This window comes from Haliotis rubra, unplaced genomic scaffold, assembly GCF_003918875.1.
Source record: "Haliotis rubra isolate DU_JTF1 unplaced genomic scaffold, ASM391887v1 Scf240, whole genome shotgun sequence".
NCBI classification, from domain to species: Eukaryota; Metazoa; Mollusca; class Gastropoda; order Lepetellida; family Haliotidae; genus Haliotis; species Haliotis rubra.
Window position 1 is genome coordinate 82580 of NW_025766448.1, and position 139082 is coordinate 221661.

The 139082-nt window shown below is 41.8% G+C and overlaps 2 protein-coding genes and 1 long non-coding RNA gene across 3 annotated transcripts; 2 read left to right on the forward strand and 1 right to left on the reverse strand.

Moving 5' to 3' along the window:
• Positions 1 to 6836: 6836 nt before the first annotated feature.
• Positions 6837 to 86745, reverse strand: LOC124278723 (phosphatidylserine lipase ABHD16A-like). Its single transcript, XM_046714494.1, has 9 exons — positions 86665 to 86745; positions 85401 to 85467; positions 78568 to 78654; positions 76956 to 77041; positions 75015 to 75088; positions 74199 to 74288; positions 8847 to 8920; positions 7842 to 7882; positions 6837 to 6947 (listed from the first exon to the last, which is right to left on the reverse strand). Exons 1-9 carry the CDS (start codon positions 86743 to 86745, stop codon positions 6837 to 6839), a joined length of 711 nt encoding a protein of 236 aa, XP_046570450.1.
• LOC124278699 (scavenger receptor class F member 2-like) lies at positions 31580 to 33076 on the forward strand. Its single transcript, XM_046714470.1, has 2 exons — positions 31580 to 31675; positions 31866 to 33076. Exons 1-2 carry the CDS (start codon positions 31606 to 31608, stop codon positions 33050 to 33052), a joined length of 1257 nt encoding a protein of 418 aa, XP_046570426.1. The 5' UTR covers positions 31580 to 31605; the 3' UTR covers positions 33053 to 33076.
• Positions 86746 to 101054: 14309 nt separating the features above from the next.
• Positions 101055 to 103238, forward strand: LOC124278701. Its single transcript, XR_006899152.1, has 3 exons — positions 101055 to 101078; positions 102803 to 102895; positions 103077 to 103238. It is a non-coding gene; the product is annotated as an uncharacterized LOC124278701 (long non-coding RNA).
• Positions 103239 to 139082: the final 35844 nt, after the last annotated feature.

A 139082-nucleotide genomic window follows, 5' to 3' on the forward strand; every position in this document is an offset into this window, starting at 1 on the left:
AATTGAGCCCAGGGAAGGTTGCCTGAGTAGCTGGCAGATGGATGTGGGGAAAAGTATAGATATAAGTGTCCTCAAACCCATGATTATTAGTGAAGTATATAAGGGGTGCTCGTTTACAATCATGGTAAAAGTAGGGTTTGATGTGCCATGGGCTGGGCACACTTGGAATTACTTTGATGGGGGGCGAGTAGATGTGCATGGGGATATAGATATACTTGTTGATGACTCGTTGCAAGTAATACAAAACACGCTACTATGCTGTGCATGTTCCGGGTGGGTAGAGGGAATAATCGATAAGGTGTATCTTGATTTTTTACCTTACGGTGGTTCAATTAGACATTAATTCTCTTAGGTGTGTACACAATTATGGCTACTATACGCGAGCTTAAGAATATCGCAAGACAGAGAGGTGTTATCGGGTATTCTCGCATGCGAAAACCAGCATTGTTGAGATTACTAGGTTTAGAAGCCCCTCCCACGGTAAAACAATTAAAAGCTCAAGCAAAACAGCTTGGACTCACGGGTTATTCAAACCTGGGGAGAGCCGGGTTAAACGCATTGTTATCACATGCCCCCGTAGCAAAACCTCCCACTGTAAAACAATTGAAAGCTGAAGTTCGTGATTTGGGGTTAGGTGGGTATTCCCGTATGACGAAACCACAGCTTGTAGAACTGTTACGGCAGAATAGAGCTATTGACCTACAGTTCATACCCACTGAGCGTGCTGTAGGTAATTATTTAAGAGGCTGGCGCATGCATGTTGATAGGAACATAGACATTACAGATATTAAACCACTGATAGCTGATAAAATAAATCAGGAACTAACCAGTCTGGGAAGTATCAAATTTCAAATCACAGTTAAAATGTCGCTCGATAAGCAAGTTGGGGGAAGGGTCACTGAGTACGTTCAACCTTACTTCAGAGGTAGGCAAGAGGTCGTGACCATAGAGACCATAGACGCATCGATCGATACCAGTTTTCAGCAGATACGGGAATACCTAGAACGCTACACACACTTGGGGTCCGGGTGGGCTGTAGATAAAATAGATAATGTCTATCTAGACATAGCTAACTACGTGCCGTTCAGAGGCGGGTCATACCTAGACTTGCCCCCCTACTATAGGAAAAAACAGGCCATGGTAAACGTTAAGAATAGAGGAGACGATTGCCTGAGGGGAGCTATCAGGTCAGCCTTGTTTCCAGCTGACACTCATTCAGACAGGCTTTCTAGCTATCCCCAAGACAATGGGCTCAACTGGGATGGTATAGATGAACCAACCCCCATATCCCAGATCACTAAAGTAGAAAAACAGAATAATCTAGCTATATATGTCTTTGGACACGAAGGTAACACAACAATAGTACACAGGGTCAGCCCAGTGTTGGGGGTCCAAGTTATCAATATATTCATGATCCAACGAGGTGAAAAGTATCACTACACGTGGATAAAACATCTCAGCCCGGTTGTTGCACGACCAGTCGAAACACGTTGGGAAAAACACTTTTTGTGTCGCGATGCCTACACGGTTTCAGCCGAGCTGATTTATTAGAATCCCACCGGGAGGATTGCCAAGGTGTGGGGCAGACGGCCATCAATGGGTCGACATGCCAAAGGAAGGTGACAATATCCTAAAATTCGACAACCACAAGAACCAAATGTCCGTGCCTTATATCATATATCGCCGACTTTGAAGCCTTGGTCAAACCTGTTACAGGTGGGACCCCAACTACACAGAAAACACAAGAGCATGAAGCCTGTGGGTTTGGATACATTGTCGATTCGTTGACGGGAAAGCGAAAGCTCCCCGTAGTGTATAGGGGTCCTGACGCGGCTGAAAGGTTTCTAAAGTGTTTGCAGGAGGAAGAAAAATTATTAGGAATGCACTGTATAGAGTCGGCTCCCATGCGTATGACCCGAGCCGACAGGCTAGCTCACGCCTGTAGCAATAACTGTCACGTGTGTGACTCACCACTGAATGGTGATTCGTGAGAGATCACTGCCACGTAACCGTAAAGTATAGAGGCGCTCACTCACAGCGTGTAACCTCAAGCTTAGAATCAACCCTAAGATAATAAACATCCCCGTTGTCTTTCACAACTTGAGAGGGTACGACTCTCATTTGATCATGCAGGCCATCGCGAAAATCGATGGTAATATAACGTGCATCCCCAACAACATGGAGAGATACATCTCCTTCAGCTTAAACTGCCTTAGGTTCATAGATTCAGTACAATTTCTATTGTCTTCATTAGACAGTCTGGTCAAGGCCAATGATACCTTCCCTATCACTGACCGATACACAGACACGAGACTAGACCCTGCTTATGAGGAAGGGGTGTACCCCTATGAGTACATGGATAGTTGGGCCAAGTTCGCGAGACCAGACTACCCCCATCAGAGAATTTTACAGCAATCTGACAGACTCGGAAATATCCCAAGACGATTACTGCACGCGATTAACGTATGGAATAAACTGGGTTGTAAGAACCTGGGGATTATCATTACCTGTACTTGAGGACAGATGTACTGCTGTTAGCCGGCGTGTTTGAGGCGTTTAGGCGGACATGTTTCAAGCAGTATAAACTCGACCCAGCATGGTATTACACCAGCCCAGGTCTGTCGTGGGATGCCTTGCTTAAAAAGACCGGAGTTAAGTTGGAATTGCTTACTGATTACGACATGCACCTATTCATTGAGAAAGGCTTGCGAGGTGGGATCTCCATGGCAACCAAACGATACGCTAAAGCAAATAATCAATACGTGAAGGGCTACGACCCTAGCAAGCCAACCAATCACATTCTCTACCTCGATGCCAACAACCTGTACGGATGGGCCATGAGCCAGTATCTACCCACAGGGGATTCGAATGAAGTCACATGAGGTCGATGTTATGAGCATCGCACCGATTCGAACAAAGGTTATATCCTCGAGGTTGACTTAGAATACCCCAAGGCATTACACACATCACACAACAGCTACCCCTGGCCCCGAGCGTATGAGGGTTAACCCAGACTGGATGTCTGAGTACCAACATAACTTGTTAGGTGGGCGGGTGACAGACGTTGAAAACTTCGTGCCTAACTTAATGAATAAGACCAAGTACATCGTTCACTATCGCAACCTACAGCTGTACCTGTAATCGTTGGGTATGAGGCTGACCAAAATACACAGGGTGCTTCGTGTTCGACCAGAGCCCATGGATGGAGCCCTACATCAGAATGAACACAAACCTCCGAAAGCTTGCCACCAGTGACTTTGAGAAAAATCTCTACAAGCTCATGAACAACTCGGTGTTCGGTAAGACTATGGAGAACCTGAGGAAACAGTGACCGTGAAGCTGGTTCGGTCGAATGAGGAAGACAAGCTCAGGAGACTGATAGCCAGTCCGGCATTCAACTGTAGCAAGATATTCACCGATGACCTAGTTGCCCTACACATGAAGAAAAGCCACATAAAATTCAACCGGCCTGTTTACGTGGGGATGAGCATCCTCGATTTATCAAACACCTGATGTACGACTTTTACTACAACGAGCTTAAGAAACAGTACGACGACAGGTGTGAAGTGCTGTACACTGACACGGATTCCCTGCTGATGGAGATTCAAACCGAGGACGTGTAATGCGAGGACATGAAAAACACCTCGATTTGTACGACACCAGCGACTACCCCCAAGGACCATGCCATACACAGTACGGTAAATAAAAAGGTCCTAGGTAAGATGAAGGACGAGTGTGCTGGCACGCCCATAGCGAAAGTACATAGGGTTGAGGCCTAAGATGTACTCCATACTGAAAGCCGACAATAGTGAGATCCGGAAGGCTAAGGGTGTTAAGAAATGCGTGGTGAAACAACACATCAAACACGCCAGATTCAAAGGAAGCCCTGTTCAAGACCCGTACCTTTAGGCATAAAATGAACACACTTAGAAGTGATGGCCATAGGATATACGGGCTGACTATAAACAAGACGCTCTCTGTAAGCCTATGGACACTAAGCGTTGGATAGCTATTGATGGGATAAACACGTGCAGCGTATGGGCATGAGAAAATTGAACCAAGACATGTCACGGAACCAGAAAAGTTTGAGGCTATTTACTATAGCCGGCGTGGGTACTGGAAAGGAGCTAGGCGCTGTAGATAAGCTGGCTAAAATGGCGCTGAAAGTACCGCCGACGAGCCAAAGCGTGGCTTGAAAAACAAGCCTTGTGGCAGATCTATTTGCCACCACCACGCTACGTGCCTAGAAGGAAGTTCGGTATTAACATACCTAATAGCGTTCACCAGGCAGACCTACTGTTCCTACCCCACGATAAAAGGTACAAGTATGCCTTAACAGTCGTGGATGTGGCCAGTCGCTACAAGGAAGCCGAGCCCTTGACCACGAAAGATTCTTCCCAGGTAGCCAGAGGATTCGAACGCATATACAAACGCAGTCCGCTGGCGTGGCCAACAGAGCTGCAAGTTGACCCCGGACGGGAGTTCATGGGTGCCGTGTCACAACTGCTAGCCAAACACGATACAAAGGTCAGGCGTGGCACGGCCGGAGCCCATCGCAGCCAAGCCATAGTAGAGAGATTTAATAGGACTTTGGCCGAGCGTTTATTCGGTCATCAGTATGCGAGAGAAATGGCCAACCCGGAAAAACGATCGACTGAATGGGTCACGAGGTTACCTAAGGTGGTGTCGGCAATAAACCATGAGGTCACCCGTCTCACCGGCAAGAAACCGGCAGACGCTATCAAACTAAAATCAATAGTTGCACAGTCGGCCGCTCCTTTGCGTGGGAAGGAGAAACAGATACCAGACAGGGCCCTAGTGAGGTATCTATACCAGCCGGGGGAACACGAGGGTGATAGCCGTAAGCGAGCCACCGATCCTATATGGTCAGTCAAAACTTACAACATAGATAAAGTGGACATTAAAGCAGACGAGCCTAACTTGTACTACTTGAGGGATGGGCGGGCAGAGGGTTTGTAAGAGAAGAATTATTGATCGTACCCGCACGGCACAGTGTTACGCGCATAGTGTCGCGTGATCAGGAAAGTGCTAGTTCAGGATAGACCCGTTAAACCCGAGATGATTCAGCTATGTCCCCGGTAGCTCAATCGGTTGAGTGGTGCGCCCATTATGTATAGTTTGCGCGAGCTATACATGTGGGTTCGTATCCCGCCGTTGCCTCAGGAGATTCCTTGCAACTTTGTGTGATGTGAGGTGTTTGGTAAGGAATCAAGATCATATCAGTTGGGTCGCTGAAAAGCACTTAGCTGAGCTGGGCACTCTCATGGTGAGAGAAAGGCAGCCGGCACAATTCCCAAGGGGAGGAAGCGCAACATCATCTTTCGATTTCACCCTTGGGGAATTGTGGCTGCCAGGACATTTTACTACTTTTTAGAACCTTTCTATCTTTCTATGTCATAGCGGCACGTTATACACACTTCAGCCGTGGTAGTTCGTATCCCGCTAGCGTCCCAAACTTTTTTATAGTAGGGGTAATGGTAGCAAGAGCTAAGGGTCCGACCAAAGCCTTATTTGGGGAATAAGGCTTTGCAGAGGTTTTTGTTGAACCTGGTCCCGGACAATCATTCCCTCTACTACTACCAATTTCAGGCTAAGTCAAACTTGTTGCCATGGAAATGCCAAAAATATTTTATTCAGAATTTCAAAACTACCAAAAGGCACCAGTACACCACCAGATCTATCTATGTGCCAAGTCTGGAGAAGAAACATTCAACGGTTTTAGAGTTCAGCTCCGGAAAAGAGTCCTACCACCAATTTCAGGCTAAGTCAAACTTGTTGCCATGGAAACGCCAAAAATATTTTATTCAGAATTTAAAAACTACCAAAAGGCACCAGTTCACCACCAGATCTATCTTTGTGCCAAGTTTGGTGAAGAAACATTCAACGGTTTTAGAGTACTGCTCCGGAAAAGAGTCCTACCACCAATTTCAGGCTAAGTCAAACTTGTTGCCATGGAAACGCCAAAAATATTTTATTCAGAATTTAAAAACTACCAAAAGGCACCAGTTCACCACCAGATCTATTTATGTGCCAAGTTTGGTGAAGAAACATTCAACGGTTTTAGAGTACTGCTCCGGAAAAGAGTCCTACCACCAATTTCAGGCTAGGTCAAACTTGTTGCCATGGAAACGCCAAAAATATTTTATTCAGAATTCCAAAACTACCAAAAGGCACCAGTTCACCACCAGATCTATCTATGTGCCAAGTTTGGTGAAGAAACATTGAACGGTTCTAGAGTTATGCTCCGGAAAAGACAAATGTGCACGGACGGACGGACGCACGCACGGACGGAGTCCATTTTAATACCCCCCGCAAAACGCTTTGCGGGGGCTAACTAATAATGTAATTGTTGATTAAAATTGATATTTTATACTTATCCTGACTCATGCTTAATTGCATGAAAACACATGTCAACAACGTGAACAATACAGATAATTTTGATCAAATTTCAAACCATATTGTTGGTATATCAATCTTAAAACTGTAAACAGCTAATTTAGTAGCAAGGCCTAAAAGTTTAAAGGATATAACGCCGTATAGGGGACCCAGGCGCTCTCACAACCGTCCTCAAGGGCGAAGAAGGAGAGAGTGAGGGACATGTTCAGACACGTGATGTGGTTTTCCCGCCTAAAGAGTCACAAGGGAGATAACACTGGGTGAGTGATTTTACGTCCGTTTTTTTTAAGGGAGCTTCAAAAGGGGATTCAAGTGTTCCACTATCAATCGCAAGAAGAAAGAGACATGCAATTAAGCATGAGTCAGGATAAGGAAAAATTTAGAATTGTCCATGCAGAATGGCTGTTAAGTGTCAGCCCTCAACCTACCAGTGTGTTGCCGTTTCCTGACTTGACGCTGCGTCGGTCCAAGAACATGGTGTCAATGTCATTGCCATCCTCTGTTATCACCTTCGCTCGCACACCCTTTTTCTGTAAGTACAGATGTACAAGTTTTTCAAGGCATGCTTAGTGTTTAACCCTGAAGTATTTGAACCTATGGATCCCTAGATTTCCACCAGAGCAAAGTTGTAATTTCGGTGTCAGGTCAAATACACATCATGAAGCCATAATTAAAGTAATTATATTAACCTCCTGCCTTACCATAACACATTCAACCAGACATTATCTTACTGTCCCCACCATTGCCATATAGCTGGAATATTGCTGAGTGCGGCATAAATCTAAACTCACTCACTGACTTTCTCCATGTAGTAACAGATGAAGAAAAGAGCTCACTTAATCATGCAGGGCAGTGGGGTGGGGTAGTGGTTAAAGCGTTCACCCGTCATGGCAAACACCCGGGTTTGAGTCACCACATGAATACAATGTGTGAAGCCCATTTCTCGTGTCCCCCATCATGATATTGTTGGAATATTGCAAAAAGCGGTGTAAAACCCAACTCACCCACTCACTCATTCTTTAAGAAAGTGGGGATGGCGGGGTAGTCTAGTGGTTAAAGCGTTCGCTCGTCACGCCGAAGACCCGGGTTGGATTCCCCACAAGGGTACAATTTGTGAAGCCCATTTCAGGTGTCCCCCGCCGTGATATTGCTGGAATATTGCTAAAAGCGGCTTAAAACTAGACTCACTCACTCACTTAAGAGTGTGCAACTTGGGTTGCATCTGAAAAGTATTTCAGTTGTATCACAGTGTCTTGGTATGAACTGATGCAGGTCTAAGACACATTACTTGGACCATTTTAGAGACACAATTCTGGGATTCAAACTACAATCAATGATTTCTAAGGGACGCAACTCCAGTAGTTTGTGGCCACCTGAGTAAAACAAGTCATATACAGATGGCGACGCAGTTATAGAATCCCTACCTCTTCTACCAGCTTGGCTCTGTTCTGTATTAGAGTGTCACCTACAACAAATATCAGTAATGTTCAGTGTTCCAACACATAGGCGGATGCAGAGGGGGGTGCAAGGTGCGCATCCCACCTTTTCTCCTGAAAGTTTATTAAATGACCATTGAACCTCTTGTGAAAATGCGTGAAAATGAACTGTGCATCCCCAATTTATCAAAAAGCTGTATCCATCCCTGCAACATGCATAGGCGGATCCAGGAATTTTCAAAGGTGCAGGTTGCATTCAGCAATGTTCAAGCTACATGACAGCGACCTGTACATAATTAAGTAATAATGGTAAAAGTCCGGTTATATGGCTCTCATATCCAGGTACATTGCCTGCTCACGGTGCTATGTACGTTACTGTCCCCGGTAATAGGACTCTATTGTATTTTCCCATACTTCTTCAACTCCCTGGGGATCATACAGTCATGCTGCCTGTTAGGCGCAATGAACAAACACTCACACTGCCAGCACATCCTGGAAGTCTTCCATTTAGGTGTAACCCAGTGTTGCAAACTCAGGAAACATGATAAATGCCATCCGGGATTTGAACACATGATCAGGGATCACACCCTTTTCAGTCGATACAAACAGTAACTCTCTCCAAGCTCATATTTACGACTATGTTCTACAATACTGATTCATATGAATTTTTGATGTGTTTGTTTTTAAACATTTGTGCACGCTTTGAGCATGCCCCTTTGTGGTATGGAGTATTGCACAATATAAGTACCCTTATTATTATTATTATTTCTCGCATTACCAAGGGATACAACTCTGTGAAGCAAATTGCATCACCTGAGATGACTCGGACACCTGTGCCCGAGCTTGTGAGTATAAAGTGGTAATACTGTGTTACATGGTTCAAGATGTGCCTCTGTGTCCCAACTGGATGCTGGACAAACTGTCCAGGGTATTTAACCCCATGGAATCCAGATAAACTGCCCTGATACCGGAGGATGACCCTTCAGAACTTACTGATCAACGTCTTCATGATGGAGGTTGTGCCAGGGTAGACCATCCTGCGCCCGAAGGTGTGAATGGCAATGTAACTGAAACCAGAAACAGAGCATCCACTTAGAAAACAGTGGAAATGCTTCGTAGTTGAGTGACACTGGCACTTTCACTGCAGCATAATTAAGTTCCCAAAACCTGAACATGTAGAAGGCCATATTTAGAAACCATTATTGTTTACAAACTGGAGTCACATTTAGCAGACGGAGCCACAAAAGTGAGGCAATAGAATAAGTATAGTAGCAATGTTATCACTGATGCTTAGGGACCGTTCATAATTTATGGCTAGGGGGTGATGATGATTTAAAGGGGGGGTCACCCATTACACACATAATAAAGGGGGTCCTCAATTTTTAAAAATTATGCTAAGAAATTATGGGAAGGGGATGGGGGTCATTGATTTTGTACATGACATGCAAGGGGGGATCACTTATTTTGTACATAAATTTGTACAAACCTGTAGAGGTTATGAATTCTTTGAAGAAAAGTCCTCCCTGGGGTACATATAAGCCTGAAAATTCCCATTTTAAAATACCTACGACAGTTGTAACAATATTTCAATAAAATATTTTACCAAACAAAAACTTGTTTTGTTAAGTGAGACCACCCCTATAGGGCCCCTCACATGGCCCCCATCAGCCAAGAGCAGGTAACTCTGGCTGCTTACCTCGTACCTCACTTTTCATGCTGAACGTGTCAGACAGAATAAAGGGAGGTGGGCGGCCGTACCCCAAGGAGGACTTTTCTTCAAAGATTTCATAACCTCTACAGGTTTGTACAATTCTTTTTCAGAAGAAGTCCTCTGTGGGGTACATATAAGCATCAGACAGACTCCCAACGATGGTGAGTCGGGAGTGGTATTCTGTCTGGCTAACATATCCCCTAGTTCAATCAAAGGCACAGCCGAAGCCGAGATATATATATATATATATATATATAGATAGAGATAGAGAGAGAGATAGAGAGAGAGAGAGAAAAACACTTATCGAGTCACCTGACCACTGATGTCCATCAGGCGGGGATGTGGCAAGGCGGGGATAAAAAGAGCCTAGCTTATACACTATTGGCAGAAATTTTAATGACTGACGTAAGTCCCACCCCCCAACCATCAAAATGGGAAGGAATGTATACACAAGTCCTAAACATACCATTCATAATCCCAAACCAGAAAAGCGTGGTGCAGGGAAGAAAAACAATCATGACTTTGAAAGCTCATTCAGCTAGAGAGTCACGACACTGCTCACTGGTGAGAACTGTCTGCCCAAACCGAGCACGTTCCCGTGAGTGTTTGTCCAGTTGATAATGGCAGATGAACGTACTCGGTCGGCTCCAAATGGCTGCTGAGCAGATCTCCTCAATGGGCAGTGCCGAGGCATATGCCTTAGATGTCGCCACTGCCCTAACTGAATGAGCCTTTAACCCATCAGGGATAGTTAACCCTTTGTGAGAGTAACTCATACAAATGGCAGAGACAAGCCACCTAGATATGGTCTACTTGTTCGCCGGATGACCAGCCTTACCACCGCCATAACAGCAGAACAGTTGCTTATCTTTCCTGATAGCAGCCGTTTGTTTGATATAAGCCTTGAGAGTCTTACGGACATCTAAGACGTGAGCATGTTGAAGAGAGGTACCGGAGGATGGAGGCTGAGTGAAAGCTGGCAGTTCAATAGGCGCCGTTATGCGAAAGACGCCTGCGATCTTAGGATGGTAAGAGTCTGGCAACCGAATACCGAAAGTCAGAGCAGGATCCGCATCCGCTGACATCACATGGATATCGCCTACCCGCCGGCCAGACGTTATCTCCACAAGAAAGGCAGCCTTCTAACTTCACAGCTGGAGTGAAAGAGACGACAGATCGTGAAAGAGAGGACCGGACATCCAATCAAGAACAATTGAAAAGTCCTACGGGTGACTAATCCGCCGGACAGTCGGACGGATTCTGTCCACGCCTGCTAAAAAGCACAGCACAAGAGGGTGCTGCCCCAAGAGAGCACCGTCGGCAGGTACATGATAGACAGAGATTGCCGTGGAGAAGCCCTGGATAGTAGACGCGGCTAAGCCGCCCTCTAACTCTAGTACTTCAACTACAGTTGAAAAAAAGGGATCGAGAATCTCTCTGCTGACACACAAGCACGTATAACTGGCCCATCTATCCTCATATTGTCGAATCCCTCCGCGAAGCCAGAATTGTGTCTGCAACTAGTGCAGGAATTCCGCGAAGCCAGAATTGTGTCTGCAACTGGTGCAGAAATTCTGCTTGCTTGGAGGCGATTCCTGACAGTGGCCAGGCCACCAACTAAATCCTGAGATTTGGGTGCGGCGCTTTGTTCTGGGATAGTAAGTCCGGTAGAAAGGGTAATAGTACAGGAGGCTGAGCCAGAAACCTGAGTAGTACCGGAAACCAGCTTTGAGCCGACCAAAGAGGTGCAAGGAGCACAAGAAGTCGAGCTGGTTGGGTGGCAAGCTGTGAGAGGACTTTGGGAATCAGGGGTAGTGGCATGAACGCCCACAGAACCCTGCCCTGTCCAATTGAGCTGGAAATCATCCGAGGCAATAATCCTGAATCTCCCGATTGTGCATCCACTCCTGCGGGGCCGGGATACGTCGAGAGAGCGTGTCTGCTCGAACGTTGTCTGCCCCGGGGAGATAAACAGGCATCACCCGTATGTCGAACTAGTCGCACCAGAGCAGAAACTGCCACGTCTCCTGCAGGAGAGACCGGGAATGCCACCCCACTTCAGGATATAGGTCATCGCCGTCTGGTTGTCCATCTCTTGACGAACCACACGGCCTCGAACCTGCTCCCGAAGTCGTTCGAACACTAACCTGACTGCTCTCAATTCTAGCACATTGATGTGCAGTTCGCCCAGCACGTCCCTCCACCCTGTGAGGGAGGCGTATGTCTAAATCAAGAGATCTGGCAACGGGTTGCCAAGGGTATCCCCCTGGATAAATTCCCTGCCATTGTCCACCAGCGTAAATGAGGAATTAGGGTTATATAGGCCAGCCTCACCCATGAGGTACCGACGGTCCAGCTCGGGCAAGTCGAACCTGGACCTGGTACCACAGAGGAGTGGGTTAATAACTTCAGTTAAGGCTGAAGGCAAAATGCGTAGCCGTGTGCCCGCCACCTTAGTAGGAGGGAATGCCTCCCCAGGGAGGCGAAACTTCGTAGGGTCGGGTGCGCCAGTACTGACAACTACCTGAGGCAGGACGGAGGCAACACGCTCCCGCACTTGTCAGGAATGCACCGAGCGATACAGAAGGTGTACCCAACCCTCCCCGACCCTCATCCTCCTCCATAGCCTCCTCGAACCGATCCTCCTGGAGCAAAGTCTCGGTATCTAGAGAAAGCTCCGAGGTTCGTCCGAGGGGTCTAAGGAGAGTGATAGAGGCTCGAGCAGAGCCAAGGTGCCCGGTATGCCCGACCCAAGACTCGACACTGAGTCATGGTGGCGAGACAAGGAAGAGCCTGACAAGGATTCCTCAATGGCAAACATAACAGCGCCAACACTGAATGGCCCGGCAAAGCCGGCACAAGCGGTGGGACCAAATGCGAGGGGGTTAGCTACAGGGACAGACCCAGAACTGAAGTTCGGACTGGCGGTAGCCACCTTTGTGGAGGGTTGGGTGCCAGCCGAGACGACGATTTTGGTGCAGACACACTCCCGACAGAAATCCCCACACTAGAGCCTGAGCTAAGGTTGGGGACACTACCCGCCACAGAAATGGAACTCCCCCCAGTACCTGGCCGGACGCCAATCTCCTGACGGAGACCGGACATCTCGTCAGATATGAGCGAGTGAACCGATGCCATTTGCTGCTGTAAAAGATCGGAGATTAGTTCAAATGTTAATGGATTTGAAACAGGGACATGTGGAGGTGAAGGTGCCTGTGATGTTGAAGGAATTGCTGGTGAAGGGACCGAAGTTCCCGCACCCTTCACCCGTATAGAAGAACCCTTCTTTTTCTTAGCCTTTTTTATCCTTATCCTTAGAGGGAGACTCCTGCACCCAAATGCGCTAAGGTAGCGCTACAGATAACACACACAATGCAAATAACAGAAACGTGTTATGACGAATAGCAAGGACTGTTTGACACAATAATACAGAAAAAATACAACGCACGGGAGATATTTAGCTGCTACAGAAAAGCTACTAAATGCTAGCATAAAACCACAATAGCGAAGCCTTATTGTGTACATAACTAACAAAGAGCAACATTTGTGAGCGATACGAAACGAACACGCTACAAAATCACTCAAGCAAAACTTACCAAAAATCCACTGAAAAAGAGGAATTTAGGCAAGCATAATCTACATAATGATATATCAAACCCTTACATCCAGACTACAAGGCTTTCAAAGCCAGCAGAAGGGATAACAAAAGGACCCCACGGTCTGCCATCTTGCCTGCCACATGGCTGGAGACAGCGAACACGCTGGCAAAGTTACAACAAATCATGAATGAAAAAAGTCGTACGAAGATTCCAGCTAGAGCCCATGTGAAAAAGAAGGAACCATACATACAGGATTTGACTCTTTCTCACTCATTTTCTCTATCGTAGTATCAGGCGAAGACATGTCTTCTCTGTACCATGCAAGACCGTTCTAGTCAACGACAGCATGAAAAGTGAGGTACTAGGTAAGCAGCCAGAGTTACCTGCTCTGGGCTGTAGGGGGCCCTGTGAGGGGCCCTATAGGGGTGGTCTCACTAAACAAAACGAGGTTTTGTTTGGTAAACTATTTCACTGAAATATTATTACAACTGTTGTAGGTATTTTAAAATGGACATTTTAAGGCTTATATGTACCCCAAGTAGGACTTCTTCTGAAAAAGAAGGGCGGGGGGGGTCCCATTCGCATTGTACATGCTTCTCCATAGAAATCAACACCAACCCCCTAGCCATAAATGTTTGTTAGGTTATTCAGTAAGCATTTCACTCATTCAAAGTATATTTACTGAAGCGTCTGTAAAATGGCTTTATATTGTCCACGTCAAACACATACATGCTGTCGATGTAATAAGTTCATGTTATTTTGCAGTCTTTCACCCGTTGTTAGCATACTTGATGTTGATGAGAAGAATAAAGTCAAGAAAATTCTAATCGGTTAACTGCTGTTAAATCTCTTCCGAGGGTGATACAGTATAATTGATTACTGGTTACTTGTGTCAATGTGATGATTGAGGAATAATCACTTGTGTCGTAGTGATGACCACTACGTAAGGTGCACGTAATTGACAGACTCTAAGTCAATATTGTGTCAATTAATCAAATGACAAAATAACCAGCATGGATGTATGTTTCATCACCAAATACACTGGGTTCTACACAACAGTGCCCATCCTAACTGAACACAAAACCTGTTGACTATGGATGTACCTACCTGATGACGTTGCATGGCAGTGTGGAGATGGCGCTAGCAGGCTGGCCGCAGGATGACCGTGGAATCTGAACCTTGGCCTTCTTTACATCTCTGTGAATAAACAACAAGAAAACAGATGTTGCTTTAGCTCGCTTACATTGTGTTTGTTGTTTAATATTGCTGTCAGCAACATTTCTGCCTCTGACATCGGCAAGTAAATAATGGAGTTCAAATCCGAGTAATGAATGAAAACCCCTGCCACTGGGTTATGATAACATATGATGGAATGCCATCATTTCACCTGGTGTAACCACCCAGTCTATAACGTCATCTCGAACTACAAGCTCAGATGGCTGGGACATATTCCACATTATACCAGCTTCAAGTCTCTTGTCAGTGAAGTCTGATGCCTGACAGATAAACTATATTAAAGATTTATGTGATTTTAACTTCCTTTTAAGTGTCACATCTTAATCACTTGGATATAGTCTATTGGCATTATTTAAAATTCAAAAATGCTTTGTTGTGAAAAGCCATCTATTATGTGCATTTTAAATTCTGATTTTGCGATGGTGAATTTTCAAAACTTTATATGTAATTTGGCCTTACTAATGTACAAAAGCGCCTGAATATGTAGCAGTTTAGAATGCCCTCATGTTCCCACCGTAGGGATGGGATGATTGTTACCTCTGCACATTGTCCATAAGGTCAAGCAAGAGCCATAACTGTACACTTTCTCAACATTTTTGACTCAGTGCCTTTGAATTCAAAGCAAACTGGGTGATGCTGAATTACTAAGGACATATTGACAGATTGTCATTCATTTATTAGAGATACTTACCCTTGATTGACATCAGCCCAGCGGAAATCCACCGGCTACGCCCAGAACTCATAGTCATAACGACACAAAGCTCGCTGAGAAACACAAATAGCAGCCATATTTAAACAACACTGTAAATCATGTGATCATGAAGTACATACGAAAAATGTTACTGTCTTATGCCTTTATTGATAAAGACTTTGTTCAATAGCTTCTGCAGAGAATATTGAACCTACATTGAGAAATCAGGCAGCAGTGATTAGATGATGTCATAGGCGGATCCAGGAATTTTCAAAAGGGGCTGGGGTGTTTCGAAAATTCAATGATATAAATAAATTCATTGGTTTTATCAAAAAGGACAAGATCAGGTTTGTTGGCAGAAATTCTTCTCAGGCTGTATATGGGCCTATTCCACAGAAGTTTGAAAGCATCATTTTCCATGACGCCCTGGACATGTTCAGGGTCGTACCATGGATGGACCTCGGAGTCAAAGCCACAGACATGGCGGAGACGGTAGTAAAAGCAACGAGCCATGCCGTCATGTCGTTTAAGATATGCTGTTTATGCCAAAGAAGGGCATCGACTGACAAGACGTTGGCCAGTCTCTGTAAATTCATTACATAGTCGACATTGAATATTGATATTTTCTTTAAGAATCACATTTTGGCGATTACGAGTGGGAAGTGACTGCAGAAAAAAGGAGCCCGCAGTTTCACATTTAAGACCAGCCGACTTCATCCAGGCGAAGGAGTCGGTGAGATTGCTATTCTGTTCCATACACTGCATGTACATACGATGCAAAGGCTTCTCAGAAAGCTTCTCCACAAAAGACCGACTCTGGGCAGACCTGGTGAATAACTTCACCTGGTTTACTCCCATCGCTGTACCGTCCAGCAGTACAACGCCATCAGGAAAATCAACCTCAAATTCAGATTCTGTCCAACAACCTTAGCAAGCTTAAAATAGCTGTGGAATTCCTTGCTTTCATCATGAGTCTTGACATGCATCACCTGAGGATCATCCGATAAATAAATATGTGCAAAAGTACACAATAAAATTCTATCATGAAGAGCCTCCACATTAATCAAACCCCGACCTCCAGAAATTGTTTGGGATGTATAAACGGTTAAGAGAGGAACGAGGGTGGTGGGTTCTGTTATCAGACATGATCCTTCTTCTTATTATTATTATTATTATTTTATTATTAAATCGATCACGGCACCCCAACCTCGCTGGATCAGTAGCCTGGCGTCTTAGCCAGCTCGTCCACCATGGACGATCCGCCAATGGATGTTGACTGATGTTAAGGTTTGTTAAATGTATTTCCATGTAGAAATTAAAACATGGTTAACCCTTGTAATAGTGGCATGGTGATTCTCAATACAAAAGTTTCCTGTCAAAGGCTAACAACCTGTCAAATCATTTATGTTTATGTCCTGAGATTGACTTGCCACACCAGGTTCACAGGGAACATAATGGCAGGAAATCTACAAACACTTTTGTTCCTCAGTTGCAAGAGCATAGAAAGCCATAATTGGGAAGATCGAAAAAAGGATCCAAAAAGTAGTATTCTTTATTACCTCCATAAGGCTGAATTCAGAGAACTCACCCTGTTGGCCTCTGTGAGAGATCTCTCACATGTCATCAACGTTGAAATGAAGGTCACATAGTCTGGGTTAGAAAAACGGCCAATACCTGGACAAAGAATGACAAAATTGCAGAAACTTTTAAACACATCACTGAAATAGTTTCAAAACCAACAATCTTTCAAAATCATTTCATAAAGATCAAACTCAAGCTTTGCTGCTATTTAGTTGCTACAGTTACCACCAACATGTAGTCATCTTGCATCCACAAGTCAATGTAAAACTTTATTGGGATCAGCACATGCTCTTTCCACAGCTACCATTGAACCATTCGTACTTGATGCTGACTGTGATGATGATATTTAACAAATAACAAATTAAACCTTTGATTTATGACAAGAAGTTTGTGTGTTGTTTAAAGATCTCATTATTTTCATTCTCACAGATGTACTGCAATGTGAAAGAAAAGAAAATCTGATGAGCTTTACATCTGTACCCTAACACCAGGGACGGTGGGGTAGTCGACTGGTTAAGGTGTCCGCCCTTCATGCCAAACACCCGGGTTCAATTCCCCACATGGGTACAATGTGTGAAGCCCATTTCTGGAGTCCCCCACCGTGATATGGCTGGAATATTGCTAAAAGCAGTGTAAAACCATACTCAACGCTACTCAACCTAACACCAATTTCTGATATCAATCATGAATCAAATGCAATCGTACTTTCTAAAATATTTCCAAATTACTCCAACTACCAAAGACTCACAAATACACAAAGAGGTTAAGCATAACCCGAATCTTTCAGACTACTATAATCAATCTATTATACCAGTGTTTGTTTGGTTGTTGTTTAAAGCTGCACGCAGCAATATTCATCTGGCAGCAGTTTGCAAGTAATCAAGTCTGCCTCAGACAATCCAGTGATCAACAGCTGAGCAACAACTGGGATAAAATGACATGTGTCAACCGATTCAGCAAGCCAGAGCACCCAATCCAGCTGCCTCTTACGACAAGCATTGGTTGCTGAAGACCAATTCTAACCCAGATCTTCATGGGTACATTACGCCAATGGATTGCAGCACCTGAGTATATTGTGGCACCAATACTGCCGGGTGATGAATGAATGACAACAACGTGTACCTCTGGTGAAGAAGGACACAGCGTAGATGATCCCGATAGAGATGAGGAACTTGGCGATGGTCGTCAACCCCTCCGTGCTGAAGTACCCTGAAGAACATGGACAAAAATCAGTGAGAAAATGAACATGTCAAACAACAGCTACCAGAAGATGGCCACGAAACATGTCCAAATGCATCAGTCCAGTTTTCAAAGGCTGACAGGATCTGCATTGTATATGAGGAAGAAGCAAATCCCTTCAAACTTGTTATAATAGTTATCAGATATGTTCATGTGTTGAAAAATCACATTTTAGCATGTTTAGTGTTCTAGAGAAGCATTTTAAGAGCATTTTGACATGAGCATGTGTTTAACCTATGCTGATTTTCTTAGCAAACGCAGATAAAAACAGTAACAAATGTCGTAGAAAATACCACTCTGGGTAACACATTTGTCCTTAGATGTATTTTGGGGCTGGAAAATCATCCAACATTTAGACCATACTCATATACTAGTACTTGAACATTTCAGAAGTCGGAGACATGCATGCATAAGAAAGAACAGGGTCTTTGAAAAAGGATTTGAAGTCTGAATTTGTTCCTACATTTTTTTACAAAGATTTCCCAGTTTATATAATTTTGACATTTATTTATGCTCGTCCTCTGAAATATCATACCTAGTCACATGATTGCAAATTATCTTATGGGTTTCCAAGCATCTTGGATTTGAATAGGGGTTAAGTTTCCGTATGTAATTTTCCAGCAAACAGCTGCAATTGCCTGGAGACTTCTGTCGATACTTTGATTGATTGAGTTTAGTTTTACGCCACATTCAGCAATATTACAGCAATATGGCGGCGGTCTGTAAATAATCGAGTCTGGACCAGACAATCCAGAAATCCACATCATGAGCATCAATCTATGCAACTGGGATACGATAACATGTGTCAACCAAGTCAGCTCTGTCAATACAATGCTTCCTGGATGGTGCTAAGGGAAGCAACTCTACACAAGCAACATAATCTGACGCTAACGTGACCAACCTCTTCTGTAGAGTACAGTCAGCAGCACGGGGGACGTCCAGTAGGAGAGGGACCAGCAGAAGTGGATCTGAAACATCAGAGGCCTGCTACACAAGTGGTTTAACTGGACTTAACTAAACTGTAAGTACAACATTGTTTAAGGGGTGGTTGGGTAGCCTACTAATTAAATCATTTGCTTGTTCTCCTCAAGTGAGTGAGTGAGTTTAGTTTTAATCCACACTCAGCAGTATTCCAGCTATATGGCAGCGGTCTGTAAATAATAGAGTCTGGACCAGACAATCCAGTGATCAACAGCATGAGCATCAATCTACGCAATTGGAAAATGATGACATGTGTCAACCAAGTCAGCATGCAAAAAAAAAAAACCCGACAAAGTCAGCAAGCCTTACCACCCGATCATGTTAGTCAGCTCTTATGTCAAACATGGGTTACTGAAGATCAATTCTAACCCGGATCTTCACGGGTTTTGAATTCATTACCAACAATACTAGTATCCTAGTATCATAGGTTTTCAGATTTCTAAGCACATTCATTGTTATCTCAAAGATAAAGTTTATTAGCACAAAACCAATTGTAAAACATGTCACTAACTATTACAGCAATCTTTATATGAGACACAAGCCATCATCAAAGTATTTGTAAACAATATCTGCTTATCACAACCTGCCACTTATAGCAAGAGTAATGACATCCGAAACGTATGACATTCTAATGTTGAGGACATACACATGTGTCAACCACTTCCTGACTATCTTAATGATAACACTGGTGAACCCATGACCAACCACTCTTCTGGCAGATGCTCTATCCACTTGGCGACGGAAAAAATCAATCATTGTTAGAAAATGATATCATGCAAATTGCCTATGTAAACTTTTTCACTTTTCCTTTGTCATGTCTAATATGCAAAATAGTAACTCAAAAGTACATAATTTTAATGAATTTTGAAGAAAAATTATAATGGATTATCAAGAATTAAATCATGTATATAATTCAATGATTGGTTGAAAGCACACTGATTTTAGACAATCAGTATTAAACCTGAGCATGAAAATTGAGGGATCTTTTCTCAGAGTTCAGTTCTGATCAAAGTCACTAAAGTAGCAACCACATGAAGCCCTAGAAACTCTCAAGAGTCAAGTAGTTGAACACTCTTTCACTCTGCAAGAACCCACATGACTCAGTGTGGGGTAAGAAGCCATAGAAACTCTCAAGAGTCAAGTATTTCTCTCTGCAAGGGCAGCCAATGCTGCCTAAGTCAGTCAGATTTGTGACCTGTATGTTATAAACAAACCATCATAAAACGTTATTTATACTGAATGACAACATAATGATTTTTTCATCTACATGTAGCCATAAATATAATAATAATAATAATAGTCCATTTATATTGCACATTGCATGCTCAAAGCGCTGACATATTACCCCTGGTCAACGAGTACAGAACACTCCATGTGGAGAATACAACCGGTCGCCTGTCAGGCGCTCAAGGTTCAAATTCAGACTACCATCGTATCATACCAGGTACCCAATTTTACTGCTGGGTGGACAGAGGCAATTTTGAACAAACTCACTTGCCTAAGGTGAGACCACATGCATCACATGCGCTTTTCGTTGTGGGGCAGGACTGAAGTCCTAGAAACTTTCAGGAGTCAAGCTGCCAAACACGGCCACCCATCCAAGGACCAGGACCACACACCGCCAACAAATATACAAGAATAGTATTACATAGATGATGTACTCATGATCCAGGCATAATGGTACCCACCACTTTAATAAACTTGTCCCCGCCAGCCTCGATGAAGCCAGGCCGATAAAGCCGCCCAGGCTGAAAGGTAAAAACATTCATGCAATAATTTAGCAGTATGTCCACTTGCTTAGTCCACATGCAACTGAGGAATGTGACAAATTTATACAGGACTCGATTGAGTGCTTTGTTACTTGCACTGGTGCAACCCAATATTACAAAGTGCAACCTAGTTATTATTCTAACTTGCACCAGGTGCAGAATAATATTTGAGTTGGCAAACTTCTGAACAAAACATCTAAATAATTCACTAGCATATTTCTTTCACTACATATTGCAATAAAAGCAGTGCACCTGGAATTTATCTGGTGCTACTAGGTTTTCACCTTAGGTTGCACTTGGTGCATGTTGGTTAATATCTCTTAAATCGAGCCCTGTTATACAAACTATATACAGTATCAGGCGGTTGCCTTGTTCCAGGAATCTATCTGTCAACATCTACATCAAGTGAGTGTGTTTGGTTTTACGCCGCTTTGAGCAATATTACAACAATATCATGGCACGGGACACCAGAAATGGGCTTCATCTACATAGAGGAACAATATCCTCCCATACATCTGACTCAAGTCAAAGAATCATGTTCAGTGTCCCATGTCTTTGTAACAATCTATTTTATATAACATATACAGCGTACTAGGACATCTTAGCCAGTGTTTGTCTCTCAACTGATGTCAGTTTGTTTCAGGTGTTGTATATTTGTGTCGTGTCTCACTGTGGTCAGTTGAGACAGCACAACAAGTCTTTAAAAATATCCACTGGACGTCACAACAATGGACAATCAATCAATGTAATATTGGCTTATCCTTCATGTCCTTTGAACAAAATATGTTAATTCCATATTGGCACCTAACATCAAGATGTTCCTCTGCCTTAGTAAACCGTAATATACAAGGCTTACTTTTCATAAATCCACTGTGCACCACCATTACAGTGATGAATCACTCCTGTTTATGTATTGATCTCCACTCACCATTACTGTTTTGTGAATCCCATGCATTTTATGCTCTGTATCTAATGACAACATTGGACAGTTTAACATAGTCAGCTAAAATATCATTGTTTGTTTTGTTTGATGTTTAATGCTGCACTCAGCAATATTCCAGCTATATGGCGGCAATCTGTAAATAATGGAGTCTGGTCCAGACAATCCAGTGATCAACATCATCTCTGTCTATCTATCCACTTGAGATACGATGACCAACCAATCCTGTTAGTTGCGTCTTACGACAAGGATGAGTTGCTAAAGACCAATTCTTACCCAGATCTCCACAAGTCGCATGATTGCACATACACAAACACAATTACGCACACAGACAATTTGAAATATTAAAAAGTTTTAGTCAGCATCCAATAAATGTGAGAATTCAAGGGATGAGTCAACCTCATTATCACTATGGTCTTTTCTAGCTGATCTGATGCCCAGTTTGTTGGGTCGCGGACAACAAAATGTCATCTGGTGTATGCTGGTACATATGAATGGTGCAGGCTACAAAACAGAGGGAGCACCTTTAGAATACAGCATCACAACTTCTTGTGTGGACAGTCTTTGTGACTCACATGACTCTAAGAGAAGCACCCAGTTTTGTGAGAATCTGTTAATAATCCTGAAACCCCCCCAACATAATCCTAATAAATAGAATTCATTGACCAAAGCAGCAAGAAAATGACTGACATGTCTTGTGTAATACATTCTTACAACTTTGAAAAATATACTAAATAAAATCTATTTCTGTTTAATGATGCAAACTTATTGTATTAAAAAACTATATAGAGGATATTATATGAGTGCCCATGTCATACTATGTTTACGACACGAGTGCCTGAATCAGTGAATGTTGGTATTTCCCGAGTGAGAGCGAGGGATATACCGATATTTAGGCATCAGTGTCTAAAATTACTTGACTGAGACTTAGGATCAGAGCAGACATGGCAGAGAAAGTGAAAGTCCTCCCCACTTGCACAAAGACGGAGGTATTCCTCTCGGGTCATGTCTGTGTTACAGCTGAGATGGGTCCATCGCTGGCAACGGTCACACTCAAGGGCATGTTGTTTTTTTCCTGACAGTGTTGTCACAGGCAACACACTTTACAGGCATGGTTGTCAGTATGAATTGGTAGTTGAAATGTTGGTCTTATATAGCATTGTCAATCATGAGACACCCATGACTCTGTTTAAACCTCACGACAAATTAAAACATTAATCTTGTTTAGATTACTGAATAGTGTCTGACACCCATGACTCTGTTTAAACCTGTTGTAATCATTACAGAAACAGATGTATGGTTGACTATACTCACAACATAAACACTTAACCGCTAATGTTAATCTGGTTTAGATTACTGACTACCTGTAATCATTACACAATTTACACAAACAGTTGAATGGTATAAAGTAAACACCTAACCACTCTGAGATTTTTTTAATAAACAACACTGGGGCACTCTGATGTATTTAGGATGTTTAGGATTAGAACTACTGCAACAACATGTAATTAATTTCTTTTAATCTTACTATTTTCTAAAATAGGATTAGAACTACTGCAACAACATGTAATGAATTTCTTTAATCTTACTATTTTCTAAAATAGGATTAGAAATTTGAATTTTGGCCCTTTTGTCCTTTGGCCCTTTTGACCTGTTCAATCATGTCCATGTCCATCAAAGGTATCATGAAAGCAAACGAATAAATATTTGTCTTAAATCAAATCAGTAACTGCTTTAACCGTGTCATAAAAATCATATCACAATATTACGTAAGTTTCCAGTGCTAAATGAATTAAAAAACCTAAGACTCTGCATGTCTCTCTTATCATTTATACATTCGTACGAGATTGCGTCATTTAACAGTAATACGAAGTTGACATAAATATAACGATACAAGATCTTGCGGTCGTGGAAAAACAACTGAAGCAGTCAAAAAACGCGTTGTCAAAATACAACAGTTTGACAAAATCACGGACAAAATCCACCCCAAACTTAATCCACCTCCTCTTCATGGTATGAATTAAAAGTTTTGATCTTTGATCAAGGTGTCTCAAGCATTCAAGCATTGTTTTAGCATTTTATCTACTAGATGTTCACACTTTTTCAAACTTAAAAAGTTTCTCCATTTTCAAGTAGTTTGATCATTACTTAATCCCCTTTCATGTATAATTAAGTAGTCTCACATTTTGATCACTACTTAATTCCCTTTCATGTATCATTAAGTAGTCTCACATTTTGATCACTACTTAATCCCCTTTCATGTATAATTAAGTAGTCTCACATTTTGATCACTACTTAATCCCCTTTCATGTATAATTAAGTAGTCTCACATTTTGATCACTACTTAATCCCCTTTCATGTATAATTAAGTAGTCTCACATTTTGATCACTACTTAATCCCCTTTCATGTATCATTAAGTAGTCTCACATTTTGATCACTACTTAATCCCCTTTCATGTATAATTAAGTAGTCTCACATTTTGATCACTACTTAATCCCCTTTCATGTATAATTTAAGAATTAAGATGTTTTTGCGAGCCTGATTGGAGCCCTTTATACTCATGTTTTGATAGAACATACTTTTAATGAGTTTTAGATCATCCTGTTTATTTTAAATGAGTTTGAGATCATCTAGTTAAGATACAAGGCTTCTATAGTATATATATAGTTTGTGTCCCCTTGGGGATAGTGCCGACGTAAAACCATCTAATTCGTCGTCGTCGTTGTTGGGGATAGTGCTGTTAGTTGTGTGTATGCCCTCCTGTGCGATAAGACTCAAACTAGCTACCAAGAAGAATTCAAGCAGTTGTAGATATATGTAACGAACTCGGTTTCGAACCAGATCCTTCTGTTATTGTAACAGACTTTGAGTTGGCTGCCATCAATGCTGTATCTGTTGTGTTAGGTTCTCATGTAAATGTTCATGGGTGTTTCTATCACCTCACCCAAAGTACGTGGAGTAAGATACAATCCATAGGTCTAGTTTCCCATTATCGCAACAATGAAGACGCTACTAGAGAGTTCTGTGCTATGATCGATGGGCTTGCGTCTTGCCTGTCACCTACTTCGCCACCGTCTCCGTGGACCTTGAGCCACTGGTTTGAGTATTTCGACAAGACGTACGTGGGGTGGTGATCCAGATAAACTCAAGGTCTTTGGCTGAGACGTGTAGATCCTGAGTGTTTATTTCGTTTGTTAGTTTAGGTTGGTTGTTGGTGTTTTTAAATTTTTTTATTGCTTCCAGACCGCTAAGTGATCCTGTCAGAATTACAATTGATTGTGTTGTTAGACGAGGGGGTCATGGCCTATTTGTAGATCAACTTTGTCACATGCCGTCCACATGCACATCAACACATTGTTATATTTTCCTACCCCCTTAGTTTATCTCATATTATCTTGATTACACTATCACAGCTTCAGATTACAGTTGAATATTTTAATCACAGCATATATTAATTTATGTCAGTTAACACAATTTTGTTACATTCAAGCAATAGCTTTTCACAATCAGTCACTTCGGAGGTTAAACGTCGAGTGGTTTATATACCGAGCTGGGTTTTTTAGGTGGGCTTAAAGATGGACTTTCCTCACCCCTTACTCTTACCCCAGCTGATACAGACATACACATTTACAGACAGGCAGATAGACATGGAGGGCAGACAGACACGGCGGACAGACTGAAAACAGATAAACAAACACTGCAGGCACACAGACAGATAGACACGGAGGACGGACAGATAGACACGATGGACTGGCTGACAGAAAGGGGGACAGACAGATATGTTATTTCAGTCTCACCTCACATAAAATACATATATAAATATATTTATAAAATATAGCATATAAGTGAGCCACCCTTTAAGGGTTATGAGAGACTCATGTATTAATACATTATAAATACTAAATACTAAATAATTATATAGGTACATACAGTGTAAAATCTATCCGTATAAAATATGTTTTCTTCTTTGCAAGATATAAAAGCAGGTTTTGGCACTGAAATATACATGGTGTTTAAAAGTAAAACTAATTTATCATCATCACAAAGATCTAAGAAGTTGGGATAGCTAAAACAGACATTTTCATATAAACTTTCACGCAAATCATCATACACAGGGCAATACAACAGAACGTGTCTTTTATCCTCAACACTCTCACTGCACTGAAAACATACCCTCTCATTCACATTCACATTTGTATATCTGCCGGTTTCCAAATGCAGAGGAGCAATACCTGATCTGAATTTGGAGAAGGCAGAGCGGTAAGAACGGGGCATACTCATACTCACGTAACTTTCACAGCCATACACATCCTTAAACATTCGATACGTTCGTAATTTATTACCTCCCGTTCTACCGCTTGGCTTGTGTAATAACTCATACCAATCATTCACATACTTCTGCATACAAATATCTCGCACCTTCTCGCATACCCTTTTTACATTAACATCAGCTTCCACACTAAGGCCCCATTCATTTAACCTTGCTTTTACTCGGAAATTCCAATTTCTCACACATCCACTCGCACAACTCTCCGACCATATAAATACATACTTATTTATTCTAAAAGACATTTTTCTAAAACGACAGTATTGTCTTACAATACATATCCATTGTCTAACAATTGGAGGGATCCATACCATGTCTCCATTCACTGCAACGTTAGGAGCATATTTACCCACCCCCAAGAAAAATCTCAAAGCACGATGGTGGACAGCATTTACTGCGGATACCTCCCGATGTCCCCATATAGATGCCCCATAACTCAAAACTGACCACACCATCGTATCATATAACTTTGTATAACTTGTGGATTCCATTCCTCCAAGTGCCTTATATTTACAAATAAGAAGGCCTAAAGCTCTGTTAGCAGACTTTGCTGCTGCCTTAGCCATAGCATTATAGTCAAGATGATTACAGATACGGCGGGAAGACAGACAGACAGACACGGCGGAGAGATAAACAGACATGCACGATTGACGTACAGGCGGTCGGACAGACTGAAAACAGATAAACAAACATCGCAGGCACACAGAGATAGACGCGGAGGACAGGCAGACAGACAGATAGACAAGATGGACTGGCTGACAGAAAGGCGGACAGACAGACAGACACGGCGGACAGACAAACAGACATGCACGATGGACGTACAGGCGGTCGGACAGACTGAAAACAGATAAACAGACATCGCAGGCACAGAGACAGATAGACATGGAGGACAGACAGACAGATAGATACGATGGACAGACTGACATAAAAGGGGGACAGAAAGACACGGCGGGCAGACAGACAGACAAACACGGCGGGCAGACAGACAGCGAACAAACAGACAGGTACGGCGGGCACACACACGGCGTCTGACGTCACTGTAACTGAGAACAGTTATTGAGGAGTTCTTTATGAGAGGATTGCGAAAAAGGAGAAACCTATTCATTCATAAAAGTATGAAACTACAATGTATAACTACACAGTGAATGTCTTATCAAATACTTTGGGCCAAGGTACTTGTGTAAATCGTTAAGCTACAGTGTAACATTAGTTACGTTGTCCACAACACGCACTTCAAGCGGGCCAGTGATATATTGATTATGTCAATCTTACTTGCAAGAACTCATTCCAGTATGACTCATGTATTCTCGTTTCTCAACAACTTTTGTAACGGGTGTGGCCGTCACTGTACCAGGAAGAACTCAAGTTTTGGAGATATATTTATCCATACACCTTTGTCTGATTGCCCTTGACGTCGGTTAATGTGTTATAACATGTAGGCTGTCGCTAAGCTAACACGTTAATTGCAAGAAAGGAGAAAGGAAGTAGTCCGGAATAATGATTGTAGCAATAAATAATAATAATGATAAATAATATACAATCCTATACTCAAACAAACCACAGGAACATGCTCAAAGTGCTGCACTCTTACTATCCCAGACATTGGATCAGACGTCATCTCGTTATGAACTCCCTGGGGAGTACACAACCAAAGCTGCCTGTTGTTTAAAGGAGTAACATTAGCAACTCAGGTACCAAGTCACTACGGGGAAAGCAGGGACATATATTTACTTGCCGAGTTCCCACATACAGATTATCAACTCTGCCTTAAATATAAACCCCGCTGTTGTCATGATTGCGTGCCACCAAGCTGAACGGTTGTCTCCCAAAACCCCAACATCCCATAACCCCGACAGCCCAGTACCCCTACAATTAGTTAAAACAACACATTTACCTGTCTGGCATAATGAACTGACCCAAAGGAGAGCTTACAGGGTGGAGCATACAGTGAGATTAAGCTGCAGAGAATACAGATGAGATGGGATTAAGATTATGCTGTTGTTATTTGGGTTTTAATAATTAATTTTAAATAATTGAGATGAATTAAATGTTGAATTAGGTTTTTTTGGCTTCCTGATGTACATAGTGAGTAGACAAATTTTGCAAATCATAATAATATCAGTTGTAATAGTGTTGGAGATAGTAAAGTGAGATAAATAATTTTATATGATTTTGGGTGGTATATACGAGGGGCGTTCAAAACGCAGTCAGCCTAACTATATTCGCGATGTCCGATGTTTGAAAAGCTTCCATATTATTTTGAAGAAATTAATAGCAAAACCATATCCAAAATTTCACATATCACAACCCATTAGGGTATAGTATTTATTTTTTTTAAAATGGAAAAAGTGAAAAACGATCTGTCATTTGGTACCTCTTGGATAATGGTATGCCCTCAGATAATATCATATAAGATATGTTCTGTATATAGTCTGTTTGCAGTGAAAACGTACCGATGAATTTCACTTTAAACAAAAAAGTAAATCGAATAAAGTGAAAATAAGATTGCGAATCCTCATAATTTTACCTTGCCAATTGAACATTTAAATCTCAGAATTTTATTCAACTTAGGATAAAAAATGTTTAACAAACGATCATGATTTCAAACCTCTATTATTGGTTTGTATTACAAGGGGGTATGCACATTAAATGAAACACCGAGAACAAGTATGGTTGGTCTAAGTTCACGCTCATCCCGTACCGCACGTGCATTTGTTTCACTGTTCCAACAATTACGTTTACCCCCTTGTAATACAAACCAATAATAGCGATTTGAAACTATGATCGTTTGTTAAACAACTTTTATCCTAAGATGAATAAAATTCATCGGTACGTTTTCACTGCAAACACACTATAGTATTGGATGACTACCCGTCATAATCAACATTCAAAGATTTGCATTGTTTGATTTACATTTAGGGGGGGGGGGCTGTTTTTCAAGGACACCCCGATTTTAATCTTTCAAAAACTGTGTCCAGATATTCAAGCTGGTACTGTTTACAATGTATTGAGAGCTGACATTTGTGTGACCATTCAGTATTTAGTGTAAACTGTCACAATACCTGTTTAAACTCAGAAATGACCTCTATCTGGGCTGTATGTATATACCGCCCGAGAACAGTAGATACTCGTCGATAGAACACTTCAGTCAGCTCGAAGATGATATTATCAACTACTCGAACTATTCACAGTATTTATGTGTTACAGGTGATTTTAATGGAAGAACCAAATCCCTTTCAGACTATGTCATAATAGACGATTTTCTATGTGAAAATGACCAGAATGACGGTGAATGCCTTTACTCCAATGTTGAGGTGCTTGAGAAGACTACTACTACTACTACTATTACTACTACTATTACTACGACCGCTGCCGCAGCCGCTGTCTGTGCTGGTGCTAGTGCTAGTGCTGTTTCTGTCGCTGCTGCAAACACACCCGTTATGATTCTGGGTAGAATTGGTTTCCAGCAACCCATGCTTGTTGTAGGTGGCTTGACTGATCGTATTCCTGACAGACAGACAGATATGATGGGCAGATAGACAGACAGATATGGTGGGCAGACAGACAGACAGATATGATGGGCACACAGACAGACAGATATGATGGGCAGATAGACAGACAGATTTGATGGGAAGACAGACAGACAGGCACGGTGGGCAGACAGACAGACAGATATGGTGGGCAGACAGACAGACTGATATGATGGGCAGACATACAGACAGATATGGTGGGCAGACAGACAGACAGGCACGGTGGGCAGACAAACAGACAGATATGGTGGACAGACTGGCACGGTGGGCACACAGACAGACAGATACGGTGGGCAGACAGACAGACAGGCACGGTGGGCACACAGACAGACATATATGGTGGGCAGACAAACAGACAGGCACGATGGGCACACATACAGACAGATATGGTGGGCAGACAGGCACGACGGGCACACAGACAGACAGATATGGTGGGCAGACAGACAGACAGGCACGGTGGGCACACAGACAGACAGATATGGTGGGCAGACAGACAGGGACGCTGGGCAGACAGACAGGGACGGCGAACACACAGACAGGCGACAGGGACGGAGACAGACAGACAGACAGGCACGGTGGGCACACACACAGACAAGCACGTAGGACAGACAGACATGGACGGTGGGCACACAGACAGACAGATATGGTGGGCAGACCGACAGACAGGGACGCTGGGCAGACAGACAGGGACGGCGAACAAAAGGAAGACAGGGACGGGGAGCACACAGAGAGGCAGACAGGGAAGGAGGACAGACAGACAGGCACGGTGGGCACACGGACAGGCATGTTGGGCACGTAGACAGACAAGCACGGTGGGCATGGGGGACAGACAGACAGACAGGCACGGTGGCCACACAGACAGGCAGAAAGACAGATAGGCGCGGTGGGCACACAGACAGACAGGCACAGTGGGCACACAGACAGGCACGGAGGACAGACAGACAGGCACGGTGGACACACAGACAGGCATGTTGGGCACACAGACAGACAGGCACGGTTGGCATACAGACATTTAGAGAGGCACGGTGGGCAAAAAGACAGGCACGGTGGACACACAGACAGGCATGTTGGGCACACAGACAGACATGTTGGGCACACAGACAGACAGGCACGGTGGACACAAACAGACAGGCACGGTGGGCACACAGACAGGCACAGTGGACAGACAGACAGGCACGGAGGACAGACAGACAGGCACGGTGGGGACACAGACAGACAGACACGGAGGACAGACAGACAGGCACGGTGGACACACAGACAGGCATGTTGGGCACACAGACAGACAGACATGTTGGGCACACAGACAGACAGGCACGGTGGGCACACAGACATACAGGCACGGTGGGCACACAGACATTTAGAGAGGCGCGGTGGGCAAAAAGACAGGCGGACAGGGACAGACAGACAAGCACGCAAGCACGCATACGGTTCTGACGTCATTGTAGTTGAGAACAGTTCTTGAGAACTTAATTCATTATAACGGGTCGCAATAAGGTGAAACATATATTTTATAATGTTAAGTAACTGTAATTGCTCAGTGAATGTCGCATAGATTAATTTGGGCCAACATACCTGTCGCGAGTGTAATCTACAATACAACCTCCACACTATAAGTAGGTCAGTGATGTATTCCTGATGACTCACTGCAGAACTTTTGTGTTGCTTTGTAAGGGACATTGTCGTGTTGCCACAATGAGGCAAACTTAACGAAAGCGCGACAACGCCACAATGTCCGTTCCTGGTTTATCATACGTTATTTTTGGAAAACTAACTTACACTCAAGTGTAACAGTGTGTCTATATGGGAACAGGAGTAGACCCCGCCATGGGATTCCTTTTACAAGCCTGTTACCTGTATGTACTGCTTTTCCACAGTGTTATCAGGTAGGTACTTAGTTCTCCTACTTCTATTGCCTCTTAAAGAAGTCTTCATGCAGACATTGTATACAACCTACCACTGGAAGCATAAAAGCATGTCTACATCTGTGATATTGCGACAACTTGTAACGTAGTTAGAGAACATGCGTTCTTCTCCACTTAGTCCACTATTGCTTGTTAAGAAACAAACTTGCTTTCCCTTCAGGTAATCCAGTTATCTTTTAATCCTTATACCTGTTTTCATCATTAGACCACGTGTCCCCTGGAACAATGAAAGGCGGACAGATCCTGTCGCTTGTGGTGCTGATCTCTGCCCTGCTTGCTGTGACACACTCTCTTGGTAAATACACGTATATAATGATACAATGGAATTGTATTCACCATGGTTATTGCATTACAAATGAAACGAAACTGAAATTTGTGGAAGTTAAATTTGTCATATTCATATGGTTTCCTAAATACAATACGGGTTATTTTTTCTGACACTTCTAATTTATTACATTTTAAACATACAACATAATTGTTTTCAGAGCACCCAAGTCACGACTCATGTAACACAAGTGGGTGTAGACATGGGAATGGTCGTCTTCGATGTCAGTCATGTAAGATCGGGTGTCACGGATCAAACTGCAGCTCTACATGCCAAGGACGTTGTGACGGAGACGGATGTGACAGGTCCACTGGAGAATGTTTCAGATGTAGACCAGGGTTCTATGGACGACACTGCGACACACCCTGTCCACCACGATGTTCCAGCAGTCCGGTAGGTGGCGCTGTCTACTGTCACCGCCATACAGGTGCTTGTTCTGAATCTTGTGGTGGAGGATGGACCGGGCCACACTGTGATGGACGATGTCCACCCAACTGCAAGGCATCAATCTGTCACATACACACAGGAGAATGTCTTGATGGGTGTGATGGAAGATGGACAGGGAACTTCTGTAACATGACATGTGACAACTGTCTGATGGGAAGGTGCAGCATCACGGGGTACTGTCTACATGGATGTGAAGCAGGCTTCTATGGACAGAAGTGCAAAGACAGATGTCAACATTGCTGGACCAGTGGCTGTGACAGACAGACTGGGATATGTGAAGCGTGTCAACCTGGTTACCATGGACACCGCTGCAGTAGCACGTGCCCCGAGAAGTGCTACAAAGGAAGAGATGGACACAAGCACTGTGATCGACATACTGCAGTTTGTCTAGAAGGATGTGAGACTGGGTGGCACGGGTCACACTGTAACAGCCCGTGTAGTACCTCCTGCAAGTCCTCCCTGTGTTACAGCCATGATGGATCGTGCGTGGAGGGCTGTGTTCCAGGGTACTATGGGAAACACTGCCACAAGAAATGTCTCCATTGTAGAGACAATGTGTGTGACCGCCATGGACGGTGTTCAGCCTGTACTGATGGATGGTTCGGAGAGAGATGTGACGAGGCTTGTGGGTGGTGTCTGGATGGTGTATGTGAGGTGAACGGTAGCTGTAGTCGTGGGTGTAAGGACGGGGCGTACGGGAGTCACTGTCAGCACACATGCAGTGGGGGCTGTGTAGCGTGTGATCAGAGGACAGGCGACTGTAATGACGTAGGGTCTGTTGATGCTGTGATCGAACTTGATACGATTGCAAGTACATGCTCCTTAATGCATTCAAAGTATCAAAACGTAATGCCCATTGCGTTTGTACTTGCTTGCTTATCTAATTATTTAGATATATAGGTAGATGCCGGGATACGTAGGTAGGTAGGTTATCAAAATTGTAATAACTGCATTGTCCAGGTGATATAACTGCACTACGTTACTATGTGTTCAGCTAATATAACTGTACTATGTGTTAAGATGATATAGCTGCACCATGTGTTGAGTTGATATAGCTGTACCGTATGTTGAGCTGATATAACTGTACCATGTGTTGAGCTGATATAACTGTACCATGTGTTCAGCTAATATAACTGTACTATGTGTTAAGATGATATAGCTGTACCATGTGTTGAGTTGATATAGCTGTACCATGTGTTGAGCTGATATAACTGTACCATGTGTTCAGCTGATATAACTGTACCTTGTGTTCAGCTGATATAACTGCACTATGAGTTCAGCTGATATAGTTTTATTTTGGTCTGCTGATCAACTGTAATTTGTACAAACCATGAAGAAATGGATTTTTTAGAAAACTCATTTCGTAAAATGAGTGTAGCAGGAGAATTTTCTAAAAAATCAATTTCTTCACCGATTTCGTTTAAATTTGAAATATAAGTTAATCATAGCATATAAAAACAATATACGGTTGCAAAAATCTAGATTTTTATTTTTTAAAATGATTGTCCAAAGAGTGATTCGAACCCCTGTGTTTGAACCCTTGCGATACACCGCCAGCACCTGCTCATGATCGTACCGCTCTTAGTCTTTGTATTCCCCATCGATATGATACGATGTATCAGAGTGCATATATTGTCTCTGTTAAATTGTCTCTGATAAATATACATCTGAGAAGAGAGGTATGAAATGGCTTCCACAAAATACATATTTATGAAAGAATTCTATGAAAAAATTCTTTCATAAATATGTATTTTGTGGAAGCCAATGTTGATGTACCTAGCTAACCCATAATGTAGCTACATGTTTTGGGGGGTTTTGGGGGTTTATTTTGTGTGGTTTTTTTGCTTAGAACTGGAGAATGTCAATATGTACATAGTTTTGCTAGAGCGGATCCTTTCTGACCATCTGTACAGTTGATGTTTGATTTGTGTAATACACAGCTGGATAAGGCTCTATATGCGCCTCAGCTTTAAAACACCATTAGCTTTGTAACATGTATAGACAGTTAAACCATGACATGTCCATTGACTGATTGTTCATTGTGCTATTTGATAAATGTATATTGAATTCTTTAATATGTTATGATTACAATATTGTGTTTGTGTTCATGAAATAAAGATATTGACTTTCATCTTTGGTTGTGTTATTACTGGGTGTGTTTCTACATCTCAAGGTTATAATAATAACTGTAGCTTGTGTATGACGATTGAATCATGTTGAGAAAGAAGAAACCAACCATATATAATACTATTTACACACTTTATTACATATATACATTAATACACTTTGACCATGAGACATATACATTGATATATTGGATACAGTTTTAATTCATATGTGTATTCTTATTAGACACAGGACACATCCATATATGATACAAAGAATGTGGAGTTTACAGTTCATCATGATCTGTATCATCATGCTCAGACATGTCAACAAGTTTTAAATCTTCAGCCTGGCTCAAGTCCACATCAGAGAGAATATCTTTCACGACAGGTTTCATCCACTGAGTGATTTTAGCATCCATTTCTTTGGGGTCCATGTCAGGGTCCAGGGCTGTGATTTTCTCTAATATAGGCTTGAAGAGGGGTCCATATCCAAAATAGCTGGCATAACGAACGGCTATCGCAAGTCTATCAAGAAAAGTAGTTTGCCAGCATTTTTGTAGTTGTTTCTCAACCCATCGTTCATTCTTTCCTTTATCCTCAAAGTCCTCCTTTTTCTTCCAGATGTTCTCCTTACAAGCTTTCAAAGTCTGTCCCCACATGTATTCTAACCCTTTCACTTCTCTCTTTCTTGATCAACATTCTTAGTATCATCAGCTGCATCCAGTTTTACTCGCTTCTGTAGAGGCTCGCCATCATTCTCAGGACACCAGGTTCTAACATGACGTTGAAGGGCATGATTGTTTTCAAATACAATACCACACTCGTCACAGGAAGGCATGTTTTAGTCTTCTGAGTAAAGCGTTCGCCACTATCTCAGAGATGTTCACCCTTTGAGCGTCAGGAGTCAAATGACGCAGTGGCTCAAGTTGCTCCTCTTTTATAGACTGGATCCCAGTTTTGCTTTGTCTTGATTCTGGTGCGGGATATGGTATATCTCCTTTTGGTATTTCTGGGACTGAGGGTATGTCAGCTTTTGTGACTACATTAGGTGTAGTCTATCTGATTCAAGACTGGTGGGTCGTAGGTCGATAGTCAGATTGCCATGGGGCTTTTGAACAGCTGTCTCATACACTGACATAAACCTATCATCAGTGTTGGGGAAGATACGTCTGGCAAACAATTGGACTTGTAGCCTATACACAGGAGAGTTAAATAGAGTCACATGGTGGGGAATTCAGAGCGATGTCATGTGACTCCTTCCCCCGCGGAAATAAATTTTGTAGCAGCAGAAAGACAATAACATTTTTTGGGACGAGAAGTTCGCGTAAATAACTGACTGACACGTTTATCATCCTTAGCTTCACACATCATGTCATCCAACACCATCATGTTGTTATTTCAAGCATCCAAGTAGGTATCGTCAAGTACATTGTAAGGAATTCCTTTCACAAACTTCACATGGGGCAACTGTTCACTGATCACCTGGTACAGGGGCTGCCATTGGGTATAGCACCAGATAATGTGATTAGGTGCTGGCTGTATACATCCCTTCATGAGAAGGTTACATATAAACATAGATTTACCACTGCCAGTAGGGCCCACAACAACTGCATTAGAGGGGATGGTAAACTTGAAATGTTCTTTATCATTGAATTGATTGTGGTTTCGCTGTTGCTTATACATTGAGTTATGCGGCGGCGACGGTAATTGTGTCTGCGGCAGTGGTAATTGCGTCTGCGTCTGCGGCGGTTATTGTGTCTGCGGCGGCGGGGGGTAATTGCGTCCGCGGCGTGGCGGCGGTGGATTTTCATAATCATTTATGTGCTTATGTCTCCTGTGTCTCAGCATAACACCCTTCCTTGAAAACCGTCTCTGACAATCTGGACATGTTGCTTCCATGGTGGTTCTGTATCCAATGAGAAGTGCATCACATCTATCCTTATTTATACACCCTGGAGGTCCTGCTCTGGGATCCAGCTGTTGAATTTCTTAGGATAACCCATCCATTTAACATACACCTCTTTTTCTACAAGCTCTCTTCCTCTTCTTCAAGACTTTCTCAACGCGCCACATGGTGTCTGCAGACTTATAGGCTTTCTGAAGTTCATTCGAATAAAAAGTACCTGTGATTGGATCCTCAGCCATGTCCTTGACTTTATAGACTGGTATCCCATCCCTGTAGTATCGTCTGCTAACAATAAAGATTTCCTCCGTCCATTTCTCCTGATAGTCACGTTGAAAGACATGTCTCAAATGTGACAGTCGCACCTGATCCCCTACTTTGAATTTAAAGGCTTTCCGTCTTCTTTCATTCATCTTCTCTGCTTTGGGTTTGACTTGTTTGTGCAGTGGATCAATGTACTGTTCATTTCAAACAACAGATTCATTGTTTGTGTTGATATCAATGGGTGAACGTTCATTCAGCGACCTATGAGGTCTCTGGTTATAATCTTTCACCAAGTCTTGCAAAACATCAATATAATGGTATGATTGTTTGTAAGTAAAGTATCTGTACATAGTCGCCTTAAGGGTTCGTATGACTCTCTCGGCATAAGAAGCTTTGGTTTCATTCTGAGTGACATAGTAGGTAATACCCTTGTTGGCTAAATATGATCTCATTTTCTTGTTATCAAATTCACGACCTTTGTCGGATCTGATAATCTGTGTAAGAGTAGCACGAGCAAATATGTTCTTTATGGCCTTAAGGACTGTGTCTTGTGTTTTATTATTAAGGGGTTCCACCCATAGAAATCGTGTGAATACATTGATAGCTTTCAATAAGTATTTTACACGGTCATTGTCAGAGGCTATATTGGAAACAGCAGCCAAGTCTATATCCCACCGATCGTTCAAACAAGTTGAGATCACTCTGTTCCACTTGAACTTGTACCTAAGAGGTCGCTGAAGTGAATAGGCATCTTGAGAACCGAGCCACTTTTTGATGTGATGTAAGCTGATATTAATTTTCCCTTCCTTTTTCAGCATGTGATATAACTTAGTTGAACCCGAGAAGGAAGCTGGGTGTTTGGGATTTAAGTAAATGCTGGACAAATACTCTTTCCATCCTTCAGCGGGCATGGTGAGAAGACAAAGGGGAGGGGAATGACAACCATTATTGGCATGAGTATATATAGGGACTCTTGACTTCTGATGTAAATACGAAACTACGTTTGAATAATGTACTTGCATCTTATATGTTACTAAGCTTCTAATATCGTATATAAGCATGCTATTCGCACCCGTGTGGCCATGTTGTATAATAACATGTATACGCGTATTCCTAAGGCTATGAAAACAGACATGCATGAACAAAAAAATATATATATGTATATAGGTATCATATCTTAGATGACAGGCAAAGAGACATGCATTGAGCCATGCATAAGCCATGTGTGTTCTGTGCTGACTTATAGATTAGGGATATTGTGGTACCATGTTTGTTTTTTACCAACAAATACTTAAAAGACAGGTCCACACATATTTCATGGAACAATATATACTGAGCATTGATGTATGTTATAAACATTACAACATGTACCTAAAGTAGGGGCTGCACCCTGGGTGTGTGATATGATATGTTATGTCTATTGTTGACCGATTGTTTCAGCGTTTTATGTTTAGGGAGGAAATTGTATCCTGGTGCATTCTCCCAGAATAGTAAATATGCCATCACTTCACACCCTGTAGCCTTGTAGTTTTCATTACTGAAGATCACCAAATCCCATGCTACTGCACTGAAATCTCCCGTGTTGATCGGGGATAGAAGTGGCCTAAGCAACCCAAGCTGTAAGAGGCGACTTACCGGACAGGGTGGTCTCTGGCCGCGGCTCTGTGAGGGCATTCAATCGTCAGTTTATGAACAACGTTGATAGAAGCTACTTCAACAATTACCACGGGATCCCCGTCCTGAGCATCGTCGGAAAGGTCTTCGCCTGTTTGGTCCGAAAGGGATTACAGACACTTGCTGTTATGGCGTATCCCGACGCGCAGTTGGACTTATGGCCTAACGGTCCACGGTCTACACGCCCTGCTCAATTTACCAGTTGTTGGAAAGGACAAGCATCTATCAGCCTTACAAAAACACTCGACGTTGTTTGCACTGTTTGCAGGTCATTTCAAACTGGCATAAAGTTAGATGGCTCATCCTCCGACTCTTTTGTCATCATTAGTGGAGTACAACAAGGCTGTATGCTCAGCTCATCCTGTTTCGAATCCTCATCCCAGTCCTGCTAATTATTATTGGAAAAATATAGAACCTCTTAACTTTCATATGAGCCTTGTGGACTTTGGACAAAGTCATAAGTAACACTTACCATCATGTTCAGGTTCCAGCCTGTATCGTAGACAGACAGTATTAGGTACCCCATAATGCAACAACAGGCAGAAAGTCACACATGCTTGATATCACGCTCGGACACCTGTCTACCATTAAGATGCAACATATGAAATTTGGTTTGTCTACGTACCGGGCGGACAACCACGCAGTTACTTTTCCCGTTGTGGACCCGGGGGTATAGTTGGTCCACCAACCCGTTTGCCGTGGGTTGCACCCCTGTGTCGGTGGAGGACGGGAGTCTAGTGGTTGAGGGCACTGGGAGCCTTGAACCGTGTTTCTTTCATTTCGCCCCTTACTTCACCTAGACCGGTGGTAGAATTGGCCCTATTCTATCAAGCGGCTGGTCACGCCGTGCCCTGCGCATGGAAACATTCAAATGTATATTAATGTACATTTATATAATGTTGAAATTGAATGTTGTATTTCAATATTATATTATTATATCTATCTGCCTAGATTCCTATGCCAGAAGGCGGTGGCTCATGGGCCAATCTGGTGATAATGACCTCCAAATGATGTATGTCTCCAACTTCTTGTCACGGGCCGAACCAGTCTGACATTGGGTTGGTAGATAAATGCAGCCATTTGTGTTGTTTTTGCTGGAGTATAACACCCCTGTATCTCTGGTGTCAGCATCTTGGATATCCGGTGCATATTGACACTGTTCTTGTTGACACGCCATGGTGGGTGGGGAGCAGGGGTGCTGAACCATATTCTTTCCATTATGACAACACAACTATCTGGTTCACCAAGAAATGAAAAAAAGAGACGAATCGACAATGTTGATGAATCTTTGAGAACTGTTCCCTCAATTGCTGATTCCTGGGCTCGTTTCCTGTTGATAGAGGCTACTGATTTCCTACCGATCACACTAAATCCTTTCGCTATTTCCAAGGCTGTTTCTGGAATTTGTGGGGACGTTAAAAACGTCACCCGTCTCCGTAGTGGTTCACTTCTGGTGGAATGTGCACGGAGACAGCAATTTCTCAATCTTTTATCGATTAAAACATTTGCTAATGTTGAGGTTGCTGTGTCTGTGCACAGAACTTTAAATTCCTGTCGTGGAATCATTCGCGACAGAGCTCGTTGTCTGTCTGATATGTCTGAGGAGGATATTGCTGCAGAACTACATGATCAGGGTGTGACAGCAGTCAAACGTTTCACGTTCAAGAAAGAAGGTAACATTGTGCAAACAAATACTTACCTCTTAACGTTTGCTCGTGCCTCATTGCCGCAGTCTATTAAAGATGGATACATTAATATCGGAGTGGACGTGTATGTCCCCTGTCCACTCCGGTGTTACAAATGCCAAAAATTCGGTCAAGGGTCAAACTCTTGTCATGGCTCTGTGATTTGTCATCGATGTGGCGAGAGCCACGACAGCATGGACTGTGACAAGAGTTTTAAATGCGCTAACTGTCATGGTCCACATGGTGCCTCATCTGAATCATGCCCTGTGTGGCAAAAGGAGTTAAAAATAATGAGACTAAAATGTGAGAAAACCATCTTTTACCTTGAGGCCAAAAAACTTTTTGTAACTGAGGTTTCAACTCCAGTTACATACTCTGCTGCACTCACTCATTCTTCAGCAACGTCCTCTATTGCTTGTAAGACTGACTTGGCTTGGGTCAGGTCAGACAAACCTGTTTCAGCAACTCCACAAACGTCCCCAGTTACTGAACCTATGCCACCAGCCATACAGACTACTTCTTCTCAGACTGTTAGTCAACCTGAGATACAGTCAAAACTAGTACACAAACAGCCTAACTCAGCCAGTTCAGCAAAAGCAAAAGTGAAAAAAATTAAACAGAAAAGAGACACCTTCCGTCCCTTTACCTTCAGAGCTCCCTCTTGAGAACCCATTTGGACCTCTCGACATGGAGGTCACACTGTCCTCACAGGACAAGCGGAGGAATAGCTCTTCCTCCCATTCACGAGGGAGATCTCCAATTGAACCACCATCATGAGTCATATAATTCAGTGGAATTGCAGAGGATTGAAGAATAACTTCAATGAAATACAATTACTCATTCAAGATCTTCAACCGTCAGCATTATGTCTTCAGGAGACTATCATTCCTTTTCCCCTTCAGGCGATAAAGCTACTGGAGGCGCCTCTATTTTGGTACACCAGAGTGTCATTCACAGCCCTGTCACTTTAAATACGGATCTTCAAACTGTTGCTGTTCGTCTGACTCTGCACATTGCTCTGACATTGTGCAGTTTGTATATACCTCCCTCTTCAAATATTCAACAATCAGATCTTCAAAATCTGTATGATCAACTTCCGAAGCCATGTCTCATCATGGGCGATTTTAACGGACACAACCCGCTTTGGGGAAGTGCCCATACTAATAACAAAGGTAAAATCCTTGAAGAATTCATTTCTGATAATAATTTATGTATTTTAAATGACGATTCAGCCACTTATTTACATCCAGCTACGGGAACATATTCTTCCCTGGATCTGTCACTTGCCGATTCCAACTTATATAATGAATTTGAATGGATGGTTCATGATGACCTATGTGGTAGTGATCACTTCCCCACCATTCTCAAAACAATTAACCCTGGTGATGATCCTCCTTCATCAAGAAGGAACTTCGCCAGGGCTGATTGGTCATTATATGAAGCTTTGTGTGTTGAACACTTAAAACATGAAGTATTTGCGAACAGCGAAGATCCTATACAAATGTTTTCTGATATCATCAATGATATTGCTGATCAAACTATACCCAAGTCCTCTGCAATTCCACATATTCGTAAACCATGGTTTACTAATGACTGTAAACAGGCCAGAAAGAGTAGGAAGAAAGCTGAAAAGTATTTTCGCCGACATCCTACTGTCCATAATTTAGATAAAGTTAAAATTTTAAATGCCAAGGCTCGACGCGCATTTAAGCAGAATAAGCGTCAGTCTTGGAGGAAATATGTTTCCAAGATAAATTCCCGTACACCAATTTCAAAGGTGTGGAACATGATCCAAAGAATTAAGGGCAAAGGTTCCAAATCTACTGTTCACCATCTGAAGGATGGTGACAATATATTAACTGGTAAGTCTGACATTGCCAATAAGCTTAGTGAAACTCTCGCCAAACACTCTTCTTCGTCAAATTACGTCCCTGAATTTCAACAATATCAGAAACAACAGGAGAAGAAGAGAATCAATTTTAACTCAGACAATGGCGAAGACTATAATGAATTATTTTCATTACATGAGCTACACACTGCCCTTGAGCAAGCTCATGATACAGCAACAGGAGCTGATAACATACACTATCAGCTCTTGAAGCATTTACCGGAATCATGTTTGGAAACTCTTCTAAATATTTTTGATACAATATGGACTTCCTCCTTCATGGCGTAATGCCATTGTAGTCCCTATTCCAAAGCCTGGCCGGGATCATACTGATCCGTCTAATTACAGACCGATATCTCTAACTAGCTGTGTCTGTAAAACCATGGAACGTATGGTGAATAATAGATTAACTTGGTATCTTGAAACCAATCTCTAAAACTTTGCCTGAAGGCAAATATTCAATGTGGTTTCAGGAGGGGAAAATCGTAGTACAATTGATCATTTGGTACGTTTAGAATCCTTTAGATTCTCCTTCCCGTCTTCTTTCTTCTCCTCCTTGGCAACTGGTGAGGCCTGAAGTTGACCTAACTCTGACAAAGTTTAAGAAATCTGAAACTAATGAATTACAGTATAAACACGAATATAATCAATTAAAAAGTAAATATAATACATATAAATCCTTATTTACAGATGGGTCCAAGGATGGTGGCGCGGTTGCTTGTGCCACTGTCATTGGGTCCAAAACAATATCTTCCAGATTACCCAATGACAGTTCAATTTTCACAGCAGAAACAAACGCAATCCTAACAGCTCTTAAATATATAAATAGACACCCTAAATATAAACAATGCATAATCTTTTCTGACTCTCTTTCTTGCCTTCAGGCGATTAAAAATATTTCTTGTAAACAACCACTTTTAATAGAAATTATAGAATTATATAATTATCTTGCAACTGGCCAATACGACATCGTCCTCTGTTGGTTACCCAGCCACGTTGGTATTTCTGGGAATACAATGGCTGATCTTGCTGCCAAGGCAGCACTCAACAAATCTGTGACACCACTTCTTATTCCTTACTCTGATTACAAAGCTAGCATTAGAACTTACATCCGTGATCTGATGCAGAAGAAGTGGGACACCCAAGTAGGTATCAATAAATTACATGAAATAAAACCCTATATTGGTTACACCTACTTGGGGTGTCAGTCCAGATTTGAAGAGGTCATCATACGACGATGTCGTATTGGCCACACTAGATATACTCATGAGTACCTATTAAAAGATGAGGATCCTCCGTTTTGTATCCCTTGTGATGAAAGAACCACGGTCAAGCATGTCCTGCTTGACTGTGTTGAATATTCCATCACAAGGGATATTTATTTCAAAGTAAAAACTATGAAGGATCTTTTTAATAATATAAGTTCTCATTTAATTATTGCATTTTTAAAAGAATTAAACTTGTTAACTGATTTGTAAATAGATACATATTTTATTATTGGTAGTTTAGATTAGTAACTGAGATTGTTAGTGGCTGTACCCTCAAAGGGGGTTGAAGTAGTGTAAAATTATTGTCCTCCTGAGAGGGTACGTAAGTCCCAAAACTTTGAAAGTCAGTTTAAACGTACCAGGATTTTAAAACGTAGTATTCTTGTTATTTTAATTTTGGGTAACATTTCTTATAATCGCCAACGACTGAAGGGATGGTGTAAATCCAACTAGGGTCCATGCAGGTGATCTACCTTCTGTTGTTGGCGATCTATAGCCTGTTTTTATATTGTATTGTCCCTATAGTGCTATTAGTTTTAAACTTTCCACGCTAGTTTTAATTCTAATTGTGATATTCTAGTTGTTTTACTGTCCTTCGTCGACAGGTTTTTATAATATCTATATATATTCTATTCCAATGTCAAATGTTCTCGTCACGATATGGCTGAAATATTGCCGATGTGACGTTAAATAATAACTCACTCACTCACTCACTACTGCTAGTACTACTACTACTGCTGCTACTACTACTACTACTACTACTACTACTACTACTACTACTGCTAGTACTACTAGTACTGCTACTGCTGCTGCTACTCTACTACAACTACCTCTGCCGCTGCTGGTGCTGGTTCTGGTGCTGTCACTGCTGCTAGCACACCCGTTATGATTCTAGTTTGAATTGGTCTCCAGCAACCTGTGTTTATTGAACGTGGCTTGATTGACACATGTCATCGTATTCCAATTGCGTAGATCGATGTTTATCATGTCAGTCACTGGGTTATGTGGTCCAGACTCGATTATCTAAAGACTGCCCTCAGATGATGGTGATGGTGTTGAGTGTGGCGTTAAACAAACGAACAAATGTAACAACTCTTCCATTGCTAACTGATAGAGGTATTGGGGTGATTGTATGTCACTTCCAACAGTATCACGCATCACAACATGTAAGGGTTAGTCTGTCTCACAGTCTCTGAACCACACTGTCTCCCTTTCAGCCCGTCCCTTTCTGCAATGCTAAAGCGCTAAGGGAAGCAAGCTATCGAGGACACTAACCCCAACAGGTGGGTTCGAAACATACATCTGACTACTTTCTAATGGGCATTGTGTATTGATGTTGTACAGATGTTGGCAGGTATACCTGTACTAAATCCGTTGTACATATGTTGTATGTGGTGTGTATGTGATGTATATATGTTGTACATGTGTTGTATATGGTGTGTATATAATGTATATATGTTGTACATGTGTTGTATATGGTGTGTATGTGATGTATATATGTTGTAAATATACTTTATATGGTGTGTATCATATATAAAAACTGAACGCCAAAAGAAATGTTACACCTCTGAACATTAGAATATCCTAAAATGTTATATGGATAGAAGACTTTGGTTTGGTATGTTTTAACAACCAATCATGTAACTCTATTGAGTCAAAACATCAGACTGAGGAATTCATTGATAATTAGGATATCGACATGTTTGTTAAGGTGGGGTCCATGGTCCTATTTTCAATCATGTAAAAATTCAAATCAAATGTGTAAAAAACAGTTAAAAATGGGTCCAAATGATATTGTTTATGATGATAATGCATGCACATTCACAAAGAGTGATAAAGTTGGGTTTTGGATATGAAAGAATGGTTGTTTACCGTAAAAAGGGACCCAATGCTGAAATTGGATTTTTGTCTCTTTAAAACACATTCCAACCACTTGAGGTTTAATTTTTGGATCATCATGACTTTCGACTGTTTTAGGAAGAGTCGTCAAACGAGAAAAGACTATTTTCTTCCCTTAGATACTGTAAAATGTTGCCTATTTCCGTCCTTGTATAAGGAAGCATAACGCCTGTACATGTGTTGTGTGTGTTGTACATGTGTTGTGTGTGTTGTACATGTGTTGTGTGTGTTGTACATGTGTTGTGTGTGTTGTCCATGTGTTGTCCGTGTTGTCCGTGTGTGTTGTCCATGTGTTGTCCGTGTGTGTTGTCCGTGTTGTCCGAGTGTGTTGTCCGTGTTGTCCGAGTGTGTTGTCCGTGTTGTCCGTGTGTGTTGTCCGTGTTGTCCGTGTGTGTTGTGTGTGTTGTCCGTGTGTGTTGTGTGTGCTGTCCGTGTGTGTTGTGTGTGTGTTGTCCGTGTGTGTTGTGTGTGTGTTGTGTGTGTTGTCCGTGTGTGTTGTGCGTGTGTGTTGTGCGTGTGTGCGCCCGTGTGTAAACACCAATGTAAAGAATTCAACAAGAAGCACGGCTGACCACTGGCCGCGGCTCTGTGAGGGCATTCAATCGTCAGTTTATGAACAACGTTGATAGAAGCTACTTCAACAACTACCACGGGATCCCCCTCTTGAACATCGTCGGGAAGGTCTTCGCTGTCGCTGCTGCAAACACACCCGTTATGATTCTGGGTAAAATTGATTTCCAGCAACCCATGCTTGTTGTAGGTGGCTTGATTGACACACGTCATCGTATTTAAACAAACACACACACACACACACACACACAAAACTTTCTCGCATGCCTTCCAAATGCACATCAACACTCATGGTGGGACGACTATTCTTTACGGGTGAGAAATGAAATTCTTCAAAGACATTTAGAAGTTGGTGTAGTAATACAAGACAAATCTTATGGATAAAAACTTCTTGGTTTATTTTTCACAACGTTTCTTGACTAGGTTCTTGCCCCTTCTTCATTCACCAGAGGAAGGGGCAAGAACTAGCCCAGAAACGGGTGAGAAATATTAACATATTGTTATATTTTCCTATCCACTTATCCCACATTATCTTTATTACTTTATCACAGCTTTAGATTACAGTTTGATAATTTAATCACAGCATATATTAATTCATGTCAATTAACACAATTGTGTTACATTCAAGCAATAACGTTTCACAATCGGTCACTTCAGGTGGTTAACGTCTAGTGGTTTACATACCAAGCTGTGTTGATTTATAGGTAGGCGTAAGGGTGGACTTTCCTCATCCCCTACTCTTGCCCCCACCGACAGAGACATACACGTTTACAGACAGACAGACACAGTGGACTTACAGGCGGTCGGACAGACAGACAGGATGGACAGACTGAAAACAGATAAACAGACACCACAAGCACACAGACAGATAGACACGGATCGAGGACAGACAGACGGATAGACACGATGGACAGGATGACAGACACCGCGGGCACACAGACAGACAGACACGGCGGGCCGGCAGGCAGACAGACAACGCAGTCACAAAGACCAACAGACAGGCACGGCGGACACACAGACAGACAGGTATGGCGGACACACAGACAGACAGGCACGGCGGACACATAGACAGACAGGCACGACGGACACATAGACAGACAGGCACGGTGGGCACACAGACAGACAGGCACGACGGACACATAGACAGACAGGCACGGCGGACACATATACAGACAGGCATTGCGGACACACAGACAGACAGGCACGACGGACACACAGACAGATAGGCAGGGCGGACACACAGACAGACAGGCACGAAAGACGCCCAGACAGGCACGGTGGGCGGACATACAGCCTGACAGACAGGCACGGCGAACAGACAGACAGACAGACACGGCGGGCGAACAGACAGACAGACAGTCTGACAGACAGGCACCGGGGACAGACAGACAGACAGACAGGCATCTGACGTCACTGTAACTGAGAAAGTTATTGAGTAGTTCATTATGGAGGACTGCGAAAAAGGAGAAACCTATTCATTCCATAACGGTAAGCAACTACACTGTACAATTGCACAGCGAATATCTCATCAATTGCTTTGGGCCAAGGTAACTGTTTACATCGTAAGCTAGAGCGTAACTTCAGTTCCGTTGGAATCCACACTTCAAGCGGGCCAGTGATATATATATTGATTATGTCATCTTACTTGCAAGAACTCACTGCAGTATGACTCATGTATCCTCGTTGGAGATATATTTATCCATACTCCTTTATCTGATTGCCCTTGACGTCGGTTAATTGTTATAACATGTAGGCTGTCACTAGGCTGACACATTTATAACAAGAGGGGAGAAAACAAGTAGTCCGGAAGAATGATTTTAGCAATAAATAATAATAATGATAAATAATACACGGATGTGTACTTGCTTCTAGCCCGCTGAATGAGTTAGAATACAATGTCTTGGAGTCTGTATGATTTAGTTTGCCTAGAGGGTTGTAATGTGTGGGTGCCGTAACCTGTGCGTTTTGTACCTGGGCGAACTTCACCGGGACGTCAGGTCTGTTTGTAGATATAACCGCAGGTAAGCTGATCAGGTAGTTCCCCGGGCATGACAAAGGCAGAATAACCCGGTATCAAGGTTGTCTTGCTGAAAAGCACTTTGATTAACCCCCTGGCTGCCACATAGAAATAACCGTGTTTATTAGAGCGAGACGTTATGAAAACTGCATACATTCGCCTAAAATGTACGTCAAACAGCATCGGCGTTACTCACAATGTTCAAAATCCACACTGTAAAATTTCATTCATTTCCCGTTATGTCATGCTTATAAATATATCAGAGTCGGGCGCCTATGGGACATATATGTCCAAATGGCATCAAGGGGGTTAATCCACTTTTGTATACCCATGATCTTACTCGCCTTATGCATGTACATGAACTCTCGTGGTAGGATACTATTTTTTACTGGTGAGAAAAATTCAATATTGTAATCTTTTATCAGTTAATTAAATTAATATGCTATGAGATAAACTACCACAGCTTTACATTGGTGTATGATAATTTTAATCACAGTATGTATTAATATCTTCTGTTTATCCCATTTTACACAATTTTGTTACATTCAAGCAATAATGTTTCACAATCAGTTAATTTAGGGGTTTAAAGTCGACTTCTGGCATTTGCTTCACATACCGAGCTGTGTTTTTTATATGTAGGTTTATCGGTAAACTCTTCCTCAAACCCAAATCCTACCCCTGCGAACACTGACATATACTGACAGACAGGCACAGCAGACTAACAGACAGACAGGCAGGTACGGTTGGCACACAGACAGACAGACAGGCAATGCGGGCATACAGACAGATAAACAGGCACGACGGGCAGACAGATAGACAGGCAAGGCGGGCACACAGAAAGACAGGCAGGCACGGCGGCCACACAGACAGACAGACAGACAGGCAGGCAGGCACGGCGGGCAGACAGATAGACAGGCAAGGTGGGCGCACAGACAGACAAGCATGCACGGCGGCCACACAGGCACACAGACAGACAGGCAGGCACGGCGGCCACATAGACAGACAGGCACAGTTGGCACACAGACAGACAGGCAAGGCAATTCAGGCACACAGACAGACAGACAGGCACAGTTGGCACACAGACAGACAGACAGGCACAGTTGGCAGACAGACAGATAAACAGGCAATTCAGGCACACAGACAGACAGACAGGCACGATTGGCACACAGACATACAAACAGGCAATTGAGGCACACAGATAGACACACAGACAGACAGGCACAGTTGGCACACAGACAGACAGGCAGACACAGTTGGCAGACAGACAGGCAAGGCGGGCACACAGACAGACATACAGGCACAGTTGGCACACAGACAGACAGACAGGCACAGTTGGCACACAGACAGACAGGCAAGGCGGGCACACAGACAGACAGGTAATTCTGGCACACAGACAGACAGACACGGTTGGCACACAGGCAGACAGGCAAGGCGGGCACACAGACAGACAAACAGGCAAGGCGGACACACACACACAGGCAAGGCGGGCACACAGACAGACAGACATGCACAGTTGGCACACAGACAGACAGACAGGCACAGTTGGCACACAGACAGACAGGCAAGGCGGGCACACAGACAGACAGGTAATTCAGGCACACAGACAGACAGGCACGGTTGGCAGACAGACAGACAAACAGGCAATTCAGGCAAACAGACAAACAGACAGACAGACAGACAGACAGACAGACACGGTTGGCACACAGGCAGACAGGCAAGGCGGGCACACAGACAGACAGGCAGGCAAGGCGGTCACACAGACATACCGGCAAGGCGGGCACACAGACAGACATGCACAGTTGGCACACAGACAGACAGACAGGCACAGTTGGCACACAGACATACAAACAGATAGGCACAGTTGGCACACAGACACAGAGGCACAGTTGGCAGACAGACAGGCAAAGCGGACACACAGACAGACAGACAGGCACGGGTGGCACACAGACAGATAAACAGGCAAGTCAGGCACACAGGCAGACAGGCCAGACATGCACACAGACAGACAAACAGGCACGGCGGCCACACACACAGACAGACAGGCAGGCAGGCAGGCACGACGGGCAGAGAGATAGACAGGCAAGGTGGGCACACAGACAGACAAGGAGGCACGGCGGCCACACAGGCACACAGACAGACAGGCAGGCACGGCGGGCACACAGACAGACACGGAGGACGCACAGACAGACAGGCACGGTGGACACACAGACAGACAGACACGACTGACCCACAGACAGGCACAGAAGACAGACATACAGACATGCACGGCGGGCACACACACAGACAAACAGGCAAGGCGGCCACACAGACAGACACGGTTGGCACACAGAGAGACGAACAGGCAAGGTGGGCACATAGACAGACAGACAGGCAAGGCGGGCACACAGACAGCCAGACAGCCAGACAGGCACAGTTGGCACACAGACAGTCAAGCAGGGTGGGCACACAGTCAGGCACACAGACAGACAAGCACGGTGGACTCACTGGCAGACAGACAGGCGCACAGGGACGTCGGACACACAGGCAGACAGGGACGGCGAGCACACAGACAGACAGGCACGTCGGGCACACAGACAGACAGGGGCGGTGGGCACACAGACAGACAGGCACGTCGGGCACACAGACAGACAGGCAAGGTGGACACACAGACAGACAGGCAAGGTAGGCACACAGACAGACAAGCAGGCACGGCGGCCACACAGGCACACAGACAGACAGACAGACAGGGATGGTAGGCACATAGACAGACAGACAGGGATGGTGGGCACACAAACAGACAGGCAGGCACGGTGGGCACACCGTCAGACAGGGATCTGCCTGTCTTGATCTGCCCCTTCGTATCTGGCCCAGTCCCTAACTCAGCACCGCCCATGTCGCTCTCTCCGTTCTCGGCATAAACGTCTCCTCGTTATCCCCACTGTGAGGACATATGGTGAAGGGTCCTTTTTGTATGTAGCCTTTACAACCTGGAATCAACTACCCCAATATGTACGTGACTGTACAGAACTTTCTACTTTTACATCCCTACTTCATGCTTTTAACACTCAAGTGCAATTCACGTAAGGAGATAACATGTTCTGTCATCCCGCTGATCTCTTGTTAATATAGGATTAGGCACCCCTCCATAAAACTCTTTTCTTCGAGTCTGTTACTAGTACACAGGGGCGTGTCACGCTTAGAAACAGCGTTAGAAAGACATATAGGTATATAGACCCTACCCTAGTATATAGTATATAGTACTAGGGTAGGGTCTATATACCTATATGTATTTTCTAACGCTGTTTCTGAGCGTGACACGCCCCTGTGTACTAGTATGTACTACTTTTTCCTTATTTACAACGAGGAGTATTGTTTCGGTGTAGATTCTATCACCCTCTTCAAGCAAGTACTTAGTACTCCAACTTCTTTTGTCTCTCAAAGAAGTTATTCGTCGTCTTCATGTAGACGTATCAATCATAAATTGCTTGACAACGGCGTTAGAATCTACACCGAAACGCCGCTCTTCCTTGTAAATGGAGAAGTTGTGCATCTATACACCAGTCATTATTAGAATGTATTAGATTTGTACGACGGCAGCCAGTAACAAATATAGTCTGGACCGGACAATCTAGTGATGGATATCGAGGACAACGATCCACTCTGTCGGAATACGAAGACAGGACATCAATCAGCCATGACACCATCAGTGTTTGCCAAAATGATATAATAGGGCTCATAAATGAAAAAAAAGGATTGAAGTAGAGCTCAAAATTTACGATCTTTTTTATCACGTGCACAGACTTCCAAAAGTGGCGAAGTAAGTACCAAACTTCAAATTCTAAACTAAAACATTACTAAAAACAACACCCTAAAGGCTTAACTTCTACCACAAATCTACACATATTGACAGGGTGATAACCAAATTACAAACAGGTCACACAAACTTTTATACCCATCTATATAAAATAAAAACTCCACACCAAACAGACAAATGCACTTACTGCAACGAAACAGAAACACCCGAACACGTCCTAATACCCAGCATACCCTACCAACTACACAGCATGGTGCTCCAGAGTTCACTGGACACAAACACATACCTGACACTACAAACACTCCTAACCTTACGAAATTATAGCCCAAGCTTTCAAGCCTCAGGTATATTTCTTATCGACACGAGCCATGGCGTTCTACGTCGCATATATTGCCCCATAACCAACTCGTGCTAACATACAAAAACATACAAAAACAAAAGAAAAGAGCAAAGCAAGCACCAACCCAAATATCATCATCAGCGAAGTTGTAAGATCCACATTGAATGTCAGTTTGTGTGTTTGCACTGAAAAATGAACGATGTCAAAGCGGTGTTCAAACTCGTGTGAACGAGCGAGTTTACGAAGCGAGTTCACGCGAGAGTTTGAACAACGCTTTGACATCGTTCATTTTTCAGTGCAAACACACAAACTGACATTGACATCGTTCATTCTTGCTATTTTCGCACTTTGAATTTCGCACTTTGAAGTTTACACATACGTTTTCCACCCACTTGTAGATGATCATTGTTTAGTGTGTTTTAATACCTGTAAAATGTTGTAATGCCATTCGGTTCAAGAACGTACGTATTGCAGCGATGTTTGTATACACAGCGATTTTTTTTTACACATGTATCCCAACCCTTGAAGAAATAGTTCTCAAAGTATTCGATCTTTAAAATATAACAACAAATTCGTTATGAGGTTTGAAACTGCTTTAATAAGTATAATCAATAACAGTATCAAACAGAAACAAATATCAGAAGCAATAACAATACCATTTTAACAAACTGGCATTGTACCTTTCACTTGTAAATACCTTGTTTGACCGCGTAATAATACACTGACCGACTTCGAAGTTGTGCGGCGTGGCGAATAGGAAACAGATCTTGTTGTATTCTATTTATTTGTGATTGTTTATTGTGAAATTTATTGAGCAGTTGTTAAACAGACCTCGGGGCAGAAAACCGCCGGATGAACCCGCAAACTGCGAGACATTAAACTCCTGTGAAAAGGAACAATGTTCGGCAATCCGTTTGGTAGTGACATTGCCAAACTTGGGGTGACTTGAAACAGGTTCGTTCGCGAAATTGGTATCACCAATTATTGGGGGTCCTTGAAACCGAAGCGAAAAACGTTCACACACGTATGAACGGTGTTTACACAAGTATGAACGATTAGAGGGGTTCAAGAGTAATGAACCTTGAAATTTAGATCACATGACCGCTCTCTCAACCAACCAACGTTCGGGAATCTGTGTAAACTTGAAAGCACGAAATTATATAATACTACATGAGGTCTCATTACATACGAATTATACAAAACGAGTGTCCTTCCTATGGTATCTGACCGAGCGAAAGCGAGGTCAGATAACATAGGAAGGTCACGAGTTTCGTATAATTCGTATGTAATGAGACCGAGTGTGGTATTTTATTTATTACCCACGTCTTACATGCATTAAATTGACAAAATAGCGTATTTTTGTTATGTTTTGGATTTCAAACCGAAACCGGTTTCATAAAGAGGTTGCGGAAGAGTTTGTACTGTAGTACAATATTTGCATGACGTCACACTGTAATGACGTCACTGCCTTGGTAACCGACGTCACGATGCATGTCAGTTGTCACATCGCCTCGTACAGCCTTCTACAGTAAACTACTCCGTAGCACCTCGTTTCTTGGTTTCCAGTTGCTTCATTCGGCTAACATCACTGGTGGAAACATTGCGTTTATGTTTTTCAACGGATATAATGTCTCAGTTATACTCACAATTAAACCCCGACACGGCAACGTTCGCAATGTTTACATTCCCACAATGCATTTAAGTTGTAGAATGAATGAATTCACGTGTTTGCTATGAATGAAAAAGTAGTTACGTCAGAATATGACCTAATTGAGAGGTCATCGGTTATCCAATCAAATCGTTAGAATCTCAGGTCAAGTCGCTACGACACAGGTCAACGCGATACGACACTCGTGTGACGTACGAGATTAGTATGCAACTACCCATACGTTGACCTCGTGGGTAATAAATGTCGATATGCTACTCCTGTTAGGTTGTGAAGATCAATTTCATAGATTTTGATAGGCTTTGGTGGAAAGAAAGTCCTCAGTAAACCGGATAACTACAAGAGTTCTAAAAGAATTGTTTCAAGTCTCGCAGATGTTGTTGGTCCTGCTTGGTCAGACAGACAGACAGATATGGTGGACAGACAGAGAGACAGATATGGTGGGCAGACAGACAGACAGGCACGGTGGGCAGACAGACAGACTGATATGATGGGCAGACAGACAGACAGATATGGTGGGCAGACAGACAGACAGGCACGGTGGGCAGACAGACAGACAGATATGGTGGACAGAGAGGCACGGTTGGAACACAGACAGGTACGTTGGGCACACAGACAGACAGGTACGTTGGTCGCACAGTCAGACAGGCACGTTGGGCACATAGACAGACAGACACGGTTGGCACACAGACAGACAGACACGTTGGGCACACAGACAGACAGGTACGTTGGCCGCACAGTCAGACAGTCACGGTGGGCACACAGACAGACAGACATGTTGGGCACACAGACAGACAGGTACGTTGGCCGCACAGTCAGACAGGCACGTTGGGCACATAGACAGACAGACATGATGGGCACACAGACAGACAGACATGTTGGGCACACAGACAGACAGGCACGTTGGGCACACAGACAGACAGACATGTTGGGCACACAGACAGACAGGCACGGTGGGCACACAGACAGACAGGCTCGGTGGACACACAGACAGGCACGGTGGGCACACAGACAGACAGACATGTTGGGCACACAGACAGACAGGCACGGTGGGCACACAGACAGACAGGCTCGGTGGACACACAGACAGGCACGGTGGGCACACAGACAGACAGACATGTTGGGCACACAGACAGACAGGTACGTTGGGCACATAGACAGACAGACATGATGGGCACACAGACAGACAGACATGTTGGGCACACAGTCAGCCAGGCACGGTGGACCCACAGACAGGTACGTTGGGCACACAGACAGACAGACAGACAGGTACGTTGGGCACACAGACAGACAGGTACGTTGGGCACACAGACAGACAGGCACGGTGGGCACACAGACAATTAGACAGGCACGGTGGGCAGAAAGAGAGGCGGACAGGGATAGACAGACAAGCACGCACGCACGCATACGGTTCTGACGTCAATGTAATTGAGAACAGTTCTTGAGAACTTAATTCATTATAAAGGGTCGCAATAAGGTGAAACATATATATTTTATAATGTTAAGTAACTGTAATTGTTCAGTGAATGTCGTATAGATTAATATGGGCCAAGGTACCTGTCGCGAGTGTAATCTACAATAAAACCTCCACACTACAAGTAGGTAAGTGATATATTGATCATGACTCACTGCAGAACTTTTGTATGGGTTTTGTATGGAATCCGAGAAGGGACATTGTCGCGTTGTCGCGTTGTCGCGTTGTCGCCCTCTCAAAAACAAGCACAACGAGGCAAACTTAACCAAAGCGCGATTCCATAGTTTTGTCACTCAACTTACCCTCAAGTGTAACCGTGTGCCTATATGGGAACAGGAGTAGACCCAGCCATGGGATTCCTTTTTACAAGCCTGTTACCAGTATGTACTGCTTTTCCACAGCGTTATCAGGTAGGTACTTAGTGCTCCGACCTCTATTGCCTCTCAAAGAAGTCTTCATGCAGACATTGTATACAACCTACCACTAGACGCATAAAAGCATGTCTACATCTGTGATATTGCTACAACTTGTAACGTAGTTAGAGAACATGCGTTCTTCTCCACTTAGTCCACTATTGCTTTTTAAGAAACAAACTTGCTTTCACTTCAGGTCATCCAGTTATCTTTTAATCCTTATATCTGTTTTCATCAGTAGACCACGTGTTCCCCTGGAACGATGAACGGCGGACAGAACCTGTCGCTTGTGGTGCTGATCTCTGCCCTGCTTGTGCTGACATACTCTCTTGGTAAATACACGTATATAATGATACAATGGAATTGTATTCACCATGGTTTTTGGATTAAAAATGAAACGAAACTCAAATTTGTGGAAGTTAAATATGTCATATTCATATGGTTTCCTAAATACAATACGGGTTATTTTTTCTGACACTTCTAAAATATTACATTTTTAACATACAACATACATTTTTCAGAGCACCCAAGTCACGACTCATGTAACACCACTGGGTGTAGACATGGGAATGGTCGTCTTCGATGTCAGTCATGTAACACCGGGTGTCACGGATCAAACTGCAGCTCTACATGCCAAGGACGTTGTGACGGAGACGGATGTGACAGGTCCACTGGAGAATGTTTCAGATGTAGACCAGGGTTCTATGGACGACATTGCGACACACCCTGTCCACCACGATGTTCCAGCTTTCCGGTAGGTGGCGCTGTCTACTGTGACCGACATACAGGTGCTTGTTCTGAATCTTGTGGTGGAGGATGGACCGGAGCACATTGTGATGGACGATGTCCACCCAACTGCAAGGCATCAGTCTGTCACAAACATACAGGAGAATGTCTTGATGGGTGTGATGGAAGATGGGCAGGGGGCTTCTGTAACATGACATGTGACAACTGTCTGATGGGAAGGTGCAGCATCACGGGGTACTGTCTACATGGATGTGAAGCAGGCTTCTATGGACAGAAGTGCGAAGACATATGTCAACATTGCTGGACCAGTGGTTGTGACAGACAGACTGGGGTATGTGAACAGTGTCAACCTGGTTACCATGGACACCAGTGCAGTAAGACGTGCCCCGAGAAGTGCTACAAAGGAAGAGATGGACACAAGAACTGTGATCGACATACTGCAGTTTGTCAGGAAGGATGTGCGACTGGGTGGCACGGGTCACACTGTAACACCCCGTGTAGTATCTCCTGCAAGTCTTCCCTGTGTTACAGCCATGATGGATCGTGCGTGGAGGGCTGTGTTACAGGGTACTATGGGAAACACTGCCACAAGAAATGTCTGAATTGTAGAGACAATGTGTGTGACCGCCATGGACGGTGTTCAGCCTGTACTGACGGATGGCTCGGAGAGAGATGTGACGAGGCTTGTGGGTGGTGTCTGGATGGTGTCTGTGAGGTAGACGGTAGCTGTAGTCGTGGGTGTAAGGACGGGGCATACGGCAGTCACTGTCAGCACACATGCAGTGCGGGCTGTGTATCGTGTGATCAGTTGACAGGGGTTTGTAATGACGTAGGGTCTGTTGATGCTGTGATAAAACCTGGTATGCTTGCAGGTACATGCTCCTTAATGCATTCAAAGTATCAAGCCATACTGTCAGTTACGTTTGTACTTATCTACGCACTCTAAGATGCGAATAATGATTATATACACACATATTCATTCATTCATTCATTCATTCATTCATTCATTCATTCATCAACACGTGGGCGGTGGGGTAGCCTAGTGGTCAAAGCGTTGGCTCGTCACGCCGAAGACCCGGGTTCGAATCCCCACATGGGTACAAAGTGTGAAGCCCATTTCTGGTGTCCCCCGCCGTGATGTTGCTGGAATATTGCTAAAAGCGGCGTAAAACCAAACTCAGTCAGTCAGTCAGTCATCAACACGTACTGTCAGTTATACTTGTCTACGCACTCTAAGATGCGAATAATAATTGTAAACACATATTTAGATAGAGAGACAGAATCCAAGCCTAAAAATCTGTGTAGTGCATCTGTAATCGTTCTGTCTAGCATTAGAATAATCTTTTTATTCCACAATAAACGTATCAGCATCAGGAAGCAAATCACATAAACTCCAAAGCCTCTCGGCACTGTGACTAGAGCTAGAAACTATCTCCTAAATGGTTTTGTGAAGTAGTTTCCAAATCAGTTTCGCCTCTATGTCCTCATGGCTTGGCAAACATATTGGTTTGAAGGTTAGGGCTTTGCAGTTTACCATTTTCAGAGTACTATTTACCTAAAGCCTCTCCGATCAAATTATCCAAGCACGATACTGTAAGGTTATCAGCAAACAGGCTCAGATATGTGCTGAATCTTACTTGTTTACAAAACGTTTAGGAAGTTTTGAAACATATGCTTTCGTTGTATTTTTTTTTGAGGTTGTTACTCACAGGCAGCTTCAAGTTTCATATAAAAGTCCGTTGTTCCCTTTGTGCCAATTTCATGTCGTTCGCTAAGATGTTTTCCCATTCAGTGTGTTTGTCTTGTTTCTGAATCTTGTACATTTGACACGTGTCATGTACTTGACACACTTAAGTAGGTGTTATGTTCGTGTTGTTTTTCTTGTTTCTATAAATATTCAAACTTGGAATCGGTTGTCTACACCGCGATGGACAGATAACGTGTGTCTGACATGGTTCAAACTGGCAAATATGTTCAGTGTGTCTCAGTCTGTAACTTGCAGACTTTGGTTCAGGTTACTGCAGACACAATGGTCATTGACAAGACCCTCTCAAATTGACATCGGGAGGTAGATTCGGCTTCGTTGTTCAATGAACAACCCCTACTGGTCAAGTTACCACACACGTTGACTGTTTGCCTACTCACCCATGTATTCTGCCGCGATTGTTTACATACTCCTACACCGCCAGCATGTCACACAGTATTGGGGATTCCTTATTGATAGGACCCGTGAAGGCCCGGTTTAGAATTGGTCTTCAGTAACCCATGCTTGTCGTAGGAGGCGACTAACGGGATTGGGTCGTCAGGCTCGCTGGCTTGGTTGACACATGTCATCGGTTCCCAATTGCGAAGATCGATGCTCATGCTGTTGATCACTGGATTGTCTGGTCCAGACTCGATTATTTACAGACCGCCGCCATATAGCTTGAATATTGCTGAGTGCGGCGTAAAAGTTAACTCACTCACTCTCTCCTTACTGATATAGATGTATTAGAGTACATATAATGCTTACGTTTTCATACAGATTGGAGTTACTCGACATTGTCATAATATTTGCTATTCTTTGTGTGTACAGGTTTGTGTGTAAATATGCAAGAGAGATACACAATAAAATGCTAATAACAATGATGAACGCGTTTTTGATAATTTCATTCGAACATTCGCTTGCGACCCGTTGACGACGATCTTTTAAGGAGGTACAGTGAGTTGTTCCCGTCGATGTAACTGGGCAACATGGATGAAGGCAATGGCTGAACCCCTCGTATTTAAATGTGGGAATCTGAAATGGGAGAAATTTTACCTGTAATGGCCGTCAACTGTTTTAGTGGTTGTGAGAATATTAAGGAAATACCGAACTGAGCCTTTCGTTCCTACTGACGTAGCTTGTTTTGGGAACCGTGTTGAGCTCGTTTGGGCGTGGTCCTGATTAATACGTCACTATGACAATTAACTAGACAGAGCTGATTACTCAGCCAGAGAGAACAGAGAGTCCCTCTGAGTATTTCCAAGTGAAGTATCTATCACTCCGTATATATAGGGACTCTTGACTTCAGATGTAAATTCGAAACGTATTATTGAAAAATGACCACTATACTTCTGGGCCCCGATCCACAAAGCGTTCGTAACGTTACAACTCTATAAAGGCCAGTCAAATTAGCAAAAAGGTCGGAAAAAAATGATGAAGAAACGAAACTTGGCAGATATGTTCTACACACCTTCCTACATAACATATTAAAAGTCCCCAAAAATCCCACTTGAGCTTAATCCATAGTGCACGTGCAAACATGGTTACCCTATGCAACCTTTTGCTGACGTAGAAGTCCAATTGTGCTTGATAAAATAATCACAACTTCTGTATTTCTGTACATAAGTACATAACTGAGTGAATATATCTCAAGATTGATGACTATTATTTCAGAAGAAAATAAATTCTGTGGCCCTTTTTGATGCTAAAAATAGAATTTTTATATGCTTTTACCCTTGGGTGACACAAAGACCTATAGGTATAATGATAAGGCTTAAATATGTCCAAAAAGACCTTGAAGTGTATTGTTCAATGTCTTTTTCACCACCAACCGCCAAATATAACTTAAAAAAATCATATTTTTACATTTTGACTGAAACTGAAAATTTGCAATGAAAACTCAATAAATGGCCCAACAATTGCAATGATTTGATTTTTTACACCTAATAATGAAGCAAATGAGTAGAGGAAAAAGTAGGAAATCATGACCAGTTACCTCCCAATTTCAATGGAAAGCGATGAAGCATGTACAATGGAGTGAGGTACTTGAATGTGCAGTGGAGCTAAAGTAGTCAATGTACAAACAACAGTTACAGTGTGTCATCCGTAGCGATCCCAGCCTCCTTAGTGTCATGGTGGGTGTGTATGCGAGAGATACCATAGCTAGCATCACTTCACCTTCCAGTGGAAGACCGTCGGGATGTGTAGTTAACACGGACTTTGCACGAGACGAGGGACAACACAGGGTCACTTTCTACTTTGACGGGAGTGGAGTCGGCGAGTTTTTTTGACAGTTACGGACAGAAACCGAGTTACTATCATCACTGTAACTGTTGTTTGTTTGTTTGATAGGGAGGCAAGTGGAATAAATCTAAGCTATTTGGCAGGGCTTTGGTAAACTCTTTCTCTGTCAGGACCAACATGGTTACTGGTTGAAGATATCTCTGGGGTCGATAGCGGGAGTATCGTTGAACTCGATGAAGGATCGTTTGGAGCTGTTACCTTCACGACGTACTTTCTTCGAAGTGACAATCTTGTCCCCCGCTTTGCGTTTTATAGCCTTGGTTCGCTTCTGAGCCGCTTCGGCTCTCTGGAGCACGTTCTGATTAGGTGATGTCATTGTTATGTTCGCTTTAGAGTCGTGGCTAGGTGATACTTTGACGAGAGATGCGATGAGAATGATTCGTGAATTGGGATGACCTTTGACAAGCTGTTTTCCTGCATGCTTACTTCTACGATCTAGAAAGTCCACAAACTTCTTTGTGTCTGGAATGTACAGTTTCCGTTCCATCCTGCTTAGCTCAGAAAGGGATAACGACGCAACAGGAGTGATACGTTCACTGCCTCTTTCAGAAATGAATGAGGGGTTCCTTCTGCACACTTTATATACACTTCGATTTCTGAGGTGTCTCTCACTATGACGGGTAAGTACCAAGGCTGTTGAAAATAATAGTTTGGTCCATCTCTCAGATCGATGTGTCTCAACAAAGGCAGATTATTTTGACCCACGTGTGAACTGTCGCACAGATTACACATCACGTCAATGGTGGTATTCTTGATATCTGTCAACTCTAGTTTGCCTAATTTCATTTCTAACAGAGCCACCATTCACAGACCCTCCAGTTTCAAATGTTGAGACAGTTTCACACGGAAACGGTAAGGCGTGTTGTTCGGGTAATACTCCTGAGAGTCTGCACTGTTAAACACGATGTATTTATCCATTTTACTTATTCTTCACTTCGCTTGCTTCTACCCAGGAATCGAAACTCGACGGCCAGCCTGCCCACCTGACTAAATAATACACTTTCCCTTTGTCTTTCTTCTTTAACACTTTTTCAATATCCCATGCGGCATTTAGATCTTTATCCACTCATTGTAATTCTTCATAAAAGCGACCCTTTAAGTGCTCAACGTGAAAATCTTTCAGTGTGTATAAAGGAATGGTTTGTCGGCGATATCGTGTTGCCACTTGAAATAACTCTTCCGCCATCTCAAGTTGTGCTCCTTGGCAAATGGCTTTCTCAAATAACTGATTCTCACAATATCCCCCTATTTTATACTTAAAGGGAAGTATCTTGTTTGTAAAGTATTTTGTCGGTTTCATGTATAATCGACTCCAAACTTTGACTTCGTTTTGTTTGTTCACGTCTGCAGGGGCCCACTCGCCTAAACTTATGTGTACCGTATGATTGTAATTGTATACTAGATCCGACAGCACGTCGATATAGTGCTGGGTGTTCTTGTGGGTCAGATACCTCGCTATGAGTGTCCTCAACGTTCGAATAACTCTCTCGGCGTAATTGGCTTTAATGTCTTCATTCTGAGTGACGAACAGTTTGATGGACTGACACTCTGTAAAATCCAGGAAAGCCCCCTTTTAATTCTGTACCTTTGTCCACTCTGATGCTTTGTGGCACGTGACCATGCGACAGTATGCTTTTGAATGCCTCGACGACAGACTCGGTCTTCTTGTGTTTTATAGTGGCAACCCACAGATGAAGTCGACGTCCCACTGCTGATCAACTCGGTTAACACGCACCCTTAGTCTCTGAAATTTACGATTCACTGACTTATGAAGCGTATAAGCATCGTGCTTGCTCAACTCGGTTTTTACCTTCGACACGTTAACCTTTTTCCCTGTTTTCATAAACTCTGACGAAATTTGGAAGCACCATTATACGCACCCGGGGACTTGGGGTTAAAGTAATAGCTCTCTATCGCTTTCCGATGAGTCGCTTTCCGATGTTGCATCCGACATGCTAGACATACTTCTGTGTTGTGTGGTAAATTCATCTATGATCCATACTTTTTAACTCTCCCTCTTTTATATCAGTATCAAATATAACAGACACATGAAATGAGTAAAGCATATCGGTTTAGTCACTCAGTACAAAGCGGTATTAAGACAAGTCCAGAATTTCTTTTTTTAAACTACGATGACCAACGTTTTTCAAATATTAACATTTTAACAGTGCGTTGCTTCAATTGCTCCAACCATTCTGGGGTTTTGAAATGCGAGTTGCGGTAATCTTTACACTGGTAGGGTACAAAATTAAAGGAATCTTTCACCGATGGGTCATCGACTAAAATGTTCATCCATCTATCTAAGACACACACCTCCTTGAGATCGTTCATAGTCATTGCAAAGTATTTGTCAACTTGTTCCTCTTCTGACAAGCGACAGGTATGGGTTTGTTCACCATCTGCTTCAAACATACAACCAAAACACTATTCTCGGGAAAGTTGACGAATGAGTTTAGTCACATCCAAGCAGTAACAGCGCGACAAGAATTCCTCTGCATGCTTACGTCTGTTGTCTGCGTCTAGTTCGTCAACACACAAGGGGAGTGTTCTGATCTTCTTAATGATTACTCTCCTAGTTGACTCGTTATTTTCAGGTTGATACATGGCCACAGCATCTTTCACACTCTCTTTCCGATTTTGAAACCAGTCTGATGATTCAAGTATTGTGATTTCCTGTAGCTTGTCGGGAATACGATGTACATACTTCCAAGAGTAAAAAACCGTTCTTTCACTCGTCATTTTAGTCAATGTTGCCGACTTTCTCACGAAGGCTACACATGTAAGGGATGGATGCGATGTCGAAGGCAGTCTGTGCAATGAATGATTAGCTGTGTGGACTGACTTCTTTATATATGTATCTTCTATGTATTTTTAGAAATATCAACATGACAAGTCATGTTACCAGTTTCATCAACCCTTCGCTTCACTAGCAGACGACGGTCCTAAAGCAGTCGAACGCTTTCGTATCCAACCCCTACCCTACACGATCAATAGTCAGCAGACGACGAACACCCATTCTAACTCCCATTCATTCCGCTCAATTCAATACCTTCCTTTGTATCCATTGTTACCACATCTTTAGAGAGTCTTCCTCGCTCCACTGCACATTCAAGTACCTCACTCCATTGTAAACCTGCTCACGCTTCATCGCTTTCCATTGAAATTGGGAGGTAACTGGTATTGTTGTCATGATTTCCTTCTTTTTCCACTACTATAATGATAAGGCTTAGATATGTCCAAAAGACCTTGAAGTGTATTGTTCAATGTCTTTTTCACCATAAACCACCAAATATAACTTAATAAAATCATATTTTTACATTTTGACTGAAACTGAATATTTGCAATGAAGACTCAATAAATGGCCCAACAATTGCAACGCTTTTATTTTTTACACCCTATAATCAAGCAAGTGAAATTTTATAATTTCGTAAAAACACATTTAGGAAGCCATTTCTATGCTTTAAAAAGAGTTATCACCCTTGGATACTCACAATTTCAGCTCAACTCAACCTGACAGTACCTAAAACTAACTGATATTCTGCAGAATACCAAGATTATCAAACACTATTTACAGATTATGTACCAGGGCATCTTCAAACACGTGTGATTAAAGATCTAAAAAGATGATTTTCTTTTCCTTGTCATTCTGGAGGAAGTTGAAGGCTGTGGCTCATATTCAACTTCACTCTCATCAGAGTCGCTGTAAGACAATTCATGAGATGTTTCATCAGATGGTAGTTCATGATCTTCTTATCCTCCTCTGCAAGGTATACTGTGTTTGAATTGCTGCAACTACCGTGACAATATCCTCATAGATGCGAACATTTCAATCCTGCCCTTCTGCACCCACACATACGCTCACACTCTGTTGCATTTGATCATGTTGATCAATGTCTCTGGTGCTAGGGGGTCACGGGTTGTTACTGGCTTGAGCTGGCCACAAACAGTTTGCCATCCCCATTCATTTGGTGGAAGACTTCTTCCAAGCCTTTGCTGCACTTGTAGATAAACCCTCAGACAATGTTCTCTCGCCACTACCGATGTAGGTGGCACGGCAGATAACTGCATTTGTGTGTGAATGGGACACTTGGCAACGGCTCTTGTGAAACAATGATATCTGTGCTCATTCAGGGATTTAAGAGACTTAGGTGCTCCATACAACTGCTCTCCTGCAAACGCAACCATATCCTTTGTGGATAATTGATTATGGAACGCTTTGACAAGTTGTTGCAAGTCCTGTCGTTTTGTGAACAACATGACAGCATTTTTCTTTCCCTGTCTGTACAAGGCTGATGTAGTGTCACAACCAGTCATGGCATGGAGAAAGAGCAACCCAGAAATGAAGCTCTTGCTTGCCGTAAAAACGAAATGCTATATAGAAGATCAGCAGTCTTTCCGCTCCCAGTTTTAAGGAAGTACAATCTTTTCTGAAGCACACAAATGGATGAGGAGCACCAGAAGATCAACACAGTCCCAAAAACAATGGCTTTGTGCCCATTATCAGCATAATCAATACCTGTTTGTACAATGAGAAGGTCAGCATCTGCACTGGCTTCTTTCACTGGGATGTTGAGCTCATAAAATTGTTGTGTCAGAGCCTTTATCAAATGTGACTTGTTTTAACCATTGGACAGGAATTTGTCCTGTTTGATCGTCAATGGTGTTTCAGAATTGAAGACAATATCAGTGCTCAGATATCTGGGTGCTCTCCGAATCTGTTCAACATCTTTTGTGGACACAGAATCGCCATACCCATCAAACACAATGATGCAATTGTTTCCAAAGTGTCTATTGACATATGTCAGATAAGCATCATCATAAACATCATTGAATGTTCTGCCTTCGGGCCATATCACTTTTCTCCGCAAGTATCCAGTATCAACTATGTACAAAGCATCTGGAGGAAATTCCTCATCATGTGGAAGGCTTTATTTGCCTGACAAAGAATCAATCAATTTTTCTGTTTTTCTCATTGAGTACTCATCGAATAGTGATAGTGGACATGGAGAAAGTTCATATTTCAAAAAGGATAAAAAGTCATCATCTGTTTTCATGAGACACAGGATGCGATGAAATAGCTGCATGGTATTGACAGGTATAACCTCATTCTGTATTTTGATTGAGTTGTTCATGACAGATAGGCGGAGTACTCTGTTTTTTCTTGGAATATGCAGATCTCCAAAGCTTTTGCCAACTATATTCTTCATAGCAGAATCTCCAATTGCAAGTGCAGAATCGCAAGTAATGTCTTCTTTCCTTACAATTCCTCTACTCAAGGAGACCAGTTCCTGTCCTTGTTCAAACAGAGAATGAGTTGATAGCCATTCAATCAGCTTGTTAACGTCACTGGTGTCCCTCTCAATTCTAGACGTCCTTAGTTCTACGTGCTGGTCAACACTACAGAATCTGGTCCCACAGAATTCCTCGAAGTACTGAATCATTTCAGTACAACCAGGCATTGCCAAGATCCATTGCGCCAACACACTGTCTGTCAGTCCTCGTCCACGAGTGAGACGACCAGATGTCCTCACACCCGCATGAGAACCTGTTCAATTCTCATATCTGTCCAGATGCCAGCCCACATCTTGTCTGTTGAACATACAAATGGGCACTTTTGGTATAAGCAATATGTCCTGCAGCATGAAAATATGGTATCATTTTCACAACGCTTCTTGGTAAGAAAGTCTCCAGGATCCGAGGATTGTCACCAAACCTACATTCCCAGTAACCTGATGTGCTGAACATTTTTGTTCTTTGGTGCATGTCAAAATGTGAATCGTTTGGCGGCCATATTGGATTTCGGCAGATTCTGGTGACACTACTCAAGATGAAGATCCCAGTCTCTGATCCTTTCAGCTCGAATGAACTGGCGTATCAAAGAAACTTGCTCAAAATAGTGACACCGCAACTTGGCAGTTCTGCTTTGAGACGATTCAAATTCCATAACTGCAGTCAGATTTTCGACAAGGTTTGTGACATTGGCAATTGCTGGAAGTTCATCAGGGATCACATGGTTGGTTTGAACATCCTTATACAAAGTCTTCAGGCAAGCTTTACTTGTTTCATCCAGGCTGACCTTCTGGAAGGCAATAACAGTTATTGCTAACTGTGTCAGATATGGGCCCTCAATGCTCTTGCATAAGCGTGACCTGTCAACATTTATTCAGTAGAGTCAGAGGCATAGATGAGTGACCATAGCTCTTTCAATCCACTGCCATCCATTATATAACTGACCGAACCCATGAAAGACATAAGGAGATGGAAACCACCAATTCTGACAACAACTGAAGCTAGAGTACTTTTGTACTGGTGGGAAGCTACAATATCAACAGCTTTCTCATATAGAGGTTGGTCAGATGTCACAAAAACATGTTTTCTGTCCATGTTTCCTGCATTTGTCAGCAGAATATGCCAGCACAGAATATATTGAGTCTGGATTTGATGCTTGCAAGTTGACAAATGGCAATGGGATCACTTTGGATACTTCATAATTGTCAACACTTCTGACACGCTCCATGTATCCGCTCCAGCAGGGAGTGTCCTCCACTTCCGACCATACTCCACTCATCCAAAGCGTATCCAAAAGAATATGCACAGAGCTAGAAGAGGTCAGCTTTCTGACCTTGGAAATGTCATCAACAGTCAAACCAAGCAAACCTTTTTTCTTCTGAAATTGAACAAGCCAAGATATCAAATGACTTGGACCTGATATTGTCTGCTGAAACAGCTTCGTTGCGCTTGATAACATCAGATATACAGACAGAACTCCATGGTGTGACACACATGATTCCACCCATACTATGAAATGTGCCATATCCATCAAGTGTGCGAACATTAAAATCTGCATTGTCAAAGACAAATTGCAAGAAGGCATTTTCACCAATCTCATGATCTGCAGCCATTGCAGAATGTTCATAGGAAATAGCCTCATTATATGATGAACACACTCCCAAGGCTGACATAACATCCAGAAGGTGCTAAGATCCAATTTGTTAATGAATATACACGGCTAAACCAAGTTGTATCATAGAAAGAAATGATCTTTCTCTTGTTGCTGAGAGTATTTGGTGACAAATAGCAGATGCCTTACTTTGCTTTGTAGCAACATCACCTTTCTTATCTTTGCTTGTAATCCGTTCGACCAAAACACTGAGAGTATTAGGCACATTCATCATGTGATTATGAAAAGCATCATCAGCAGGAGTGTAATGGTCAGTATCACAAAGCATTGACCTGATGTCCTTCCGGATATCCGCAGCTGTTTTCACTATGTGCAACCGTTCTTCTTCAGGGTTCCCCAACTTCTGAGAATATCATGCATCGCTAAGGATCTTGTTGCCAGTATTTCTAATGCAAAATAATGGTTTCCTTCCACGAATGCTAGAAATGATAACATCATCACCAAAGCAATTTTGATCTCAGGTTTTTTCCACTACATTCAATCTCATATCAACATGAAATTCACTTAGTTTGCTCACGAGATCCTTTGTTGAATACTGACATTCATCATTTTGTTCCAGAAATTTAAACAAATCATCAAAGGCTCTGCTAAGTTCTTCATCTGCAGGTCTACCCTTCACCTCTGTTGGATCCACCGTGAATAAAACTTGTCCGTGGAACTAGCAGGTTGATATGTGGATATGCTTCTGTATGTCATTGCTAGAGGCCTCTCAAAACTATCTTGAAGAGAAAAGATGGAAGCAAGGATAGAAATGTTGTGAGAAGCACATGCAATTGATTTCTCAAAAACCATCAAATCAAATTGGTCCAACAAACTAGAAACGTTATAAAACTGTCACTGCATTTGCTTCAGTGAATGGTTATACCAGAGGCCTCCTCAAATCACTTGGAAGAGAAAGGTTTGTGGCAAGATATGTATTCCTTACCAACCAAGTAAGCTACACAGAATGGAAACTGTTCAACTTAATTGCTAACTGTTCGTGTTAAACTATTCGCTGACAAAAAGTCAAACACTTGATTAATGCTATGCATTGTGGTAAGTTTACCGCCTAAAGGAATTGTTTCAGCCATTCGTGGGTTTTTGTGAAATAATTGTCTGTTATGTATCAGTGCTTTTATAATTGTTGCGATTTTCAATGAAAAGGAAGTAATAATTATAAATGTAGTTATTATATTCAGACTTTCAGATAATGTTCAATTTGCCATGAAAGTATTAAAATGTTTACTTATCAGTAACTTTGATGAATATTATTGTGATAAGACTCATGCATGCTGGTTATTACAAAGCGAGGGGATGGGGTTTGGGGGCAACACAGTTTTCTGACTGGTATACAAATCAATGAAATTTCGCGTTTGCCAGTTTCAATTTCTTCCAACTATTTGGTACCATTGGATAGATAGATCATAGGGCAATTTATTCATGTCTGTATAAGACCAACCAAACTTCATATCAAAAAGTTTCAGGCCAAAATTCAGACCCAGGGTCAGAATTTCGTGGAAATCTATTTTTAGAACAAAACGGGAAGTGCACGTGAGGCAAAAATTATTTTATACTTTTTAAAGTATTTTGATATACGTGCACTATAATTCATTATATACTACAAACAAAAAGTATGGGAACACCCTAAAATTTGATAGTCATATGTAAACCTAAACGTGGTGAGGTCATTTATACTCTGAGAGAAATGCAAGTTTTTTGTGTGCTTAATGGGCACTATGATATGTTGGAACATGCAGTGAAGCAACTGATTCAATATTCGTTGAGTTTGAGTGAAATGAAACATTGTCAAAAAACAGCAAAAACAGGTCAGGTCAGGTCAGGTTCCAGGCCACTGGCAGAGTAGAGGACAGACCTAGCTCTGGAAGACCCAGAAAAACATCAAAGGCAGATGACTGATATGTTGTGCTCCAAGCCCCTCGGAACCGATTGACAACTGCCAATGACTGTCTTTGACCAGTTGCAACAAGCTGCAAGGGAAGTCTGTCTTCCACATGCACTAGGCTGTTGTGTTTGGGCGTTTGAATCAGACATGGTGCTGCTGTGTTTCAGCACCCTTGTTTTTCGCTGTGTTAGTGAGCAATTCATCGGTCTCAAATAAAATCAAACTGACTGTAGCTTGTTTTGGAAACCGTGTTGGTTTCGTTTAGACGTGGTCCTGATTAACACGTCACAATGACAATTAACTAGACAGAGCTAATTACGCCGCGATCCACAAAGCGTTAAGTAACGTTTCGACTCGTCGTAACTCTATAGTTCATCATAGGCTTACGAATGTGACTAGAAGCTTTGTGGATACTTCATATTTTTAGGACTATAACAGTACAATGGTTCCGACAATTGGACCCGGTCTTGAGCCGTCATAATTCACGTCGTGAATATTTATAAAGCTTGTAAATCATTTAAATGCTTAAAGAGGCTGTATGTGATAACAACTGATAAACCTGATAGAAACTACTTCAACAAGACACTTGAACATCCGTCTTCGCCTGTTTGGTCCGAAAAGGATCCCGTTAAGGTGTATCCCGACTCGCAGTTTGACTTTAGGGCCTAACGGTCCACGACCTACACGTCCTGCTCAGTCTACCATATGTTGGAAAAGTGAAGAATCCATCAACCTTACAAAAGCACTCGACGTTGTTTGCAAGGTTTGGCTGCTCACCCAAGCTGGATCATTAGTGGAGTACAACAAGGTTGTATACTCGCTCCATCCTGTTTCGAGTCCTCATCGCAGTCCTGCTAAAATGATTGGAAAATATATAGAACCTCTAAAGTTTCATATGAGCCTTATAGACTTTGGACAAAGTCATAAGTAACACACACCCTCATGTTCAGTTATCTTATTCTGTTGTTCTTAAGGAAAATGGTTGCTGTGTATGCGCATACAGGGTGTTCAGCTCTAGTTGTTTAATGGTTAAGCTTAGAAAGCGAGTTCGATAGTGGATGCTGCGCAAATTACAGACATAAACAGTTATTTTGATCATTCCAAACACTGAGATCAAAGGTCAACCCAGACACCCAACTATGCATGTCATGTTAAGTTATGTTAACAGAAATAGATTGGATTTTCCTCTTTCCCCTATAATCTCCCAAAGGGACGAAATCGATTTGTTTTCTCACAAGATTTAGAGAGGGTCGATCAACTTCAAAGCAAATAGACTATTCACCGCTGCTGCTGCTGCTACTACTACTGCTGCTGCTGCTACTACTACTGCTGCTGCTGCTGCTGTTACTACTACCGCTGTCGCAGCCTCTGTCTCTGCTGGTGCTGGTGTTAGTGCTGTTTCTGTCGCTGCTGCAAACACACCCGTTATGATTCTGGGTAGAATTGGTTTCCAGCAACCATGCTCTCTGAGGGGGGTCATGGTGTACTTCCGTGTGTGTGTGTGTGTGTGTGTGGAAGACTTCTTCTTATATATATATATATTTATATTTAAATATATATATATAAAACCACGAGACCAGGCCAGATAGTTCGCCAGAACACTGAACACCGGGAAGATAACATGGCAACAAAGCCGTCTTGCTGATAAGCCCTTTTGTCTTCAGTTCTGTGCCAACTTTCTCGCATGCCTTCCAAATGCACATCAACACTCATGGTTGGAAGATTATTCTTTACGGGTGAGAAATGAAAAAGAGGAATTTAGGCAAGCATAATCTACATAATGAAATATCAAACCCTTACAACCAGACTACAAGGCTTTCAAAGCCAGCAGAAGGGATAACAAAAGGTCCCCGCAGTCCGCCATCTTGCCTGCCACATGGCTGGAGACAGCGAACACGCCGGCAAAGTTACAACAAATCATGAATGAAAAAAGTCATACGAAGATTCCAGCCAGCGCCCATGCGAAAAAGAAGGAACCATACATACAGGATTTGACTCTTTCTCACTCATTTTCTCTATCGTAGTATCAGGCGAAGACGTGTCTTCTCTGTACCATGCACGACCGTTCTAGTCAACGACAGCATGAAAAGTGAGGTACGCGCTAAGCAGCCCGAGTTACCTGCTCTGGGCTGTAGGGGGCCCTGTGAGGGGCCCTATAGGGGTGGTCTCACTAAACAAAACGAGTTTTTGTTTGGTAAACTATTTTATTGAAATATTGTTACAACTGTCGTAGGTATTTTAAAATGGACATTTTAATGCTTATATGTACCCCAAGGAGGACTTCTTCTGAATTAGAATTTAGGGTGTGTGTGTGTGTGTGTGTGGTCATTTGCATTGTACATTCATCACCAACCCGCCTAGCCATAAATTATGAACGGTCCCTTAGCTATGTATAAATATATGACAAGGGATATTTCCACCAAAACAGTCGTTCTCGGTGCTTCACTTTTGACTCAGTCTGCTGGATTCAGCCATACGTTTGTTGTTCGGTTTAGTGCATGTATATGTGAATATGATTTGTTTGTAGCCATATATTTATATGAATTGTTTGTATTGATTTATGGTGTAAACAAACAAGAATATAATTGAAATAAGGTTTGTTAGTTTATTCAGTAAGCATTTCACTCCTTCAAAGTATATTACTGAAGCATCTGTAAAATGACTTTATATTGTCCATGTCAAACACATACATGCTGTCGATGTAATGACTAAATAAGTTCATGTTATTTTGTAGTCTTTCATCCGTTGTTAGCATGCTTGATGTTGATGAGAAGGTTAACTGCTGTTAAATCTCTTCCGAGGGTGACACAGTATAATTGATTATTGGTTACTGTGGCGTAGTGATGATTGAGGAATAATCACTTGTGGTGTAGTGATGATTGAGGAATAATCACTTGTGGTGTAGTGATGATTGAGGAATAATCACTTGTGGTGTAGTGATGATTGAGGAATAATCACTTGTGGTGTAGTGATGATTGAGGAATAATCACTTGTGGTGTAGTGATGATTGAAGAATAATCACTTGTGGTGTAGTGATGATTGAAGTATAATCACTTGTGGTGTAGTGATGATTGAGGAATAATCACTTGTGGTGTAGTGATGATTGAGGAATAATCACTTGTGGTGTAGTGATGATTGAGGAATAATCACTTGTGGTGTAGTGATGATTGAGGAATAATCACTTGTGGTGTAGTGATGATTGAAGAATAATCACTTGTGGTGTAGTGATGATTGAAGAATAATCACTTGTGTCGTAGTGATGATTGAAGAATAATCACTTGTGGTGTAGTGATGATTGAAGAATAATCACTTGTGGTGTAGTGATGATTGAAGAATAATCACTTGTGGTGTAGTGATGATTGAGGAATAATCACTTGTGGTGTAGTGATGATTGAGGAATAATCACTTGTGGTGTAGTGATGATTGAGGAATAATCACTTGTGGTGTAGTGATGATTGAGAAATAATCACTTGTGGTGTAGTGATGATTGAGGAATAATCACTTGTGTCGTAGTGATGGTTGAAGAATAATCACTTGTGGTGTAGTGATGATTGAGGAATAATCACTTGTGTCGTAGTGATGATTGAAGAATAATCACTTGTGGTGTAGTGATGATTGAAGAATAATCACTTGTGGTGTAGTGATGATTGAAGAATAATCACTTGTGTCGTAGTGATGATTGAAGAATAATCACTTGTGGTGTAGTGATGATTGAAGAATAATCACTTGTGGTGTAGTGATGATTGAAGAATAATCACTTGTGGTGTAGTGATGATTGAAGAATAATCACTTGTGTCGTAGTGATGATTGAAGAATAATCATTTGTGGTGTAGTGATGATTGAAGAATAATCACTTGTGGTGTAGTGATGATTGAGGAATAATCACTTGTGGTGTAGTGATGATTGAGGAATAATCACTTGTGGTGTAGTGATGATTGAAGAATAATCACTTGTGTCGTAGTGATGATTGAAGAATAATCACTTGTGGTGTAGTGATGATTGAGGAATAATCACTTGTGGTGTAGTGATGATTGAAGAATAATCACTTGTGGTGTAGTGATGATTGAAGAATAATCACTTGTGGTGTAGTGATGATTGAAGAATAATCACTTGTGGTGTAGTGATGATTGAAGAATAATCACTTGTGTCGTAGTGATGATTGAGGAATAATCACTTGTGTTGTAGTGATGATTGAAGAATAATCACTTGTGGTGTAGTGATGATTGAAGAATAATCACTTGTGTCGTAGTGATGATTGAGGAATAATCACTTGTGGTGTAGTGATGATTGAAGAATAATCACTTGTGTCGTAGTGATGATTGAAGAATAATCACTTGTGGTGTAGTGATGACTGAGGAATAATCACTTGTGGTGTAGTGATGATTGAGGAATAATCACTTGTGGTGTAGTGATGATTGAGGAATAATCACTTGTGGTGTAGTGATGATTGAAGAATAATCACTTGTGGTGTAGTGATGATTGAGGAATAATCACTTGTGTCGTAGTGATGATTGAAGAATAATCACTTGTGGTGTAGTGATGATTGAGGAATAATCACTTGTGGTGTAGTGATGATTGAGGAATAATCACTTGTGGTGTAGTGATGATTGAAGAATAATCACTTGTGGTGTAGTGATGATTGAAGAATAATCACTTGTGGTGTAGTGATGATTGAAGAATAATCACTTGTGTCGTAGTGATGATTGAGGAATAATCACTTGTGGTGTAGTGATGATTGAAGAATAATCACTTGTGGTGTAGTGATGATTGAGGAATAATCACTTGTGGTGTAGTGATGATTGAGGAATAATCACTTGTGGTGTAGTGATGATTGAGGAATAATCACTTGTGGTGTAGTGATGATTGAGGAATAATCACTTGTGGTGTAGTGATGATTGAAGAATAATCACTTGTGGTGTAGTGATGATTGAGGAATAATCACTTGTGGTGTAGTGATGATTGAAGAATAATCACTTGTGGTGTAGTGATGATTGAGGAATAATCACTTGTGGTGTAGTGATGATTGAAGAATAATCACTTGTGGTGTAGTGATGATTGAAGATTAATCACTTGTGGTGTAGTGATGATTGAGGAATAATCACTTGTAGTGTAGTGATGATTGAGGAATAATCACTTGTAGTGTAGTGATGATTGAGGAATAATCACTTGTGGTGTAGTGATGATTGAGGAATAATCACTTGTGGTGTAGTGATGATTGAAGAATAATCACTTATGTCGTAGTGATGATTGAGGAATAATCACTGATTAGTGATGACCACTACGTAAGGTGCAAGTAATTGACAGACTCCAAGTCAATATTGTGTCAATTAATCAAATGACTAAATACCCAGCATGGATTATGTTTCATCACCAAATACACTGGGTTCTACACAACAGAGCCCATCCTAACTGAACACAGAAATGTGTTGACTATGGATGAACCTACCTGATGATGTTGCATGGCAGTGTGGAGATGGCGCTAGCGGGCTGGCCGCGGGACGACCGTGGAATCTGAACCTTGGCCTTCTTTACATCTCTGTGAATAAACAACAAGAAAACAGATGTTGCTTTAGCTCGCTTAGATTGTTTTTTGTTTAATATTGCTGTCAGCAACATCCCTGCCTCTGACATCGGCAAGTAAATAATGGAGTTCAAATCAGAGTTAGGAATGAAAACCCCTGCCACTGGGTTATGATAACATATGACGGAATGCCATCATTTCACCTGGTGTGACCACCCAGTCTGTAGCGCCATCTCTGACAAGCTGTGTTAGCTGGGGACATATTCCACATTATACCAGCTTCAAGTCTCTTGTCAGTGAAGTCTGATGCCGGACAGATAAACTATATTAGAGATTTATGTGATTTTAACTTCCTTTTAAGTATCACATCTTAATCACTTGGGTATAATCTATTAGTATTACTTAAAATTCAAAAATACTTCGTTGTGAAAAGCCATCTATTATGTGCATTTTACATTCTGATTTTGCGATGGTGAATTTTCAAAACTTTATATATAATTTGGCCTTACTAATGTACAAAAGTGCCTGAATATGTAGCAGTTTAGAATGCCCTCATGTTCCCACCGTAGGGATTGGACGATTGTTACCTCTGCACAATGTCCAAAAGGTCAAGCAAGAGCCATAACTGTACACTTTCTCAACATTTTTTACTCAGTGCCTTTGAATTCAAAGCAAACTGGGTGATGCTGAATTACTAAGGACATATTGACAGATTGTCATTCATTTTTTAGAGATACTTGCCCTTGATTGACATCAGCCCAGCGGAAATCCACCGGCCACGCCCAGAACTCATAGTCATAACGCCACAAAGCTCGCTGAGAAACATAAATAGCAGCCATATTTAAATATTACTGTAAATCATGTGATCATGAAGTACATACGAAAACTGTTACTGTCTTATGCTTTTATTGATAAAGTCTTTGTTCAATAGCTTCTGCAGAGAATATTGAACGGACATTGAGAAATCAGGCAGCAGTGATTAGATGATGTCATAGGCGGATCCAGGAATTTTCAAAAAGGGGCGGGGGTGTTTAGAAATTCTTCTCAGGCTGTATATGGGCCTATTCCACAGAAGTTTGAAAGCATTTTCCATGATGCCCTGGACATGTTCAGGGTCGTACCATGGATGGACCTCGGGAGTCAAAGCCACAGACATGGCGGAGACGGTAGTAAAACCAACGAGCCATGCCGTCATGTCGTTTACGATATGCTGTTTGTGCCAAAGAAGGGCATCCACTGACAAGACGTTGGAGAGTCTCTGTAAATTTGTTTCATAGTCGACATTGAATATTGATATTTTCAGATTTTGGCGATTACGAGTGGGAAGTGACTGGTGAATAACTTCACCTGGTTTACTCCCATCGCTGTACCGTCCAGCAGTACAACGCCATCAGGAAAATCAACCTCAAATTCAGATTCTGTCCAACAACCTTGTCACGCTTAAAATAGCTGTGGAATTCCTTGCTTTCATCATGAGACTTGACATGCATCACCCGAGGATCATCGGATAAATAAATATGTACACAATCAAATTCTATCATGAAGAGCCTCCACATGAATCAAACCCCAACCCCCGGAACTGATTGGCATATATAAACAGTTAAGAGAGGAACGAGGGTTGTGGGTTCTGTTATCAGACATGATCCTTCCTCTTCTTCTTCTTATTATTATTTTATTATTATAGGATATTTATATAGCGCACATATCCACACACCAGTGCTTGCTAAGGCACTGGTATTTTTTCCCTCGATCACTGGATGTGAATCTCAACAGCACATCGCATTATTTATCTCAACTCCCTGGGGAGTATACAACTCTTGCTGCCACTAGGCGCACCAAGTTATTGTGGCTTTCTCATCCTAACGAGGTACCCATTCACAGCTAGGTAGTTTGTCCAAGTTACTGCATGTTGTTGTACCCGCAACTAGGTGTTTGCATGTATTCATGTGGCCACCACAGGGTTGTGTACTGTACACTAGGGGTTGTGACAACACTGAAAGAGTCTGCACATAAAAGTTGACTCCAAGGGTTTTACACCTGGTCACAAGTGGGCTCGATCACGGCACCTCAACCTCGCTGGATCAGTAGCCTGGCCCCGATTTCTCGAAACAAACTTAAGTCTGAGTTTTTACTTAAGTTAGAGTTTTTACTCAAAATCTGAGAAAATGCAGGAAAATGCATTTCCCAGAATGAACTGAAATTGATATTAAACTCATACATAGTAGACAATTTGATTTTGGTGGCTAGATTACTTAAATTGTTTTGGCTTTTTTATTTTAAAAATGCAGTTGAGTTAAAAATTCAGCTGTTTCAAATTGTCAAACTCAGTTTGAACTTTCAGTAAAAACTTAAGTTTGTTTCGAGAAATTGGGGCCTGGCGTCTTAGCCAGCTCGTCCACCATGGACGATCCGCCAATGGATGTTGACTGATGTTAAGGTTTGTTAAATGTATTTCCATGTAGAAATTAAAACATGGTTAACCCTGGTAAAAGTGGCATGGTGATTCTCAATACAAAAGTTTCCTGTCAAAGGCTAACAAGCTGTCAAATCATTTATGTTTATGTCCTGAGATTGACTTGCCACACCAGGTTCACAGGTAACATAATGGCGGGAAGATCGAAAAAAAGATCCAAAAAGTAGTATTCTTTATTACCTCCATAAGGCTGAATTCAGAGAACTCACCCTGTTGGCCTCAGTGAGAGATCTCTCACATGTCATCAATGTTGAAATAAAGGTCACATAGTCTGGGTTAGAAAAACGGCCAATACCTGGACAAAGAATGACAAAATTGCAGAAACTTTTAAACACATCACTGAAATAGTTTCAAAACCAACAATCTTTCAAAATCATTTCATAAAGATCAAACTCAAGCTTTGCTGCTATTTAGTTGCTACAGTTACCACCAACATGTAGTCATCTTGCATCCACAAGTCAATGTAAAACTTTATGGGATCAGCACAGACATGCTCTTTCCACAGCTACCATTGAACCATTCGTACTTGATGCTGACTGTGATGATGATATTTAACAACTAACAAATTAAACCTTTGATTGTGACAAGTAGTTTGTGCGTTGTTAAAAGATCTCATTACTTTCATTCTCACAGATGTACAGTAGAACACGGATATAATGAACTCCAAGGGACCAAGAAATTTAGTTCGCTATATCCGGTGTTCGTTATTCACATTTGACCGCCATCTTGGATTGTAGAGATGTAGAGACACGTATATGCTGAGGCTACAAATTTTTATTCTTGTACATTGACATAATATTAAAATTCTGAATTTATCATTCACAGACATTAGCAAGAACATGTTTGTTTTTTTAAACGCGTTAATGACCATCGAATAATGTTGATTCGCCGCCAACAAGGGTGATGTATACCGCTAAGTGGCTGAGCTGACACTGAGCTGACGCTGAGTGAGTTCGCTAATCACGTCGTTATTGGGGCTTGGGGGTAGTAAATCAGTTCGCTATATCCGTTAATTCGCTACTCACGAGTTCGTTATTCGCATATAATTTTAATGATATTGTAAAGGACTGTTGACGGGACTTTTAAATTTGTTCGCTATATCCGTTTGTACGCTATATCCGTGTTCTACTGTACTGCAATGTGAAAGAAATGGAAATCTGATGAGCTTTACATTTGTACCCTAACACCAGGGACGGTGAGGTAGTCTACTGGTTAAAGTGTTCGCTCGTCACGCCGAATACCCGGGTTCGATTCCCCACATGGGTACAATGTGTGAAGCCCATTTCTGGTGTCCCCCACCGTGATATGGCTGGAATATTGCTAAAAGCGGCGTAAAACCATACTCAACGCTACTCAACCTAACACCAATTTCTGATATCAATCATTAACAAATGCAATCGTTCTTTCTGAAATATTTCAAAAATTACTCCAACTACCAAAGACTCACACATACACAAGGAGGTTAAGCATAACCCGATTCTTTCAGATTACTACAATCAATCTATTATACCAATGTTTGTTTGGTTGTTGTTTAAAGCTGCACTCAGCAATATTCATCTGGCAGCAGTTTGCAAATAATCAAGTCTGCCCCAGACAATCCAGTGATCAACACCTGAGCAACAACTGGGATAAAATGACATGTGTCGACCGAGTCAGCAAGCCAGAGCACCCAATCCAGCTGCCTCTTACGACAAGCATTGATTGCTGAAGACCAATTCTAACCCGGATCTTCATGGGTACATTACGCCAATGGATTGCAGCACCTGAGTATATTGTGGCACCAATACTGCCGGGTGATGAATGAATGACAACAACGTTTACCTCTGGTGAAGAAGGACACAGCGTAGATGATCCCGATAGAGATGAGGAACTTGGCGATGGTCGTCAACCCCTCCGTGCTGAAGTACTCTGAAGAACATGGACAACAATCAGTGAGTAAATGTTGTTTTATGTCAAACAACAGCTACCAGAAGATGGCCACAAAACATGTCTAAATGCATCAGTCCAGTTTTCAAAGGCTGACAGGATCTGCATTGTATATGAGGAAGAAGTAAATCCCTTCAAACTTGTAATGATAGTTATCAGATATGTTCATATGTTGAAAAATGAAATTTTTAGAGTAAAATTAATATTTTATACTTATCCTGACTCATGCTTATTTGTTTGTCTTCTTCTGGCGAACCTAGTGGAACACGTATATCTCCCAATTGAAGTTCCCTTCAAAAGAAATCACTCATTAGTACTCACCACGAGTTACCTCCCTTTCCCCAAGCGCGGGAACGAGGGCGCCACCCAAGCCCATGTGCTCCACTCTCTCCTTTTTTGTTTTGAGCCCAACACTTTATTTTTCTCGAGAAATCCAAAGTGCTAAGTGGGGAGGACGGGAGGGCTTACCTCGATGAGTCAGGGATAAGCATAAAAATATTAATTTTACCTAAAAATTTCATATTTTTCTTATCCTGACTCATGCTTATTTGCTTGTAGAATCCTACGGATAGGAGGTGGGATTATATATACTTTGGATTTTACTAATTAGTGATTTCAACTGAGATAATTGTAATAACCCTATGGGAACTTCATGAAGGCACTGAACTGAATTCCTGCTGTATATTAACAGCTGCCTTTTAAGAAGGTTATTACAATTTACTGAATATAATAAAGGTATATAGAACATTAATTAAAGCTAAGGCAAGTAATGTGAAGTATAAACTGTAGATAGTTTATAAGTATACTTTTATAAGAACCAAAGTAATAAGCTTACAATATGTATATATATAAGCTATAACATAATTGTGCTTAAGGTATAAAGATAACTTAAGCTGTATAATAGTAACCAACTACTGAGAGTTTGTTAACTAATACATGTTATGAAATGAACATATGACTGAGCTTAAAGATAGAACTTAAGCTGAACATATATATAATAGTAGAACTCGTAAGAGTTGTAGGTATATGTGTATAATGATATAAAATCATAGTACTGAGCTTAAGATAAAATTTTAACTTAAGCAAATATATATAGATAGCACGTAGCTATTAGTACTGTTATCAGATAAGTATAAAATCATCAAGATAGACTTATCTTCTCCGTGGAACTGTCAACTGTTGAGCGAGGACCATGGGACCGAAATGGTGGATACCTGAGACGTCCTTGGTGGTGATATCTCTCAGATAATGGTTGGCAAACACCATATCGGATCTCCAAAAACATCCCTCCATAATGGTATTTAATGAACAATTTCCATGTAAAGCTAAAGTAGAAGCTAGTGCTCTAATTTCGTGGGGATTAGCAGCACTTGGAGGGTCCAGTCCAGCTGCCTTGTAGGCTCTTAGTATGACAGTTCGGATCCAGATAGAAATAGTAGTGCGCGACACTTCTGTCTGTGAAGCGGTAGATATAGGGATAAACAATCTTTTGAATTTCCCTCTACTTTGCTTGGATCTTTGGAGATATATTTTCAGTGCACGTACTGGGCAAAGTGATAAGTCCATCGTATCATGTGGTCCAAGTATGGATGAGAGAGCTGGGACATGGAACAACCTGTCTGGTTGACCTGGTAGTTGATTTTTCGCTATAAAATCCCATCGAAGTCCCAGATGAGCGATGTTATGAATATCATCAAACCGTGTTCTCTCGTAATCCAAAGCGTGAATTTCAGACATCCTGGCTGCAGTGGCTAACGCTAGCAGGAATAAGGTTTTGTGGGTCAATGATTCAAATGACGCAGATAACAATGGCTCGTAAGCCTCACTTGTGAGGTGTTGAAGTACAACATTCAGATCCCAGGCTGGCGCTTGAAACTTCCGTTTCTGGTCTTCCAATCGAAAGGCACGTAATAAGGCGAGTAACTCTGGTGTTTTAGTCAACTTGACGCCCGTCCTCATAGTAATGACTGAACTTATGGCTGCAAGATAAGTGGATAGTGTAGATCCTTTCAGATTCTTAGTTTGGCGTACACAGTCTGAAACATCGGGTGAGTAGATTCAGTGATCTTGTTGACCCTTGTTTGTTCACATAAAACGCCACTGTTGAGTTGTCTGTGTGAATCATTAACTGGGCGTTCTGTAACAGGTTGCTCCAGTGACTTATGGCGTTTATGACTGCTTGCATCTCTAGCAGATTTATGTGACATAAGCTCTCTTGAATGCTCCATAGGCCTGACGCTGTCCTGCCGGTAAGGTGGGCTCCCCAGCCTATTAGTGACGCGTCCACGTAGAGGTGTATATCCGATTCCGGCTCTACTAAGGAGACGCCTACGCAGACATTCAATCTCTTGGTCCACCAGAGTAGATGTGGTTTGACATAATCTGGTAGACTGAATGGTAGAGGGTCCTCGAGATGAGCAATGATGAGGACTTGTAATGGACGCAATTGAAGCCTGCCTCTGAGTGTCAAGTCTTGAGCTGATGTGAGTAGTCCCAGTAGACTCTGCCACTGTCGTAGTGGTAACGGAGAGAGTAGGGCTTGGGGAATCAGTTGTTGTATTTTGATCCATCTGTCCTCCGGGACTACCAAACGATTCTGGGCTGTAAGGAATCGTATACCTAGAAACTGCAGATCTTGCGTGGGCTCTAGGTCCGACTTGAGTAGATTTACTAACCAGCCTAACTGTGTTAGTAGCTTGATTGTAAATTCCAGCTGTAGTCTGAGACGCTGTGGATCTGGATCCACCTGTATACCGTCGTCTAGGTAAAATGCACTCCGCAGGCCTTGACGATGTAGGTATGAGACAATAGGCTTGGTTACTCTTGTGAATACCCAAGGGGCCGAAGTGATTCCGAAGGGAAGTACTTTCCATTGGTAGTGTATGCCGTCTAGCATAAACCTCAGATATTTCCTTGACCTGGGATGAATCGGAATGTGTAGGTATGCATCCTGCAGATCTATACTTACCATGTAATCTAGTGGACGAATTAGCTGACGGAGTTGAGGTAAATGTATCATGCGAAACGTTGGTGGTTTGCATAGAAAATCTCTGTTGAAGGTGCTCATGTTGTAAATGAGGCGATACTTCTCTTTGGAATTCTTTTTCGGCACTAGGAAAACTGGGGAGTAGAAGCCTGGTGTGATGTTTTGCTGCTCGAGAACTTCTAAGGCCTGTTTGTTTAGTAGAGACTGAACTGTTTCTCTTAACATCGGTAGTAGTGCCAGCTGAACGTTGAACCCTGGTGGGTCGACTGTTAACGGTGGCTTGGCCTTGAGTTGTAGACGATATCCGTACTGAAGGATGTTGGATACATACGGATCTTGAAGTATTCCCCAGTTTTCCCAGTGTAGTTGCAGACGTCCACCCACTTGAGAAGGTTGTACTGGGACGACTGGGGGTGGAAGACTCCAGTCGTTCCGAACCTGACTTTCATCGTTTAAATCCACGGGCACCTCTGGATGATCTGCCTCTAGCTGATCCTCCTCTGAACTTGTTGTATGGGCGACGAAAAGAATTCTTGGGATTATTAACGGCCGCTAATTTCTTATCCCGGGCCCTCTGTAGCCCTGAAAACTTAGACTTACCCGAGTACCTCTGTGCTGATTGTTTAAAGGCGTTGGCTAACGTATCCATAGATTTAATCATGAGAACTTCTCTAGAATCTTTAGATACTTCCTTGGAAACCTTGTTAATGTTGCCACCAAACAGTAACGGAGAAGACCATGGAGCTGTGTACATAGGCTCTGTGAATTGTTTATTCCAAGAGCAGGAGGCTAGTAACCCTTGCCGACGTGTCATGGTAGTGATTTCAGTAAGAGCTGAAAGAAGGTCTGTAAGGAATTGTTGATCTTTTTTCTGCATAAGTAGTGCTGAGTAAATCATCCTACTCTCCTCATCCGTAGAGTTCTTGAACTTGGTGATGAGAGTTTCGTTAATAGTCCTAGACCTATTAAGTCCGAAAAACATCCTCCTGGAAATGGTATCTAACTGGGCCATCTTGCGATCATCAATCCTATAAGTTCTGGACTTGGAATCACTGATAAGTTCAAAGTTCTCATCAATCTCCTGAGTCTTGAAAAAGGGCTCCATATTATGTCCATAACAATTCTTGGCATTGAAGAATGGTTAATGGGTAGGTAGGTTTTTAGTAGATTTGGCGTAAGTAGTATCCAGATTAGCAGGAACGGCTGCGATAGGATCCATAGGAGGCACGGTGATATGATCTACATCATCATCTTTCATGAGGTAAGTTTGGGCTGTATCCTCGTTCTTAGAGGGAGAGGCCAGTTGTAACTCGTTTACCATCCAATATCTTATCTCAGCTTCTGAGAAAACAATACCATCGTCCTCCTCTGATGGATGGTTGTATGTCGGAGTCCTAGATCTGTAAGAAGATCTATGTGAGGACTGAGGAGAACGGACTGAAGAGTGGCTAGTGTATGTAGACCTTGGAGAAGACATCCTTCGCGGAGACTGTGATCTACGTGAACGGTGATGGCTTCGCAAACGTTGTGGACTTCTCGAACGTTGAGGGCTACGCGAACGTCTTCTAGGCGATGTAGAACCACTTAGCCTTCGCGTCCTACGCGAATGTATGGATTCAGTGTCCGATCCGACATATGAGCGCTTGCTTCGCGGACGCCCTTCGTGCATGACAAGGTGCGTGCTCGGCGAAGCGCTCCTTCTCCGCGAAGCCTCTTGCAAAAGGTGAGGCTCTGGCTCCTTCACGGAGGCGGCCTGGGATACCTTATGCAAAGAGCTCACTCCGGGCAGGGTTGCCCTTCGCGGAGGCGCGTCTATGGGCTCAGAGGCCCTACGCGAAGCCAAGGCGGGCTCTGAGGCCCTGTATGACTTGATATGGGGTGGGCTCTGAGGCCTCTGTAAGCCGTAGCGGTCTTCCATCACCCTCATTATCTGGTTGATCAAGTCGTCTGAGGCGGTCTGCGTTGAAGAGGGATGTCTCTCTGCAGAGGTGACGGGACCCTCAGATAAAATTTCTGGTGATAGAGTTGGCATCTCCTGTTGTGTGTTCATCTGCGCTGAGGTGACAGTCGCAGAAACGGGCCGTTTCTTGTGACGAACTTCTGGAATGATAATAGGCATATCATCATCATATAATGCTAATTCTGTAACTGGTAAGATATCAGAGGCAAAATTATTTAGATGAAGGTGTAGATCTTGGTGTACGCAAAGTACGAGATGATATGGATGGTTTCCTCGACTTGGACTGAGAAGACGGCAGCTCTTGAGATGCAGGTCGCTTCTTGGACATAGCGGACTGCGTCCCACGCTTATCCGCCGAGGGAAACTCAGGCATGCCACCAGCCGGTGGCGTGTCCTCAGTCAACAGTTGACATGAAACATTAATTTGCGATCTATTAGCCATGTTTGAATTCTGTTTACGTGATTTATCTGCCTTCCGTCTGTAAACGGAACATAAATATTTGTCAAAGGCAGAGATAGGTAAATTGATACAAAATTTACAACGAGAATCAAAGGAACATGGAGTAATGCAACTAGGGCATTTTAAATGTGGATCGGTATCAGAATAACGTAGTTTACATTCTGTGCAAATTTTCATTAATGTAGCCTACTGAACAAACACGACGAATCGTGAATAAAACAGCAGAAACACAATTAATAATCAATGCAAATTGAATAATTATACTAGTACTACCTCTATACTAACGTATAAGAGGAACTTAACTAAATATAATTAAGGATATAGTGTGTTGGGAGACACAGGTGCTCTCACGTCCAGCTCACTGGGCGAAGAAGGAGAGAGTGAAGCACATGGGCTTGGGTGGCGCCCTCGTTCCCGCGCTTGGGGAAAGGGAGGTAACTCGTGGTGAGTACTAATGAGTGATTTCTTTTATTGAAGGGAACTTCAATTGGGAGATATACGTGTTCCACTAGGTTCGCCAGAAGAAGAAGACAAGCAAATAAGCATGAGTCAGGATAAGAAAAAATATCTCATTTTAGCACGTTTAGTGTTCTAGAGAAGCATTTTAAGAGCATTTTGACATGAGCATGTGTTTAACCTATGCTGAATTTCTCAGCAAACGCAGATAAAAACAGTAACACACGTAGTAGAAAATAACACACTGGGTAACAGTCCTTAGATGTATTTGGGGGCTGGAAAATCATCGAACATTTAGACCATACTCATATACTAGTACTTGAACATTTCAGAAGTCAGAGACATGCATGCATAAAAAAGAACAGTGTCTTTGAAAAAGGATTTGAAGTCTGAATTTGTTCCTACATTTTTTTACAAAGATTTCCCAGTTTATATAATTTGACATTTTCAATGGGACAACTACAGCCTTTATTTATGCTCGTCCTCTGAAATATCATACTTAGTCAGATGATTGCAAATTATCTTAAAGGATTTCCAAGCATCTTGGATTTGAATAGGGGTTAAGTTTCCGTATGTAATTTTCCAGCAGACAGCTGCAATTGCCCGGAGACTTCTGTTGATACTTTGATTGATTGAGTTTAGTTTTACGCCACATTCAGCAATATTACAGAAATATGGTGGTGGTCTGTAAATAATAGAGTCTGGACCAGACAATCAAGAGATCCACATCATGAGCATCAATCTATGCAATTGGGATACGATGACATGTGTCAACCAAGTCAGCTCTGTCAATACAATGCTTCCTGGATGGTGCTAAGGGAAGCAGCTCTACACAAGCAACATAATCTGATGCCAACGTGACCAACCTCTTCTGTAGAGTACAGTCAGCAGCACGGGGGACGTCCAGTAGGATAGGGACCAGCAGAAGTGGATCTGAAACAGTGGAGGTCCTGCTACACAAGTGGATTAACAAGACTAAAAATACAACATTGTTTAAGGGGTGGTGGGGTAGCCTACTGATTAAATCGTAATGACATCCGAAAACATATGACATTCTAAAATATAATTTGAGGACATACAAATGTGTTAACCACTTCCTGACTGATCTTAATGATAACACTGGTGAACCCATGACCAACCACTTCTCTGGCGGATGCTCTATCCACTTGGCGACGGAAAAAGATCAATCATTGTTAGGCAATTTGCATATCATTTTCTATGTAAACTTTTTCACTTTTCCATTGTCATGTCTAATATGCAAAATAGTCACTCAAAAGTACATAATTTTAATGAATTTTGAAGAAAAATTATGATGGATTATCAAGAATAAAATCATGCATATATCATGTATATAATTCAACGATTGGTTGAAAGCACACTGATTTTAGACAATCAGTATTAAACCTGAGCATGAAAATTGAGGGGTCTTTTCTCAGAGTTCAGTTCTGATCAAAGTCACTAAAGTAGCAACCACATGACTCAGTGTGGGGTAAGAAGCCCTAGAAACTCTCAAGAGTCAAGTATTTCACTCTGCAAGGGCAGCCAATGCTGCCTAAGTCAGTCACATTTGTGACCTGTATGTTAGAAACAAACCATCATAAAACGTTATTTATACTGAATGACAACACAATGATTTTTTCATCTACATGTAGCCATAAATATAATAATAATAATAGTCCATTTATATTGCGCGTTTATCCATGCACATTCCATGCTCAAAGCGCTGACATATTACCCCTGGTCAACGAGTACAGAACACTCCATGTGGAGAATACAACCAGTCGCCTGTCAGGCGCTCAAGGTTCAAATTCAGACTACCATCGTATCATACAAGATACCCAATTTTACTGCTGGGTGGACAGTGGCAATTTTGAACAAACTCACTTGCCTAAGGTGAGACCACATGCGTCACATGTGCTTCATTGTGGGGCAGGACTGAAGTCCTAGAAACTTTCAGGAGTCAAGCTGCCAAACACGGTCACCCGTCCGAGGACTGTCCGCTACCAACGTTGCTTAACTTCAACTGATTGTGACCTGAGCTCTACGCACAGGACCACACACCGCAAACAAATATACAACAATAGTATTACATAGATGATGTACTCATGATCCAGGCATAATGGTACCCACCACTTTAATAAACTTGTCCCCGCCAGCCTCGATGAAACCAGGCCGATAAAGCCGCCCAGGTTGAAAGGTAAAAACATTCATGCAATAATTTAACAGCACTTGCTTAGTCCACATGCAACTGAGGAATGTATACAGGGCTCGATTGAGTGCTTTGTTACTTGCACTGGTGCAACCCAATATTACAAAGTGCAACCTAGTTATTATTCTAACTTGTACCGGGTGCAGAATAATATTTGAGTTGGCAAACTTCTGAATAAAACATCTAAATAATTCACTAGCATATTTCTTTCACTACATATTGCAATAAAAGCAGTGCACCTGGAATTTATCTGGTGCTACTAGGTTTTCACCTTAGGTTGCACTTGGTGCATGTTGGTTAATATCTCTTAAATCGAGCCTTGTTATACAAACTATATACAGTATCAGGCGGTTGCCTTGTTCCAGGAATCTATCTGTCAACATCTACATAAAGTGAGTGAGTTTGGTTTTACGCCGCTTTGAGCAATATTCCAACAATATCATGGCAGGGGACACCAGAAATGGGCTTCATCTACATAGAGGAACAATATCCTCCCATACATCTGACTCTAGTCAAAGAATCATGTTCAGTGTCCCATGTCTTTGTAACAATCTATTTTATATAACATATACAGCGTACTAGGATATCTTAGCCAGTGTTTGTCTCTCAACTGATGTCAGTTTGTTTTAGGTGTTGTATATTTGTGTCGTGTCTCACTATGGTCAGTTGAGACAGCACAACAAGTCTTTAAAAATATCCACTGGACGTCACAACAATGGACAATCAATCGATGTATTATTGGCTTATCCTTCATGTCCTTTGAACAAAATATGTTAATTCCATATTGGCACCTAACACCAAGATGTTCCTCTGCCTTAGTAAACCGTAATATACAAGGCTTACTTTTCATAAATCCACGGGGCAAGACAGAGATGAATCACTCCTTCGATTTATGTATTGATCTCAACTTACCATTACTGTTTTGTGAATCCCATGCATTTTATGCTCTGTATCTAATGACAACATTGGACAGTTTAACATAGTCAGCTGAAATATCATTGTTTGTTTGTTTGATGTTTAATGCCGCACTCAGCAATATTCCAGCTATATGGCGGCAGTCTGTAAATAATGGAGTCTGGTCCAGATAATCCAGTGATCAACATCATCTCCATCTATCTATCCACTTGAGATACGATGACCAACCAATCCTGTTAGTCGCGTCTTACGACAAGCATGGGTGGCTAAAGACCAATTCTTACCCAGATCTCCACAAGTCGCATGATTGCACATACACAAACACAATTACGCACACAGACAATTTGAAATATAAAAAGGTTTTAGTCAGCATCCAATAAATGTGAGAATTCAAGGGATGAGTCACCCTCATCATCACTATGGTCTAGCTGATCTGATGCCCAGTTTGTTGGGTCGTGGACAACAAAATGTCATCTGGTACATATAAATGGTGCAGGCTACAAAACAGAGGGAGCACCTTTAGAATACAGCATCACAACTTCTTGTGCGGACAGTCTCTGTCGTAGGTCACATGACTAAGAGAAGCAACCAGTTTTGTGAGAATCTGTCCCTAATCCTGAACCCCTCAAAATAATCCTAATAAATAGAATTCATTGACCAAAGCAGCACGAAAATGACTGACATGTCTTGTGTAATACATTCTTACCACTTTGAAAAATATACTAAATAAAATGTATTTCTGTGTAATGATGCAAACTTACTGTATTAAATAACTATATAGAGGATATCATATGAGTGCCCATGTCATACTATGTTTACGACACGAGTGCCTGAATCAGTGAATGTTGGTATTTCCCGAGTGAGAGCGAGGGATATACCGATATTTAGGCACGAGTGTCTAATATTACCTGACTGAGACTCAGGATCAGAGCAGACATGGCAGAGAAAGTGAAAGTTCTCCCCACTTGCACAAAGACGGAGGTATTCCTCTCGGGTCATGTCTGTGTTACAGCTGAGATGGGTCCATCGCTGGCAACAGTCACATTCCAGAGCTTGTTGGTTTTTCCTGACAGTGTTGTGACAGACAACACACTTTACAGGCATGGTTACCAGTATGAATTGGTAGTTGAAATGTTCGTCTTATATAGCATTGTGAGTCATGAGACCAATCACAACTAATTAGATTAATGACACCCATGACTCTGTTAAAACCACAAAACAAATTAAAACATTACTCTTGTTTAGATTACTGACTAGTGTCTGACACCCATGACTCTGTTTAAACCTCTTGTAATCATTACAGAAACAGTTGTATGGTTGACTATACCCACAACATAAACACTTACTTGTAATCAGTACACAATTTACACAAACAGTTGTATGGTATAAAGTAAACACCTAACCACTCTGAGATTTTTTTAATAAACAACACTGGGGCACTCTGATGTATTTAGGATGTTTAGGATTAGAACTACTGCAACAACATGTACTCTCGCGTCATGGGTTTCCGTGGTATTAAGAAATTTACGACTATGAATATGATCGCTCATATTGCCAAGTCATATAAACATAATATAGTGATAGACGACATACCTTTGTATCATTTAATATCAATGTCATTCTGAAGTTCATTGTTGGCCGTATCGGACGTCAGGCGGCCATTGTGCACAAACTCTGATGACGTCATATGTTTCCGTGGTATTTCCTTCAGATCAAATTACGGGCGCACAGCACATGTCACAATCTCACACGTTGTCAACAGCCAATCCGGGAGTGTCAATGTAGGTTTACAGTAATATCGAAGTTGATAAATTGTAATACAGTAAACGATTTTGTAGAATTAACGCAATAGTCATATTTCTTCAGCATAAATTTCCAGTTCATAAAATATGTAGAGTTGATACGGGATACGTGAAATGAAAAGTGAAAAAACAACTTAAAAGATGACCCTATCGGGCTTCTATAGTTTAAAAAGTAGATTCCCCCCTTAGGTCACGTGATTGTTTTTATTGATGACATCAGCTAGGAGACGAGCGATGTTTGGAAAACTTTGAAGCTAGGTAAGTTTATAATAATAATAATAACTAGGATTGCCTCCAGGGCAATACTGACGGTCTTCAGACTTCCCCCATACACCCCCCGTGGCTACCTTTACTTGTACCGTTTCTTTGGACGCCAGCTGGACCGTCAATTTTAACTCTCGGAGTTACGGGTGTTTGAAGAGTATTTAAGGGCTAGAAAGCGTTCAAAACCCAGGCAGAACACGTTTTTGACACGAGAGCGGATCGGTGAAATGCAGCCGGGTCGCGGGGGTCATGTACCTTTTAAGTAGTTCCCACAGAAGGTATAGTTCTTTCTTTAACTGTCTGTAGCTCCGCCGTCCTTGGGCCTACGGTCCAAACGATTAGTGTTCTGGAATCGCCGTGATCCTAGCTATCTGACGCATACACGTATGTGCAAATACTGCACTTGTGAAGGATAATGCCGATGTAACGCTATTTCTTTGGGCATTGGATGACGTTCCAACTCAGATTTGACAGCTCCTTGTCATTGTCAATTACATCTGCCGTTGAAATTGACATCGTCTCCCATATCTGCACGTGGACCACGTTTTGCAGTGGTAGTCTATTTATAGGAGATATATGTTCTCCCGCGTGAGTGCTCATCTGATAGTGAACCACCTGGGGGAAGTTTATCTGTATTATAAATTGCAACTGTGTGATGTGACTAACAAACTGCCTGTTTTTAAATTTAGTGCTATGACTTTTCTGTTTTTAAATGACAACGTAATGAATAGATGTTTTTAAATAAAACTCATTTTGACTCTGTACTTACCATGTGTACTAATGCAGACTTGTTCTTATCACTATATGGCTGGCTGGAATAAAGCGACGTAAAGCCCAACTCAACTCAACCCAACCTTTAAAAATTACTGTGGTGCGGTTAAAGGCCGGGGTTCCAACCTGAGATTAATTTGGCATTGATTCAATGCTGCTGACCTAAACGGAAAATTCACAAACTGCAGAAAAACATATACTATAAGAGATTACTGGTACATGTTGCAGACTGCTGGAGAGATCACATCCTGGCAATTCCAGAACACTAATTCTTTTGAATGTAGACCTATGAACAACAGAGTTACGGCCTGTTAAAGAGGGAACTATTTCTGTGGGCACTGGAAAACCAGGACACGGGCAGTGGTGCTAGATTTTACGACACTTCCTCCAGCTATCTCACAACTGAAAAAATGCGAAATCCTGATGTCCCTCACTGTTTGTGGCGTAATTGTGGCGTAACTATTGACTTTTACATAATAATAATGTGAAGCAAAATTGTTCCACATTTTACTGTCTACAGTTTGGTACCTTCAAAAAGAAAATCCATTGTGTTTTCGAAGAGCTGTGAACCCTATAAAAATGCGTTTGGCCAAAAATTGACCAACTTCCAAGGGCAATAACTCCGACACTATTCAAGATATCGATATGCATTGAACAACCTAAGTAGTCAGAGTGTGGGCTTTAAAACGATATATAGAACACTATTTTACTATTTGCCGTTCAGGAGCAGAGGATTGTTAAACAGAGGCACCGTCAAAAAGGTGCAGAAATTTGCGAAATCGCGAAGGCTGTGTTTGCGTCGTAATGGTGACGTTATTATTGATTTTTTCATAATCATGATGTGAAGCAAAAATGTTTCCCATCCAATTACCTACAGTTTGATACTATGGAAGATGGAATTCATTGATTTTCCGCAGAGTTGTGACCTCTTTCTTAACCTTATAAAAATGCGTCTTAAAAAATTCACTGACTTCCAAGGGCAATAACTCTTAAACTATTCAAGATATCGATATGCCTTGAAGGGTTTAAGTAGTCCGGAGTGTGGGTTTTAAAATGATATATCGAACGCGATTGTACTATATGCCGTTCTGGAGAAGAAGATTTTTAAAGACAGGCACCGTCAAAACGAGGAAATCGGCAAAAATTTCATTTTTTTCAAAATTGCGGAAAATCTATTCTGCCGCGAAACTTCCGCTATGGGTTGAATCGATGGGGCATGATGTTGTCTACATTGAGTGAAAATCTGGTCAATTTAGCTCTTTTAGTTTTTGAGTTATTCAGGTGTAAATATTTCGACATTTTGGGTTGTCTGCCCTTACCGGAAGCCGGAAGTCTGGATTTTTTCGACTATGTATCAATTTCAGCACACAGGCTATCATCCCTGAAAGTTTCACGAACATCGACCAAGCGGTTAGGTCAGGAGAGCTGTCACAAAATCTGTACAAATAATAATAATAAGAAGAAGAATAATATTCGGATAATAACAGTAGGTCTTCCAGACTTTCGTCTGAAGACCTAATAATAGTGGATTTGTATTGCGCTTTTCCATACTTGGATATTATGCTCAAAGCGCAGTGAGATTTGATCAGAAGAAAGCTTGGCGGAAAAGATGGGTTTTGATAGCTGTTTTGAAGGCAGAACAGGTTTGACACTGGCGGACATCAAGGGGAAGATTTTCCAGGCAGTGGCTGCAGCATATGCAAACGATTTCTTCCCATAACTAGAGAGTTTCACTTTTGGAACAATAAACAGATGTTTGAATTCAGACCGAAGGGTTCTGCTGGGACAGTACAATGGAAGTAAGTCACAGAGATACTGTGGGGCTGTTTGAGAGTAGCATTGGAATGCCAGATAAAGGAGCTTAAAGTCGATTCCTTGTTTTACCGGAAGCCAGTGGAGTTCTTGGAGGATGGGTGTGATGTGGTTCGACATGGGTGACAGAGAGACAAGGTGAGCAGCTTTATTTTGAATCCTTTGGAGTCTGTTTAGGTTGATATTTGGAGAGTTGGCAAGAAGACTATTACAATAGTCAAGGCGAGAAATGATAAGAGAGAGATTCAGCGTTTTTGTAGCTTCTTTGGTGAGACAGGGTCTGATCTTGGCGATGTTCCTTAATTGTAGGTGGCAGACTTTAGAGAGTTGACTGAGTTGCTTGTCCAGACTAAGATCAGAATCGATGACAACCCCGAGGTCTATCACATGGGATGACAGAGGTATGGTTGAATTGTTCACTCTCATCGAGTGAATTTGGCATTTCTGACGCCTCTGTGATGGACCAATGAGAATTGCTTCAGTTTTCTCAGCGTTCAACTGTAGCTTATTGTTGGTCATCCAAAGTTTGATTTCTTTACAACAATCGGATGTTCGGGAGATAGCCATGGCAGCTGGAGAAGGACTTGGTGTGAAAAGATTACACAGATGAGTGTCATCAGCATACAAGTGGTGTAGGAGATTATGTTTGCTGCTGATGTTGCCTAGAGGTCTGGTGTAAAGACTGAACAGTGTGGGTCCCAAAACCGATCCTTGCGGGACGCCGCATTGAAGTTGAACAGGACTAGATGAAATTCCATTGATGACTACTTTCTGTGTTCTATCTGTCAAGTAGGATTGAATCCACTTCAGTGCCGATTCCCTAATTCCGAATTCTGAGTCAAGACGTGTCAAAAGGTTGTTATGATCAATCGTGTCAAAAGCTGCACTTAGATCAAGAAGAATTAGAAGAGCAACATCACCATTGTCCACACCACAACGTATGTCATTCAGAACTTTCAACAAGGCAGTTTCAGTGCTATGGCGAGGTCTATAAGCCGACTGAAAGGGTTCATGTGCTTGCTGGGATGTTCAGACAGACGACAGCTCACAGCCTTCTCAACAAGTGTTGATACAAAAGACAGATTGGAGACTGGTCTATAGTTCTTCAGATTTTCTCTGTCGAGTCCAGATTTCTTCAATAAGGGCTTGACTATAGAAAATAGAAAATGTTTGCAAAGATCGCCCAAAAAATGCATTACGTGCTAGACATAAAGTTGCATTAGTTTTTAATAGTAGATGAATGTTCGTACGCAAATTGATGAAAGTCTGAACATGTTTTGTTCAGACCCGTGCCGATCAACTGATGAACGTAAACAATCGATAGGTGGCGCGATTTGGTGAGTGGCTCATGAGAAATTATATGTCATTAGAAAATACCACGGAAACGCACCCCAATCCTCGGAACCCTGGGCATATATTATAGACTACACCTATTCCATTACACATGGTCGGAGGCAGCGGAAATATATACAATACCCTCGGTTCTGAGGATGGTGCTCTTAACTTATGTGTCTTACATCTCATTTATATGTACTGAAATGGTCACTTTGGATTGAGGAACGTTTGTACAGAAGCGTTCAAGCAGTCAGCGGGTACCATGTGGACCATGCGTGATATGGTTACATGGAGAACATTTATCTACTCAGAAAGGAACTGATTAATCTTAAATACTTCAGTTTTATTTTCAAAGTTGTATACAAAACACGTTTTGTTATAACTGGATTTAAAGTTAGAAATGACCTTAGAATTATGTCTTCAAATCCAAACTTTAAGGTTACTTGTTGAGCTTAGACCATATATGATCCTAAGGTTTTCAAATAAAGCATGAATGAACAGTAGTCAGTGAATGTGACTTGTCTACATAACCCATGGACAATCTTTGAATCTACTGATATAGGATGCACCCTAAGAACAGACGCCGTCTGTGTTTCTGAATGAACATCTGAACAACACTTTTAAGATCAACATCACATTGCATTTTCAACAGTGTGAGTCCAGCTAATCTTTCTTGACCCATAGTAGATCGCAGGTGTGACTTGACCTGCCTTAAAGAGGAAAATGTTCTCTCTGCCTCTACACTCTTGACTGGCAGTGTTGAAGCAACTCTCAATAGCTGTCTGATGTTCGGGTAGACATCAATATCAACTGAAACAAAGCAGCCCATGATAGTCTCAGGGCGCACCGTGTGCTTTTCCCAGTACGCTTTCCACTCTCTTAACTCTGATGATAGAGCAACTGGCATAGGCAGATCATCCTCCCAGAACATCAGTGTGAATTTCAAGCTCTCCAGATCTACCACGTCGACTATGACGTCAGGAAGGTGAGCCAGGAGATCAACCCCGCATCTGTTTTCAGGTTTAAACCGCTGGTGCATTCAATCTCACCATCAACATGAAATTTTCTGTTTGCTCACGAGATCCTCTGTTGAATACCGACATTCATCATTTTGTTCCAGAAATTCAAAACAAACCATCAAAGGCTTTGCTAAGTTCTTCATCTGCAAGTCTACCCTTCATCTCTGTTGGATCCACCGTGAAATAAAACTTGTCCGTGGAACTAGCAGGTTGATATGTGGATATGCTTCTGTATGTCATTGCTAGAGGGCCTCTCAAAACTATTTTGAAAAGAAAAGATGGAAGCAAGGATAGAAATGTTGTGAGAAGCACATGCAATTGATTTCTCACAAACCATCAAATCAAATTGGTCCATCAAACTAGAAATGTTTGTCACTGCATTTGGTTCAGTGAATGATAATACCAGAGGAAGAGAAGCACTTGGAAGAGAAAGGTTTGTGGCAAGATATGTATTCCTTACTAACCAAGTAAGCTACACAGAATGGAAGCTGTTCAACTTTATTGCTAACTGTTCGTGTTAAACTATTCGCTGACAAAAAAGTCAAACACTTGATCACTGCCATGCATCTTAGGACCCCTTAAGTGGAAGATGATAGTTGATGAGCAATTATGGAAGAAAAGAGCAAGTGGTAGTTTACCGCCTCAGGGAATTGTTTCAGCCATTCGTGGGTTTTTGTGAAATAATTGTTGGTTATGTATCAGTGCTTTTATAATTGTTGCGATTTTCAATGGAAATAAAATTAAAATTATAAATGTAGTTATTATATTCAGACTTTCAGATAATGTTCAATTTGCATTGAAAGTATTAAAATGTTTACTTATCAGTAACTTTGATGAATATTATTGTGATAAGACTCATGCATACCGGTTATTACAAAGCGAGGGGATAGGGGTTGGGGGGCACCACAGTTTTCTGACAGGTATGCAAATCAATGAAATTTCGCGTTTTGCCAGTTTCAATTTCTTCCAACTATTTACCATTGGAAAGATAGATCATAGGGCAATTTATTCATGTCTGTATAAGACCAATTAAACTTCATATAAAAAAGTTTCAGGCCAAAATTCAGACCCAGGTCACAACTTCCTAGAAATTTATTTTTAGAACAAAACGGGATGTGCACGCGAGGCAAATAATTATTTTATACTTTTTAAAGTATTTTGATATACGTGCACTATAATCCATTATATAGTACAAACAAAAAATATGGGAGCACCCTAAAATTTGATAGTCATATGTAAACCTAAACGTGGTGAGGTCATTTATACTCTGAGAGAAATGCAAGTTTCTTGTGTGCTTAATGGGCACTATGACACGTTGGAACATGCAGTGAAGCAACTGATTCAATATTCGTTGAGTTTGAATGAAATGAAACATTGTCAAAAAACAGCAAAAACAGGTCAGGTCAGGTCAGGCTGCAGGCCACTGGCAGAGTAGAGGACAGACCTCGCTCTGGAAGACCCAGAAAAACATCAAGGGCAGATGACTGATATGTTGTGCTCCAAGCCCCTCGGAACCGATTGACATCTGCCAATGACTGTCTTTGACCAGTTGCCACAAGCTGCAAGGGGAGTCTGTCTTCCACATGCACTAGGCTGTTGTGTATGGGCGTTTGAATCAGACAGGGTGCTGCTGTGTTTCAGGACAGACAGACGGATAGACACGATGGACAGGATGACAGACAGACAGACAGACAGACACGGTGGACAGGGAGACAGACACCGCGGGCACACAGACAGACAGACAGGGCAGGCGGGCAGGCAGACAGACAACGCAGTCACAAAGACCGACAGACAGGCACGGCGGACACATAGACAGACAGGCACGAAAAACGCACAGACAGGCACGGCGGGCGGACATACAGCCTGACAGACAGGCACGGCGAACAGACAGACAGACAGACACGGCGGGCGAACAGACAGACAGTCTGACATACAGGCACCGGGGACAGACAGACAGACAGGCATCTGACGTCACTGTAACTGAGAAAGTTATTGAGTAGTTCATTATGGAGGACTGCGAAAAAGGAGAAACCTATTCATTCCATAATGGTAAGCAACTACACTGTACAATTGAACAGCGAATATCTCATCAAGTGCTTTGGGCAAGGTACCTGTGTACATCGTTAAGCTAGAGCGTAACTTCAGTTACGATGGAACACACACTTCAAGCGGGCCAGTGATATATATATTGATTATGTCAATCTTACTTGCAAGAACTCACTGCAGTATGACTCATGTATCCTCGTTTCTCAACAACTTCTGTAAGGGCTGTCACGATCACTGTACCCGGAAAAACTCAGGATTTGGAGACATATTTATCCATACTCCTTTATCTGATTGCCCTTGACGTCGGTTAACCCCCCTGGATGCCACAGTAAACCAAAAGGTCCATACACGTTTTTTTGTGTCTGCACTCATTGACATCAAGTACGGGTACAGCAGTGAAATGTCATCAGCCGGCCGTTTCCGCTGTCTCCCATGGTAGCATCTGGAACTGCTCATTTGTGACGTCATTCGGACTTTACGTCACAATATGATTTTAATGATGTCATCACAGCTGACGACGTAACAATACAAAGGTGTGAGCGATGTTTGTATGTATTAATACGCAGAGAATTCCGGGAATCAAATACCATTTGATCACGTTTTTCAACCAATCAGATTAAAGAACACAGTGACTTTTGGTTTACAATGGTGTATGATAATTTTAATCACAGTATGTATTAAAATCTTCTGTTTATCCCATTTTACACAATTTTGTTACATTCAAGCAATAATGTTTCACAATCAGTCAATTTAGGGGTTTCACGTCGACTTCTGGCATCTGCTTTACATACCGAGCTGTGTTTTTTATATGTAAGTTTATCGGTAGACTCTTCCTCAAATCCAACTCCTACCCCTGCGAACACAGACATACACTGACAGACAGGCACAGCAGACTAACAGACAGACAGGCAGGCACGGTTGGCACACAGACAGACAGACAGGCAAGGCGGCCACACAGACAGACAGGCACAGTTGGCACACAGACAGACAAGCACAGTTGGCACACAGTCAGGCACACAGACAGACAGGCACGGTGGACTCACGGGCGGGCAGACAGACAGGCACGGTGGACTCACGGGCGGGCAGACAGACAGGCACACAGGGACGTCGGACATCAATCAGACATGACACCATCAGTGTTTGCGAAAATGATATAATAGGGATCATAAATGATAAAAAAGGATTGAAGTAGCGCTCAAAATGTACGATCTTTTTTATCACGTGCACAGACTTCCAAAAGTGGCGAAGTAAGTACCAAAATTCAAATTTTAAACTAAAACATTACTAAAAACAACACCCTAAAGACTAAACCTCTACCTCAAATCTACACATAATGACAGGGTGATAACCAAATTACAAACAGGTCACACACAATTTTATACCCATCTATATAAAATAAAAAAATCCACACCAAACAGACAAATGCCTTTACTGCAACGAAACAGAAACCCCGAACCCGTCCTAATACCCAGCATACCCTACCAACAACACAGAATGGTGCTCCAGAGTTCACTGGAGACAAACACATACCTGACACTACAAACACTCCTAACCTTACGAACTTATAGCCCAAGCCTTCAAAGCCTCAGGTATATTCCTTATCGACACGAGCCATGGCGTTCTACGTCGCATATATTGCCCCATAACCAACTCGTGCTAACATAGAAAAACATACAAAAACAAAAGAAAAGAGCAATACAAGCACCAACCCAAATATCATCACTGACTTGGTTGAGACATGTCACCGTATCCCAGTTGCGTAGATCGATGCTCATGATGTTGATCACTTGATTGTCTGGTCCAGACCCGAATATTTTAAGACCGCCGCCATGTAGCTGGAATATTGCCATGACCACGTCAATTATTTGAGTTTATTTTCTGAACACATAGGCAGCAGTATCTTCTCCTCTGGTGCATGTGACGTATATATGTTGCAAATGTGTTGCTTATGGTGTGTGTAAATATCAACTATTAGTCCAGTATATTATGTACATTATACACGTGTCTTAGAGGACCACACCCCAGAATAGGCACGATAGCTCTCAATCAAAACTACATTCAAACGTTCACTCACTTAAAGCACTCACTATATGTTATGTATATATATGAGGTTACATCGAAGATGAATTTCTCCACTAACTTGCGGGAACCAAATGCAAACCGTATGCAGATGAACTGCACGAGGATCAATCATTAAATTGCTGAAAAGCATGTGCAAATATCGTGCATGTGAATAGCTGCGTTTTGGTGTAAAGTTATGTTAAGAATTCACCAATTTTCACTGAGTTTCATCATTTACTGAACTCATGACAATAATGTTTCCAACGTTACGAATTTGTTTTACAATACACCAGTTCATGTGTAAACAGTACCTTAAGCCCTTTAAACAGTATGGAATATTTTGCAAAATCTAGTTCAGAACAGTTGATTGAAGAAAGTGGCTACATTTACACTAGTGAGTCTAAACTTTTGATGGGTAGTATATGTCGATATGTTACTCCTGTTAGGTGGTGAAGATCAATTTCATAGATTTTGATAGGCTTTGGTGGAAAGAAAGTCCTCAGAAAACCGGATATCTACAAGAGTTCTAAAAGAATTGTTTCAAGTCTCGCAGATGTTGTTGCTCCTGCTTGGTCTGACAGACAGCTGCGTTTTGGTGTAAAGTATTGTTAAGAATTCACCAATTTTCACTGAGTTTCATCATTTACTGAACTCATGACAATAATCTTTCCAACGTTACGAATTTGTTTTACAATACATCAGTTCATGTGTAAACAGTACAACACAATTGCCAAAATATCTTTGTGACCTGATCCCAAACTCCGTCTCCGGAACTACAAACTACAGCACTGTCTCTTATGCTAAATCCTTTTTACCTGCCACAATAAATTTATGGAATGCCCTATCAAAAATTCCAAAGAGTCACGTAGTCTCACAGACTTTAAAAACCTAATTACAAAAACTGAAAATAACATTTACTTTTACCTTAATTATGGCACTCGTTTTTGCCAGATCGTTCACTGCCGCCTCAGGCTCGGATGTAGCGACCTAAACGCCGATAAGTATAACAGACATTTAATATACAGCCCATGTTGTTCTTGTGGACATCAGAGTGAAAATGCCCTACACTATTTCCTCACTTGAAGTAACTATACTCGGATAAGGCTTAATATGTAATTTTCAACTACCGGTTATAACCTGGATACCATTCTTAAGGGAAACAAAGAACTCACTCCCTGTGTAAACTAGAAAATAGTTGAATCCGTCCACGATTATACAACCAAGACACAACGCTTCGAATTTTCTCAGGAAAATAATTAAATTTACTCAACAACCTTCTCATGATTGATTTATATTTCTACAATGGCTTGTTAGACACACACAACTGTACTAACTTATGACTGCTTAGAGAATAGTTGTATTTCATGTAATCTGTATATATTTATATTTATTTAAAAATATTATATTTATGCAATGGTCAGTACCGATGACGTCAAATCCTCCATTTCATGTTGTATTATACGTTGCATGGGAGCGGTGTTAACATAAGCAGTAATGCTTGTTCACCAATTCCAATTTATCTTCATGAATAAAAATATGTTTACATCACTTCTTGGAGTTCAAGTGCCGAATTTACTCTGATTGACCCTGAGAGGAATCCGTAAAAACTCTACCTTGAAAGTGTGTAAATCCTAAGTGCTCTTCAGTATTTCGATGGTCAGTTTAGGTATTTTTATTGCTTCTAGACCGCTGAGTGCGTATGTTAAAATTAAATTATTGAGTTGTCAGACGAGAGGGTCATGGTGTGCTGTTAGTGAATCCAGGACAAAATCCACCCGGACAAAATCCACCTCAAAATTGCAACCTAAGGCAAAATCCACCCGGACAAAGTCCACTCCGGACAAAATCCACCCCTAATAAAATCCACCCTAAGAAAAAATAGAAATGAATTTTTTTTCATATCAGTCATTCATAATCGATAACAAAAACAACCAAAACTACAACCAAAGAACATTTTGCATATATAAATATGACAGTTGCACATTTTCACATTTCACATTTATGACTCATTCGTGCATCAATACATATATAAATATCACAACAGCATATATTTTCACACATCCGGTTGGATTTTGTCCGGTCACCGCTGTTAGTATGCATGTTAGTTAAATAGTGTGCTTAACGTCACGGGAACGCCTGTCTGTTTGTAAATATAACGTGACAGCTGATCAGGACTTCACTGGAACGCTTCGTTGAACCCCACCTTTCATGCTGATAAGCCCTTTGGTCATCTTTCTTGTACCCACATTCTCACTTGCCTTCCACATACGCATTCATGAACGATCGTGGTGGGAGGACTATTCTTTACAGGTGAGAAATATTCAAGTATTGAATACTGATTCAATTAATGAAATTAAAATACTATGAAATAAACTGTCACAATTTTCCATTGCAGTAAGATATTTTAATCACAATATAAAATAATATAATCTTTTTGTGCCAATTAACACAATTTTGTTTCATTCAAGAATAATGTTTCATAATCAGTCACTTTACAGGTTTGACGTCGACTTCTGGCGCAGGGTTGGTTTACATATCGAGCTGATTTTTTATAGGTAGTCTTATCAGTGGAGTCTTTCTAAATCCCTACTCCTACCTCCGTGGACACGGACATACACATATACAGACAGACAGACAACCACGGCGGGCACATAGACAAACAGACAGGTATGGTGGGCACACAGTCAGGCAGAAAGGCACACTTGCCACACAGACAGGCAGACAGACAGAAAGGCACGATGGCCACACAGACAGGCAGACAGACACAAAGGCACGATGGCCACACAGACAGGCAGACAGACAGAAAGGCACGGTGGGCATGCAAGGCGGACACACAGACAGACAGGCACGGTGGGCACACAGTCAGGCAGAAAGGCACGATGGCCACACAGACAGGCAGACAGACAGAAAGGCAAGCTGGCCACACAGACAGGCAGACAGACAGAAAGGCACGGTGGGCACACAGACAGACATGCAAGGTGGGCACACAGACAGACATGCAAGGTGGGCCCACAGACAGACAGGCACGGTGGGCACACAGACAGACAGGCACGGTGGGCACAGAGACAGACAGGGACAGCGGGCACACAGACAGGTATGGTGGGCACACAGACAGACATGCAAGGTGGGCACGCAGGCAGACAGACAGACAGGCACGGTGGTCACACAGGCAGGCAGACAGACAGGCACGATGGCAGACAGACAGGCAGGCAGACAGACAGGCAATGTGGGCACAAAGACAGACATACAGGCACGGAGGACAAACAGACAGGCGCGGTGGGCACACAGTCAGACAGGCGCGGTTGGCACACAGACAATTAGACAGGCGCGGTGGGCACACAGACAGGCGGACAGGGACAGACATACAGGCACGCACGCACGCACGCATACGGTTCTGACGTCATTGTAATTGAGAACGATTTTTGAGAACTACATTATAAAGGGTCGCAATAAGGTGAAACATATATTTTATAATGTTAAGCAACGGTAATTGCTCAGTGAATGTCGTATAGATTAATTTGGGCTTTCGCGAGTGTAATCTACAATAAAGCCTCCACGCAACAAGTAGGCCAGTGATATATTGATCATGCAAAATGAGGCAAAATTAACCAAAGCCGACAACGCGACAATGTCCCTTACAGGATTCCATAGTTTTGCTATACGTTATTTTTGGAAAACTAACTTACACTCAAGTGTAACAGTGTGCCTATATGGGAACAGGAATAGACCCTGCCATGGGAATCCTTTTACAAGCCTGTTACCAGTATGTACTGCTTTTCCACAGCGTTATCAGGTAGGTACTTAGTTCTCCGACTTCTATTGCCTCTCAAAGAAGTCTTCATGCAGACATTGTATACAACCTACCACTGGACGCATAAAACCATGTCTACATCTGTGATATTGCTACAACTTGTAACGTAGTTAGAGAACATGCGTTCTTCTCCACTTAGTCCACTATTGCTTGTTAAGAAACAAACTTGTTTTCACTTCAGGTAATCCAGTTATCTTTTAATCCTTATATCTGTTTTCATCAGTAGATCACGTGTCCCCTGGAACAATGAAAGGTGGACAGATCCTGTCGCTTGTGGTGCTGATCTCTGCCCTGCTTGCTGTGACACACTCTCTTGGTAAATACACGTATATAATGATGCAATGGATTTGTATTCACCATGGTTATTGGATTAAAAATGAAACGAAACTGAAATTTGTGGTGATTAAATTTGTCATATTCATATGGTTTCCTAAATACAATACGGGTTATTTTTTCTGTCACTTCTAATTTTTAACATACAACATAATTTTTTTCAGAGCACCCAAGTCACGACTCATGTAACACCACTGGGTGTAGACATGGGAATGGTCGTCTTAGATGTCAGTCATGTAACACCGGGTGTCACGGATCAAAGTGCAGCTCTACATGCCAAGGACGTTGTGACGGAGACGGATGTGACAGGTCCACTGGAGAATGTTTCAGATGTAGGCCAGGGTTTTATGGACGACACTGCGACACACCCTGTCCAACACGATGTTCCAGCAGTCCGGTAGGTGGCGCTGTCTACTGTCACCGCCATACAGGCGCTTGTTCTGAATCTTGTGGTGGAGGATGGACCGGGGCACATTGTGATGGACGATGTCCACCCAACTGCAAGGCATCAGTCTGTCACATACAGACAGGAGAATGTCTTGATGGGTGTGATGGAAGATGGGCAGGGGGCTTCTGTAACATGACATGTGACAACTGTCTGATGGGAAGGTGCAGCATCACCGGCTACTGTCTACGTGGATGTGAAGCAGGCTTCTATGGACAGAAGTGCGAAGATAGATGTCCACATTGCTGGACCACTGGTTGTGACAGACAGACTGGGGTATGTGAACAGTGTCTTCCAGGTTACCATGGACACCAATGCAGTAACACGTGCCCCAAGAAGTGCTACAAAGGAAGAGATGGACACAAGCACTGTGATCGACATACTGCAGTTTGTCAGGAAGGATGTGAGACTGGGTGGCACGGGTTACACTGTAACACCCCGTGTAGTGCCTCCTGCAAGTCTTCCCTGTGTTACAGTCATGATGGATCGTGCGTGGAGGGCTGTGTTCCAGGGTACTATGGGAAACACTGCAACAAGAAATGTCTGCTTTGTAGAGACAATGTGTGTGACCGCCATGGACGGTGTTCAGCCTGTACTGATGGATGGTTCGGAGAGAGATGTGACGAGGCTTGTGGGTGGTGTTTGGATGGTGTATGTGAGGTGGACGGTAGCTGTAGTCGTGGGTGTAAGGACGGGGCGTACGGGAGTCACTGTCAGCACACATGCAGTGGGGATTGTGTAGCTTGTGATCAGAAAACAGGGGTTTGTAATGACGCAGGGTCTGTTGATGCTGTGATCGAACTTGATACGATAGCAGGTACATGCTCCTTAATTCATTCAAAGTATCGAAACATACTGTCAGTTACATTTGTACTTATCTACGCACTCTAAGATGCGAATACTGAAGGTACACGTTGTTTGGACGATATGATATGTGGCAGTTGCGTCAGCTGTCACTTAGCCAAGGCATGTGTGTATTCGTCTTTGACCTTTCTAATTATGACTCCAAGTGAGTGAGTGAGTGAGTTAAAATTTAACGTCACATCGGCAATATTTCAGCCATATCGTGACGAGAACAATTAATTTTATGCATAATATGCAATGGCAAACTATAAAAACCTGTCAACGAAGGACAGTAAAATAACTAGATTATCACAGATTCGAATTTAAAACTAGCAATAAAATCTAAAACAGTCTAACTATAGGACAATACAAGGTAAAAACCGGCTATATATTGCCGACAACTGAAGGTAGATCACCATACTAGGGACCATGGGGACTTACAGTACATTGGCTTCCTGCATTGACCCTAGCTGGATTTACACCATCCCCTCAGCTATTAGCAATGTTAGATAATCTAGCCATAAACTAAACGAACATATATTCTACGATTAAAAGAGTAGTAGGTTTAAATTTACTTTGAATGTTTTGGGACTTACGTACCCTCTCAGGAGGACAATAATTTTACGCTACTTCAACCCCCTTTGAGGGCACTGCCACTCACAATCGAAGTTACTAATCAAATCTACCAATAATTAAAATACATATTTGTACAGAACATATTAATCAAAATTCATTCATTAAATCAATTTCTGTTAAAAAGCCAATAATTAAATGAAAATTAACAGTGTTAAAAAGATCCTTAACTGTTTTCACATTGAAGTATTTACCCGTTATGATGGAGAATTCAACACAGTCAAGCAGGACATGCTTGACCGTGGTTCTCTCATCACAAGGGATACAAAACGGAGGACCCTCACCTTTCAATAGGTATGCATGAGTGTATCTAGTGTGGCCAATACGAGATCGTCGCATGATGATCTCTTCAAATCTGGACTGACTACCAAAGTAGGTATAACCGATATAGGGTTTTATTGCATGAAATTTATTGATACCTACTTGGTTGTCCCACTTCTTTTGCATCAGATCACGGATGTAAGTTCTAATGCCAGCTTTATAATCAGAATATGGAATAAGAAGTGGTGTCACAGATTTGTTGAGTGCTGCCTTGACAAAAAGATCAGCCTTTGTGTTCCCAGAAATGCCAACGTGGCTGGGTAACCAACAAAAGACGATGTCGCATTGGCCAGTAGCAAGATCATTATATAATTCGATTATTTCAATTAAAAGTTGATGTTTGCAAGAGAGATTTTTAATCGCCCGAAGGCAAGAAAGAGAGTCAGAAAATATTATATATTGTTTATGTTTGGGATGTCTTTGAATATATTTAAGAGCTGTTAAGATGGCGTTTGCTTCTGCTGTAAATATAGAGCTGTTATCAGGTATTCTAGAAGATATTGTTGTGGATCCAATGACAGTGGCACATGCCACTGCGCCACCACCCTTGGACCCATCTGTAAATAAGGATTTGTATGTATTATAGTTATTCTTTGTCAGTGTTACGTCAACTTGTGGCCTCACTAATTGCCAAGGAGGAGAAGAAAGAAGACGGGAAGGAGATATATTCTCCAACTCAATGCCAGCAGCAGAAAGATATTGTTGGATTCTTATCCCAAGAGGTGGAACAAGTGAAGGGTTTTTATTATACAAGTCCTCATAAAGAGGATTAAAAACGCAAGTGTTAGCAGGATTGGATTCATTAGAATATAACTTTGTGATATATTGTATGGACAATTTGATACGGCGAAGTTTTAAAGATGGCTCATCGGCCTCAACGTAGAGACTGTCAATGGGAGAGGTTCTGAAAGACCCAAGACAAAGTCTTAGACCCTGGTGATGGATAGAATCAAGTAGTTTGAGGTTGCTTTTACAGGCCCCACCATATACGATAGAGCCGTAATCAAGTTTCGATCGGAAAAGTGATCTATATAAATGAAGGAGGGTGGTTTGGTCCCCTTCCCACTTTGAACTGGAAACGACTTTCAACAAGTCGAGTGCCTTCAGGCATTTGGCTTTTAGATTTTGATATGTGGCAGAAAGGTTAAATGCGAATCAAAGATGAGACGAAGAATTTAGCTTCCTTGACAACTTTGATGGGTGTGCCATTTAATGATAATTCAGGATCTTTATGGGGTTTGTATTTCCTACAAAATGTAGACAGTTGGTTTTGGATTTCGAAAATTTAAACCCGTTTTCAAGACACCATTTATGAATTTTGTTGAGACAAATTTGTAATTGTCTCTCAATAGTTCGCATGTTTTACCACGGCAAGAAATATTAAAATCATCCACGAAAAGAGATCCATCGATTGAATCACTTAAAAAACCTTTGACAGACTATTTATTTTAATACTAAAGAGTGTGACAGATAAAATACTGCCTTGTGGGACACCCTGATCCTGATTGTAATGATCAGACAGGGTAGAACCCACGCGAACTTGAAATTGCCTGTCCGTTAAAAACTGTGATATAAAAAGAGGCAAACGGCCTCTCAATACAAAATCGTGTAAATCTCTTAAAATACCATGTTTCCATGTGGTGTCATATGCTTTTTCTAAATCGAAAAAGATCGACACTGCATGTTGTTTTTTAATGATGACATTTTTAATAAAGGATTCTAAACGCACTAAATGATCGATAGTACTTCTGTTTTTACGGAAACCACATTGAATGTCTGTTATAAGGTTATTAGTTTCCTAGTACCACACAAGTCGATTATTTATCATGCGCTCCATGGTCTTGCAAACGCAGCTAGTTAATGAGATTGGTCGATAATTCGAAGGATCAGTATGATCACGTCCAGGTTTAGGGATGGGTACAATAATAGCATCGTGCCATGAAGAAGGAAATTGTCCAGAAGTCCAAATATCATACCAAAAATGTTTAAAAGGGTTTCTAAGCATGAATCCGGTAAGTGTTTCAGGAGCTGATAATGTATGTTATCAGCACCTGTAGCCGTATCATGAGCTTGATCAAGAGCAGTATGAAGCTCATGAATAGAAAATAGTTCATTGTCATCTTCCCCATTATCTGAAATGAAATTAATAGTTTTCTTTTCCTGTTGTTTTTTATAATTTTGGAATTGAGGTAAATAATTCGATGAGGAAGAGTGTTTGGCCAAAGTTTCTCCAAGTCTATTTGCAATATCAGATTGACTAGTTAATAATTCGTCTCCATCTTTAAGTTGCTTAATGCTAGATTTAGAACCCTTACCTTTTATTTTCTGGATCATATTCCATACTTTTGATATCGGCGTTCGTGAATTTATTTGTGATACATAATTTCGCCAGGATTGACGTTTATTTTGCTTGAAGGTACACCGTGCCTTAGCATTTAAAATTTTAAATGTATTCAAATTATGGACGATAGGATGGCGACGGAAATAATTCTCAGCTTTCTTCCGTGCCTCCCTAGCCTGTTTGCACTCATTGTTGAACCATGGTTTTCGTATGTGTGGAATTGCAGAGGATTTGGGGATACACTCATCAGCAATATTAATTAGTTCATCAGAGAAATCCTTTATAGGATCAGTACATTCTATAAAGAGTTCGGGTTTAAGTCTGCTACAACACAGAGCTTGATACAACGGCCAGTTAGCTTTTTTAAAGCTCCATCTCGAATATGGAGTAATATCAGTTGGGTTTACAGGTTTTAGTATTGTAGGAAAATGGTCACTTCCACATAGGTCATCATGGACTGACCATTCAAATTCATTTAGTAATTCTGAAGTCGAGAGCAGAATAGGTTCGTGTACCAGGGTGTAAATACGTGTTGGAACCATCATTATAAATACATAAATCATTGTCTGAACAAAACTCCTCCAGTAGTTTACCTTTAGCGTTTGTATTGACACTACCCCAGAGTGGGTTGTGCCCATTTAAATCTCCCATAATAATACAGGGCTTCGGGAGTTGGTCATATAGAGCTTGAAGATCAGTTTTGTGAAACGTTGAAGACGGAGAGATATATACAGAACACAATGTAAACGCAACATGTAAAGTAATTCGCACTGCAACAGCCTGCAGATGAGTAGTTAGTGACACTGGGCTCTGGATAACATTCTGTTTGACTAAGATGGAAGGTCCGCCCATGGCCCTGTCACCCGGAGGTGAAAAACAATGATATGCATTGAAAGAACGCAGGACAAAATCATCTGTCTGTTTTAAATAGGTCTCCTGCAGACAGAACGCTGATGGTGTTAAATCCTGGACTAAAAGCTGCAATTCATTGAAATTAGTCCTTAGTCCTCTGCAATTCCACTGTAGGATATTATGCTGATAACCTATCTTTTAGGGGGATTTATTGGGGATCTACCCCGCACTTGTTTGGTGGGCGACAAGCTATGTGCCCTACTACGGACGTTTTCAGACACGTCCATATCCTCAAGAGATCCATATTTGTTGAATAATTGAATTTGATTTTCTGATCCCTTTGTGACTCTGCCACTGAGTTTTTTGGAAACATCTGGCTTTTTAGTTTTGGTTTTAACGAGACCTTGCTGAGATTTTGTGGACAACTGAGAAGATAATTCATGATCAGGGGATGTCTCTGATTGGATTCGAGATGTACCAGGAAGTGAGTTTACAGTTTGTGTAGATGTAGCAGGCGAGACAGGTTTAGGAGATTCTGTTTTGACCCAGGTTAAATCTGTCTGACAACTAGCAGATACTTTAGTTACTCTAGATGTTGCCTCAGTCGTTGTTCTGGCAATGGAAACATAACTGTCTGTCTGTTCTGAGCCGTGGACTAGTTTCTTGGCATCTGCAAAACTAATGTTTTGCGTGAATTTTATTTGATTGATTGCCATTTGCTGTTTCCATACGGGACAGTCCTTAGAGTAAGCTGGGTGGTTCCCCGCGCAGTTGATGCACTTTTTGACAGTACTGTTACAATCTTCTGTTGCGTGTGTCTTTTCACCACAGTGAGCACACACAACAGACAATGTACAAGTATTTACGCCGTGGCCAAACTTCTGACATTTAAAGCACCTCAGAGGGTTTGGAATGTACGTCTCCACATTGAGGTTACAATAACCTGCCTTGAGAGATTTTGGAGCAATGGGTAAAGAAAAAGAAAACAGATAAGTATTGGTTTTGATGGTTGTATCGTTTTTACGTGTAGAAAAACGTTTAACGTAGAGTACACCCTGATCCTTCATTTCGGAAACGATATCTAGTTCCGACATGTCAGCCAGCAATCGCTCACGATCTCTAACGATTCCCTTGCTCGTGTTAAGGGTCTTGTGAGCCGTGACGGTGACGGGAATGCCGACAAAAGTTTCAGTGTTAGGTAGGTTGTTTGATTGGTGCATCTTGCCACACTCAATTAACAACGCACCAGAACGTAATCTTTTAACATTCTTCACATCGCTAGCAATGCCTTGGATACCTTTAGACACAGCAAAAGGATTTAATTTTAATGGTGTATCATCTATTGTCTGAATTACAACAAAACGTGGCCAGTAATCAGTTGGTTTGGGCAGTCTAGGGTCGTTGTCAACAGGGTCATTGTCAAGAGGACGTTTGGTTTTTTTGTTTGGAGTTTGATAAGCCATGGTTATTTTGTTAGATTTCATCATCCGAGCTCCCCACCCACCACGGAGTATCACAAGGACAATGCTAAAAACAATTGGATTTCCAACTTGCAGCACCAAGGATACCCGGATGATATACTCAAGCAGAAGAATTAAAAGATTAATAATTCCACCAGATTGGTCCATGAGCACCGCCTTCTGGGCATAAGACTCTAGGCAAAGTTCATAACATCATATTTCAAAATCACAAACGTTTTAGATAAACAAGTAAGCCCGAAATTAAAACAATTCCAAATCAAATGTGTGCAAAGACATAGATAGATATAGTCTATACACAGGGCACCAGCCGATTGATAGAACCGGGCCAGTTCTACCACCCGTCTAGGTGAAGTCAGGGGCGAAGTGGTGTGTTGGGCAAAGGAACACTGTTCCTGGAACCAGTGCCCTCAACCACCGGACTACCTTCCTCCACCGACACAGGGGCACAACCCACGGCAAACGGGTTGGTGGACCAAATATCCCCCCGGGTCCACAACGGGGGGTTGAAGGGCGCTTAGCGTGACCCAGCACCCACCACGAGGAGGTGGCCCTTCATGGGTGCCATGACTCCAAGTCTAAAACGGTACGGCGCAGTAGTAATCGATTAACGCCATCTATTATTCCCCAGTATTTTGTCCGAGACGTAGCTTAACATAATGTCAGTTGCGTTTGTACTTATCTGCGTACTCTAAGATGCGAATAATAATTGTAAATACACATATTTAGATAGACAGACAGAATCCAAGCCTAAAAATCTGTGTAGTGCATCTGTAATCGTTCTGTCTAGCATTTAACGTAATCTTTTATTTCACAGTATTTTATCTCATTCATAACTGAACACGAGGCCAGAATCAAATGAAAAACGTAGCAGCATCGTGAAGCAAATCACATAAACTCCAAAGGATCTCGGCTCAGTGACTAAAGCTAGATCCAAGCAACTTTAACCAACAACTATCTCAGAAATGTTTTTGTGAGGTAGTTTCCAAATCAGTTTCGCCTCTATGTCCTTATGACATGGCATACATATTGGTTTGAAGGTTTGGGCATAGCATATTACCATTTTCACAGTACTACCTAAAGCCTCTCCGATCAAATTATCCAAGAACGATACTGTAAGGTTATCAGAAAACAGGCTCAAGTATGTGTTCAATCTTATTTGTTGACAAAAAGTTTTGGAAGTTTTGAAACGTATTTTCCGAAACGTATGCTTTTGTGGTATTGCTGTTTAACTTGTTACTGACAGGCAACTTCAAGATTCATACAGAAGTGAGTTGTTTCCTTTGTGCCAATTTCATATTTTCCGCTAAGATGACAGAAGATAGTTATTTCCTTTGTGCCAAAGATCGCTAAGATCTTTTCCTCCTCTCAGTGTTTGTCTTCTTCCATAATCTTGTAAATTTGACACGTGTCATGTACCCAGCACACGTATGTAGGTGTTACGTTTGTACTGTTTTTGTTGTTTCTATAAATATTCAAACTGGGAATGGGTCGTGTACACCGCGATGACCACATAACGGGTGTCTGGCATGGTTCAGTATGGTAGAACTCAGCGAGGGCTAGCAAATATGGTCATAGTGTCTCAGGTCTGTAATTTGCAGACTTTGGATCAGGTTTCTGCAGACAGTGGTCATTGACAAGACATACATTCAATGCATGAATGTAAATATATGTATATAGGACTCTTTAGTCTGTCATACAAACCCTGAAACAAACATCCAAGAAATTCCAAGCCACACACTGAGTGCTAGTGATTAGGTGCCTGAGTCTGGGGGTGTGGGTTCGAATCCCGGATGGGACTCAGCTAAACAAATTACTAGAATCTGTACTTTACTCAGAAAGTGTAATCCCAAATAGAACATACAATATATTTGACGACTTTCTAAATGGCATTGTGCATTCAAAGCCCATTCAAGTCTAGATTATGTGGCAAGTCTCTAGATGTCACCAGTTTCAAAATGAAGAAAGTCTCAAGATTCCTTTTTTATTATATTTCTTGATTATAAATTAGGTACTGTTTTTTCTGTAAAATATAATAATTTCAGAGACTAGATGTTAGAGAGAGAGAGAGAGAGAGAGAGAAGGAGTGAGCGAGTTAGTGAGTGAATGAGTGAGGTATCATTGAAGTTGGCAGGCAATGACATGCATTAGCATTGAGTGTTCTGTGTTGACTTTTAGATAGATCTATGATATTGTGGTACCATGTTTGTTTTTCTACTAAACAAATCATTACAGGGCTGCACGAGTGGATCGTGTAAACACATGTCCACACCTGGTTAGTGCTGTATATACTATTTCAGGATATATATTTCAATATATATTGAGCAGTGGTGTATCTTGTAAACTTTACAGCATGTACATGAAGTACATGTAGGGCTTCACCCTGTGTCACAATCAAGACGTATTTGGTGTATGACATGATACCTTTGCAAATAGACATTGTTGGCCAATTCTTTCAGCATTTTATGTATTGAGGGAAAATTGTAGCCTGGTGGATTCGTCCCAGAAAAAATAAATTTGCCATCACATAACACCCTTTAGCCTTGTAGTTTTCATTACTGAAGAACTCCAAATCCCGTGGTACTACACTGAAATCTCCCGTGATGATCGGGATAGAAGTGGCCTTTAGCACCCATGTATGTAACAGGCAGTTTTACCAGATAGGGTGGTCAGTCGGTCGCTAACCTTGTTTTGATTTTTATGCATGTCATATCAGAAACCGTTGATCCGTCCATTCACCGGAACACAAAGTCCAGCCCAAGCAGACGCCCATGCAGTCTCCCAGAAAACACCAATGTAAAGAATTCTGCAAGAAGCACGGCTGACCACTGGTCGCAGCTCTGTGAGGGCATTCAATCCTCAGTTGATGAACAACGTTGATAGAAGCTATTTCAACAACTACCTCGGGATTCTCGTCCTGAACATCGTCGGGAAGGTCTTCGCTCGTGCGATCCTGAAAGGACTTTACAGACACTTACCGTTAAGGTGTATCCCGACTCGCAGTTTGACTTTAGGACCGAACGGTCCACAACCTACACGTCCTGCTCAGTCTACCATATGTTGGAAAACTGAAGAACCTTACAAAAGCACTCGACGTTGTTTGCAAGGTTTGGCTGCTCACGCAAGCTGGATCATTAGTGGAGTACAACAGGGCTGTATACTCGCTCCATCCTGTTTCGAGTCCTCATCGCAGTCCTGCTAAAAGAATTGGAAAATATATAGAACCTCTAAAGTTTCATATGAGCCTTATAGACTTTGGACAAAGTCATAAGTAACACACACCATCATGTTCAGTTATCCTATTCTGTTGTTCTTAAGGAAAATGGTTGCTGTGTATGCGCATACAGGGTGTTCATATATATATATATATATAACCGCGAGACCAGGCCAGGTAGTTCGCCAGAACACTGAACACCTGGCAGATAACATGGCAACAAAGCCGTCTTGCTGATAAGCCCTTTTGTCTTCAGTTCTGGGCCAACTTTCTCGCATGCCTTCCAAATGCACATCAACACTCACGGTGGGAAGATTATTCTTTACGGGTGAGAAATGAAATTCTTCAAAGACATTTAGAAGTTGGTGTAGTAATACAAGACAAATCTTATGGATAACAACGACTTGGTTTATTTTTCACAACGTTTCTTGGCTAGTTCTTGCCCCTTCTTCATTCACCTGCAGAAGGGGCAAGAACTAGCCCAGAAACGGGTGAGAAATATTCACATATTGTTATATTTTCCTATCCACTTAGTTTATCTCACATTATCTTTATTACTCTATCACAGCTTTAGATAACGGTATGATAATTTAATCACAGCATATATTGATTTCTGTCAATTAACACAATTGTGTTACATTCAAGCAATAACGTTTCACAATCGGTCACTTCAGGTGGTTAACGTCTAGTGGTTTACATACCAAGCTGTGGTGTTTATAGGTAGGCGTAAGGGTGGACTTTCCTCACCCCTACTCTTACCCCCGCAGACAGAGACATACACATTTACAGACAGACAGACAGGCACGGTGGACTTACAGGCGGTCGGACAGACAGACACGGTGGACAGACTGAAAACAGATAAACAGACACCACAGGCACACAGACAGATAGACACGGATCGAGGACAGACAGACGGATAGACACGATGGACAGGATGACAGACAGACAGACTGACAGACACTGTGGACAGGGAGACAGACACGGCGGGCACACAGACAGACAAGGCGGGCAGGCAGACAGACAACGCAGTCACAAAGACCGACAGACAGGCACAGCGGACACACAGACAGGACAGGCAGGCACAGGCGGGCGGAAAGACGCACAGACAGGCACGGCGAACAGACAGACAGACAGACAGACACGGCGGGCAGGACAGACACGACAGACAGGCACCGGGCGGACATACAGACAGACAGACAGACAGACAGAAAGGCATCTGACGTCACCGTAACTGACAAAGTTATTGAGTATTTCATTATGGAGGACTGCAAAAAAGGCGAAACCTATTCATTCCATAATGGTAAGCAACTACACTGTACAATTGCACAGCGAATATCTCATCAATTGCTTTGGGCCAAGGTACCTGTTTACACCTTTAAGCTACAGCGTAACTTCAGTTACGTTGGAATCCACACTTCAAGCGGGCCAGTGATATATTGATTATGTCATCTTACTTGCAAGAACTCACTAAGGTATGACTCATGTATCTTCGTTTCTCAACAACTTTGGTATGGGCTGTCAAGGTCACGGAACAACTCAAGTTTTGGAGTTATATTTATCCTATATCTGCTTCAAGTGATATGCAGCAGTGCCCTTGATGTCAGTTAATTTTTTTAACATGTAGGCTGTCACTAAGCTGACACATTTATAACAAGAGCGGAGAAAACAAGTAGTCCGGAAGAATGATTTTAGCAATAAATAATTTAATAATGATAAAAAATACACGACCCTCCATTTTAACAAAACACAGAAACATCCTTTAAAGATCTACACTTTTACTATCCCAGTCAGTGGATCATTCGTCACCTCGTTATCAACTCCCTGGGGAGTATACAACCAAAGATGCCCGTTGGATAGGAGTAACATTAGCAACTCCTCTTGGGTACCAATTCACTACGGGGAAAGCAGGGTTAAATTCACTAGCCGAGGTGTCCCACACAGAATATCAACTTGACCACCCATGTAGACACCCTGTAGTTATGCGCCACCAAGACAGAACATCAATCAGCCATGACACCATCAGTATTTACGAAAATAATAGGCCTCATAAACGAAAATAAATGACTGATGTAGCGCTTAAAATGTGCGATCTATTTCATCACGTGCACAGACTTCCAAAAGTGGCGAAGTATGTACCAAAATTCAAGTTCTAAACTAACACATTGCTAAAAGACACTCTAAAGACTAAAAACTACCATAAATCTACAAATGGCGATAACCAAATTACAAACATGTAACACCAATTTATATTCCCAACCACATAACACCCGAACACGCCCTACTACCCTGAATACGTTAACTTCTGTGACTTTATGTGGCTTTGGCACCGACATAGGGAGGGATCCATATAAATTCTACCTTTCTGGCTAAGGTGTGTAGATCTTGAGTGGTTTTTGGTAGGTCTACATCGTCTATTAAATTAGGTTGTTGTTGTTTTTTGGGGGGTTTTTTTTGTTGTTTTTGTTGTTGTTTTTTTGTTGTTGTTTTTTGGGGGGTTTGTGTTGTTTTGTTGATTTGTTGTGTTTGTTTTGGTTGTTTTTTGTGTTTTTTGTTGGTTTGTTTTATTTTATATTTTATTTATTTATTTACATTCGTTGTGTTTGTGTGTGTGTCTGGGGGTTGGGAGGGTGGGGGTAGTGTGTACTTGATTCTAGCCCTCTGAATGAGTCTGTTAGATTAAAATGTCTTGGAGTCTGTATGATTTAGTTTGCCTAGAGGGTTGTAATGTGTGGGTGCCGAAACCCGTGCGTTTTGTACCCGGGTGAACTTCACCGTGACGTCAGGTGTGCTTGTAGATATAACCGCAAGTCAGCTGATCAGGTAGTTCCCCGGGGATAAATATCACAAGGGCAGACTAACCCGTTTTCAAGGCTGTCTTTCCTAAAAGCACTTTGGTGATCTTTTGTATACCCGTTATCTTACTTGCCTCATACATGTACATGAACGCTCGTGGTAGGAGGACTATTCTTTACTGATGAGATATATTCAATATTGTAATCTTTTATCAGTTAATTAAACTGGTATGCTATGAGATAAACTACCACAGCTTTACATTGGTGTATGATAATGTTAATCACAGTATGTATTAAGATCTTCTGTTTATCCCATTTTACACAATTTTGTTACATTCAAGCAATAATGTTTCACAATCAGTCAATTTAGGGGTTTCAAGTCGACTTCCGGCGCAGGGGTACTTTACATACCGAGCTGTGTTTTTTATATGTCGGTTTATCGGTAGACTCTTCCTCAAACCCAACTCCTACCCCTGCGAACACAGACATATACTGACAGACAGGCACAGCAGACTAACAGACAGACAGGCAGGCACGGTTGGCACACGGACAGACAGACAGACAGGTACGGCGGCCACACAGACAGACAGGCAGGCACGGCGGAGACACAGACAGACCGGCAAGGCGGGCACACAGACAGACAGGCACAGTTGGCACACAGACAGACAGGCAAGGTGGGCACACAGACAGACAGGCACAGTTGGCACACAGACAGACAGACAGACACGACTGACCCACAGACAGAAAGGCACAGTAGACAGACATACAGACAGGCACGGCGGCCACACACACAGACAGACAGGCAAGGCGGGCACACAGACAGACAGACAGACAGGCACGGTTGGCATACAGACAGACAGAGAGGCACGGTTGGCATACAGACAGACAGACAGACAGACAGGCACGGCGGGCACACGCACAGACAGACAGCCAAGGCGGGCACACAGACAGACAGACAGACAGGCACGGTTGGTAAACAGACAGACAGACAGGCAAGGCGGCCGTACAGACAGACAGACACAGTGGGCACATAGTCAGGCAGACACAGGCGGAGAGGGACGGCGGACACACATGTAGACAGGGACGGCGAGCGCACAGACAGACAGGCACGGTGGGCACACAGACAGACACGCACGGTGGACACACGGGCAGACAGACAGGCGGACAGGGACGGCGGACACACATGCAGACAGGGACGGCGAGCTCACAGACACACCGACAGACATGCACGGTGGGCACACCGACAGACATGCACGGTGGGCACACCGACAGACATGCACGGTGGACACACAGACGGACATGCACGGTGGTCACACAAGGGCAGAGAGACGCACGCGGACACGGACGGCGTGACACACATGCAGACAGGGACGGCGAGCTCACAGAACAGACAGGCAGACACACAGACAGGCACGGTGGGCACACAGACAGACATACACGGTGGGCACACAGACAGACATGCACGGTGGACACACCTGACAGACATGCACGGTGGACACACAATAGACAGACATGCACGGTGGACACAGACAGACAGGGACAGACATGCATGCGAACAGGGACACGAGCTCCCAGACATGCACGGTGGGCACATTGACAGACACATGCACGGTGGGCACACAGACAGACATGCACGGTGGACACACCGACAGATTATGCACGAGAAAAGTTCTTGGGCACTTCAGACAGACATGCACAAATTGAAGAAATTGGCTGCATTTACCAATACTGGTAACCTAGTGAGTTTAAACTTTTGATGGGTACCGTATATGTCGGTATGTTACTCCTGTTATAGAGGTGGTGAAGATCAATTTCATAGATTTTATTGATAACAAGGCTTTGTTTTGGAAAGAAAGTCGATCAGTAAAACCGGTCACACAGACAGGCTGACAGACAGACAGTCAACACAGTGGCCGCAGACATTTACAGGCAGACAGACAGACAGGCGGGGTGGCAGACAGACAGGCAGGCAGACTCGGCTGTTGCGGGCGACACAGACAGGCACAGTTGGCAAACACCCCAACACACATGCAAGGCGGGAACACAGACAGGCAATTCAGTCAGACAGACTGGCTCGGTTGGCACAAAGTCAGGCACACACACACGCCGAACAGACAGACAGACAGACAGGTATGCACACACTCTCACGCATGCACGCGCACACTCACGCATACACACACGTCATTATAACTGAGAAAAGTTCTTGAGTACTATTAGGTGAGAGCTATTTTTTTAATACTGGTAAGCAACTGCAATTGCACAATGAATTTCGCATAAAAACTTTGTGCCAATGTCTACATCATTAATCTACACACAACAAGCACACCACTATAGGTGATATATTGATTATGTCAATCCTACTTGTACATTCCACTGCAGTTTGACTCATGTGATCCTCGTTTATCAAACACTTTTGTATGGGGTGTCACGGTCACCGTCACCCGGAAAACAAGTTTTGAAGAAATGTTTCTTTATACTCTGCCACTCCTTCATTCTTTACACTGACTAACCACCCATTCACTACAGGATTTAATTCAAGATTCTGTGCCTCACTTTCCGCTGTCTGTCTTGATCTGCCCCTTCGTATCTGGCCCAGTCCCTCACGCAGCACCGCCTATGTCGCTCTCTCCGTTCTCGTTGTTGTGACCTTAAATGTAGAATGGGCGTGTAGAATAGTCATGAATATTCATCAGTGGGCGGTGATTATATGACCACGCCACATGTGTTTCTTCTGAAGGGGAAGATATTTTTTGTTAGGCCGTGTTTGTGACGTAGCACATAAGCTTCGCACACTGATGAATATTCATGATTATTCTGCACTTAAGCCCATTTACGGTCACAACAAACGTCTCCTCGTTATCCCCTCTGTGAGGACTTCTACGTATGGTGAAAGGTCCTTTTGGTATGCTGCCTCTACAACCTGGAACCAACTACTTCAATATCTACGTGAGTGTAAAGAACTTTCTACTTTTAAATCCCTACTAAAGACTCACTTCTTCAGATTAGCCTATGAGTCCAAACAATAAACCATACGGTTCTGACGTCATTGTAATTGAGAACAGTTCTTGAGAACTTCATTATAAAGGGTCGCGATAAGGTGAAACATATATATTTTATAACGTTAAGTAACTGTAATTGCTCAGTGAATGTGGTACATATTAATTTGGGCCAAGGTACCTGTCGCAAGTGTAATTAAGAAATACAGTTCGCTCTACCACCATGTATAGTGTAATAAAACACACTTTCGCCCTGAACTATTATAGTTTAAGTACGAGGACGCTTGCCAAATTTAATACTTTCTAGGGATAATTACGAATAATTTAAGGCAGAAAACAAACGACGGTGTCGGTGACCACATTAAGAATCCTCGCACAGGGCTAACAGGCGCGCTGTTATATTGATGTGTCTGTCTCCCTTACGTTAAGACGAACGTTACCAGAAAAAAAACAAATGATAACAGTTTGATGACGGTTTACGTTCGGATTAAATATCTTCCCTGAATTATTTTAATTGCATCTGTCATTAACGTAAACCATATGGGGCAATATGAACGTCACATTTCTACTACCAACGTAAGTTTAGATCAGTACATCCAGATGAAGCTGAGTAGTCAAGCGACATTCCACGATTGCATTGTGGGAATGTAAACATCGCGTCGCTGAAAACTTGTGAGTCGAACTGACACATTTTTACCGTCGTAAAACATAAACGTAATGTTTCCACCAGAAATATTAGCTGCGTGAAGCAACTGCAAACCAAGAAACGGGATGCAACGAAGTAGTTTACTGTAGGAGGCCGTACGAGGCGATGACAACTGACATGCATCGTGACGTCACTTACATTGTGACGTAATGTAAAATAATTACGAGGGGGCACACTAGAATAGCGCAGTGACGGGATAACTTCATTCAATTTTTACGTCATCGAAAAACTATACCTTTATTGTCTGATAGTGTGTTTTTTACGATTGTTCTAACCGCTAGGCAACTTAGAATCTACATTAAAGCCTCCACACTACAAGTAGGTCAGTAATATATTGATCATGACTCACTGCAGAACTTTTGTATGGGTTTTGTATGGAATCCGAGAAGGGACATTGTCGCGTTGTCGCGCTCTGAAAAACAAGCAAAATGAGGCAAAATTAACCAAAGCGCGACAACGCGACAATGCGACAATGTCCCTTACAGGATTCGATAGTTTTGCTATACGTTATTTTTGGAAAACTAACTTACACTCAAGTGTAACAGTGTGCCTATATGGGAACAGGAGTAGACCCCGCCATGGGAATCCTTTTACAAGCCTGTTACCAGTATGTACTGCTGTTCCACAGTGTTATCAGGTAGGTACTTAGTGCTCCGACTTCTATTGCCTCTTAAAGAAGTCTTCATGCAGACATTGTATACAACCTACCACTGGACGCATAAAAGCATGTCTACATCTGTGATATTGCGACAACTTGTAACGTAGTTAGAGAACATGCGTTCTTCTCCACTTAGTCCACTGTTGATTGTTAAGAAACAAACTTGCTTTCACTTCAGGTCATCCAGTTCTCTTTTAATCCTTATATCTGTTTTCATAAGTAGATCACGTGTCCCCTGGAACAATGAAAGGTCAGTACATCCAGATGAAGCTGAGCAGTCAAGCGACATTCCACGATTGCATTATATCTGTTTTCATCAGTAGACCGCGTGTCCCCTGGAACAATGATCCTGTCGGTTGTGGTGCTGATCTCTGCCCCGCTTTGCTGTGACACACTCTCTTGGTAAATACATCGTATATAATGATACAATGGAATTGTATTCACTATGGTAACTGGATTAAAAATGAAACGAAACTGAAAGGACAAGGTATGATAAGGGTGGTTTTTGGCCCACAAACAGAATTGGCTGAACACATGTTATTTGTTTAGAGACAAGATGGCTTTGCATAAAAAAGCTATTTTTTACATTATCTGAGGCCATAATTTCAATGCAGAGGGGCCCAAATGGGTTTTATCAGTTCCCATGAAAAAATAACAAGAAATCTGAAATATCAGTGTGCCATAATGACTTATATACAACTATCAGGCTATATTTACATACAAACAGTATCAGTTGTGCAACAGGTATTCATGATGAAGAAAGTTGTCAAACATCAATAACAAGGTTTTAACTTCAAGGGCCCAATTAGGGTTGTAATACATTGTGGACAGTAATTCAATTACTTGCCAATTGATTACAATAAAGCTCATTATTCACAACTTTCATTGCAAACATAAACTATAGGTCAATTTTTACAACATGTACTTATGATAACCATTCATGTCCCACGAAAAAATCACATTAGGGGCCCATTTTAGGTCTAATTACATTTTGGGCACAGCTTGATTTTAACAAGTAAGTGTTAAAAGTCAGTATACACAACCGGTTTTAGCAAAATATACAGTAAACATCTCATTCACAACATGATATGACAATGACCAATCATGGGCCTTTCAGGTGAAATTACATTCTTGGCACAGCTTGATTTAACACCATGTAAGTGTTAAAAGTCAGTATTTACAACATTCTTTGCAAATATATACAGTAAACATCTCATTCTCAACATGTTATAATAACCAATCATGTTGCACTAAAAGCACAGGTCTTGACCTCAAAGGGGCCTATTTCAGGTGAAATTACATTCTTGGCACAGCTTGATTTTGACACCAAGTAAGTGTTAAAAGTCAGTATTCAAAAATCTTCAAAAGTAATTATTCACAACTCATTCACTGCAAAGATATATAAAACATCCACTTTCACTCTTCATCCACATGGTCATCAATCTCTGAATCAGTTTCTGAATCACTGTCAAGAACTGCAGCATTCAACTAGAGTTGCTGAAACTGGCATATTGTTTTGGTGTCTACCATATCTTCCAGATCTCTCAACTGAAAAACAGATGACTTTATATCAAAAGAAAATTCTGTTTTAAAACTTTGATATTATAAATCTATTCAAGGGTAACATTACTTATTTATTTTCTAAATGTCAGTAGTCTGGCCTTGAAGGCTTATACAGATTTAATCACCACTGAGACATCAGTATTTCTTGAAATTCTGTCACATTAAATTAGAAAATTGAAGAAAAAATATTGGTTATTTTAGCACTCATATTATGCTTACCTTCCAACTCAAGTTGTCATCTTCATGAAATGACACTCCTGGAAATCAGTCCAAGCAAAATTTCTCTTATCTGAAAAAAATATTGGAAATCATAAAAGAATTATCATTATGTTCAAGAAATTGGTGCTTTCCTAATTTTTCTAATGCTAAACATGTCAATAGTATAGTTATATAGGGGAAGGAATTGACCTCCAAAAGCATAATCAATTGTTGAGGCCACTTTTTGATCAATTATAGATATAAGATAAAAACAACTGTTAGAGCACATGAGAACAAAGGTAATCAGTCCTCAGTTTTAATATGACAATTGAAACCAATAGTCATTGATTCTGTTAACATATATTTAAGAAGAAATAGTGAACGCTTTAATTGATTATGTGATTTGGTTGTCGGTAATTGACTGGCAGCCCACAAAATATCCATAAACTAATTATTTGTTTGATCATTGCACCACTAATTAACAGCTCTGGACAGTTTGTAAATATTTACTTGCAACCCAAAAATCAAACATAATTAAAACACAATTATCACTTCTTCATGACATATAATATGCATTGCTGATTATGAAAAAACAAATAAACAAAATTATAAGCGTATAATCGCAAATCAAAAGTGCAATATTTTGTACTTGGGTTTACCTCCCTCGAAACGAAGCAGCCGGGATACCGAAACCAGTCAGAGCGGGTGGGTGTGCACTCAAGTGTAACGGCTGGTTCATTAGCAGATGCTGCCTTCACGGCTCATTGTGTGTGTATATATAGAGATGTTGGGTTTTGTAAATACATGCTCATTTTTTGTGTATAACATTTTGTAATCAACAGACATCATAACATGTCATGTGTTCAAGTATCACACCTGCCTGTCTGTGTAATTACATATAATGTGACAGAGACCGACCCGGGCCATAAATCAATGGCTTTTGTTTATGGTGTATAGCCTGATTGGTGTTAAGTTCAAATTGCATGTGGTCAGTGATCGCAGTTGTGTATTGAATATTGTCATTAGCAGACACGCAGGCAGACACACAGGTGTCAATAAAACAAGACATTGAGTTTTGTCTGTGACAGCGACATATCTATATCACAGTTAGAAATTGTGTCAACGCTAAATAATTACATTGCTTTTAAGTATCGAACTGAGAAAGTGACTCGGTAAGAAGAACGTGTGGTGAAATAGACAAATGAAATTATATAAACAGTTTATTTACTGTCATAACATATAAAAAGCTCGCGCCTGTGAGATATCAACAAAACATTAGGAAAATAGCTCACACCAAAGCCTTCACCTAGTATTCACCAGACAGCCCGCTTCCAAGTTGCGCGAACCTATTTCACTGCGCACGTGCTATGAGTGCAGCCCAGCTGTTGAAACCCGTTTTCCCCAGAAAAGTCACGGGAAATTTAGTGAAACGTTTGAACTCCGATTTCGCGCGTTTTTTCATCACGTTAATTTTCAACTTTATAAGTTGAATTTGCATTTTTGACGCTTTGTTTCGCTAAGTCCATACCGAAAGGTATCAGAATCTGCAAAGTTGTGTTTTACGTTGCATGTGACCTTTAAAGAAATTACCATACTAACATTTTGAAACAATGCTTACCTTTCTACAGGTTCTTTATTGTGGGAACAAAGTGGAAAAGTCAGTGTCTTCAGGCTTTAAACAAGATTTACATGATGTTAATTCAAGTTTGTTTTGAACAGTAACTTACATTACCAAACTTTTAAGAATTTTTTTACCAAATTTGTATTTCATAGCACACAAGTTTTGTCAGCCAATTCTTATTAATGTTTAACTTAACTTTGAAGAAAAAAATGAAGAAAAGAAAAATACATTAGGATGTGAACCTGAATGTCTGATAACAGAAAAAAATTGAGAGGCCATCACTGTAACCACTAGGCTGCAGATTTTACTGTTACTATTTGTCACTTTAAGCTTATATATTACACTTTATAACAATGTGTCACTTCTTGACGTCTGTTTGCTTTTCATAATCTGCTGGACTTTGATATTAAATGTTCTTATTCTAACAATATTAAATGTAGCCTGATATATCCTAGAAAACATGGCAAGGTACATTATTTTTGTTAAAATGTGTATGTTTTATACACAGTTACATCCAGTGGAATGCCACCGTTATTTGACAGTGACAGGTGACACAGAGGGGTTTCATAAACAGATGCATGATAGAACAAATATGATAAAATTCCCAGCATAATTACCAAAATCTCACCTTTAGAATGCTGCCTGATCATATTTTGAAAAATCTTCTGATGTCTTCTTATTTTCCAGCAGTAATCAACAGGGTCTCAAAAAACTACCCTTGTTTCACCCCCAAAGTCATCAGCCTTGAGAGTCCCTACGATATTGAATTTTTTTATCAAAACATGTTTGATAAGTTCATTTTAGTGCTCTCTAAAACATTCAAAATAGTAATGAATCATGGTATAGTTATTATTAAATGTGACTTAGCGGTTTCTTCAGAGATACAACTTTACGCTAATGTTTATTTTTAGAGAGCTGTGCTATGCAATTTACGTCGTACAACAGAAAAATGTAATTTATTTAAACATTTTGATATGAGCAAGCGTGACCCACCACAATTCTTTTTGAGTGCATTATAATTTACTCTCTTCATGTGTGGTGAAAAAAATTGGGATGGGTCAAGCTTTTAGTTCACACTTTTTAATGACTCTGGAAAATATGAAAATACGGTGGTTTTTCTGAAGATATTGTAAAATAGGATTAACTTTGAGGGTCTTCAAGAGGAAAAACAGCACCTAAAACATCAAAACCATATGGAGGTAATTTCAACAATTCATTTAGCACTTTTTATGCTAAAATTATCATGTTATTAGAACTTTGAATATCGCATGAAATTTTGTGGGCCAATAAGGGCCTTTATCATGCCTTGTCCTTTGTGGAAGTTAAATTTGTCATATTCATATGGTTTCCTAATGAGTACAATACGGGTTATTTTTTCTGAAACTTCTAATTTTTGCAACATACAACATAATTTTTTCAGGAGCACCAAAGCCACGACTCATGTAGCAACACTGGGTGTAGACATGGGAATGGTCAACTTCGATGTGAGTTAGCCGCTTAACACCGGCGTCACGGATCAAAAGTGGAGCTCTACATGCTGGCGACGTTGTCATTGAGACGGATGTGGACAGGTCCACTTGAGAATGTTTCAGGATGTAGGCCAGGGTTCTCATGGACGACACTGCGACACACCCTGTCCACCTCACGATGTTCCAGAAGTCTGGTAGGTGGTGCTATCTACTCGTGACCGACATACAGGCGCTTGTTCTGTGAATCTTAGTGGTGGAGGATGTAACGTGCGCGCATTGTGGAGGCTGGACGATGTCCTCCCAACTGCAAGGCATCAGTCTGTCACATACAGACAGGAGAATGTCTTGATGGGTGTGATGGAAGACGGACAGGGAACTTCTGTAACATGTCATGTGACAACTGTCTGATTGGAAGGTGCAGCATCACGGGAAATTCGTCTACATGGATGTGAAGCAGGCTTCTATGGACAGAAGTGTGAAGACAGATGTCCACATTGCCACCAGTGGTTGTGACAGACAGACTGGGGTATGTGAACAGTGTCAACCTGAGGTTTACCATGGACACCGTTGCAGTGCAAGACGTGCCCCGAGAAGTGCTACAAAGGAAGAGATGGACACAAGCACCGTGATCGACATACTGCAGTTTGTCAGGAAGGATGTGAGACTGGGTGGCATGGGTCACACTGTAACACCCCGTGTAGTACCTCCTGCAAGTCTTCCCTGTGTTACAGCCATGATGGATCGTGCGTGGAGGGTTGTGTTCCAGGGTACTATGGAAAACACTGCCACAAGAAATGTCTGCATTGTAGAGACAATGTGTGTGACCGCCATGGACGGTGTTCAGCCTGCACTGATGGATGGTTCGGAGAGAGATGTGATGAGGCTTGTGGGTGGTGCCTGGATGGTGTCTGTGAGGTGGACGGTACCTGTACTCGTGGGTGTAAGGACGGGGCACACGGGAGTCAATGTCAGCACACATGCAGTGGGGATTGTGTAGCTTGTGATCAGATGACAGGCGACTGTAATGATGTGGGGTCTGTTGATGCTGTGATAAAACCTGGTATGCTTGCAGGTACATGCTCCTTAATGTGTTCAAAGTATCAACACATACTGTCAGTTGCCTTTGTACTTATCTACGTACTCTAAGATGCGAATAATAATTGTAAACACATATATTTAGATAGAGAGACAGAATCGTTCTGTCTAGCATTAGAATAATCTTTTATACCACAATATTTTGAATCAGTCATAACTGCACATGTGGCCAGAATCTAATGAAAAACGTATCAGCATCGTGAAGCAAATCACATAAACTCCAAAGCCTCTCGGCACTGTGACTAAAGCTAGAAACTATCTCCTAAATGGTTTTGTGAAGTAGTTTCCAAATCAGTTTGGTCTCTATGTCCTCATGGCTTGGCAAACATATTGGTTTGAAGGTTAGGGCTTTGCAGTTTACCATTTTCACAGTACTATTTACCTAAAGCCTCTCTGATCAAATTATCCAAGCACGATACTGTAAGTTATGAGAAAACAGGCTCAGATATGTGCTGAATCTTATTTGTTGACAAAACGTTTAGGAGGTTTTGAAACGTAGGCTTTTGATGTTTTATTTTTGAGGTTGTTACTCACAGGCAGCTTCAAGTTTCATGCAGAAGTGAGTTGTTTACTTTGTTCCAATTTCATGTCTTTCGCTAAGATGTTTTCCCACTCATGGTGTTTGTCTTGTTTCTAAATCTTGTACATTTGACAAGTGTCATGTACTTGACACACGTAAGTAGGTGTTATGTTCGTGTTGTTTTTCTTGTTCTATAAATATTCAAACTGGGTATCGGTCGTCTACAACGTGATGGACAGATAACGTGTGTCTGACATGGTTCAAACTGGCAAATATGTTCAGTGTGTCTCATTCTGTAATTTGCAGTGTTTGGTTCAGGTTACTGCAGACACAATGGTCATTGACAAGACCCTCTTAAATTGACATCGGGAGGTAGATTCGGCTTCGTTGTTCAATGAACATCCCCTATTGGTCGAGTCACCACACACGTTGACAGTTTGCCTAGTCACCCATGTATCCAGCCGCGACTGTTTACATACTCCTACACCGCCAGCATGTCACACAGTATTGGGGATTCCTTATTGATAGGGCCCGTGAAGGTCCGGGTTAGAATTGGTCTTCAGTAACCCATGCTTGTCGTAAGAGGCGACGAACGGGATTGGGTCGTCAGGCTCGTTGGCTTGGTTGACACATGTCATCGATCCCAATTGCGAAGATCTATGCTCATGCTGTTGATCACTGGATTGACTGGTCCAGACTCGATTATTTACAGACCGCCGCCATATAGCTGGAATATTGCTGAGTGCGGCGTAAAGGTTAACTCACTCACTCTCTCCATACTGATATAGATGTATTAGAGTACATATAATGCTTACGTTTACATACAGATTGGAGTTACTCGATATTGTCATAATATTTGCTATTCTGTGTGTGTACAGGTTTGTGTGTACATATATAAGAGAGTTACACAATAAAATGTCAATAACAAGGATGAACGAGTTGTTGATAATTTCATTCGAACGTTGACGACGATCTTTTAAGGAGGTACAATGAGTTGTTCCCGTCGATGTAACTGGGCAACATAGATGAAGGCAATGGCTGAACCCCTCGTATCTAAATGTGGGAATCTGAAATGGGAGAAATGTGACCTGTAATGGCCGTCAACTGTTTTAGTTCTTTGTTAGAATATTAAGGAAATACCGACCTGAGCCTCTTGTTCATACTGACGTAGCTTGTTTTGGGAACCGTATTGGGCTCGTTTGGGCGTGATCCTAATTAATACGTCACTATGACAATTAACTAAACAGAGGTGATTACTCAGCCAGAGAGAACAGAGAAGGCTCTGTATATATAAAGACTCTTGTCTTCAGATGTAAATTCGAAACTTACTATTGAAATATGACCTCCACACTTCTGGGCCCCGATCCACAAAGCGTTCGTTATGTTACGAATCTAAAGGCCAGTTAAATGAGCAAAGAAGGTCGGAAAAAGGTGATGAAGAAATGAAATCTGGCAGATACGTTCTACAAACCTTCCTACATAACATACTAAAGTCCCCTAAAATCCCACTTCAGCTATATCCATAGTGCACGTGCAAACATGGCTACCCTATGCAACCTTTTGCTAACCTAGAAGTCCAATTGTGCTTGATAAAATAGTCAAAACTTCTCTATTTCTGTACATAAGTACATACATTTTTGACAACTGAGTGAATATATCTCAAGATTGTTGACTATTATTTCAGAAAAAAAAGAAATTCTGTGGCCCTTTTTTGTGCTAAAAAAAGAAGTTATATATATTTTTACCCTTGGGTGACACAAAGACCTATAGGTAAAATGATAAGGCTTAGATATGTCCAAAAGACCTTGAAGTGTATTGTTCAATGTCTTTTTCACCACAAACCACCAAACATAACTTAATAAAATCATATTTTAACAGTTTGACTGAAACCGAAAATTTGTAATTTTTTAGCATTTTAAAAAAAAGTCAATGAAAACTCAATAAATGGCCCAACAATAGCAATAATTTGATGTTTTACACCCAAAAATCAAGCAAGTAAGAATTTTATTATTTCATAAAGTAACCATATCCATGCTTTAAAAGGAGTGATCGCCCTTCGATACTCACAATTTCAAGAAAATAACTCAACCTGACAGTACCTAAAAATAACTGATATTCTGCAGAATACCAAGACTATCAAACACTATTTACAGATTATGTAACAGGGCATCTTCAAACTCGTATGACTAAACATCTAAAAAAGTTTTCTTTTCCTTGTCAGTCTGTAGGAAGTTGAAGGCTGTGGCTCATCTTCAACTTCACTCTCATCAGCGTAGCTGTAATACAATTCATGAGATGTTTCATCAGATGGTAATACCTGATCTTCTTCATCCTCCTCTGCAAGGTATGCTGTGTTTGTGACAATATCCACATATATAGACGGGAACATTTCAGTCTTGCCTTTCTGCACCCACACATACGCTCACACCCTGTTTTACAATTGCATTTGATCACGTTGATCAATGTCTCTGGTGCTGGGGGTTAACGGGTTGTAACTGGCTTGAGCTGGCCACAGACAGTTTGCCATCCCCATTCATTTGGTGGAAGACTTCTTCCAAGCCATTGCTGCACTTCAGACAATGTTATCTCGCCACTACGATGTAGGTGGCAAGGCAGATACTGCATTTGTGTGTGAATGGGACACTTGACAACGGCTCTTGTGAAATATTGATATTTGTGCTCAGTCAGGGATTTACAAGACTTAGGTGCTCCATACAATGCCAGTAAGAACTGCTCTATGGCAAACGCAACCATATCCTTTGTGGATAATTGATTATGGAACGCTTTGACTGACTGACTGACTGAGTTTAGTTTTACGCCGCTTTTAGCAATATTCCAGCAATATCACGGCGGGGGACACCAGAAATGGGCTTAACACATTGTGCCCATGGAATGCTTTGACAAGTTGTTGCAAGTCCTGTCGTTTTGTGAACAACATGACAGCTTTTTTCTTTCCCTGTCTGTACAAGGCTGATGTAATGTCACAACCAGTCATAGCATGGAGAAAGAGCAACCCAGAATTGAAGCTCTTGCTTGCCGTAACAACGAAATGCTATATAGACGATCAGCAGTCTTTCCGCTCCCAGTTTTAAGGAAGTACACTCTTTCTGAAGAACACAAATGGATGAGAGCACCAGAAGATCAACATCAGTCCCAACACCAATGGCTTTGTGCCAATTCAGCACAATCAATACCTGTTTGTACAATGAGAAGGTCAGCATCTGCACTGGCTTCTTTCACTGGGATATTGAGCTCATGAAATTGTTGTGTCAGAGCCTTTATCAAATGTGACTTGTTTTAACCACTGGACAGGACTTTATCCTGTTTGATCGTCAATGGTGTTTCAGAATTGAAGACAATATCAGTGCTCAGATATTTGGGTGCTCTCCGAATCTGTTCAAGATCGTTTGTGGACAGAATCGCCATACCCATCAAAACACAATGATGCAATTGTTTCCAAAGTGTCTATTGACATATGTCATATAAGCAGCATCATGAGCATCATTGTATGTTCTGCTTTAAATATATCACTTTTCTCCGCAAGTATCCACCATCAACTATGTACATAGCATCTGGAGGAACTTCCTCATCATGTGGAAGGCTTTGTTTGCCTGACAAAGAATCAATCAATTTTTCTGTTTTTCTCATTGAGTACTCATCGAATAGTGATAGAGGACATGGAGAAAGTTCATATTTCAAACAGGATAAAAGGTCATCATCTGTTTTCATGAGATACAGGATGCGATGAAAAAGCTGCATGGTATTGACAGGTATAACCTCATTCTGTATTTTGATTGAGTTGTTCATGACAGATAGGGGGAGTACTCTGTTTTTTCTTGGAATATGTAGATCTCAAAACCTTTTGCCAACTATATTCTTCATAGCAGAATCTCCAATTGCAAGTGCAGAATCGCAAATAATGTTTTCTTCCTTACAATTCCACTACTCTAGGAGACCAGTTCCTGTCCTTGTTCAAATAGAGAATGAGTTGATAGCCATTCAATCAGCTTGTTAACGTCACTGGTATCCCTCTCAATTCTAGACGTCCTTAGTTCTACGTGCTGGTCAACACTACAGAATCTGGTCCCACAGAATTCCTCGAAGTACTGAATCATTTCAGTACAACGAGGCATTGCCAAGATCCATTGCACCAACACACTGTCTGTCAGTCCTCGTCCACGAGTGAGACCACCGGATGTCTTCATCGCCCGCATGAGAACCTGTTCAATTCTCATATCTGTCCAGATGCCAGCGCACATCTTGTCTGTTGAACATACAAATGGGCACTTATGGCATAAGCAATATGTCTTGCAGCATGAAAATATGGTATCATCTTCACAACGATTCCCGGTAAGAAAGTCTCCAGGATCCGAGGCTTGTCACCATAACTACATTCCCAGTAACTTGATGTGCTGAACATTGTTTGTTCTTTGCTGCATGTCAAAATGTGAATCGTTTTGCGGCCATATTGGATTTCGGCAGATTCTGGTGACACTACTCTAGATGAAGATCCCAGTCTCCGATCTTTTCAGCTCGAATGAACTGGCGTATCAAAGAAACCTGCTCCAAATAGTGACACCACGACTTGGCAGTTCTGCTTTGAGACGATTCAAATTTCATAACTGCAGTCAGTTTTCCGACAAGGTTTGTGACATTTGCAATTGCTGGAAGTTCATCAGGGATCACATGGTTGGTTTGAACATCCATATACAAAGTCTTCAGGCAAGCTTTACTTGTTTTATCCAGGCTGACCTTCTGCAAGGCAATAACAGCTATTGCTATCTGTGTCAGAATATGAGCCCTCAATGCTCTTGCATAAGCGTGACAAGTCAACATTTTTTCAGTAGAGGCATAGATGAGTGACCATAGCTCTTTCAATCCACTGCCATCCATTATATAACCGACCGAACCCATGAAAGACATAAAGAGATGGAACCGCCAATTCTGAGAACAACTGAAGCTAGATTACTTTTGTTCTGGTGGGAAGCTACAATATCAACAGCTATATCATATAGAAGTTGGTCAGATGTCACAAAACATGTTTTCTGTCCATGTTTCCTGCATTTGTCAGCAGAATATGCCAGCACAGAATATATTGTGTCTGGATTCGATGCCTGCAAGTTGACAAATGGCAATGGGATCATTTTGGATCCTTCATAATTGTCAACGCTTCTTGCACACTTCATGTATCCACTCCAGCAGGGAGTGTCCTCCAATTTCGACCACTCATCCAAAGCGTCTCCAAAAGAATATGCACAGAGCTAGAAGAGGTCAGCTTTCTGACCTTGGAAATGTCATCAACAGTCAAACCAAGCAAACCTTTCTTGCTCTAAAATGAGCAAGTCAAAATATCAATTGACTTTGGCCTGATATTGTCTGCTGAAACAGCTTTGCTGCGCTTGATAACATCAGATATACACAGGAGAACTCCATGGTGTGACACACATGGTTCCACCCATACTATGAAATGTGCCATATCCATCAAGTGTGCAAACATTAAAATCTGCATTGTCAAAGAAAAAAATTTGCATGAAAGCATTTTCACCAATCTCATGATCTGCAGCCATTGCAGAATGTTCATAGGAAATAGCCGTATTATTTGATGAACACACTCCCAAGGCTGACATGACATCCTACACGGCTAAACCAAGTTGTATCATAGAAAGAAATGATCTTTCTCTTGTTGCTGAGAGTATTTGCTGACAAATAACAGATGTCTTCCTTTGATTTGTAGCAACATCACCTTTCTTATCTTTGTTTGTAATCCTTTCGACCAAAACACTGAGAGTATTAGGCACATTCATCATGTGATTATGAAAAGCATCATGAGCAGGAGTGTAATGGTCAGTATCACAAAGCACTGACCTGATGTCCTCCCGTATGATATCTGCAGCTGTTTTCACTATGTGCAACCGTTCTTCTTCATGGTTCCCCAACTTCTGAGAATACCATGCATCGCTAAGGATCTTGTGGCCAGTATTTCTAATGCAAAATAATGGTTTCCTTCCACGGATGCTAGAAATGATAACATCATCACCAAAGTGAGCTAGCAATTTTGATCTCAGTGTTTTTTCACTACATTCAATCTCACCATCAACAAAACGAATCCCATGCCAAGTATTCCGCCAGTAATGTTAAAACGCGTTCCCTGAGTTTAATGTGCTGCGCAGTTAAAACGATCGGGTCGGCGCACAGACTGCCATGGACGTTTTGCCTGCATTACATGACGTTTTTAATCTTGGTTTGGAGGTGGTTGGTCGTCTCCAGGGTAAACAGCAAACAATATGGTTTTCACCAATTATATATTTCACAGTTTATGTTTCATGAGTTTTACATTGTTCTAAATCACAATAAGTTATAATAAATTGAAATATTCATACCCCTGAGCTGATTTTATCATTTGAAAACATTATGTTTAATAGACATAACAAATATAATAGATGAATTAGCTATATTACGTCCTAAAAAAGAACCCTGGTGTGCTTAATCAATATTCAAATAATAGTCATATAAGGTTTTATTTTATATAATGTAATGTAATAAACATTTTTTGTTGAAAAATTGCAAAATACACCAACTGCTGATGAGTATCTTCATCATCCTAGCTTTGAAAATAAATTCTCTACATTTCCAACATGGTAGGGTTCACAATCTCATTTCTTGGAGCAATCTGTTTTTGTAACAAATGAATAGTCACTGATTACCTTTTACAAACTATCGCAGTATTCCAACATTCACACATAATCAAATCATAATTCCAAAAGCTCTTTCCATTTCAAGTAAACGTACACAACTCGGCATACTTTTCTTTCACCACAGTGTATGTACCTTGTCTGTCATGGGAGAGAGTGATTGAATTGTAATGTCAATAAACATGTCCTTCTGTATGGTCACAGTATTCAGGCATTATTAGCCTAACATTGCAGTAGAGTTGCTGGGGGTATTCACATAGGATCAACTATTTCAAATATAACTAGTACTGAAAGACATCTTTGTCATATAGAAACAGTATTTCAAACATTATGACGCAACCTTTGTTAAACACTTTAAGCATTCCCGGGTGATTACGGGGGTTTTCAATTCCCTTATCAGCGACGACATCAGCATTGCTGTCTCGACAAAAGAATGCACATAGACGTTCTCGTGTCAATATTTGAAATGTGGCACGGTGTTTTTATATCCTACACATGCTTATGTCGTTAAAAAGATTCATAAGAGGGGTTATTGTTGATATTGCTAGGGAATGTTGAATAAAATAGCATATATTTTGAATCTACAGTCTTAACATGCGCTGTGGCAACAACCAACGTGGGACATGTGGGGAAAACCCCGGTGTAGTCGTTTATACTGTGTGTGTGTGAGAGAGAGAGATAGAGAGTGAGTGTGAGTGAATATGTGTGTGTGAGTGTGTGATTTTACAAAACAACGGGCCTTGCTGTGTATGTTGCTGTTGATATTAGATCCACTCACTCACTCACTACCTGTGCTGCGGCAACAAGCAACGTGTTACAGTGGGACATGATGTGGGGAAAACCCTGTAGTAGTCTCATGTTACAAGACACAACTGGCCTTGCTGTCTATCCGCCTGTCCGATTGTCTGTCTTTCTTTCTGACTGAATATAATGATGATGATTTTCGCAAAGGACTGAGTATGTCCTTTTACATTTCCAGAAGTGATTAAGGGGGCTGGGTAACTTACTCCATTTCCCCTAGTATGATGCATCACGGAATGATGGCTTGAGCTGCGTTATAAAACCAAAAGTCACTCGTTGTGAAGGAAAATGCTACTACTACTATTGTAACTAGTGCTGCTGCTGCTACTACTACTATTACTCCTGCTGCTGCTGCTACTACTACTACTACTTATACTGCTGCTACTACTACTACTTCTAACTACTACTGCTGGTGCTGCTACTACTACTACTGTTGCTACTACTACTACTTATAACTACTACTGCTGGTGCTGCTACTACTACTACTACTGCTACTACCACTACTTTTGCTACTGGCACCCGTGAAGAGCCACCTGATGGCTTGAATGATGGCTTGAGCTGCGTTATAAAACCCAAAGTCACTCGTTGTGAAGGAAAATGCTACTACTACTACTACTATTATTACTGCTGCTACTACTACTACTACTACTACTATTGCTGCTGCTGCTGCTGCTACTACTACTGCTACTACTACTGCTGCTTACTACTACTACTTCTAACTACTACTGCTGGTGCTGCTGCTACTACTACTGGTACTACTACTACTACTTTTGCTACTAGCACCCGTGAAGAGCCACCTCCTCGTGGTCGGTGCTGGGTAACGCTAAGAGCTCTGCAACCCCCCGTGTGGACCCGGGGGTATATTTGGTCCACCAACCCGTTTGCCGTGGGTTGCGCCCCTGTATCGGTGGAGGACGGGAGTCTGGTGGTTGAGGGCACTGATTCCAGGAACAGTGTTCCTTTGCCCAACACACCACTTCGCCCCTTTCTTCACCTAGACGGGTGGTTGAATGGGCCCGGTTCAACCAATCGGCTGGTCATGCCAAGCCGTGTGTGCTACAATTATGTACTGTTACACAAAATTTTGAGAATTATAAAATGATATTTTTAAGTATTGGCGATTTTTTTATCTCAGAATTTCAAATACACTATTTCATGTATGTTTTTGCCTAGAGTCATATGCCCAGAAGGCGGTGGCTCATGGGCCAATTTGGTGTAATCATTAATCTCTTAATTGTTATGCTGGAGTATATCATCCGGGTATCCTTGGTGCTGCAAGTCGGAGACCCGCTTGTTCTTAGCATGTCATTGTGATACTCCGTGGTAGGTGGGGAGCTCGAATGATGAAATGTCGACAATAAACATAGCTTATGAAAAAAAAACCCGTAAACACAATGAAACTGTTAAAACCAATAGTTATCTGTTTTCCTTTTCGTCACCAACTGCTCCCAAATCACTGAAGGCAGGTTACTGCAATAGCAATGTTGACACCTACATTCCTAATCCGGTCAGATGCTTTAAATGCCAGAAGTATGGCCATGGTGTAAATACTTGAACATTGTCCGTTGTGTGTGCTCCTCGTACGTCCGAAAGGCAGTGAGAGTTATCTTCTGATCACAAGTCATCCTCTCAATCACGTTGACAGTCTCAATCGTCATCTGATACTCAGCAAATTGTTAAAAGCAAAAATAAACCGAAGCTTGATGCTTAAAGGTCACATGCAACGTAAAACACAACTTTGCAGATTCTGATACCTTTCGGTATGGTCTTACCGAAACAAATCATCAAAAATGCAAATTCAACTTATAAAGTTGAAAAATAACGCGATGAAAAAAACGTTCAAGTTCAAACGATTCACTAATTTTCCCCCGACTTTTCGGGGGAAAACTGGTTTCAACAGCTGGGCTGCGCTCATAGCACGTGCGCAGTGAAATAGGTTCGCGCAACTTGGAAGCAGGCTGTCCGGTGAATACTCAGTGAAGGCTTTGGTGTGAGCTATTTTCATAATGTTTTGTTGATATCTCACAGGCGCGAGCTTTTTATATGTTATGACAGTAAATAAACTGTTTATATAATTTCATTTGTTTATTTCACCACACGTTCTTCTTACCGAGTCACTTTCTCAGTTTGATACTTAAAAGCAATGTCATTATTTAGCGTTGACAGAATGTCTAACTGTGATATAGATATGTCGTTGTCACAGACAAAACTCAATGTCTTGTTTTATTGACACCTGTGTGTCTGCCTGCGTGTCTGCTAATGACAATATTCAATACACAACTGCGATCACTGACCACATGCAATTTGAACTTAACACCAATCAGGCTATACGCCATAAACAAAACGCATTGATTTATGTCCCGACTTCGGTCTCTGTCGCATTATGTAATTACACAGACAGGCAGGTGTGATACTTGAACACATGACATGTTATGATGTCTGTTGATTGCAAAATGTTATACACAAAAAATGAGCATGTATTTACAAAACCCAACATCTCTATATATACACACACAATGAGCCGTGAGGGCATCTGCAAATGAATCAGCCGTTACACTTGAGTGCACACCCACCCGCTCTGACTGGTTTCGGTATCCCGGCTGCTTCGTTTCTTGGGAAGTAAACCCAAGTACACAATATTGCACTTTTGATGTGCGATTGTACGCTTATAATTTTGTTTATATGTTTTTTCATAACCAGCAATGTATATTATATGTCATGAAGAAGTGATAATTGTGTTTTAATTATGTTTGCATGTGACCTTTAAATAAATAAGTGGCAGAGCACCAAAAGGGTCTTAAAATAGAATTCAGCTTTACAACAAATATGGATCTCTTGAGGCTATGGACGTATGTGAAAACGTCCATTCTAGGGCACATAGCTTGTCGCCTAACAAAAAAGTGCGGGGTAGATCCCCAATAAATCCCCCCAAAAGATAATGTCTTCTAATAATATTGTACAGTGGATCTGCAGAGGGTTAAGGAATAATTTCAATGATTTGCAGCTATTAGCCCAGGACTTCTCGCCATCAGCCATCTGTCTGCAGGAGACATAATTAAAACAGACGGATACATTTGACCCACGCCATTTCAATGCATACCATTCTTTTTCATCTCCGGGTGATCGGGCCACTGGAGGATCTTCGATCCTTATCAAACAGAATATTATCCTTAGCCCTGTTACACTTAATACTGAACTTTAAAAAAGCTAACTGGAATTTATATCAAACTCTGTGTTGTAACAGACGTAAACCTGAACTTTTATGGCTGTTCCTGATGCCATAAAGAAACTCAATAATATAGCTGATGAGTGTATCCCAGAATCCTCTGCAATTCCACACATACGAAAACCATGGTTCCCCAAGACTAGGAACGCACGGAAGAAGGCTGAGAATTAATTCCGTCGCCATCCTATGGTCCATAATTTGAATACATTCAACATTTTAAATGCTAAGGCCCGGCGTACCTTCAAGCAATGTAAACGTCAATCCTGGTGAAATTATGTGTCAAAAATAAATTCACGAACGCCGATATCAAAGGTAAGGAACATGATCCAGAAAATAAGAGGTAAGGGCTCTTAATCTAGTATTAAGCATCTCAAAGACGGAGACGAAGTATTAACTAGTAAATCTGATATTGTAAATAAACTTGGAGAAACCTTGCACAAACACTCTTCCTCATCGAATTATGTACCTCAATTCCAACAATATAAAAAACAACAAGAAAAGAAAACTATAAATTTCAATTCAGATAATGGGGAAGATTACAATGACTGACTGACTGAGTTTTGGTTTTACGACGCTTTTAGCAATATTCCAGCAACATCACGGCGGGGGACACCAGAAATGGGCTTTACACATTGTGCCCATGTGGGGATTCGAACCCGGGTCTTCGTCGTGACGAGCCAACGCTTTAACCATTAGGCTACCCCACCGCCCCAGATTACAATGAAATATTTTCTATTCATGAACGTCATACTGCTCTTGACCAAGCTCACGATACTGCTACAGGAGCTGTTAACATCCATTTTCAACTTCTGAAGCATTTACAGGAGTCATGTTTTGAGACCCTTTTGAATATTTTTTATGATAAACTAACGTCCAAAAGAAAACCCACCAAAATAAAAAGTATCATAAATTGTCAAAATAATTGCCAATCTGCTGAAAAACGGCTGAAAACACATCCTTCGAACACAACCTGTCTATTCCCAGTGAACAAGTGCACGAGACTTTGATGATTGGTGAGTTAAATGAATTCGCACAGAAAAAAAATGGCAATTGTGCACAAAGTTACCCGTATGATATGAGGGTATAAAACCTGACTAGATTTGTTCTCTCTCATCATGTAACACGATTGAAAGCAGCCAACATGCCTCGATTGACCAAAGAACAGAGGGAAAGAGCAATTGGTATGCTTCAGATGGGCGTAACACAGGAGCACGTGGCCAAGATCATGGGATGCTGCAAGTCCACCATCGCCAGACTTTTCACACGTCACAGACAGACTGGCAGAACTGCTGACAGACCCAGGAGTGGCAGACCCAAGGTCACGACCCCACAGGAAGATCGATATTTACGGGTGCTTCATCTGAGAAACCGCTACCTCACTGTGACGTCATCAAGCGTCCATAGCCGTGGACATGCAGTCAGCAGACAGACCGTAGCAAGACGACTCCGTCAGCATGGTATTCGTGCCTATCGACCTTTCAAGGGCATGACGTTAACGCTCCGACACCGACGTGCCAGATTGAGGTGGACCAGGACCGTAATGCAGTGGCAGCAGCGAAACTGGCGAAGAGTGCTCTTCAGTGACGAGAGCAGGTTCCAGCTCTTCAAATCTGATGGTCGTGTTCGAATCTACCGACGTCGGGGCGAACGGACGGCACCTGCTTGCATCCAATAAATGGAGCATTATGGTGGTGGAAGCGTTATGG

Bases quoted from the DNA above. Each gene is read 5' to 3' on its own strand.
- LOC124278699 (XM_046714470.1), top strand. From the start codon at position 31,606: ATGAAAGGCGGACAGATCCTGTCGCTTGTGGTGCTGATCTCTGCCCTG. The intron at 31,676-31,865 runs GTAAATACACGT...AATTGTTTTCAG, and splicing joins TGCTGTGACACACTCTCTTG to AGCACCCAAGTCACGACTCA.
- LOC124278723 (XM_046714494.1), bottom strand. From the start codon at position 86,745: ATGAATGTTTTTACCTTTCAACCTGGGCGGCTTTATCGGCCTGGTTTC. The intron at 78,655-85,400 runs GTTGGTCACGTT...CATGTTCTTCAG, and splicing joins GACTGTACTCTACAGAAGAG to AGTACTTCAGCACGGAGGGG. The intron at 8,921-74,198 runs GTAGGTTCATCC...TTCTGGTTTCAG, and splicing joins CTGCCATGCAACATCATCAG to TTACATTGCCATTCACACCT.